General features: G+C 39.5%; 3 protein-coding genes across 7 annotated transcripts; 1 reads left to right on the top strand and 2 right to left on the bottom strand.

Annotated features, from left to right (window-relative positions):
• Positions 1-7,765: 7,765 nt before the first annotated feature.
• Positions 7,766-58,051, bottom strand: dnah6 (dynein, axonemal, heavy chain 6). Of its 3 annotated transcripts, XM_046403842.1 has the most exons (82): positions 57,868-58,051; positions 57,484-57,568; positions 57,261-57,337; positions 56,918-57,097; positions 56,238-56,579; positions 55,971-56,105; positions 55,709-55,808; positions 55,560-55,620; positions 55,087-55,273; positions 54,865-54,966; positions 54,671-54,778; positions 54,363-54,452; positions 54,150-54,270; positions 52,388-52,539; positions 52,012-52,164; positions 51,571-51,822; positions 51,258-51,386; positions 50,952-51,065; positions 50,680-50,823; positions 50,347-50,502; positions 50,049-50,099; positions 47,894-47,986; positions 47,669-47,788; positions 47,195-47,375; positions 46,994-47,090; positions 46,434-46,662; positions 45,652-45,816; positions 45,297-45,407; positions 45,016-45,141; positions 44,737-44,892; positions 44,204-44,365; positions 43,291-43,428; positions 42,590-42,757; positions 42,352-42,500; positions 41,092-41,199; positions 40,770-40,896; positions 40,265-40,477; positions 39,965-40,186; positions 39,753-39,875; positions 37,804-37,986; positions 37,366-37,509; positions 36,134-36,355; positions 35,699-35,846; positions 35,298-35,455; positions 33,645-33,776; positions 33,253-33,424; positions 31,920-32,066; positions 31,684-31,757; positions 31,443-31,597; positions 30,596-30,827; positions 30,321-30,473; positions 29,455-29,595; positions 28,595-28,837; positions 28,270-28,437; positions 27,937-28,172; positions 26,295-26,439; positions 25,910-26,026; positions 25,558-25,681; positions 25,196-25,392; positions 24,528-24,731; positions 23,252-23,377; positions 22,830-22,994; positions 22,258-22,325; positions 21,933-22,113; positions 21,544-21,723; positions 21,181-21,414; positions 19,508-19,643; positions 19,132-19,298; positions 18,097-18,287; positions 17,798-17,958; positions 17,000-17,088; positions 15,293-15,439; positions 14,995-15,133; positions 12,074-12,193; positions 11,759-11,880; positions 11,216-11,345; positions 10,977-11,104; positions 10,699-10,884; positions 9,637-9,709; positions 9,231-9,382; positions 8,202-8,424; positions 7,766-7,989 (listed from the first exon to the last, which is right to left on the bottom strand). In XM_046403842.1, exons 2-82 carry the CDS (start codon positions 57,551-57,553, stop codon positions 7,886-7,888), a joined length of 12,129 nt encoding a protein of 4,042 aa, XP_046259798.1. In that variant the 5' UTR covers positions 57,554-57,568; positions 57,868-58,051; the 3' UTR covers positions 7,766-7,885. The 3 variants fall into 3 exon arrangements, with proteins under 3 accessions (XP_046259798.1, XP_046259781.1, XP_046259789.1); XM_046403825.1 differs by lacking the exon at positions 57,868-58,051 and having other exon boundaries at positions 57,484-57,679; XM_046403833.1 differs by lacking the exon at positions 57,868-58,051 and having other exon boundaries at positions 54,865-54,957; positions 57,484-57,679.
• A 388-nt stretch (positions 58,052-58,439) lies between these two features.
• On the bottom strand, positions 58,440-69,686 carry sclt1 (sodium channel and clathrin linker 1). 2 transcript variants are annotated; one of them, XM_046403784.1, is made up of 22 exons: positions 69,549-69,686; positions 69,081-69,128; positions 68,288-68,355; positions 68,017-68,069; positions 67,783-67,855; positions 67,388-67,443; positions 66,971-67,106; positions 66,263-66,385; positions 65,999-66,064; positions 65,259-65,329; positions 64,306-64,396; positions 63,932-64,023; positions 63,423-63,600; positions 63,168-63,266; positions 62,013-62,084; positions 61,819-61,893; positions 61,533-61,675; positions 61,118-61,310; positions 60,399-60,595; positions 59,651-59,729; positions 58,880-58,975; positions 58,440-58,757 (listed from the first exon to the last, which is right to left on the bottom strand). In XM_046403784.1, exons 2-22 carry the CDS (start codon positions 69,112-69,114, stop codon positions 58,698-58,700), a joined length of 2,055 nt encoding a protein of 684 aa, XP_046259740.1. In that variant the 5' UTR covers positions 69,115-69,128; positions 69,549-69,686; the 3' UTR covers positions 58,440-58,697. The 2 variants fall into 2 exon arrangements, with proteins under 2 accessions (XP_046259740.1, XP_046259747.1); XM_046403791.1 differs by lacking the exon at positions 69,549-69,686 and adding an exon at positions 69,364-69,521.
• Positions 69,685-74,964, top strand: c2h4orf33 (chromosome 2 C4orf33 homolog). Of its 2 annotated transcripts, XM_046403804.1 has the most exons (7): positions 69,688-69,827; positions 69,961-70,109; positions 70,195-70,388; positions 71,820-71,880; positions 71,977-72,028; positions 72,125-72,324; positions 73,020-74,964. In XM_046403804.1, the coding sequence occupies exons 2-7, from the start codon at positions 70,045-70,047 to the stop codon at positions 73,114-73,116; spliced, it is 669 nt and encodes a 222-aa protein (XP_046259760.1). In that variant the 5' UTR covers positions 69,688-69,827; positions 69,961-70,044; the 3' UTR covers positions 73,117-74,964. The 2 variants fall into 2 exon arrangements, with proteins under 2 accessions (XP_046259769.1, XP_046259760.1); XM_046403813.1 differs by lacking the exon at positions 69,961-70,109 and having other exon boundaries at positions 69,685-69,827; positions 73,020-74,962.
• The last annotated feature ends 41,042 nt before the right edge of the window (positions 74,965-116,006 follow it).

Below are 116,006 nucleotides of genomic sequence, written 5' to 3'. Positions count from 1 at the left end.
TCAAAATAGTTGCGAATAAACATCCCCTCGATCAACTAATTAATTTATTGACTACTTGTTTCAGCTCATTTCCTTGCCCCTTCCCTGCTGCCACCAGTCTTTCCGTTTCCTTCTTGCATAAATATAAACAGAGAAAGTTATACCATTACCAGTGAAAGTCATACTTAATTGTGACTTAAAAGACATTTACAGTTGTGCTCTTTTTGCAACAGCTTCATAAAGTCTGGAGTAATTTGAGAAGGGATATCCCTCCCTCTCTTGTGCTAAACAATATATTAATGTGGTTAGCACACGATACACGCTCGGCTATTTGTAAATCACTCCCATTCATTCACAATGCATTTATCTTTTGAGAATAATTATGTGTTTATTTAACCTACGCTAGTTATGCAATGAGTTGCTGCATTCTGAGAAAAACTCACAATGATGATTGTGAGCAACTGGAGATTGCTTGGACAAGACAATATTTACTCTTGAGAGGGATTTTCAAATGCATTCTGAGTGGAAATCACTCCAACAGAGATGCATTTGGTACTAATCTTTTTGTTGCTGAGTGCTTTGTGTTTTCACTCTCTAATACTCAGCGAAAGGCAAACACTTTCTTAATCTCCAGCAACAACATGCAACAAGGATTACTGGGTGACCTTATGTAACAGATTTGTGCTAAACCTTGTCTCTTCTCACCACCCGAGCATCCCCTGTGATCCTCAGAGGTTGAAGGCACATGTATCCCCACTTTTACGCATGCAACTGAATTCACAGACTTCAGCAACTTAGCTCTTGGTCCTTTTAAGTGGAATAATGAAAACAACACAATACATTACACTGCGTGACTGCTGCAGAAACAGTCACTGTAACAGAAGTCATGTTGTTAAAGTAATCAATTGGTGGTGTGCAGACAAGAAGTTTCCACTGACTAACTTTCCATTCACTGTGTGACTCTAAGACTGTATAAAATATAAATATGTATTCATAATGGACAGATATTAGAGGGTGAAGCCAGTGTTGTCTCAAATACACATGCAGAGTTCCTTCTGTGGACAACTGCTCTTCATTTTTGGTCCAGTTTTGTAAATCTAATCATGACTCAATAATCTTTACTCTTCTGTCTAACCTGTGACATTTATTTGCTTTAAACATTACAAATATAATCCTTTTTTTTGCTTTTATTTTATTATCAAATAAGAAGATTGATACCATTCATGCCTGTCTATGATGAAGCTAGAGCCAGCAGATAGTTAGCTGAGCTTAGCATCATGACAAAACTAGGAAACACTTACATATGCATTTTGTTGTTTTTAAATGGTTAAACAAACAAGATTTGAAGTGTTAATTGGTGGACTTGGTTAGTACCAGTTACTTACCAGCTACTGTCAGTAGCTTTGCGCAAAGACTGGATAAAGACGGAAACAAGAGTTAGAAAACCAGAAGATACCACGCTAATATCTGACCAAAGCTCCATATCAACCAGAAAGCTAATAAATTTAATTCCAAAAATGTTGTACCGTTCCTAAAATAATGGACCACTTGTCATTCAACTTTGTGTAACTAGATTTTAAGTTGTAAAGGTTACTGCAGGTGAAGACTGTAAGCTGAGTTCTGATAATGTGAGAGAAGGAGACTTTTTTGTTTTTTTTTTTCAAACTTTTTGGAAGGTACCTGAGTTTGGTATTTGCCTGTCAAATTTCATGTGGACAAAAGGGAAAAGAGGGGTCTTAGTTGCTCTATTGTTGTGTAATAGATTGAGGAATAAAACCTCGGTCACTGACTCATCTTGGAAGATACTGGAGATGTAATGACTCATATGAGATGAGGAACGAGAAGTGCCCTCAACATACATGTGACTTGGACTGACAACCAATGACAGCAAATTATGTAGATACTTTGTGAGATAACCTGCCCCATTTCTATTGTTACTCATGCTGATGTCGATTAAGTATATGCTCTATATGTGAGAAGCATTTGTGGCAATGAAAGTGTTCAAACAAATGAATTATGGGACCCCTCAAAGAGAACACACCTGGCTCACACAGCCACGTTGCAAATGTGAAATTCTGTTGAGTGATGCTGAACGTTCTGTTCTGTTGAAAGATCAGGGTGTGACCCTTTGCTTTTGCTATGCTCTCACCGGGTTTCAGTTTTTTTTCTTAATCACCAGTGTTGTATTTTTGTCAACTTGAGTGTCTTTCTTTGTGGTCTGTGCCTCTTTGCTCAGTATGATTCATTCTCCTTTGTAGAGTGTACATAAGTGCTCACTGTACATGACTATTTTGAGAAAAATAAAGGAGAAATGCAATAATTATTGGTTTTTGATTGTCTCACACGCTACCATTCACTTTCACTAAGTAATACACTTAAAAATGCTTTTACTTACCCAAGTTGTCACACCAGTCTTGTTCCTCCTTGCTTGTTCTTGAAGTGACTGGATTATGACAGGGTTGCTATTGTCAGTCTTCTCACCTGATCAATCACAGCATGCTATTGACAAAGTATTATTCACATACAGTGTAGTTATATGAAATGTGACATTTCACAACTTTAAAAAACAAAACTGAGAAAACGAGAAATGTTATTTTTAGTAGTCTGACATTTAGACACCATGCTTATTTGCTTTCTTTACATTTAGATGACAAAATTGATACCACTCTCAGAACTGTGCAGTCAAAATATAGCTAGAGCCAGCAGCTGGAAGTTTTTTTGTTTGATCTATGCAAGATAAACTGTATAGACAAATGTATTCGAACACACCTATCTATTATTATTTTTTTGGGGTGTGGAATGTGTCTGTTTTTCAGGGCTTGGGCTAGGCCAAGCCCTGAGTAAGGGAAATATTTCTGGACAATGCTGTGCCTCCAACCCTGCAGCAACAGCCGGGGAAAGGCCCCCCACCACCCCAGCACATCTCCATCGCCGCTCCATCAAACACCGCCGGGACGGAACCGAAACCGTGAGCCAAGTCCCCATTTGCTTTTCAGATATGTGCATGTGGCCAGATACAGTGGTGTTAAAGTTTAAAGACAAGTTTTTGCACCACTGCCCAAAGTTTTTAAGCTCCTCTGCACCCAGAGCTTATATGTAACAGGAGCTCAGATATGTGAACATGTAAGAGTGAGGCTTCAGCCACCTTCAGTCTCAGCGGCCTTTCTCATTTCCAAATAGGGATGAATGACTGAGATCAACAGAGTCAGGAGGGATCCAATCTCCTTACTGCCTTGAAATATTAATTAGAACAGCTCACACACACACACACACACACACACACACACACACACACATACCAAATGCTGCTCAGCAGAGTGATAACATGGTCAGATTGGTCAAATCTAATCTCAGGCTTCACTACATGCACACAGACAGGTCTTGGTGGCTGACATTGTAACACACAAATACAAATGCACACACACACACGCCCACACAAATGCACAAACCAGCAACAGGCTATGCTGACATAGACAGTCCCTGCAGATTGTCCCTGTGTTGGTTCACTTTTTCCCGCCCTGTGATAGAGCAGACCACCTGGGTGGTAGGTGTGTGGTGTGTGTGTTCTGGGGGTGTAGCAGGGTGGGGTGTTAATTCAGTCCTGATGAATGTGTTTGCTCTCTTTGGTGGCACTGTTGGTGCCAGGTGAACTGGAACAGATCTCTATGGACTTTGTTCAGTTAGTGTAATGTAAAGACCACACACCTGCCCCTCCTGTAAGATCTACATTCGCTTTGTAGAACAATTGCCTGCACGCATTTGCCCTTCTGGTGTTCAGGTGGGGACTCTGAATGATTTTATAGTGTGACCCCACACCTCTGCATGACTGAGTGGGAAGATACTGTTCTCTCTGAATTGTATATTGTATGTATGTAACTGACTCAGTTTAGCCATCATTCTGCAGGCAGAACTTAAAATACTGTTTACACTTAGTTTTAAATGTAGCTTGGCTGACTGGATCACAAGTGGACAGAACTTTACAAGTGTAAACAATGACCAACATATATTGCTCTGCAATGCTTTTGACCATATTCTGTCTATTGTGGAGAAATGCTGCATGCTGCGTGCATCAACACGTGCATTACATGAGACTGGAAAATATGTCATCAGTTCAGGACATGATGGTCATTTTGTTGACAGCATGCCCGTGCTTTAAAAAATGGAGAGAAGCACTTATTTGGATGGAGAGCTAATAAAACCATATGCCTCCAAAAAGTCCGCTCTCAGAAACAAAACAAAACAAAAAATGAGAAAAACATTAGTTATAAAAAGAAAAATTATCTGACAACAGAACGAGAAACAGGATTTTTTAAATGTGAAAAGACCATATTTAGTGTCATTAAAAAAATACATTGTTTGGATTCAAGAAGTGCTTTCTCAATATGTACTGTAAGACAGTGTGTTTAAATGTTGCAAAGGGGCCATTATCTTAAAATATGGCTATATATTGAGGAAATATATCTCAAAACCGACACAGAATGACCCTAACGGAAAGACAGTTTCCAACCCACGACCTTCTCTCTGTGAGGCTACTCTGCTATCCCATGCACCACTATTACCTGACTGTGACGAAATAAGAAGTTAGGACAAAATAGCCTTAAACAACTGTGAAATAGTCAAACATAAAAACTATCTGGTAAGGAAAAAAAATCAATCCATGCTTACACCCAAGTGCCATTCCTTTAAAAAAGTAGCTCTTAGACAGATTGATGGCGACTGATCCCAACCAAAACCAACATGTTATGTGCTGGATTATTATACTGGAGTCTCTGCTCCTTGCCTTTATGCTATAAGCTAACCAGCTTCTGGCTGCTAGCTTTATATTTAATATAGGCTAAAGACACAAGAGTGTAAGTATATTTTACAAAATGCTGAAACTATTCCTTTAAATCTTACAAGGCCATCAGAATATTTCAGTGTATGGTCAAAAAACTGAAAGTCACTGCTGGAGCTGATTAAATCAGATTGCTGCTGAATGATCTGTATGACCTAGAGAGTCTAATGTGATATATGCAGTAACTGAATAATCATTTCATTTTCTGTTCAGCTCAAATGACTGTTGCCATTAAACCAAATTACAAGTCACACCAGGGAGAGCACAATGCTGTCCCACTGCCAGTCTGTGCTTTATGACAGTGTTGATTAGTTGTCAAATAGCCATGTTAACAACTGTCCTGGTTGTCTTACAGCTGTTTTCATTGAACATGTACATCATTTTTAATCTCTACTCCTCCTTTTTCCTTTCATCCTTAAAAAAAAAACAACATTCCCCCATTTTTCTTTGGACCCATCTGTTTCGATCATCAGTCCTGTCCTCTTCCCTCTGACTTAATCCACATGGATGAAAGTCGGTGTGTGTGTGATGGTAAAATATTGTTAATCCGGTTTCAGAGTGACTGGGGCATGTAATCTTATTTACTCCTTCAATCCTTATCCTTCCTCTTCATTATGACTTTTATCCTAATATATTAACAGTACAGTACATTCACAGTTACTCATAGTGCATAATATTGGCTCATAAAAGGATTGATCAGGAGAAAGTAGGTTAATAAATGAGGTTAGGAGGTCAGTGGATGTTGCTGTTGATTCTAGACGATTGCAGACAATCATGCATGTGTGAAGTGATTTGTTCAGTCATTGTGTACGCACTAGCTGGAAGGAATCACACAAAATTAATATCGAAATGAATTGAACCGGATCACTGTGCTTTCCCAATGAAAGAAAAGCAGGGCAGAAACTAACTTTCAGGTACAGCAAATAGACTCTTCTCACTATTTGTAATCAAATCTGTATGAAGGTGAGATTAATAACCAGAAAGGTTTCACCTCTGAACTGACATGCCACCGGCAGAGCCCTCGGCAAAGCCCGACAACTCATCACCATTTACAGCTTTAGGAAGGCATTTGCATGACATGTAACGCAATTACAGATCCCAAACCTGCACAAAAATAGACAGAGTATGTTAGTCTAATAACCAAAGTGCATAGTGGCGTGTACATGTAGGACAGTGAAGGACAGAAGAATGGATAGCAGGAAGATGATAGACACTGGAAAACTGAGAATGAATCATAAACTGATAGAAGACAACACAGTGTAAAAACTGCAAGGAGAAATCAGGTAGAACCTCATACCAAATATACAAGACTTATTTTTCTCCCCTTTCAGATGATGGATGCAGGGAACAAACCTTGTGATGTCATCATCATATTTAACTATATTATCACTTATAATATGAATAGTGAGCCTACATGTTACACTGTTTATTGTTATTAGCGTTTTTACAATTTTTTAGAGTAAAAGCTCAATAAAAGAGCACAATAATATAAAAACCACATAATTACGCGCTTTTCTATGCTTAATGACACAAAATACTTTTCTTACATACAAAAAGCTTAACACTAAAACACACGCTTAGTCCTCCTCAGAATGCAGACACCTCACATCGACTCAAGTTTCAGCTGTTGTTACGAAGCAGACAGATCACAGAGTTTTCACAGTATAACTGAAACTTATTGAAATTTAGACAATAAAACTTATGAGTCTGAGATATCGATAAGGTCTGGTACTTATCTTTCTGTGGGAGATACAGAATAGGAAAAGCCAAATGATGTAATGAAGTACTATCACAATCTTCATCGTCTTGTACGATACCTACTCTACACTTTACTTACTTACTCTAATTTTAAATAATGATTTCTGATTAAATCACACATTTTGTCTTCCTGTGATAATTTTGAGGAAATGGCCATTGCATATTTTGTTTAGATAAGATACAGTTATTTGATAACAACATTTTCTTTTAGAATACAACCCTGATTAAATGTAAACTAAAATAAAAGTGATAAATATATCCATACATGTTGAGGTTTTGATAAAGTTCCTTCTATGATCGATACAGTGTAAACACCGTAATGGATATAACAGATGTGCTGTGTAAAGGAAAAATTAGGTATGTAGCATATTGTGTTCGGATTTTCAAATTGAAACTGTTGTGAAAAATAAATTGTAAAAACAGATACTGTAATAGGCAGTCAGGGATATTGTCATATAAAATATTTCATGATTTGGATCAATGCTTTTACTAAGTTACCTTTCTCTGTACACCATCATGAGCATGAGCTGCTGCAGGTATTTTTTCTTTTCTTATGCTCCTCTTCTCAAGGTATGCATGCTCTTGCTTGTTATTAACGGCGCAGTAAGGTGTAGAGGAGACAGTGTGTGTGTGTTTCTAGACAGAGAGATTAAGTGTGTCTGCATGCTGTCCCATGCTGGGTGGACTTTATGTGTTTGAAGAGCCATATTTTATGTGTTTGCACTATATGCCCTGAGTGACACAAATAGGCTGCTGATGTGTGTGGGGGTTGTGTCGGAAACATTTCATCATTTGATGATCATTGTTTTTCTCCCATCTCAACTCATCCCTCTTAGCTATCCTGTTTTTTTTACCCTCTGTGAACCATTAATATCTATGTGTCTGACCACCTCTGTTCATCCATCTACTGCATCTGTTCCGCCGTCCATCCCTCTGTCTTTTCTGTCCCCGAGGCTACATGTGTACTGTAAATTTCAGTAAGCACATTCATCCAGTGACTTACCACACAGTAGGAATTAAGTTCTCCAATATGGAAGTCTAGAATATGATGTTTACAACATGGAGACATTGTGTCTCATCTTGAAAGATCGGGATGTACTGCACCGCCCTCATCAAGTGTCAGCAGGATGGGACTTGGCTGGCTCAGAAGTGTTTATTACAATGTATGTGAATTAAGGGCACTTTCAACATAAATCATGTATGTGAAAATATTTATGAACAATTCCACAAAAGCTTTAACTTTAATCCAAGGTACTACATATAGGTATGTATTTCAGTCACATTTAAAATTCATCTCTGTCCTTTAATAAAGGCTTAATCATCCAGCTGGCACAGGAGAGCAGAGGCTTTTGATATCCAATAGTCACTGGGTCGCTTGGAGGGAAGCATTACTGTCACAACAAAATTAGTTGAGTGACCTGGAAGAAGGCAGAAATGAAGTGTGAGGGAAAGAGTCAAATAAAATGAAGTATCCATTGCAGTGCTTAATGGTGAAAGGATCTGTTCTTGACACCAAAGCAACTGGACATGCTAAAGTGTCCTTGAGCAAACCAATGGGCTCACTGGCTTGTTCATTTTCACATTCCCTCAAATGTAAAAATCTGATGTGTAAACTGGTATGTGAACGTACCTGTGGTGGACAGAGTCCCAGCTCTAGCTGAGGTCTTGTACAGAGGAGCGTGGTAGAGGTCAGGTTCAGGCACGTAGTTCTGCTGTGGCTCAAAGTGCACCACTGGCAGCATGGCATTCATGATTCGAGGTAAAGCATCCTCAATCACCATGTTGTCATCGTCCCAGCGACTGGAATCCATGAACATTCCATGAACGAGTATGCCATCCTCCGGCTCTGGTAACTGTTGTGTCCACAAATACGATAAAACAGCGAAGAATTATATTCACAGCAATCAATCCTCTCCTCTTAATGCATCACTTTCTCTTATCTTCTCACAGTACATGCATGTTGGAATGATGCATAGTATGCTTTCACAGTCACCAGTGTCAATGCTGCTTCTAGAAGAAATCAACAGAAACACAACATTTTCTTTGTCTCTGTAGAATGTTTAGACGGCCATTTTAATGAAGATATATGGATTTTGTCGCAAGAGTTGGCAGGATGATTTAGTAATTTGTGAGGTTCAGTCAGTGTGTGTGTGTACAGTCATGATGACTACAAATCTCCAGCAAGTCACTGCTCACAGCAAAGAAAACTATTACTGACTCCATATTCTAAAAAAGAACAATAATAGAAGATTATTCTGGCACTGAAAAACCCATCCGAACCCAAAAATACAATTGCAACTGCCCAAATGTACAAAATCTTTGTGGACAATCATCAGTTAACAATTTGCCTGCTGTACTTAGAGCATGAGAGGCAGAAGGCAAAGTTCAGGGGGGAAACATTTGGGTGAGATGATTAATGTGATGTGATGTGAATGATGAGACATCGTGTAAATAATAATAATAATGTAATGTCAATTTGAGGTGAGTGAAACAAGAAGATGGGATAACTTTCACTGAGCTGTGGGTCTCCAACAAAAACAATGTTTACTATTGTTAAAGGACACTTTTTTTCTCACACAGACTTTTGTGATGCCTGGACAGATGGATGCAAAATAGGGACGCTGGAATGTTTGAAATAACACCCAGCCCTCTCCTGTACCTCCTCATCCATGTCCAGTTTAATGTTGCTGGGAAGATTGCGGAGAGCCTCAGAGACTGCTACTTGGTCTCTGTATATGGGCACCATGTTGAAGCGGAAGTTGAGCTCATCAATGGGCAAATTGTAACGTCTGGCATGATTCTGAAGCACCCCTGTAGACAAGCAGGCACAGGAGAACATGAGCAATATATTTCATCACCTTCTTCTGCAAAATCTAACACATGTAACACGAGACAACAGTGGCAGCTAAGGATATTGCTAAGCAGGTAAAAGCTATTCACATTATTTTTATGTATACTTGAAAGAATAATTAGAGTGATCACTAAATCCTAGCAGCTTTGAAATTTGTCTTGCTGCCGTGGTTCATTAAAAATAAGGAAGATATGTGGGTGCTGCTGTACTTTACCAGTAAGAAAGCCTTGAGGGAAGAAGAAGCCTGAGATCCAAAAAGATTTGGGCTGACCACGTGTGATCCAAGTCTGCCAAGGAAGAGAGGGAGAGGGAGAGGGAGAGGGAGAGGGAGAGGGAGAGAGAGAGAGAGAGAGGGAGAGAGGGAGAGAGAGGGAGAGAGAGAGGGAGAGAGAGAAAGAGAGGGAGAGAGAGCAAATTTTAGTGATTGTACAACACACATGTTCAGACCAGTCTTACGGAAGAGCAGCTTCAGTCAGGGGAGATGAACCAAATGCTGAAAGGATTTGAGGATGTAGACAGAGAGAGAGACAGAGAGACAGAGAGATATGGTCCATGCCTCTGGGAAGAACACAGAATTTTATTTATGTCATTAGTGTTTCATGACTTGATGAGAAAACTCACCATGCATAATGTGCATGAGTCAGTGATACAAAGAGAGACTTGGGCCAAAAAAAGGAAGTGATGTGAAGCCTATTATTATACTTTTAGATTAATTTGCATATTTGCCCATTATTTTTTAAGAGCCAAATTACAATATTCCAAAAGGACCTATGAATACAACTCATTTTTTTCTGATTTTTATTCCCTTGTTTATTCATTTATTCCAAGGGCAGCAGGGGGTCACCAGAAAGCACACAAATAGTTCAGCTTACAACACCTTCAGAAACACTTTTATGTTCTTTCGATAATTCCTTGAAATATTATGTTAAATGTATGTAAATTATTAATAAATTCATTCAATATTATATAAACCTCAACAAGTGAGAGGAATCCAAATGTAATTTTTGCACGCGCGTCACTGCTATAGAAGCTCTTTTGAAGTGAGAATTTCAAGAAACAAGGCCTCCTATTGACGGCTACCAGCAAACACCAGGAAGAGACACTTAATTTTAATTTTAAGTACACAAAAACTCCTCTTTCAGTTCTGCAGAGAATATAAAAAAGTTATGACTTGTTAATGTGAGGGATAGTCGAAGCAAGTGTGGTTCTTCTGGAGTATGTATGGTCCTGGTGAGTTTGTGTGTGACTGTATTTCTTTTTCCTGTCTCATGCAAACCTGAAGAAAGGAGGTTCTGAGGGCCAGGTCTCTGACCCAGGAGGCTAGGGGTTTGAGGGAAGGGTAGGCAGAGTTTGCCCAGTGGATGGGAACCTGGTTGTTCAGGAAGCTTGTGTATATGCGATCCATCTCCTCTGACATCACCACCAGACCTGCTATGGCCTTCTGCAGAGTGATAAGAGACATCTGGGAAAAACAAAAATATCACACATTACAATGGGCTTGTGGAAAGGACAAAGAAGACATGTTTGTTCATGGGAGCTAGTCATATGTGTCACCCTGAGCACTCTCAGCAAGTTGTTGAATCGGTCTGCCTCCTGGCCTAAAACAGTGGTCAGGGAGTTAAGGCGGCCGTTTTCATCTCGGACAAAGAGAGTTTCCACTGCGTCGTCCATGTCCAGGCGCTCTGCACACAGACAGTTAGAGAAGCACAGAAGCAGACAAGATAGACATGCATTAGATAATGATACACATTGTCAACACTGACCAGAATGTGTGTACTTGTGTGTATGTGTACCAGGAAGCTTGGCTAAGATGGATTCAGCAAGCTCGCAGACTATGTCATCATTACTTTTAGCTCCATGACTTGTTGATGAGCGAGGATTAACATCCAGTATGGTGTTGATTAGAGTCATGGTTTCTTGGCGCTGTGGAGGCAAACACACAGGGCACATACACATGCACAAACACAAACACACACACACACATAAGAGAATACATTACAGATATCGTACCCTCCTTGCTGATTGATATTTCACAGTTGCACTCTGACTCTCTAAACTGAAATGCTTTTATAAACAGTCATAAACTGTATGAGCAGCTCAAGGGTACAGCATAAATAGGCCCATAAACTATGGCATTTACTTGTTAAAATGAAATATTAAACCTTCTGCAAACAAAACAAACAAATAGTATGTCAATTAGTTTACAACATCTGTTCATGTGATTCTATCATGAAAAGTAAAGGTCATACCAAACTGAACCATATATTTAAGTGTGGTAACTGGCAGAAAGACAGGGACGTAAAGCGTTTCAGTAAGATATTGTTATTGTTCCTCACCTGGAAGGCCAGGTTGGCATTTTCATGCATGCCAAATACTTCGGGATCATCAATAATTGGAAGACTTTCAATATATTTCTTATATTGCTCTAGTTCGTCTGTCTCTGGGGCACAGTAGACACCTTAAACACACAAGCGAGAGAATCACTCATCCCAAAAAAAATCTGTATACGAGTCTGCACTGACACAAATGGAATTTTGCAAACATACACATCTGCTATACTGAAAATCATCTTATCAGGACGTGTTCCTCTTATTATGTCCATGTCCTGTATACATACAGAGAGAAAGTGAGAGCTTGACATCAAAAAGTACCTGAGGATGAGAAGGCGTAGCCAGGCTCCAGGATTTGAGGTGAGAAGAAGCCTTTGAGGATTGTTCTGAGGCAGCGTTGGTCCCAGGCATCCGTCACTCTGCCTCCATATGTGATCTCACCTGGAGAGACAGACACAGAGACCACATGATGTTGTCAGTTTGCATCAGCATCTCTTTACAACTGTCAGATGTGGTGGTGATGGTGGTAGTTACCATCCCTGTGTTAGTCCCTGTTTGAGTCTGGACTGCCACAATGAAGTTATTCAAAATTCCATTCAAATTCAACACTATAAAACCTTGGGGCAACTATTCTCAATAACAGATTAAATATTTATGAAATCTGAATATGAATAAATGACTGTCCAGCAAATAATATCAGGAGAAAGCAAAACTGAAAATTTATTTTAGAATGCAGTTAAAAAATATATTTATTGCTGAGAATAAAGGTGTGGCAATATGTCAGTGCTTATGATAACCATGATATTAAAAAATGAAATATTGCTATCAAGTTAATAATACACATAGGACTGCATGGAGAAAAATAATGCAGTGCCCTGCAAAGTCAGGCCATCTGAGTTGACAGACATGAGTAACACTTCACCCAAAAAGAGTGTGTGTCAGTGTGTGATTTGGTAAAAACAACATGGTGTTGGCAAACACCCCAGTTTGTTGTGACAGCCCTAACTGAGAGTGAAGTACAGTTACAGTTCACACAGTTGCATTTTACAGGAGACTGGCAAGTGTATTGTTTTGTTTGTCAAGCTGTCCTCGTCCATCTTCTCCCTCCTCCTCAGCCGGGCAGGTTCACTCTTCACCTTGTCACTCATTTTGATCAGCTGTCTACCTTTAAGTAACATCAAGCCCAAGGTCAGAGTAACCATCATTCTACAGCATCACAGACATTAAAGGGAAGTTTTTGTTTTTTTAAAAAAGGAAAAGGAACAAGCAGCACTAAAAAGCCAGACTCTGATGGCTGAGGAATGCAAAAAACACAAGGGGTTATGCACAGGCACAGACCGGCATTGCTTTACACTATATTACTTTAAAATTATACATGCAAGTATTGTGAGCTACTCAGTGGATTGCCAAGAGAGGTTGAAAGAACAAACATGATCTGAATTCTAACTGATTAAGTTAATTGTGACTCAGTTAAAAAAAAAAAAAAAAAAAATCAAAGTGCTTTCAGACATCTGAATGGTTTGATAGAACTATTGGAAGATGCTTCATTCTATTTCTAATGTGGCTTCACATGTATGCAACCGTCTGTGAGCTTCACACAGACGTCTTACTGCGTCGCATGTGGGTGAGAAAGAGAGTGGGAAAGAGAAGTACAGTTTAAACACACAGCTAAACGAGCAATCTTTCACTCACACAGTGTGTCCAGCTCTTTGACTTATCGTATCACTTATCATGCACAGAGAGGCAAACGCGTGTGTAGCTTGCAGACAATGACAAGCAGTTACACAAGAGGAGAGGAATTACGAAGACACAAGCACGGCAGGAGGGTGAATATTACCAAGGAGCTAAAAGGAAGAATGAATTTAAATTATAATAATAACAATATAATAATTTTGACATTTACAATTTAACAATTAAAATGTACACATCCCATGAAAACACAGTTATGTAAGACAGCAAACAAGGGAGTGAGTTTTTTTTTTTTTTTTTTGCACCAGAGGAGAGGAATTGCTCCTTATAAAACGAAAGGCAATATCATGCTTGGCTTGAATGCTTTCCCTTAAAGACTGTGTAGCTCTGCCACACAAGAACTGTTAGAATTAAGGATTAAACTAATAATACATTAGTGTGATAACAACAAGAGACATCACTTTGATGCTAGAGTGGGATGCTCCACTGAGACTGAACATAATCACTTGAAGGTGTAATTGAAAACCAGATTAGAGAAACAAATGAACTTGAGAGATATGATGAGTGTTGTTAATGAAAGGGATCCTTCCCTCTCCTTCTTAATAATTTTGAAGATGTCTGATATGGAAGTTTGGGATAAACAATATTGATATAGTTGATGTCATGTGCACCAATTTCCTAACAATATAGTATAGCAAAATGTATAGGTTCATGTAGTCAACTAACATGGGTCCAAATCTTAGATAATGCTAATACAACACTCCTGTAATAAGGTAATAATTTTGCCTTGACAAAGGTTACACTGTTCAGTTTGTGTTTAAACTGTTTTAGAGATTTATTGATTCAACTTTATGGTCATGTTAGAGGCTGCAGTTTGTAGTTGCTGAACTGCACTATGTAATACTGGGAGATTTTTCTAATATTTAGTCAACAGTCATTTATATAAATTATGTGGACACTCCCATGTATCATGATATTTATATAACAGACTTTATAACTATGACATTTTGATTTTTTTATTCTCAGTCTCAGATATAAAAGAAAATTTGCTGTGCATGGAAACATCTGTTCTTTTAATTTTATTTCTGTAAACACAGCCAGAGAACATCAAAAGGTCACTGAGTGAAAGCTGAACAAACACAGGATCACAGGTGCAGAACAGAGGGAAATTGTGTCACAGAACTGCCCTGCTTTGTGAAATCAGCAAACATTTTGTCTTCCCCATTTCACACGCTGAAAATATGCATGTTGTTGTCAAAACAACAGTGTTCTGTCTCTACCACACACTGGCAAGACAACAAACTTTCCATGCACAGGGACAGAAAGAAACTGTTTCTATCCGCACTTCCTGCCTTGTTTAAAGTCAAACAATTGGAGGTTTTATGTAATTGCACTTGGTATTGTATCTTCAGAATAAAATTAATATGAATCAAAAATTGAAAATATGAGTAGAGAGGTACACCTCACATACACAATCCAAAATACATCACTTTGTGCTGTAGAAGTAAGTCATCACATTTATATGTGTACAGGCTGTGTATGGGCTTCTCTACCAGTGATGTAGATGAGAGCATCCCAAGGAATGGTGCCGTCTTTGCAGTAGAGGTTAAGGTTGAGCAGAGCACACTCCCTGTCACTGTCGTTAAACTCATAGCGGATGTTCCAGCCCAGAGGACCAAACTTCTTCCGCTCCTAAAACACATGCAAAACGAAACACATAATAAAGACATATACTGTATATATATATATAGAAGGACAGGCACACATACAACATGCATGCAAAAGAGTGAAACAGGCACACAAAGAAGGAATGATCAAGTATAAGTGAGGTTTTAAAAGACAGTGTGCAACCTGGATGATTGCATGGAAAAAGCAGATTCCAAAGACCATTTTCCTCCACTGGCAGCCCAGAATGTGGTCTTCGAAGAAATTGCTGGAGATCTCTGCAAAGGCCCGTCTCATGTTGGCTCGTAGTCCTTTAGGAGGCTCATTAGTCACCTGGCAACGACAACAACAACAACAACACAGAGCCACACAGGGCTCAGTGACTGTTATTAAGAAGACCACTGCCAAAAACCAAGCTATTCCTTCTTGTTCTTAAGACAGTCAGTAAGCCTAGTTGGGTAAAATACATCTCACAACGAAAAGCTTGCAGTAGCTCTAAAGTATGCATGGAATGCAGCAGAATTGCTGTCCTAACAAAACAATCATCTTTAATATAATGTAATGAAAAGTTCTTTAGAATAAAACGTTACCCAGTTACGGGCCTGAGTGAAAGCAGCTAAACTACCTTTAACTTTTCACAGAATTAAGAACTGACATGGCCACTAAAATGATTTGTGAATTCTTGGACAAGGCAGGGTTAATGTGGCACTCCTTCAGTATACACAGACAGATGGCAAATTTAATTCCTGAGTTGTGCTGACAACTGCTATCAACAATTTAAGTGAGCTGATAGCCATTTAAAAGCTGTTTAACTTTTGCTTGAATCAGTGACAGCTCAATATACAAGGAACAAATGTCAGACAGATACATGAAAATGATTACATTTTGGATCTTGTTGATTTCACATAGCCAACTGAACTAAAAACATCCAATAAAATAAACTTAAAATAAAATGCTTATTGAAACACTGTATAATGATCTTGTGACACCTCCTTTGTAGGAGAAGTTTTGCCTTTTGATCAATGACTTACACAGCATGCAAAACATGACTACAGTAAAAAGAATGCAAATCCGATTTATTTGGCTGTTTTATTTACATATCCTAATTATCCCTCATCCCAGCAGATGCAGCTACATCAACTGAACTTCAACAAAAGAAGTTTAGTGATGTGTTCACAAGAAACATGCAGTGAAATTTTCAGTTATGTACTAAGTCAACGCAAAGACCTGAATAGATGCAAATTTACGCCAGGTGCTCCAAATGACAGGGCTGCATGAATTTTGTGTATTCACACAAGTTGAAAATATTTATCTTCAGTGAACAATTTGTGCTTAAGTGGGACAGATGCCAACAGTCAGCTGATGAGCACCAGGGAGCTTTGGAGGAGAAAGTCAGGGGCAGACCCAGAGATAAAATGGGTTTATTTTCACTCTCACTTCTCAGCCTGTCTGTGTGTTATAATATGCTGTAATTAGTCTCCCTTCAATGACTGCTGACTGCAGGGGAAATGGACTTTACTTTATGAATGTTCTGAGTGGAGCTGAGAAAAAAAAGAGAGAGAGAACTGGAACTGGTGAGTGCTGAGTTAAGTCAGAGGCTAAACTGAATTTAAACACACTGACACACACACTGTTGGTGCCTGTCATTGGTCACTAGCATATGGCAACTGTAAGTAAGTTATTCTGTAGAAAATGAAGATTTGATGAAAGCCAAATTTTGTCACATTGGATGTAAACTCAGCATGTTTCCTCATGCTGGGAATATTTCCCATACATAGCAATTTTTTGACAGGTTATCTCCAAATTAAATTAACTGAACTTAAAGTGAGATTATACAGGGTCACAGTGTGAGTGTGTTTGTGTGTGTGTGTGTGTGTGTGTGTGTGTGTTTACCTTGACAGAGTTCTGGAGCACAGTAACAGGAAATACTTTGGTAGGCATGGAACTGAGGAACAAACGGAAATTCTCATGGATTGATGTATCTGCAAAGGAACAGAGAGGAACACTATTCACAGCCATCAACAAAAGAAAAGAGATCTCACTGCACAAACACTGAAATATTTTTTCTGAGTAAAAAACCATTAGGAAAGAACAACTATCATTCAGTCATTTTTGTCCCCAGGTGCTTGGTTATGTTGTGTGGTGTACAGTGTTGCAGATTTTTATTTTTCTTTTTTCATGTTGAATGTCAGCTCTCAGCAACCCTATACTGGACCTGTGCAACACTGAAATGTTACTAGTGCTAGTAATGCTACTAGACATCTTGACAGAAAAGCAACTCTGCTCCCTCCTGCTTGTTTTTTTTTACACCTAGGTATTTACAAATGCCACACCTCTGACATGTAAGAAAGTACCTGCAGAGATTTATTTGTTCACCTGTCTTGATTTTCTTGTTGAGTTCTAATCTATAAGCAGTATAAGATTTGAAATGCAAAAACAAGCTAATTATCTATGAAATAAAACAAAAAGAAATATTTAGATGGATAAAAAACAGGCAAAACTACCTCTATAATGAACCACACTCACTTTTTCTGGGAAAATGGCATAATATTACGCTTCGGTGCATCATATGTGCAGCCATGCATTGGGTCAGCAGCCACATCTGAAATAGGTGTCATGATCCTCTACCCTTGTGTGAGCATGTTTGTAGTTACAAGGCAGTGTTTTAATGTTGTTTCACTTTGTTATTACCAGGCTCAGTGAAGGTTTTGATGAGCTCCTCCATGGCTAACATCCAAGAGACAGCCAGATGACAGTTCTGCAGGAAGACCCATTTGCCACTCTTCAGTGCTTCCTGGATCATCTTCTCTGCTATTGGTCCCTGACCTTGGCCCAGTGAGATGGACTCAACTCTGACAGATGAGGAAAGATGGAAATACAGCTGCATATATTGATCATCATATCAAATTTCTCTTTTCTCACCCCATCCAGACAAGCTTCCTTGTCTTGCTACATCACACTTGTCTAGATGTCTGTCTGTCTTATTTTACCTGTCAAGACAACCTTTCTCTTTTGCAAACCGCTGAAAGGCCCCCATAGGGTCAGATCCTGTGCTGAGAATGAAGATCAGTGGTGTAGAGGGGGACATATCATTGTAAAGGTTCGCCAGGTCAGCTGGAGGATTTTCTACAAACTGCTTCCCCAGGCTGACAATAACAAACTCTGTTGCTGCAAACACCACCTGCACAAGAGAGGGAAAAAGTAAATCGCAGAATAACAGAACAAAGAGGACAATTAGTAGTACAACAGTAGTAAGGAGACAGCAGAACAGTTAAAGCATCAGACAGATGAAAAGCTAAAGAGATGGCATCAATGTAAGAGAAGTGATAAAGGAAAATATGAAAAGGAAGACAAATGTTACAACCAAGGGACTGAGGAAGACTGACATTATGGGGACATGATGAGAAATGGAAAAAGGTAAACAAGATGTTTTTTATCAGTAGTGGACAAGACATCACTGACAGGACTAAAAGGTTTTAATTTCTAAGATCCAGTTACTTGTGTTTGGTTTTTCATGCATGTGCAACAAACATAAGAATGTTTTGGAAGTCTCTTGCTGAAAACTGAAGGCTGAAGGCCAGCATAATTTCAAATTAGTGTAATATGCCAAATATTTGCAGGCCTTAATAATAAAATGTCAACTGACATGGACAACAAATCATCTGAAATTTTCCCTATGACTGTGTGGACCTAAAAAAAAAAAAAAAAATTCCTTGAAAATGTTTTTTCATGAAAGTGAAAGATGAAAGTGACATATTTTGTCATTGGAGGGAACTCACTCCAACAAAATTCATGCTCTGCATTTAACCCACCCAAGTGACGTGCACACACACAGCAAACCCGGGGCAGTGGGCGACCGCGTGCAGCGCCCGGGGAGCAGTGGGGGTTAGGTACCTTGCTCAAGGGTACCTCAGCCATGGACACCGGGACGGGGAATCGAACCAGCGATCCACCGGTTACGGGTCCGACACCCTAACCGCTGATCCATGACTGCCCCACATTTCATAGAATTCATCTAGGCTTACCTTCTCTTCCATGAAGTTCTTGATGAGAATTAGCTTCTGGAAGGCCCCCAATCTCTCATTCCAGTATCCTCTGATCTCCTGCTTCACCTCTTTGGACTCCCCAAGGGGAGGCAACTCTGATAAATAGCCTTCCCAGTTCTCTGGATTAATAGATGCTTGAAAATGTCCTAAAGGAGAGGTGTCATTTAATGCTAAGCAAATCTTCATAAGCAAAGACCTTCACCCAGCAATATATATATAAATTTGTACAATATGTGGTAGAAGAGTCTGACAGTGAAAAATGATGTTTTCTACCTAGGTGAAACATCATTTTTATTGTCAGCAGAAACACGATACTGATGGTTGCAGATTAGCCAGGGTAATAGGTTTTGGTTACCTAGTTTGATATGGATGTGTGTTCTAGTGATTTCTTTAGAGATGTCCTTGAAGCAGGGCAGTGTGTCCTCCAGTTCACAACATGTCAGCCAGTAAAAATCGCTTAGCCATGGCACATCTGGCCGATCTGCATAGTCCTGGGCCAAGAAAAAATTGAAAAAAAAAGAGACAATTACAACTGTAAAAGGGACTGGATGGAAAAAAGATGGAGGACAGACCTTGAGCAGAGAGCCAATAAAGAAGAAATAAAGGATGTTATTAAAACTGAGAAGAGGGGATGATTCAAAACATCTAAGGTAGGCTGACATAACAGATAACAAACGGTGATGGCACGAAAATGCAAAGACAAATTTGAAAAGCATTCAATATTAATGAGAGAGACGTAGCTGATGGATGCATTGAAAGTGTAATGCAAATGACAGGAGACAGAGGCACAGAGGTAAAGGAGGAGAAAGGATGGTCAGCATTAAAATGCAGATCATAGAAATTGACAGGCAGCACCTCCAGCCTAATGCCATATAAATGAGAGCCAAATGGTGAGTGAGCATAGGAATATGGCCCCGTGTGGCACTGACTGATCTGCACTGTGGTCTCAAAACAGTCTGAACTCATCGATAAAACCAACGCTAAATCTCAAAGGTCCTTTTACTCATTCCTCTGTACTACCTTTTCTCTTCGTAAATACCCAAACGGTGTCTCAGCTGCACACCTTCCTGCCACACTGGGGTTGAAGAGGAAGGATAACAATTATAGAAAAAATATAGAGATAGCAAAGAGAGAGAAGGTGATTATTCAAAGAAAACCATTTAGACTATTATCAGGTGTGGACTTGCAGTTCAGATCAAATCATTTAGCTTCTCTGCAGGTGTCAAAACTGACTCGAAGTACTAAGGCTTTTGCACTGATAGCTCAAGGCCTATTAGTATGCTACATAAAGGTTGTGTGAACAGTGGAGAAACTGAGATACTTTCCTCATCTTATTTGTCCTCCACAGAAATATTTATGCTGTCAACCTCTCCACAGACAGATTTTCTCATATGTTCTTTTGTCTTTCAGTTATTGTGCATGTTTCCATCAATTTCCTGTCCAAGAGAGACTGGTCTGCTACTTTGTGACAAAGGGTTTTTTTCTCTCTCTCAATTCAACCCAAGCATAAGAGGAGGAAAAATAAAATGGTACTTTGTTCATCTGCATTTAAGAGGGTCTTATACATGACAGAGCCATCCTCAGCTTTGTGTATAAATGTAAAGAACAGAGGCAACTCATAAATGATTGGTGAATTATTAATGAGGTAACAGGGACAAACACATCTATCTTATGTTATGTCACTAGCTAGTGCCATCTTTTTCTCCTATAATTTTCACCATTAGGTGCAATGTCAGTCTGACTTAAGTTATAGTGTAAATAGAGATGGTGCAACTGAATGAAAGCAGTGGGTTAAGTGTTAACCTAATTAGAACTAACAGTTGATGAGAACTTGTTCAGCTGGTGAAACCGACTTTTGCCCGACTGGATAACTGTGAATGTTCATTTCATGAATACATATCATTTTAAAAAATGTATCAACAAAAATTCAATTCCAGTCAACCCCACCCACCCCAGCTACTAGATAGCTTTTCATCTGACACCAGCAATTTATCAGCATGAATTGTCGTACTTGACTTCCCAACTCACCTTTTCCAAAGAAGAAGCTCCTCTAAGAAAGTACTGCCACTCAGCATCTGAGATTTCACCCTGCTGCCTCATGACCTCCACACACAACATGAAGCTGTAGATAAGCTTGTGCTGCTCAAAGAGGCCACGAGACACATTGTTGTAGGAGTTGAGCAGGATCTGGTCTAGCAGGATCTGGAGGCGCTCTTCTAGCACACTGCTCTTCTCAGAAGTATCAATGGTGGAGTTAAAGAGCTGAGGGTGAAGAAGTGCAGAATGCAAAGTTGAGACAGCATAACCTTTAAATGACGTGTTCCTAACACAGCTTAATAAAATCTGATGGAAATTTACCTGCGGATTGTAAAATAAAGCCTGGTTACTCACCTGTTTGAAGTACTTGAGGGAGAACTGGTACATTGGATCGATCTCGGAGAGGCTGGCGATGACAAAGTACAAGACTGAGCCACGAGTGGCCACGGGTCGGTAGCGCTCCCTTGCTGAGTTGATCATCAGCTCGGTGGCCTCTGCCTCCTCTAGACGATGCTTTATGGCCTCTGATGTCACCTGAGTAATGGTGAAAACAGAGAGAAAAAGACAAAAAATAATGAGGAATAGCAGCAAGAGCAGAGGTGTGGTAAAAGAAAGGAAGAAAACAGAATGGAACAATAGAATAACAACATAAGTGAAAATAATGCGGAATTATAGATGATGACAGATTGTATCAAATTCATTGTCAAGATATCCATATGACCTTTGCCTGATCTCATATTTACCTTTGACTCCTGAAGAGTCTGAACCAGCTCCTCGTTGTCAAGTATGTTTCCCTCAGAGGTGAAGAGAAGCTTAAGGATTCTGTCTTCGATATCTTTTAGCTGGTTGCGATCAGTGTTGATGCGCACAATCAGTTCATTCCTCTGCTCTTCAAGGTGGGGACTCTCCAGACGTACCACATCACTGAGGAGAGGAAAAGGGGTCGAAAAAAATAAAACAGGGTCAAGGTACTAATCCAAAGTCCCAAAAGTCACTACTGAGGTACATAGAGTTGGATGGTGTTTGTAAATATAAACCATGTGGTTTGGGAAAGATGCCTGTGTGTACCTAAGCAGCTGGTCCTCCAAGCCAGACTGGGTCACAGTGAAGTTGATAATTGTAACTTTGATACACACCTGAAGGGCAACAGAAAACAAACAAACAAACAAACACACACACACACACACACACACAAGATAAATTGGTAATGTATTTCCATAACTATTCATTAAAACAACCACAACTTTAGAAGCGCTCTAAACACTTATTCATTTGCAGAATGTGTCCAACAAAACGGTTTCATGTTGGCTAAGTTACTGCCTTAATGCAGTGCTGCTTTGAATTAACACTGAAATCAAAGCCTGTATTCACATGGTGTTGTTGCTCTCCTTGGCTGATACTGAATAAAAGGCCACAGCACAGGGAGTGAGCTGGCAGGTGACTACATCTCTTGACAATGCCTGCAAACTGACAGGAGTTGATGCCATTACAGGAAGCCAAGCACTCATTGTACCAGTAACATTGCCTTGAGTCAACCAGCAGGGGTATGTTGGTGTTGAAACCATCACTCTGTAGTGAAGTGGCATTGCCAGATGAACATAATAAGAAGATTTAAAGGAGTGTGCATGTGCTGTCTTTACCTCTGGTAAGTAGTGTGGGTTTGCCATCTTGGTAGTCATGTAGAACCTGAAATTTTTGTCATAGTCAATATCTGAGTCTCCGAGTCGGATCAACGTCCGTCCACCGGACACAAACGTCTGCTTCAACAGGATGGGCTCCAGAGCTGGATCAAGGGTCTCCTTTAACTGTACACACAATGCAAAAATGCAGAAACATTCATACACAAATTGTAATAAGCAACACTGTTCAATGAAGTTCTCATACTTCATTCATTCTATTTTCAATCAGTGCAAGTTTTGAGAAGTTCAGTTAAAATGACAAAATTGTGAATTATACACATTGCAATAATGTGTACCTTCCCAAAAGAACCTCTAGAATATTGTTTTACCACAAATTAATTTCTTAATGCTCACATCTGTTTCTGTTTTTTGTGTATTCCTACCTCCTCTAGCAGTACAGGCATGCCCATGCATATGGCATTTTCTAGGGTACGCAGAAAGCTTGGGTCTGTCAACTTGATCACCTTCAGACCATTCTTGGCTTCCTTGGAGCGGATCCATCGGTTGGCCTAAGGGTCAAAGAAATAACCGTTGTCTAATGCTACAAAAAGATGGCCTGTATATGATAAGAATGAATGTTAAGAATGTTCATGTAATAAAGGGAGACTATAGCCATGGCACCGCAGCAGGAAGAGACAGAACAATACTACATGTCTGCACTGTCACATTTAAGGTGAACTCTGTCTCTGTTAGGTTACAATCAGACATATAAGACATATATAATATAATACAAACAACTTGTCAGATTTTCTGTCTCACTCATGTTTGCATTCTCTCTATGTAAAGTAAGAGAGCGCAGCTGCAAAAAAAAAAAAAGAACAACATCCTTTACAAGGATGATGGAGAACAAAAGGCTCCAACATGACAGGTAAGAAAACTGGACTTGTTAGTGGTCAAGAAGTCACAGAACAGCTACATGTTTGTATGTCTGGGTGAGCTGTCCTCTCTGTGGGGGGAAGCTAGGAACTGTTTGTGTGTGTGTGTGTGTGTGTGTGTGTGTGTGTGTGTTTGTCCTGGGGCAGAGGCCAGTCTGTGACTTTGTCTATGACTTTCTCTGACAGGAAGTTCTATTTTGAGAATTTTTTTCTGTTATTTAACTGGTACTGTAGCCATGTAGTGAAGGTTTTAAATTACATCCTCCCACAGTCCTTTCAAAAAAGATAAGAAATGTGTGGAATGAAATATCATTAATTTGATTTTTGTAACCCAACATATACACTACATGGTAAAAAAAGGGGATACCTGACCAAAGGGGACTTGAATTTAGGGTCAGGCCTCTGTGTGGGTCAGTTGGGCTCTTCTGCATTGGACTCATCTGGCCATGTTTTTGTGAACCTTTTGTGCACTGGGGCACAGTCATGCTGGGGAGGGAGGCCATCCTTGTCCAAAATATCTTGGTATGCTGACAAATTAAGATTTTCCTATACTGGAAGTAAGAGGCCTAGCCCAAGCCCTGAAATACAGCCCCATCTAAATACTTTTGTCTATATAGGGTATATTTACATGTTACATACTTGACATAATGTATGAAACTGGATGGATGAATTGAAAATGGAAGACATAAAATAATGAATTAATAAATTATTAACCACAACAAACAACAAATCATTTCACGCCTGAAATATGGTGACGACATGTTGCCTTGATCTTGTAGTTCACCTGGTCCTGTGGGTCGATCATAAGAGGCCAGCGGCGGCCCTCGGTCACCAGAATGCCGTTCTCCGTAGAGACAGTGTCACGAGGCAGACCCTCTGTGTTCCACTGACGGATGACAAATGGGTCACCCAGAATTTTTATCAGGCTGAAGCTGGAACTGATGGGGATGTACAGCTCCTGGCACTGTATTACCCACTGGTCAATTAGCTGTGGGAAGGGTACAAACACACCTCCATTCATTTTTTTTCTTCCTTCTTCTTCTGTTTCGGTGCAATATTTGAAAGATATTGTTTTTTCTTCTAAACCATCTTTGTTTTTTTATAACACATATTTTATAATGTTTCTACATTTTAATTACAGTCATATCACTGAGTTTATCACTGTTCTTCTGTTTAATCATGTATAAACAGGTTCAATTCATTGCTGTTACCTAATATATACATTTTGTTATGGGAATTACAATCTTATTTAAATTATTATTTAAAAATTAAATCTTTAAGTGGAACAAAATGGCCCAATAGGGCTTAATTTTCTTTCATACTGACACTGCAGTGAATGTACATAGTGCACTGTATAGCAACAGCCCTCATAATAAATATACTTGAGTGTCCATTGTGCACACCAGAGTAGTCCTAAAAGCACTGAACTGCATCTCATCACACTGTACCTACCAGCTGTCTGTAGTGGGAAGTGAATGCTCCATAGTAGGCCACACATGCAGCTGCAATGAAGACATTCCCCACAATGTTGATGATCTCTTGCTCAAATAAGGCGACACTTTGTTCCCAACGTACTTGTTCATCACCTAAAGCAGAAGTTAGCTTTCCTGCCCTGGTTAACCGAGCCTGTGTCAGAGCCATGGTGTTAACTTTGAGGAAAGAAAGGGTTCACAAACAAAGAAGATATGCAGAGAGAGAGGGGGACGGAATATCAGCAAGGTAAACACTGTTGCATTTCATATAAAAATTCATATAAAAACATACAGTGGCTGGGTAGTTCAAAGTGGTAACACAAAACGTGAACAACCCTTTACCCAGGTCCTCCTTCTCATTTAGGCTGCTGTCAAACTGCTCCTGTAGCAGCCTGATCTGATCCTCCACCTCTTGAAGCTTTTGTTGTTTCTCCCTCAAGGTGGCCATAGTCATGTCCAGTTCCTCCTGCATGGGTTACAACGGAGGTAGAAAGAAACACATGGAAAGGAAACATTTTGAAATTTTGGTCACTTTTTTATTGTCATTATTTGGTCCAGTGAATTCAGAGAAGGAATAGTAAATGGGCTGAAGAGACTTGACAAAAGTAGGGAGCATTGAGATTTAAAGCAAGAGTATGAACAGCACCATTCATTAAACTGTAATTTATATATGTCTATGATTAAATGGTCTGACCTGTGCCTTGGCCAGTTTTTCTCTCTTGGGGCCCACTTCTTTGAGGACTCTGGAGTAAAGATCCATGGCTCTGACCCACATGCACATGGATCTGCAGGCTTTGGATACCTTCTCCACCTAACAGCAACAGCACAAAATAGAATTAAACAAGGAAGAGATACAGAAACATCTTGTGTTCTTTTCCACATAAACTCCATAGTTTATTTCAGTATTGTGCCGTAATGTCACAATTGAAATTTAAACAGTTATTTTCCAGTTTCCCTTCCAGCTCTGACACCTTCAAAACTGACAAACTGTTTGAACTCCAATCTTTACAATCTGTTTGTGCTAAGTCCTACTCCGAAGCATCTGATTGACCTAACATAGTGTTGAAATTTGAACAGACCTTCTCAGGAATGAAATCAGGGTTGTTAATGTATTTCTGCAGCTTCAGCAGGATCTGAGGCTTGATATTGTCCTTGTCATAGTCTGTCAGACGCCTGAGGAAATTGGCATCTCCCAGTAATTGCTTGGCCCCAGGCCAGTCCGGTCTGTAAAGAGAAAGTGATGTTAGTGTAGAGTTAAAGAAAAAAGGGGAGCTAAGAAAAATAACAATTACTAAGTGTGTATGTGTGGTTTAATTTATATGTTGCTAATTTTGCTATTGCTAAAAATGATAAATACAATGAAACATTGAAGGTACAATGTAAATTACTGAAGGACATGATATTGCAAATACAATGTAAGAATCCAACTTTGACATACATGCAATCTTTATATATCACTGAGCACAACTCAGAATAAAAAAAATTATAACTATCCTCTTCTATAAATAGATATATATTACATATTCATATTCTAAACTTGTCAAAGCAGTAAGTTAAAGTTCCACATAATGCTAGTGTACCAGGGACAAAACAACGGGTGTTAATAGGTTAAGGCAGAAAAGATATTTGGGCAGGATTGGATTTAATGCAGAAGCAGATTAATGACTGATAAAATTTAACAGTTGAGAGTCATGAGATAGTGGGCTAATCCTTGTGGACGCTGATATGTGTATGTGGGATTAAAAAAATAGGCCCAAATGTCATACATTTGGCACAGTAGAAATAATAATGATGATGATCATTTTGAAATGACTAAAATTATTATATTATTACAATTACTATAGTTACAGTGATGATATTGTTAAGTGCCATGATGATGAAGATGGCTACAGTGATGATTGTTATTATAAAGATGACTGAAACTGGGTTGGACACCAGTGTTTAATTTTGATCTGACAGACTCAGACACCGTTTACACATGACCATTGGACACTGGTGTTGAAGTAAAGCAGTTGTGCTGAACAAATGTAACACATATCATATAAACATTAATTCTTAGATTTCACAAAGAAAGTAATGTCTGGTCTGTCCCCCGAATACTTCTGACTTTATTATGAAAAAGCTCTTTCAAAGGGCATGTCTAATCATTTTCCCCCTGAAATAGATATTAGGACATGACAAAATTAGTGAATTTGTAATAATGGAAGACCAGCTGTGGAGAGAAGGGTACTTTTATGCGATGAGAGAGGCAGAGATACATCTCTAAAATAGACTCTAATAAACTGTAGACCCAGGGGACATTACCCCGTCACTCACCCTTCGTGGACTACGATTTTGAAACCTCAAGTTAATCATTAAGACCCTCACCATCTAGATTTTTGGATCTGACTAAAAACTCAAGGACACACTGTTTATAATTTATTTGACTCTAAACAGGACCATAATTTACAAAATGAACACCAAACTGTATGAACAAGACTGGAAACTACTGCTTGAGACTATAAACCAATTATGAAAACGTTTACCAAGGAACTAAATCAAGTGAGAAGTACACTCAGTTTCTCCTAATTAGACTCAGACCTCTTTTTGAAACAAGAAGAGTCACCCCCTCCAGCCCAAAAGAGGGAAGGTCTGTCCACTTATACTGCCTGTGGTCTCTTATCAAAAATCTCTGAGGAAGAACAGTCATTCTTTTTCAGGATGAGAAAGAAACACACTGACTTGCAGCTGAGCAGAATGCAGACAGCCTCCATGACGGTCATGACTAGGTCTGGGGGTTTGGTGAACACCTTGATCTCAGAGATGTCAGCTTTGTCAAGAGAATTAAGGGCCTGATTAGCACTCTCTAGGGCTGGGAGAGCCTCATCCAGGTCCCTCTGGGCATCATCAGCTATTGCCTGGGTGTCTTCAGCTTTGACTTTGGCCAAAGCCTCATCCTCTTTCACTATTTTACGCACCTGTACCAAGGACACATTTTTGCATGAGCAAGGCAATTGTTTAAGACAATAGGCACATAGTTATGTGATAATCTCTCTCTGCCACACACACACAAACCTCGTCAGCACTCTCTTGGTCTACAGCCAATTTCTCCATGAGTGCATCAACATCAGTGGATTTTTGTTTCAGGACAGGCTCCAGAGCAGACAGATCAACTTTCATTTTGTCCACAAGCTCATTGGTCTCCAGCAGTTTTGTCAGACCGTTCTTCACACGATCCCTGGCCTGTACATAAACACAACCACACACAGATGTATCATTCTTGCATGTAGACAGAATCTACAACATGCACTGTAGTGCCACAACCTCAAAGAAGCTAATAACAGAGAAAAATGTTCAGTTACTGCCAACCACTAGCTAGAACATTTGATGGTTTACTTACAAGCACTAGCTGCTGTCTCTTATCCTCTAGCATGGACAGATAGAGGTTGATGAGCTCCAGGTAGGAGGTAGGCGTCGTGTAGTATCGCCGTCTCAGCTCTGAGTAGAAGCGCTCAGCCATTTCAGTGACACTAATGTGTATCTCTACACACATGGCTGAGAAGCTCTGCTTCAGATCCTCACTGCCAAAGTCCACATTCTGGAAGAAGGCCTGAGACACAGAGAGCAGCGCCTCCCGAGGCCACTGGGCACCAGATGGCAAAGGGGAAAAGAGTGAGATAAGATTTGCAACAAGGATAAGGATATATAGCTTTTATTTTAGATTTTGTTTATTTGCACAGTGATTGGACAGAACAGAAATAGAAAGACATAAAAAACATACAAAATACAATCATAAAGACATCCAATAAAGTAGCAAACTACATGCTTCCACAACTGAATCACAAAGAAAATTAAATATTGCAGCAAAGCACAGAATGGAATGATATTGATAGAAAGCCATAAACTACAATCCTGAACAAAAGTAGTTAAAGAAAATAGTGGGTGAGACAGAAGACAGTTGAAAAAAGAAAGTGGTCAGAGTGAAGAAGACATTATATTTTGGGTATAGCTGCCAGGACAAGCGGCATAATGTGACACTGGTTCAAGACAAGGTGAGTGATCCTAACCAACTTAACCTCATCCTAACCAACATGTAGATAATCCCAATAACATGTTTGCACCAGTTAAAGTAATGGTATTTCTATTCTATGGCTTGGTTTGGACATTATTAAAAACAATCTAATTTCACAACACCAAACCAAACTGATAAGTTACATATGACTAGATATGGTCAGAAACATAAGAGTTATCTCAGCATACCTGCACAAACCAGTCAATGGTACAGCAGTTGACCAGTGACGGGAACATACGGCAGCGGGACCTGAAGGCATCACCCACGGGACTCATACACAGCACAATGTGTAGCTTTTCTCGTACACGAGAGATGAAATACTGGAACACCTGAAGGCCCACCCATACACACACACACACACAAATTCTGTCATTTCTAGATGTTAGCTCTCAGCATGCAGGTAAGAGTAAAGGTTGTTATTTCCTTACAGCTCACTTGGGGCTAGTGACTTTTAGGAGAAACATTGTCCGTGTGTTCTTTCTGAAATGTTATGAAAGTTCATCAGTGCATCGGGTCAGTCTTTTTGCTTAAGAGTTTTTATTCCTCTTAGATCACACTGCTGCATTTTGATACAGATAATCTCTTGATTTTGTACCTGGTATTGTTGTAGAGTATTTTATTCAAATCTTTCTGGAAGGACCCCTTGTGTTACTGCGTGGAACAGATATTATGGTCACACTACCATACATAATTCCCATAAAATCATGTCATTTTGCACTTGGGTTTGTATGGATGAAACAAGATATGACATCGTAGCTGTTTCCCCATGTTTCCAGTCTTTGTTCTCAGCAAAGCTAACCACATGCTGGAGGCAACGTCACATTCATACTGCAAAGACATGAATGGTGTCAATCATATCATCTAACTATTAGAAAGAACGTGAGCCAAAGTATCTCCCCAGATGTCAAAATATTCCTTTAAGTTTCTTAGTTAGATTAAAATTGTAATGAGATTCCTACTTCTTCACTTTTCACACAGCGTCTTGTTCCTCCCGTATTGATATATACTGCACTAATATGTGTTTTCTGCAGTAAGTGTTTGTGTCCATCCAAACCTCATCCCTGTTCTCCTCACTGATTCCAGCCTCTTTGGCTTTTGGGCGGGAGGCAGCTAGTACTTGTTCCAGCTCGTCTTTTTCAAAAAGGTTGGGAACTTCACCAGAGTTCAGCATGTTGTTTATATCCTCTAAAAACTCTTCCACCACAATCTACAGCAGGAAACAAAGTGGACACCTGAAAATATACTTGGATGTGCAAAAAAACCAACAAACAAAAAACACAACATGCAGGCATTTTTTAGCATCTTAACACTCTAGTCCTTCCATCATACCTGAGTGTCTGTAAAGAGGAATACCATATCTTTGCCCTCCACACCAGCCATCTTGTACAGCCTCCTCAGGTCCTCATGGAAGCTGTCATAGTTGTAGCCTCGGCTCAGTTCAATCTCAAAGCAGCGATACCCACACATGTGGGATGCTAACCGTGTGAGTGACTGCTTGCCTGTACCTCCAACCCCTACCAACAGTGCATTGCCTCTTTCCTGGCGAATCATACGAGCAATCCTAGAAGAAAAAATAAACAATCACTGTCATCATTTGTAAAGAACATGACCGGGAAATGTTGTTAGAATGGTATAAACAGGTCTGGTGTGTCATTTCATGCAATATATCCATCCAGCCATTTTCTATACCACTTATCTGTCAGGGTCACGGGTGGGGGGGTGGAATAGGCTGAAGCCTATACTAGTGAGAGGCTGGGTACACTCTGGACTGGTTGCCAGTCAATTGCATTGCTGACACACAAAGACAGACAAACACACACTCACGCACTCACACCTAGGGGCAATGTAGAGTAGCCAGTTAACCTAATGTGCATCTTTTGGGATTGTGGGAGGAAGCTGGTGTACCTGGAGAAAACCCACGCAGGTACAGAAAGAACATGCAAACTCCACAGAGAAGGGGATTCATCAGGATTCGAACCTGGAACCCTCTTGCTGTTAAACTTGAGTATGTGACAGCGTCTTTTGTAAATATTTCTTTCGAAAAGCAACATCTTTTGGTCTCACGTAACCTGCTCTTTGGAGTAACTTTCATTTCACAGTTTATACCACCTACTGCTAAAATCCATTAACCACTATCTAGGAAGCCACCTTAACAAAAATCTGGCAATTCAGACACCTGGAAACATGCTCGATAGCATCCTGGAAGAAAACCAGCTTGGTCTCCTTGGAGAAAGTCATATTATAATCATCAAGGTAGTCCCGGAGAACAGCCTGAATCTTATCCATGTCTGTCAGATCCTCATACAGACGGTCTTCTTTCTCTGCACCCACCTACAGGGAAATGTGAGGTGTAAACATAGAAATTCAAAGTTTTCTGAAGTTATCAAGCATTTTTGAAAAGAGAAGAAAAATCTGACCTTGATAAAGTCCCCAAATATTAAGGGCTGAGTCACAAAGTATGAGGGCTCCAAGCTTATGCTAAAATACTTGTCTGTAAAAAAGAGAGAAAGGAGGTCAAAAAGAAGGGCATTATTTGACTGGTAAAGATTCAAAATGAGTGGAAAATGACATTCAGGAGCACAACATGCAGACACACAATGTGCAGGATTCAAATAGCTTGTTCATTGAGTAAAGTGAGCCATGGGGTTCTTACTGGCCATCTCACAGACGATGGTGTTGAAATAAGTCTTGTCTTCGCTGTTGATGAGTCGGTCATGGAACACCCGCTGACACTCATGGCAGAAGAGACGGAAGATCTGGTTCTTGTCTCTCACTTGACTTGGTTCACACTGTAGTATACCTGTGCAACAAGTGAAGGAAAGATGAATGGAGAGGACAGCTTTTCCATTTTTTTAATCTTACATATATATGTGTAATACATAGAGGCAAACGATTGAGGAAAAAAAAGAAAGACAACAAAAGCACAACAAAGAGGAAAGAGCAAGAAACTGGGATCATGAAGGGAAGCAAAACAGAAAAAGACATGTAGAGACAGACGCTTGTGACGCCATGTGATTCCAGCAATATAAGAAAATGGGAAGAGTTGGTGTCAGTTTATTACTCCTCACCAACAGTAAGTACTGCTGAAAGGAACTGTGTGCTTGAGTAATGCACACTAGCTATGTCCAACAAGTCGTGCATGGAAGGCAGCCGCAGAAGTAACTTCAGCTGTGTAATGATGCCTGCTGAGTGAAGGACGGCAGGGAAGGAAGGAGGGAGGGAGAGAAGGAGACAGAACGAATGATGGTGCAAATGATTTGAGAGCACGAGGCTGAGTCAGAGCTTATTGAAATTGGTAATGTGGCTTGAAGAGATATATCATAGCTGGAAACCATGCTGTGGTGGGGCCAAGACTTAGACACTCTCTGTCTCTTTCAGCACAGCTTAAAGATCCACTACAGGCATGTTTTAAGATGAATATAAAATACTCCATTTTGTATAATAACTGGTCTATGATGTGGTTTTCCACAAAAAGTTCAGTTATCTTGTTTAAATCCTTAAAATGACACCCTCTTTTTCTCCTCCACTTAAAATTCCAGAATTTATGAATATGTAATTAGTTTTTAATAGTTTAACTGGTAGATACAGGATGTCTCCTACTTCACAGTAAAGTCCATTCACAGTGTATGTGCGCCAGATGCTTTGAAGTTTCTGCATCCTACATTTGTATAAATTACTGATTCAGGACTGACCTCCAAACTATTTGTGATGTCACAAGTCATACTTGTAGGCCTGTCTTTTAAAATCAGATATTCAGCTGACAGAGAGAAAATGTACACTGTGACAGCAGAACTATAGTGTCACACTCTGCAAATACATCATTCTACACAGAGAAGCTCAAACATTCAACTACAGGAACAAGAGAGAAACACATTTAAAGTTCAGTTAGTGCCGTTAGGGAAAAGAGAAGGTCTATGTCTGGAATGCGCGTCCATACTTAACATAAAAATGCATCTTTAGTGATTTTGCATGTGCACACATCTCACCTTGGACACACTTGGAGAGGTCCCGGAGATTGAAGACATAGTGGGATTTAGCTGGAGTCGGCAGCAGATCTACGCTCAAACGGTTGTAAATCTCCACAGCTGCATCCACAATCTGACCGGCACAGTCCTTCACTGCCTGGGAAAACTCATTAAGAAAACCGTCCAGGATGGCCTGGACAAAGGTTGGAGGGAAAGGGGGAATAAGTGTGATTAAAGAAAATGAAAATGAAGGAATAGGGTAAAATGGAGAAATGAGAAAGAGTGACAAGGCAAAGGGAAGAATCAGATATCATAAAGAGAAGTACATAGACGCCATACATTCTGGACACATGATAATGTTCCTGAAGTGGTTCAGAACATGAATGTATGGGTATATGTGTGAGTCTAATCACTCTGAAGATCTGCTTGAGGCTATGTTCAGATGGTGTGGGAAGACACAGCATGCTGAAGTGGCGGATGAATCGGGGGGTCACTGGATTGCGCCCACCTCCCGGAGGAGCGCAAGCTGCGGCGATGGTCATTTCCTGGAGGACAGGAAAGAAAAGTATTAGAAAAGTTATTAGAAAAGTTATTAGAAAAGAGCCCAAAGTGACATATTTGTGTTGCCAGAAGGTGGAACCAGAAATATCTGAAAAATTACTAGATCCAATGATAGATTCTTTTGTTGATACATTTTCCGTTAATCTGCTAATCATTTGATTGACTAATTGTTTCAGCACTAATAAATACTTATTTTAATTTTTTTATTGTCAGCGTAACAGAATTGCCTTCTAGCAAAAATTTTGCCTGCAAATAGAGTACAGAATGAAGTTATGTTTCAGGTTGCTGACTCATGAAATTTCTTTCTGCTTCAAGACATCAGGTACATATATTTAATTTAAACATAAAATACCCCAAATCCAATCTGATCTGTAAACGATAAGAATATTCATACTGCTCTGAGGCCTGAACTTTCAGCATCTTAAAACCTAGACCTAGATAATTAACTACTGTACATTAGCCAGTTCAAGTAATAAGATTTTCCACGTGAGCAGGTGCTACAGGGTTGGATGAAGCTTTAGAGGGAGAAACAGAAATGTTGGAATGCCTGCAAAGGCAGGTAAGAGTAAAATACAGTTCCCACTTCTTGAGTTGTCTTGTGCTGCACCAGTTCTGGCTTTGGTCAGCAGAGGTGTTAAACTTTGGACTATTTTTAAAATCCTTAACTTTAAATATGAAATGAGGAACTTCACAGGGATGATAAATTTGCATTTAATAAAATAATAAGCTGGTTTAATTGCGTTTCCAGAAGAAACCACACACTCCCTCCCTGAACATAATAATTTCTCCTGAAATAAAAACTGATAATTGTGCAGGGATGTACATTATACTGTCGGACATCACACACAGTCTGAAGTGCAATAAATCTTGTGAGTGTGTGTATGTGGTTGTTAAATACAAGCAAACAACAGCATACAAGAAGAATGGGTTTCTTATATGAATAGACAAATTTCATTAAAAGTCCAACTGGAAAACAAATTAAGTTCATGCTGACTGTGTAAAAAAAACAAAAGCTAAAGAGCTATATCTACACTTTTAACTTAAGAGAAAATAGGGAAACAGGGTTGTTTGCCATCTCACCCAGAGTTAGATGAGAACATCAATAACATTTCCATCTGTGTGTTAAGTACAGTTCCTGGATGGTTTAGCTTAGCGTAGCACAAAGACTGGAAACAGGAGGAAACAACAGGACAAGTTCTATTGAAGGTGCCCTACAAAAACTCCAAAACTGTCTTGTCTGCAGGATGTATATTCTGTGTTCAAGTCTAGAAATAGAAACGAAGAATTGTGTCTTAATGAGTACTTAGATTATAGATTGAATTAGTCTTGCCCAAGAACAGTTGAGCCATGTTCCTTGAAATGTTCTAAGATTCTGTATATCTTGACAAAGATGTTGTATTGTAACAGCTGATGACCACCATACGGTCAGATATCAGATGCATGCACGTGCATAATCCTGACTGTCAAATTATGATGTGGCTCATCTTATTTGTATACATATATACCTGGATCTCCTTCCAGAAGAACTTGTTTCTGTCATAGAAGCCAGAAAAGTCCTGGAATTGGCGCAGTAGTTCTATAGGAGGCTGAGAACCATAACTGTCCAGCTTAGGCATATTCAGGTCATCCACAAAGACCACTAACTTTTTGTTACCAGGAGCACCTAAAAGGAAAGAAAAGGACAAGGATGAAGGAAAAAAAGGAAAACAGTTAACAGATGTACAGGATAGACAGATGGCAAGAAGGAATGATACTTAAGTGGATGAATTGAAAAAGCAAATAACTGTATGAACAAATAGATGAGCGGATGAGTAATCCCAGTTTTTGGACAATGCCAGTTTTTACACACATTCTCTACACTGCTATATGAGCATGATCGCGTGGTAATCCAACTGCAAACCAATACCCAGAATGTTTTTCCTCTTTTTCTCTAGTTTGGACTCAATGATCTCCTGTGTGCGGGCAGAGGAGGTCTGAGCAGAGAAGTTGATGTAGACTGGAAGGTATCCTGCCGTTTCCTGGATACTGTTAAGAAGGCCACGAGCCACCACAGACTGTAAGGGACAGATACTTGAAATTATTAAAGAATTATTGGGGTTTGCTTTATGTTTTGTTTAGTACATTATTTGCTGTTTAATCATACAATGCTCCCCAGTGCACATGTGAATAGGTATCAACCCAGTGTTTACAACTACTTTCCTAAATGCGACTTAAATCTTAAATGTCCCTTTAGGAGCTTTACAAAACAACAAAGTGAGCAAACAATTATCAACATAGTATGAGTCTACCTAATCAGTGTGCCACAATTTAAAATAAAGTATGCTGCTCCATGAATCCTTACCTTCCCCACTCCAGTGCCGCCAGTAAAAAGCACAGAATGTCGCACTGACAGGAGCTTTTCCATCAGGTAGCCATAGCGGATAGTATCTGTGGTGGGGACCAGCATTTCGAAGAAGGGCTGCTCCCTGTTGTATTTAAATGAAGGAATTATCTTCTCCCACGGCTCCAGGTGTTTGTGGTTAAAGTTCATGTACACATTCCACAGGGTACCACACTTTGGGAGCTACATGGTACACATGTATAGACATTAAACAACACACACGAAAATGATCAGAAAAATGCATGTACACATGTCGTTGGCTACAAAACCTCCTTACAAAGCAGGCATTAAAATATTACTTTTTTTTTGCTTTGTCTCGACTGCAATTTCTGTTATGTGGTATCTTGGATATTTCTCTGTGCTATGTGAATCAGTATTTGTCTGCTGCATTTGCTGTCAGTGATGTGTGCATGTGCAGTTTATTCTAAGTTGGCAGAACTGGTTTCATCTCATGGTAAACACACAAAAATGTACATAGAAACAGTTCTCTAATATAAATAATATTAAAATTCATTAACATCAGCTCTTTATGCACTAACAGATTAACAGATGTGCAAGCAGGTGGGATGGTCCAAATAACGCAATGCAGCATCCATGAATCTTGTATGGATCTGCCCACTCCAGCTACAGGTGAGTGAGTCACGTTCCCTACTGTGTTCTGCCTCTGTCAGTAAGACATTCCCTCAATCATCTGCCACTACTGCCAGCCAAGGCAAACCTCTCAAACAATTATCCTTCCACTTTCTGTTAGGCTGAAAGCTTCATAATATCAGCCTCCACTTCCCTTCATCTATTCTCTGCACCTAGTCTTTACAACTGAAAATGACTTCCTCCATTTTGTAATTGCCCATTTATAATTCTGTAATGTTGGCAAGGTAAAATAATGGTATGCAATCGGCTTTGATAACCATGGCAGAAAGTACACCTTTCCTCATGGATTTAACTTCCTTAAAACCCACTGAAAGTATTACTAAAACGTACAATATGAATGCTCTTTGTTAATGTCTTCATTTCATACAAGTGAGGGAAATCATGGAGAAGAATCCTCTTTCAGATTAGCTGAACTCCAGCTGGATACATCCAGTGCCAAGAGTACTTCGATGTCATGTATGATATGAGCTAACCAGTGTGCCTTTTCACACAAAACTCCTTTGTCTACATATGCATCTGTGGGTGTGTGCAGGTGTATATACCTTGGCATCACTGTTTTCTTCAAACTGCTCCCTGACAAACGTGTCAAAAGCATCCCAGTGAGAACTGGTAAGGTTGCCGCCTAACGCCCACAAGTAACAGAATATGAAGGTCTGACATAATACACTGTTGAGCGGCTTGGAATCCTGACACCAATGCACACACAAACATAACAGAACAAGCAGAAGAAGCTCAGTTAGTAAGCAATGGCAAGGCTTCAAAATAAAGTATACACATAACCTACATTATGTTCTCGTAAATGTATATGTTTCGCAGGGTCCAATCATCTGTATCATATTGGTGTCACATGTAGTTTCAGCACATGTTCTGCATTAGACATTTGTCATCTTACTTAGACCATGAACAACAATGAATCATTTTGACTACTGAGTTATGCAGTTAGAAACTTATGTGAGAATTAAATGTTGTGATTAATGTACCATTTTCAGGTCTGGTCCTCCTTTTCCCAGCAACAGTGCCTCTAGCAGGGAGCAAAGTGTGGTGACTTTACTGATGTCCACTTGGCGAATTGCCTGGGTGCAATGCTTCAGCACAAACTGGAGACCCTCCTCCACGGTCTCCTCAAACAGCTTAAGCAGGTATGTTTGCACTGGATCTGGGAGCTAGAGACACAACACAAAGGGAAGGAAGAAAGGAGAAAGAAGGTAGGCAGAGGAGGGTAAGGTCATGAACTTCAGTGATCTATGTTTATCCCAATAATCTAGGAAGTAACCTAGTTAGTTCGACATTTTGAAAGAAACATTTATTTACTTTCTTGCAAAGAGTCAGATGAGGAGATTGATACCGCTCTCATATCTGTCTGCGTAATCTGACAGTTAGCTTAGTTTTAAAGACTTGGAGTGAGGGGAATACATAACCTTGCTCTGTGGCAAAAGTTTAAAAAAAAAATTCAAGCTCTAAAGCCTGTTTACCATGCACCCGTTTCCAGTCTTAATGCTAAGCTATGCTAACAATATGGCTGCAGCTTCATATCCACAGACATGAGGGTGGTAACACTGCTTTCATCAAACTCTCAAACAGGAAGGGAAAGAGCTTACTTCCAAGAATGCTGAAATATCCCTTGAACAAGGAAAGTGTCAGACAGAGAAAACAGAGAATTAGAATAAGTGTGGGCAATTATTTCCCTCTCTCCAAGAGACATAGAGCGACAAACTCCCTCAGTTAGATCAGCTAAGTGGAAATCAATACAAACTTAACTGTAAACTAACCACTCCATATTTAAATTGTAATTATTTAAAGTGTAAACAAAGTTATTACAGAAAAAGGAGAATCTAACATTAAATCCCATCCCAAAAAAATGTTGCAAAACACTTTGAAGTCACTTAATGGAAAAGGTGGAATTGCTTAAAGGTGCAATAAACATGGAGTAAAGCAGTAGTGGGCACCAATAAGGAAGACAACAAAAGCAACAAACAAATGCACTGTCATCAAACAGAACAGCATCAGTCAGACAGCAAGACAAAGAGAACAGGGAGAGAAAGTTCAGGTTATTATAGCTCATTTCCCTGTCATCAGCTCCCAGTTTCTAAAAACCATTAGAGAACATAAATGAAATGCTAAGTGGACAACATTTATACAGTACAGCACAATGAAACGTGGTGCTTTATAATTTACTTCTTATTTATCCATTTACACACACACACACACACACGCACGGGCAGCTGGAGTTTGATGTCTTACTCAGGGATACTTTTTGTGAATTTGTGAATGAAAAGAGCTATGGAATGAACAGACAAATCTGTTCTACTGACTGGTAGGATGTAGCATTTTCTGTCATTGTGATTATAAAAGCACCACAGTTTGTCTTTAATTCACCTCATGTGCAATGTCCCAACATTTGTATTTGAACAGTATGTAATAATATATAATAATATGCAAGCTACATTAATTGACTCTGACCAAGAATGATGCCAAAATATGAACTACTAACTACTAGTAGTTCTACAGTAGTTCAGAGAACTACTACTATTGTAGTAGTTATACTTTACTGTATTTCACAATTCTGCATCCTTGATCACAGATGTCATTCAAACAACAAATATACTTTACATTCTTTTCATGTCAGTGACTTGAAATGTTCCATCTGTTATTCGTCCGTGATTCCTCTTGTATTCTCATTGTGTGACAGTTAGTGAGTTCTGTGATCAAGGATGCAGAACTATGAAAGACTACGTACTTTATATATACTTTATATATTAAAAGCTAAATACATATTATTCAAACATGCCTTATAAGCAGTTAATGCCGAACATCAAACTCAAATCTTCTGTTACAATAAACAACCTTTTAGACACTTTTAGACAAGGTTTTGCAATATCAAATGTTGTTCTGAATGATCTGGAACTGACAAAGACACGGTATGTACTACCTTGGCTCCTAGACCACTCATCCATGTCTGGACATAGGGCATCCACTTAAGTTCATCTGGGTCAATGTATACCATCCCACAACGGCTGACTGTGGCTGGAGAAGCTACTGCCAAGTCCTGGACCTGAAAAACACAGTGACGGAGCGCAAATTTATCAAACTCTCGTTCAAGATAAAATATTAAACTTGACTTTAACAGTGTTTAACTCTCACCTCAAACACCATATGTATGGATGGAGTAAGTTTGATTCGCTCGCTGTTTGCCAGACAGAGCATTTTGTTGTCATCCAGCACCGTGTTCATGTTCTCAATCCACAGGGCATCAACTGGTCCATCGCAGATCACCCACTTGTGGTCATCACTGGTGTCACCGACTGCATCACGGACACTCAGCGCCATCAGCCCATCCCGCCACTCCAGTGTTAGTGTGTTAACCTGAGGTGTTTCGGTAAATAATCAATCAGAGTAGAGAGAGAAGTAAAAAAGCTGCCATTTACCTTTTGTGACTAGTACCTCTCCGTAGAGCTCCCCCATTGTGACAGATTTTGGGTTGAGAACATAGGTCTTGACAGGTTGATAGAAGGGGTTGTTAGCCTTATGCTCTGTGCGATGGAGTGCCTCCAGCGTGTCGGCTAGGACGGTGTAGACAGTGGTCTTACCTCCCCCCGTAGGCCCTACCAACATGACACCATGACGCACTAACATGGTCTCATACAGCTGGATCACCTAATAATAAGAAATGGAAGGCAGAGGAAGGTACAAGTTTACTATTGAATCAAAGTGAAACAAACACAAAGTATCTAAATTCTGTTCAGCTTCAGTTCAGTGAATTGAAATGATTCATCTGTTATCCGCCCATGATTCCTCTTGTATTCTCAATGTGTGACACTGGCTGTGTGTTACTGACTGTTTGTGCACAGGTACACAACTCGTATTAATTTGGCATTACAAGCATGAGAACGTGGCGGCACATGTTGGTGACATTAAAATAGTGTAATATCACTTCTCCACCTCGTACCTTCTTGGTCATGCTAGCCAAAGGCTGCAGCTTTCGTTTAACCAGAGACTCCTGGATGGTGGACTGCAGCACTCCATAGTCATGCTCGGGAATACACACACCAGGGAAGAGGTCCGACAGTATACCACTGGAGGTGGATGGGCATAATACAAATGCATAAGTTATAAACACTCACAATCAAAAATTGTTTTCATGTGTAACTCTGTTGTTAGCATGTTGGCAATCTGGTGTGATTCTAATGTCCTGTTAATTATCAGTATGTGTGCATTTGGAGTACCATAAGTAAGATGTATTTATTTCCCAAAATGTCTTATAGGCTTACCCAAACAGCTCAGCATCATCAACAAGGAACTTTGGCAGGTTGGAATCCCTCAGGGCTCTGATAAGAACCACATCCTCACTGAGGTGCGGGTTATCTCTCTTTAGAGACCTAACAACAGAAAAAAACATCATTACTTTACAAATTATAAGCATTTCTTGTAAACTTTGTTATACATCAAGCATTTTTTCAAAACTGGGTATTTGTCAAAGAGCCTTTGCAAAACAGCTTCTTCCATTAACTGGGCAGTTTCATAAAAATGCATTGAAATATCTTTAAAAAAAATCAGCAATACTTTAAGTCTCAAGTGACTTCATAAGTGACAACACAGGCATTCCTTTCAAAATGTTTGCAGCATTCATTGAAATAATTATTAACATTATGAGAAGAGCCATGTTTTAATGGGTAGATGTACTCATTACAAATACAGATGTAATAAGGAGAATAGGGAGCCAACATATGCTGATAATTCAATATTGCACAACCTGATCACTACAAGAGACCAGCTCCACTAGATAATAAAAAACACAGTAAAAAACAGTGGAGACTTTAGAGAGGAAGATAATGAATGTGTGCTTAGTATGGAACAAGCAGACTCAGAGGAGTACTATCCAGGCAAAGACAGACAATGAATCACAAGATAATTACAACAGCTCCCTGAGCTTCAGTTAAGAACTAACAGGCAAAAGTGTGACCTTCACTACATATGTTCAAGAACATCTATTCAGATCTATTTATGCACTCATGCAGACCAGGAACAATTGTGTTTTGTCCCTAAATCTTTCTTTTATCGACATAATGTTGTTTTTCATCTCCTCATGTGTCACAGCTATCATTCATTTAAGGTGTGACATCCATTTGACTGAGTGAAGAAATTTCACACAAGTAGTGCGAAGTAAAGAAGTTCCTAATTTCATTTAGCGATCGTAGCCGCACCAAGAAAATTGTGCTAATTTCAACAGTCAGATACTCTTACTTTCTAAACGGAGTAGTTAATGGTACAGTATTTGATTTTTTATGCATTTACATCGGATTTTAATTTTTTATGAGTATGTGAGTGCTCAGGTCTTCTGACTCACTGGTGCTGACCGCTCCTGCGATGGGCTAAAACGTAACAACTATGTGCTGATTAGAAATATTCAACATCGACGGCCTTCTATAGCACTTTCTGTACGTGGATGCAAAATGTATTCACACATGTGTGTCAGAATGGTCCTTCTGTAACTCGCATGTGTCAGTATATGCTGAGCGTGATGCGCTCACCCAGCCATGACCAGGACAGATTTGACAGCCCTCATGCCAAAGTCATAGTGGTCCTGCTGGGACAGCTGCTCAGAGCACAGCTTGTACATCTGGGTCATTTTCCTTGCTAGGGTCTTGCTGGACTCAAATCCCTCTGAATACAAAATCACCTGTAATGAGCAAGAGAAACAGGGGAATGATGAACCATAGAGAAAATATGCAAGCTTTTAAAACAATTCACACACAGACAGCCTGTCACCTCAGCAATGAGCGCGTAGTTTGGCACCATCATGGCTATGGGTCTAAAGAGTGCTTTCAGGTTATCAGGTAGCTCCGTTCGTCCAGCGTAGCCTGGGTTCATGGTGATGAATGCAGCACACGTCATCACCAGCTTGATCTCCTGGCCCTCAAATCGAAATCTTGATAGCTGCATTAATACACAGTTGAGTGAGATGCCCTTACTGTCTGTGTGTAGCAGTGTAGCAATGGATCTGATTAATTTCTAATTTATGTAATCTGTTCTTGTGCCAGACCTGATAGTTCTTCTGTATCTCCTCCATGGAAAATACAGTAATGCTGCAGTACTGGTTGGTAGTCAGTTGAACTAAAAGCATGTTACCTTTTGTCAAAGCTGTGTGTGTTGTGTCTTAAATACCATACAAAAGGACTTCCAGACTTCCAGGACTTCATTGTCATTTGGGTAAATCATCTTGTAAGTGTTTTGTGAAAACTCACAGAAAACATATGGAGCTTAACATTTTGCTCAATATGTTACTCAACATGATACATACATAAGCTGTGGGGCTAAAAAATAATTTTACAGCGACAAAGTTATATCATTATCACTGATACAGTGGTGTAAGATAGAATTTTAGGATAGTAGAGCAATGTGCTTAATTCTTTTTCATACAAACGCAAAGTGTCTTTTGAAAAGTGGTGTGTATTTGTGAGTGAATGTACCTTAGCGGCTTTGGCGTTGCGTATGGTTATGAGCTGCTGAGCGATGACGGACAACACTTCAATGTCAATTCGGTTAAATTCGTCAAAACAACACCAGGCACCTGACTGAGCAAGCCCACTGAAGAAGCGCCCCATCATCTGGAAAAAAGAATTGTAACTGGTTGAAAGAAAGACGTATTATGGTGCGGTATACTGTTTAAAAGTTTGGGTTGTTGTTTCTTTTTTTATGTTTAAGTTTCATAAAGTGGGAACAAGAGGTCTGCAGCTGCAGGCATCCAAAAATTTCATTATACTTGTGTTACTTGCACCACTTCCATGGGTGAGATAAAAACCACTGTTCAAAGTTATAAATATCTCAGGGACATTGGAATTAAATGTTACAGTTAAATGTTGCTCAGTCACAGTGAAGCAGAGCTGAAGAAAGCATTAACAAGTACAACCACAGAGTGCTAGCCTGGCTAAATCAAATCCATGCCTAACTCCAATGCACAGCCAACAACTACTGATGGGGAAGGCAAAAATACCAATTGCTTAAAGAACATAGAGCAAATTATCGAATGTTGCAATGTTTTAGTAACACACAACTACTCTAAAGGCCTTGTACAGGGTATATGTGCTGTTACTTACACAGAAGGTTTGATTGCTTCAGCAATAGTGCCATCTAATGGAATCAATTTGTAGGTACTGTCAGACTGAGACAGAGCTAATTGAATTGGAGTTAACATGCAATGGCCGTGAAAGTTCTTGGGAACAAAAGGAAAGTAAGTGCTGAATCATATGTATGTGAACAGCAGTGGGCAAAGAAAAGAAACAAGAACTTAGTAGGCAAACAAACAAAAACAGAAAGTATAATAAAGGAGTACAGAAATGTTCAAATGTGGGTTATGAATGAACACAATTTGTCATGGTTGACCTTGTAGTCAAGTCCATCAGAGCAGTTGAAGACCACACACTGTATGGCCAGGGCTTTAGCCAAATCCTTGGTGGTCTCTGTTTTGCCTGTCCCTGCTGGCCCAGCTGGAGCTCCTCCCAGGTCTAACTGGAGAGCTCCCATCAGACACAAATAGCATCGATCCTGAATAACAGGGAGGGTGAGAGATACAGTTTGAACAACTCAATGAAACAAAAAGATAGCATATAAACACAAAATATGTTGTGTTTCTGTGTCCCGTTTTCAGTTCTAGCTACTACAGGACAATAGTCAGATATACAGGTCCGGGGGCTTACAAGCAATCTGAATGAAGTAACATTACAGTTATGAAGCTCTGCCACTAGGTGGAGCTCAAGTATCTAAAGATAAAATATACCGCATGTATCCCACTTTGACCAATCTGAAGCAGCACTCAACATGAACCATAAAGATTTTTCTGTTACACATGGGTTGGTTGATGCAGCAATCATACAACAAGTCATACAAATGAGTGTCAATAGCTATTAAAGTGTTACCGTGAGTGGTGTAATGACCAGTCTAGGACAGGCTCCCAGGTATTCATAACCATAGACGTAAGTAGACAGAGCCATTGTGGCTACACAGTTGTCCAGGTCCATATCCCAGTAGTAACGTAGCTGTCTCTGCCATTCAAAGTTAGACCTGGTGTCCACCTGAAAAATAGGGCTGACGTTACTTTAAGGTGGTAAGGTGTTGCAAGTCTATTCAAATCACCTGAAAACTGTTGTATGGTGTCTGTGCTTGTTCATACTATTCATACCACCGCACCAACATACCTTCTGGCGGACTAGATCTGTAACAATGTCTCGGGCATGGACGTCAATGGTGATGAGGGCAGTGATGATGTTACGGTGTAAAGTAGGCAGCTGTCCTCGTACCAATGCTGCCAAAGCATTCAGCCTCTGGAATACACCAAACACAAGATCAAACACATACACAATCACGCAAACTTTAGAAGTTAAAAATTAAAAAGTCTTGGGGAATCACAAGTGTAGATTTGATTTGTTAGCTCTAATCCACAACTAACAGAGAGGGTAAAGAAATCAGTGTGGTTTACATCAAAGTTAGTTAGTTCAAAGTTCTGCAGGGCAGCAAAGTGGTCGTGGTCTCCCTCCAGGCAGGCATCCATGTCCCTACACCACATCATCTGAGAGATGGTCAGCACCACCTGGTGGACACACATTCAAACTCATGTTATATCAGACGTGCCACAAGCATCAACTGATATTATAGAAATCAAATGCAAAATCTATCAAAGCTTGAGACAAAAGCAACAGTTCTTGAAGTCTTTGTTAGCTCCTGAAAGTGAGCAGTAAGAAAATTGCAACAACTCTCATGGTTAAGCAAATAATAAAAGTGGTATTTATTGGTTAGTGTGTAGAGTTTCCCATGTTTCCCATGTTTACGTGTACCTGCGATGGATGCCCAGCCACCACCCATTCCTCTCTCGATTTCACCTGGTAGTCTGCAATGGCAGCCTTGCTGAGGCGGCGCAGTGAGGAGAACATAGCCTCCTCCACCTTGCAAAGCCAATCTTCCACATTGCCTTGTGCCTTCAGACCTTTAGTCAAAGCCACCTACACTCACACAATGAAAGACAAAATCAGTGACAACTAAGGACATAATTATACGTGTCTTTAATAAGGACTCAGTGTGAATCATTTGTGTCAGTTCTCACAGCCTTCAGGCCTGATAAATAATGATCCCTTTTGATCATAACTGGTAAGCCTTGCATTTCATACAGTGGTTTTCTGAACAATCAGAGCAACCGCAATTGTCACTGCACTTAAAAATTGCTCACCACCAGAATTTGAGACATCAACAATACAGCAATGATTGCTATGTTATAAACTACAATTAAAACCAAACAGGACCAGACCTGTGATCTCACCACTGGCAAATGTAAAGTTATCTTTTTTCAGCACAAATCAAAATTTGGCTCATCTGACTTTTACCTTAAGCGGTGCTTTTACCAGTTTTTGCAGAATTTGAGAACCTGCTTTACTCTTGCACTCATTTAGGGTTGTTCACAAAAGTGATGTCATTTAAGAAGGGTGACAATGTATTTTAATGAATTCTTCAGTAAGGACAGTAGCATAAGAGCATATTTTTTCCTTTTCACACACTTTCATTTTCAGCAAGGGCTGAAATAGGAGTAAAACAGGTAGAAAAACAGACAGCATGATGACCGAACCTTCTCTCCCTCAGGAGAAACCATGTTCAGGATGTCCTTGCTATACACAGGCTCCTGTTCTCCAGCATCTAATGCACTTCCTGTAACACCAGAAGATTGTTCTGGCAGCAAAGCAAACTCTAGCCGTGTAATGGCATCGAAACACTTCCGCAGGTGGGGCTGCACTGCCTGGGGGTTTCTTGTTTGGGCCAGGATTTTTAGCAGCTCATCATTGGATAAGAAGTAGAACCTACAAGGGACAAATAAAAGACGTATATCACATTACTTTACATTACACATCAGCATCCACATCATAGTATATATCACACAGTGCTCACAGGAAAGAGATGTTTAGAGGGACAACAGGTAACCTGTGAAGAGAGAAAATGCAAAGCAGTATAATATGTATGTTATTGCCAAAATTTTAAATCTAGTTTGTGCCCAGAGACTGAGAGAAAACTTAGAAAAAACTGAGACTGACTAACTGAGAAAAGAAGCAAAAACAAATCAAAAAGTTAGGATGACAAAAGTGATGTAAAAGTCCATTGTTGTGATATGTAATAAACCAAGTTTATGTGTACCTCGGGAAGATGACTCTTTTGGACTCCAGGTAGGCTTCCAAACACTTCTGTATCTCATCCAAAAGAGTATTGTTACGCTGAAAGGTCTCCAACAAATCTGTGTTGGATAAAGTGTGTTTACTAAGTGTGTGTGATAGTATCTGTTTCTGCATATAAATATCTTTTTGTCTAGTTTTCCATGAATGCTATATCTCTACCTACCAGGCTGTGTGGCTGCTTTAAGGGCATTGGGCATCTTATTGACCTTCGCCATGATCTCCTTCCATGACTTGTCTACCTTAGAAAACATCTTGGACTCAGCAGGCAGCTGTCTCTTGATGTCTGGGGCCAAGAAAATACTCTCTAGATATAGCCAGCTCCTTTGGCACGTGAGCCACTCATCCTGGAAAAGAAGGTAGAAAGAGAAGAGAAGAAACAGAGGAGAGGAAAGGAAGTCAGCATGGGCGATGCGAGTGAGAAAGAGAATTAAAGAAGAAAAGGATCTTAAATCTTAAACGTAACACCATTAGTCTTCCCTTAAATGAACTGAATTAGAGAACTCTATAAACATTATAAAGCATAATTTCTTCATACAAATAATTTGGGTTCTCCTTTGCAGACACTAGGGAGAGCAAGTAGACAAGCCTTGAAATTATCATGATAAAAGCTAACTCTTTCTTATTTATTAGCCTTTACCAGTGTTTGGTTGAAGAGGGTTAGCTGTCTTAGCAATTTTTCCACTCTGGGCTTGATGGGAGCAACATAGCGAGAAGATGCCACCGTGCCCACGTTGATAATGCTGTCATCCAAAAGTACCTTCACAGAAAACAAACATAGAAGCAGATATAATCGGATGCACTGAAACACAGCTGGTGTGTTACAATGGACTGTGTTTGGAGTGCGAGTGCTGCGTGTTAGCACCTGGATATCATCCGTGCCTCCCAAGATGAAGATGTCTTTGGAGTCACCATGAGACAGCACGGTGAACTCTGTGGTCTTCCATAAGTCTTCCACCTGCACGTGTCATTAAGGGGACAGAGGTTAAACAGTATGGGCTCACTGTACTTAATTCCACAAATATGTTCTTGTATGTGTGTATTGTCGCACAGACATGAATTTCAGGGAAGAGATTGGAGGTCACAACAAATGTTTGCCAAGTGTCACTGGACTTATCTCCTGGCTAAAGAAGATGCAGCACAAGGGAGCAGTGTCAAATCTGAATATTGGACTACTCCAGAATAACATGCCAGTGAATAGCTGATCATTCATTTAGATGACCAGCACAAACTGAATCAGCAACTCTTTTGGTAACCACTTACATTCATATTTTTGACCAAATGATAAACTGAAAAAATAAATGGAAGATTACTCACTAACCAAAACAATAGTTACATGCAGTCTTTGTCCGGACACAACTCTACTCTGCATGCATATATGTCGAGGCGGTGCTTCCCTCATCAAGGTAAAACTAACGGATCACTTCAGGGACATTTCTATATATTGTATTTATTGTAATACAAAGTTACTTGTTGCTGCACATGTGTTGATTGCTAAAACTGAAAATTAAAAATTTATATGTATGGAAAATATGGTGACCAGGCTTTCATGGTCTCCAGAAAAATAAATTCAACCTACTGGCACCTTATATCTTGTTTGCTTAATCGGTATAAAATGCAGAAAAATTTTCTTTTATCACTGGATAGAACCAGGCAATCTGTTTCCCTATGCTTCCAGCTGTTATGCTAAGCTAAGATAACCACTTCATATTTAACAAACAGATACAGAAGTGGCACCAATCCTCTTATCTGGCTCTTTGCAAGAAAGCAAATAAGCATACATCCAGTTTTGAGCTATTCTTTTAAAGACAAAACAAATTCTTCTATCTTTGGCAGCATATTTGTGGTGCCATATACCTGTTCACACTTTCCTCCAGGGAAAGAACATTAATTTCCTCTTGGGAGAAAGCTGTCTAGCTCTCCATTACAAAACTGTCTTTTTGCTATGCCTGGGAGGGCATTTTTATTTTTAACTGATTTTAACTGGCTATATATAATGCCAGCTTCATATCCCCTATTTTATCCACTACCACTGATAATGTATACCAAGTCCAACCATGTTGCAGTCACCAAAAGCTGCAGTTGACATTGTATGCTTCTACCAACCAGTCAAGTTAGTTTGCATCCATGTCTGTCCAGACCTGTATGCAGTGAGGACTTTGAAGGAATTTAATAAAAAAAAAAAGTTTGGTTTTTTTTTTCTTACCAAGTGGAAGTTACCACTATATTGACATCTATGAGAAACATGCTGTCTTCACTTACAGAATATTTATATTATATATAGAGTATAGAGGACTGATAGAGAGCTTCATCACATGGTGTGATAACAATCACCTGAAGCTCAGTGTGATCAAGTGTCTAAGTGTCTAAGTTCATTGAGAGAAACATCTTCAACCCAGCAGCACAAAAGATCTATACAACAGTTTCAAGGTGGACACCTAAGACCTGTGTCGCCAATTCAGTATTTGACCAAATGTGAAACTGTTCCTCATGGTGTTGAGCAATGAATTGAAAACAACATGATGTCACAGTGACCTGAGTCACCATTGAACTTTTGGATATAAAATTCCATAACTTCATCATTTTATCCTATTGGGATATTTATCCTATTTGGCATTTCTGTGAAATATTGTCATAATAGCATTTGAATTTGTGGGTCAAAAATGTGTTTTTGTGAGGCCATTTTTGTGAGGTCACATTAAACTTTGACCACCAAATTCTAATCAGTTCATCTCCAAGTCCAAGGGGACATTTGTGTTAAGTTCGAAGAAATCTCTGAGATATTCCTGAGATTGTGTGCACAAGAATTGGACAGTCGGATGTACGGACAATCCAGACATATAATGCCTGCAACCATGAATGTCTCCATGAAAGTGAGGAGACATAAAAAGCAGGAACTTCTGCAATGATGCAATTGTTGAGTCATACATGAGTCATGAAAACATCATGATTTAAGTGACTCATATTCAACGAGAAGGATGACAATGTCTGTATACATACTGATAGACTTTTCAACGCACCTTTGTAATAATGGTCTCCACTGATGCCTCCCCTGAAGCTTGTCCTGACACCTGAAAGTCAAGGGTTGTATTAGTCATTTTTATCCAGTTCAGATTTCAGGATATTAAGTATAACCAGCTTGTGTACAATTTTATAATGTACTCATATCTTGTGTAATACAAGCAAAGATTAGTTTAACACAAGGCCAGATAAGGTAAGACTAAGTGGTAGTAAACTACTACTACTTGGTCCTTACTACCCTTTTACTGACTTAAAAGTATGCCAAGCTCATTATGATGCTGTATATTTATGTCTTACCTCCTGTATATCCATGCCATAGGAGAAGATACTGATCTCCTCCAAAACAGTCACAGTAAGCTTCTCCACATTCAGCGAGGTATCGACCACAGACTCCAGAATCTTCCAGTGCTCAGGTTTCATACACGGATTTCGGAGATCAGTGATCACAGGCAGCTGCCAAAAAACACAAAAATTTGTAAACAGTGTTACAAAGTTTAAGGCTAAACCTCTTGCTTGCAGTCCATATTTCAATGTGGCATAATTTCAATTCAATTTTTGACAATTTTGTTATTTATTCCACATACTATATACATTAATTTCAGTCACTCCATTATACATTGTCCTACGCACCCTCTGCTTCATGACTTCCACCTTGTCCTTAAGACTTGATACTACATTATTACGTGGCAGGCCCTTCTCCAGCTGGCTGATGTACTTTCCATATTTGATGACCTGTGAGCTGAATTGTTCCAGATCTAGTTGCTCAAGTGTGCTCTGAGAACAGATGAACATGGAAGGACACAGTCGAGTTTAGAAGAGAGACAGAGCTGTTCACAAGTGTCTGTACAAGACACTACATGTGAGTTCAAACCTTCATACACAATACATTAAGTGCCTCTCACCTGCCTCCATCCATCTTGTAAAGAGTCCCATTCCTCTAGAGAATTCCACAGCAGTTGTTTCAGTCTAAACTCTGTGCTCAGCTCCTCCAAGGTGTCAAACTTGGTCACTTCGACCTTCATTCATCAGATGTTAGAGGGAGAAAACTAATTTGGGCTGTGTTCATTGGTATGCTTGTTAGTTAAAGTTTAAGGGTTAGCTGGACTCAGATGACCTACAGAGAATAAATTTAGGGCTTGACCTGGAACATGCTTTGTGCAAAAATATAATTTTGGATTTTAACTGAACGATCTAAAGAATTACAGCACCTTGAATTTCTTCTGGTACGATGTGCAGGTGGAGGCCTGAGCCTGCAGCTCGTCTATGTAAATCTGGATCTCCCCCAGCAGTAGACGAATTTGAGAGGAATCTGCATTAATGTCTAGGATTTGTGGATCCTACACATAAAAAAACATGCAAGTGAAACAGAGTAAAGATATATACATACATGTAGAAACAACTTAAATAACAAGGCTTGGGATGACAAACTATGTATTCTTAAATTGTTAAGCATGTCGAGTATCCTTTTTAATTTTGATTTACCAGCATTAATGCAAAAATGAATACAACTTCTACACGTACCTGTGACTTAAGCTTGATTTCCATGACCTTGCAGTTCAGCTCCATTATGTCTTTGTTCAGGGAGCTGCAAAACTTGTCCATGCTGGAGTCCCACTCTGCCAGTGCGTCATCGATGACTCCGTGCAACGAGTTAATGGAGGGTTGCAAGGTGGCAAAAACAACAAGATCCCCAGGTGGTGTGGGAACTGAGTACATGTTAATCAGATTGTACATCTGACATACTGCCTCCTGCTCCTCTTCGAGCACTGTTATCTGGTCAGAAGGAAAAAAGAAATAGGGTGTAAAGAGTGAAGAACAAGTGGGTCACAAGAGGAGGTGAGAAGAGGGGAGTAGGCTAGGTTGATAATTGGAAACTGTAATAAAAACTTTGTTTTGCTGGTTTGGTTACACACACTTCGGATTTCTATAGAAACTGTTAACAACATAAAATTTATGCCTTACCCTCTTCTGTATCTCATCCAGGAATGTGAGGGAGTTGGCTAACTCAGCAGTAGTCGAAGGACTGAACTCTAGTTTAAGCTGGGCTTCACAAGCCTCAGCAATGACAGCATCTAGCTTCCTCTTAGCCAACTGACTCAGCATCTCGTTGACAACCTACAGCAGAGATTCAGTGTAGAGAAATGTTACTACAGGTCTACTATCACTCTGATGTCCTGGACGTCGCTTATATATTAGATTTAGTGAAGTTTAATGAACAGTTAAAGTAAAGTACACGTTAATCATGGTCAAAAACTCTCCATAATTTGATTAACTTTAATTAAAAGCAGTTGTGTAGTAGCAGTAATGCAGTACGTGTATGCGTATAGCCAGTCCTCACCTCTAGACAGCGAAGCGGGGAAGACACAAGCTTCTCTCTGAGCAGCGTTTTGTCCACAAGCAGTAAGCCCAGATGCCTCTTCTGATGGATGGCTAAGGCCTCCTTATGCTCACTGTGGTATAACTCTAGTGCTTTTCCAAAGAAGGCCAAACCTGTGCAAGAAAGCAGTCAACCTCCGTCAGTCTAAAAGAAGCATGTTACTTTGTTTGCTTTACTCATTAACTAAAACTTGTGCATGTTTGCTTTTAAGAGTCTTTTAGGCTTTATTTTCTTCTTTGTTTTGTATGTAAGTATTTCATGTGCCACAACAACATAAGAGGAAAAATGGAAAAAAAGTAATACGTACACACAGACACACCAACATGGTTAGACAAATAAATAAATGTTAATATTCATATCCAAAAGCAAATGTATACCTTAGTGTTCAAATTAGTTACTGTGACAATTATATGTAATTATATCTTTCATAACTGCATTTTTTCCTTTTTGCCTCCATCCAAAACCCTTCTGCCATTAACCCTTTCTCATCTCTGAACAGTCTTCCCAGATGTTTTCCAGCTGCTCACAGGAGCACTGACAAAAACAATTATATTGTAGTCATTTCAGTCAACACAACCCTCAGCAGCAATGATGAAGATAAAAGGTCAATGAAGAAAGGAATTAAATACAGAAGTAAAACAACTAACTAATTACTAACTCTGCTATAACCAAAACAGTTTTAGCATTGAGAACTATACACTTTAGCTTAAAATACAAATATCTGAAACATACACATCTAGAAGAAGTAATTAGCGGTTGCAGATGAAGAAATATCAACTGCATTGCTTATGAATGCAAAACAGTTCGGCAATCCACTCTCACTCTGTCACTACTACTACTAATCTCTGTCAGTTGCTTTCCTTAACTTTAATGCAAAAAGGAAATGATTCCAAAACAGACTTAAGTAAACTGCATTACCACGCAATATTGCAACTTGCAATTTAACATATTCCTGACAAAAACAAAATATATCTACAAGTTGATTTTCCTGTTGCAAAAAAATCTATATTCAAACCTATGACATACTTTTGAACACCGACAAGTGTAGTTTATGGATTATAAAATAGAAGCAGAATTACTCTGGCTTTAAAGGTACCCTGTAGAGTTTTTGATGATGCGTTGCAGTAGATGGAGCTATGTTTTCATGAATGGGTCCATATTTTGTTTGTACCCTGCACACGTACAGGGATGACTTGCTGCTGCCAGTTTTATGCTATTCTGTTGATTGCCAATTGGTGGCAGTGACACACCAAGAAATGTAGCAATTTGCACACAAATGCAGTGAAGAACGTTGGCAAACAGATGTAAACAATGCAGGATTTAACATAATGAAAACATTAGCTTTGCAAATAGTAGTTTGCAAAGTAGTATGTGGAAGAAAATGCATTGAACACATTTGTTAGATTTCAAGGATACAACACTGACTGTAAACAGATGTTTTGCTTCTTGTTTCTCAGACACCCCTGAGAAATATCCTATTTGGACTGATGATTCACCAAAAGCACAGACCTAGTTAAAGTAGCCATATTTTTTTTCCCCACAACTTGTCGAGTTGTTCTTAAGTGTCCAAAATATTTTTCCAGTACAGTACAGCTGGTAACAAAGGCCTTGCTCTTATCAACAGAGACTTACATGAGCACTATCCTCAACTGAGCTCAACTTTGTGCTGCGAGTAGGAAATACGTTACAATAACAATGTTGACACTGATGTCTAGTACATCACCATGATCCTGTTGCCGCATTGCATCCAGATCCAGACTCTCATTCTCTTTATAGAACAGTCGAAAACGCTCAAACGTGTGCGAGTACACTCTGGCTGCGTCAAAGGCAAACTGGAATGATTCCTAAGGGGAAAAACAAATTAGCCCCATACTTACACAGTATTATACAAAGTTCAAACTACAGGGAAAGAAATCTATGCAGAGTAAAGACTGACCTTGATATTTTGGATGAGACTTTGAAGGTGGCTGTCATTGTATATGATAAATTCTAAACAGGGGGCATCTTTGTATTTATTTTCCAGTGTCTAAAAGTTAACAAACATACATAAATCAGTCAATCAGAGATCCACTATTGATTAACTTCTAACAGTACCGTGATATTTTAGACACAACAACATTTAGAATAACAAAGTTATGCTGAATAAACACATCATGGCAGTCAGGCTCAGAATCAGAATCACAATAAGCTTTATTGTCATTATACTACAAATACAATGAAATTCTGTGAAGTGGTGTGAAGTACCCCATAAAGTCCAGGCTCTGTTACTGAATCAAAATCAGGATCTGATGAAAGTGTGTTAACAGACATCGCTGTTTTCTCAAAACACCCAATGATTTCTGCAATGGTCTCCTGTAGGTGTTAACAAGGAGTATATTGTAGATGGATATTAAATGGATACAACAAAAAAACAGTTTTTGGCAATTTGGAAGACTAACCTGAAAGTTCTCCTCTGAGGGTTTGTATGTCAAAGCATTTTCATCCAGCATCAGCTCAGCAATGAACATAGGCTGGACAAGGGGAGTTTCCGATCTGACAGACTAAGACACATACACCAACCAAAACTGAACATTGGGTCTGTGTGTTCTTGAAGACTCACAGTTGGTGGATATAGTAATTATTGTGGTTTCACTGTAAGTAGCACTGAAACATTGCCCTACCTTCTTACACATCTCATCTCCAGCAGGGTCAGTGGTACCTTCAGGCTGCTGGCTCCAGCTCTGAATAATGGCATGGCTGGGCGTTTGACAAACCCGTTCCTGGAGCACAGTCAGTAGTTTGGCCACTGCATTCACCACCAAGGTGTGCAAGGTGTTGATGACCAAATAGTCAACAAGACGAATGAAGCTGGGGAGGTGAGAGACAGAGAAGGACTGGACTTAGTTAATGTGATCAATGTGTCTGATTTGTGAGGCCAGAAGCCTTTTTCACAGCAGACATTCTACAGTCATGGCACTGTAGGAGAGGACAGGCAATCATTAATTTCATTTTTCACACCTGTGCTTTCTGACTGTGACATGTAGAAATGTCTTCTGTGATGATAAAAAAAAACAAAAACAAAAGTAGGTATGGTGTGTACCCAAATAAACAGAAAGCAAACAGAAAGAGAAACAAATGAATGAAAATTACCCACCAGATGAGGCGACTAGAGTGAAAACTCTTGTTGATTTGCGCAAGAATTTTCTTTTGTTCATCTGTGACAAAAATAAGAGGACTATCAATCCTTTAATATTGTGGATGTATGTACAGCTCAGTTTCTCCATAAGGTCAGTATGTACGCACGTGGTTTATCAGATATGAACTGTTCTGACAAGTAGTTGCGACAGGCACAAACTGTCACCTCCTTTACCAGGTCCTGAAACTTCTCCAAGTCAGTCAGTACCTGACAATAATAAACATATTGGGGGCAATGAGCTTCTGAGAAGGCATACAAAGACATACACAATGTGTTTACATACAATACATTGGATCAACTTTTCTAGAAATGTACAGTGAATACACAGTACAACATTCAACCAATTTTTCTATAACTGTGCAATGGTACCTCTTGCAGTTGTTGGAATTGAATGTCCTGGAACGTCTGCAGTGTGTAAATGTGTTTTTTCTCCATGTGAAACAAGCCTGTGTCACTAATTTGGTAACACATCTTCCTGATGTCTGTCAGTGCAGGACTCAGAGACTGTATGACATATAAAGACATGAATAACCATAAAGATTGCTCCTCCCAGAGAGGATTTTTACAGTGTATGGTATTCCACACTCATTAAGATGAAGTGAGAGAAATTCCAGACCTCAATTTATACAGACATACCTGATTGACAATTGGCAAACGGTTTCGAAGGTACTCCCTAGCCAAGTGAATCTTCTTGGCGCGAACTTTAGTGATCCATAGATAAAAGGGTTTCCACTTTTTGAAGAGTGCAAAGAAGGGGATGCGAATCAGCTTGCAATAGTAGTCATACTCCTCTTCCCAGTGCTCAAGGGTCATAAAGTCAAACCTGTCCTCACACACTGAGAACACACCTCCATCGCTGATCATCAAATAGTCATCTTTACTGTACTCAAAAATTTTAACTTTGCAAGAGTTGTCCAGGTATCCACCACTCTTAATAGAAAAGGGACGTCTAGGGGGACTAGGGGTTGACACCACATTCTGGGACAACCAAGAAGCGTGAGAGAAATAAGCAAAGATTAATTCCCTCATGCAAATACTGCATTTGAAGACAATAAATAATGAATTCCGGCTTTCATAAAAGGACTTATCAACCCTTTGAAGAGAAGAGACAGATTTTTCCAAGATCATATTGATATCACTCCATTTACCAGTTACTCAGACTAGTTTTCTGGTAGTGTTAAGCTTTACCATTGCTTTAATTTTAGATTTGTAAAATTATTTCATTGTAGAGATATCTTTGAGGAAACCGTCCATCATACACCATGGACATCTTTTAAGCAATGCTTTCCCTCTTTACAAACATGTCTGTCACTGACCGTGGTTGTGGATTGCAGAGGAGGTAGGTGAACAGGTGATTTTTCACGACGCCTCTGTGGCTGTTCTGTTTGGTGAGCTGGAGGTGACGGAGTGTACCAGCCTGGAAAAAGCATCCGCTCACGAGCTTTTAAGTGATGAAGACTGGGTTGTTTCCGTCTTACACGTCTCTTCAGCACAGCCTAGATTAATGGGAAAAAATTGACATCTACAAGAGACCAATATCTACGATAATGTAATGACTTAAAGACTGGGCAAAGACAATATATATTCATATTATGTAAAGTTCTAAATTGGGCACACAGTAGATGATTTTGCATATTATCTTAGTTTGCCAAGTCTGACCTGTGTGTCCTGAACATGGACTGGAGGCCTTGGTAGGATGGTGGAGCTCTGCAGTTCAGGGAGTTTGTGCGTTCGCTCTGGGACAGCATTGCAAGCGGTAGGTTACTGACATTTCATTAGAAGACTCACCAAAAGAAGATTCGCTAGTTATACATTATGACATGTAAGAACAAAGCGACAACTTTTCATGATACTTTAAAGGCTCCATATTAGCTTGTCCTACCTCTGGACTCATTTTCCCTGCTTTGGCCAGAGCAGCTTGGCAGAAAGGCCCTCGGAGATGCAGAGGCCATGACATTTATCACAGGCTCCAGGGAATGGGGCGGGACAGTTCGGTTAGTTAACATTAATACAGCAATAACACGAATTAACGAACAAGGTCATTTATTTGTCCACTGGGTTGCACAAATTAAAGTCAGCTAGTCTCTTCAAGCGTTACACATAGAATAGACACAGATAATCCACAAAATTTAGAATAGGATAAAAAAAATAAAAATAAAAAAAAAAATAGAAAAATACATTCATGCGCTAGCTTTAACCACTACTTGAAGTTAGCGTTAAGCCATTCCAAACGTTAAATATTAAATTAGCAAAGTTTTCAACTTACCTATTATCTGCGAACTTTGTCTGTTTGAGTAAACAGTCTTCAAGTTCTCAAACAAGCCTAATTTCCAAATCTTCAGCTCCGAAATGTTTCTTCTATCTCTTATTTATATTGCGTTATCAAACTATCTACGCAGCTAGTTGCTGACCAAAATCTGAGTTTTACGGTTTCCTAGCAACAAAATTCAATCCCAGCATGCAACGCAGCCAAACAAAGGCACGTTGCTGGTTTTGTGTTTCACCCCGTCAGTCGAAGCTCTGTGAAAAGGCACATTGTCACAGTGTTGGTGGGGTAGTCAACAGTATGTGACTAAACCAGCAGTTTATCTTTCATTTTACAAAAGTCGCAAATATATACAGTAGTAATTACTTTTTCTGATGTAGCTTTAGTTAACCAACCCAGATTTCCACCTAGAGCAGCTTTCATGTAGTACGGCTTCTTTAGTTGTCAAGTAATTTATATAATCTGCAGTTATGCTGTTGAAGAAACCCCCCCAGTGCTGCATATTCAAACCATTGCATTGCTTATCTAATAAACCCTATTCATATATATATAGAATAAAAAAACAGGGCACATTTTGAAGGTGTTTTCTTTTGTACTTATAACAAACTTTATTTTGCACACAGAAGACCATCCTTATAAATACAGTTCACTAGAAAACCTTTCATACAACATTAGTGCATAAAATTGGAGCATGTTTCCATTGTGTCACCACAGCACCAACAACATTATTATTTATCAACATTTTGGCCGAAGCCATATCACATTAAAAAAAAAAAGAGCAGTGTGTTCTAAACATAAATCATTTTTTCCTACAGCACAGTGACTGTTAGTTATACAGGCTCTGGATCAATCACAGTGGTTTTCCTTCGTTGTGACGCCAACATACTCAGCTGTTTTGAAAAAAAATAAAGAAATAAAAACACAGATAAATTATATCAGTATTCAGTGAGATAAGTCAGTCAGGCCATGTCACCATCTGTCTACACAGGGCATATACTGTAATCACCCCTACCTGTTGTGTAGCAGTAGTTGCTCTTTGTTCAGCTTGTGTCAGTCGTCTCTGAAGACGATTCGTCTTCTCTTGATACTCTGTTAACTGCCTCTCATACTGCACGCACATGGACATCAACAAATAAGACATTGTAATGCGTGTAATTATCACTATCCATTACCAAAGACTGACTGTTTTAAACCGCATTTATAAATATACAGAAATTAAGAGTGAATCATCACATTACTAGTTAGTATCACTTTGATACTCAACAGACCCAACACATTTCAGTTCATCAAAGATTATCAAAACCTAAAACTGTACCAGTTCAACATTAATGCAACTAAATAATTTTTACTTTGCATCAATGCAGTACATTTGAGTCAAACAGTTGACAAATACTGTTCTAAAGTCAATAAAATCGACTGCATTAAGTTAAACTTTTACCAACTGTCTTTTCATGCTGCTTGGCATTTCTAATAGTGACACTGCAAGTTTCCTGTAAAATGCCTCCCACATTTTGTGTTTTTTTTAGCTGCTGGGCTGATCACACTTTTACAAAGAATGCCTGACATTTGCAGATGTTAAGTACAGCTGATCATGCCTGAACAGTAAAGGACAGCTCCTCTGCTCACACAAAAGACAGTGTCCTACAGTGCAGGACAAACATCTTGCATTATCTCTTATGAAAGCAAAATTATCTGACAATTGCTCACAGTTTCATCTACCTTAACATTTAAACTTCTCTGTAACGGAAATCAGACTGCAGGGTTGTATGTGTGTTACACAAACCTCAGCAATGGCGTTATGGTCAGTTTCAAGTTGCATCTCCAGATCATGTGAGCGCTGCTTCTGCCGATTCAGCTCCGCCCTGAAATAGACATTTCAAAAATTGGGCTAAGCCACTTCTCATAGATACAGAAACTTTTATAAAGCTTTATTTTCAAGTGTTTAGACATGTTCAATATTGCCAACACATCTCAGCGCAGTACAGCTGTTGCTGAGGGCAAAACAACTTCAGGTGGTAAGTCAATTTTTGTTTCAAATGTTATCAAAATCTATAGCGCTTCACCGCAGCTGTTGCTTATTCTTTAATTCAGTGTTTGAGATAAAACTGATGCAATATGAAAAAAACAGTCCCCCTCGGCGGTATCAGAAGTATCAGAATAACGATTTTTGTTCTTACATCATAAAAACACTGTATTGCATTAAATATTAATTTAGGTATCTCATCTTATTTTCAACTGTATCATACGGGTGTACAGTGTTGCTATAGCAGTCCATCAGTTAAAGGGCGTGTTTGTTTGCTCTTTCTGACCACCACATTGTTTCACATTTATCTACAAGAAAAATATACAAGTAGTCACTATAAGAGATGTTGTTAGAGTGGGCATTTTTTTTTCACTCCCATTCATGTTCCCCATAATGCTTAATATTTAAACTGGCAAAGTTTTGGTCCCGAAGCACAATTCCTCAGCGTATATTTTGTAGCCTTTATTCCTTTTATTAGTAATTACCTTCTACCTTCAAAAGTTCTTACTTGAGGCCTGTAATTTTAGTCTCAAAGGACTGAATCAGGTTCTTAGCCTCTTCTTTCCAGCGCTGGGTACTTTTCTGCTGTGCTGTAAGGAGGCGTCTCAGATCAGCACTGGAGCTTCGGCTGCATTCCTCCAGCTCACGCAGCCGTGCATCCAGTCCTTGTTCCTTCAGGCTGTACTCCTGTTCCATCTGTGACACCTGGGGCAGCAGAGTGATCGGGTTGGGTGCAGCAGATCGCCAAATTTTACTTCAACAGACGGAGATTTTGCATGTCCTACCTTGTTGCAACAAATTGAAATGAATGCTACTTATGTTAACCGTCATTAGTATTATCATGTATGTAAGCTTGACTTGTGTGTAAAGCACGTGTTATATTGCCTGTCTTTCTCAGTTTTTAATCTCATCAGCGTCTCTGGAAATTTCTAAATATTCCCTCCAGTGAAAGCTTTCCAAGTGTTAATCCAAATGATTGTCTGGCAAACATTTCAGATCAGCAAGCAACTAAATCCATTTTTGTTTTCCCTACTGCTTTCATCTTTTCTCCCACTCAAGGCACTCCACTGATTTTACACATGAAGATTATTTCACTTACCAAGTACGACTACTGAGCCTGAAAAAAAACTGTTGTACAATGTCATCTGTTGCTTTAGACTTCGTTTTCTAGAGTCTGAAGGCACCTGTTTCTTCATTTCCTTCCTTTACCGTCGCTCATTAAGTTACCTGTTGTTTGGCCTTTTTTTGGACCAGCAGGGTTTCCTTGCGCAGCTCATCCATCTCCCTGCGGAGCTGCAGGTTCTCCTGTTGCAGCTGGAGCCGCTCGTCACTGACACCGACACAGTCGTCCCGGGCTGAAGCCAGAGAGCCCTGCAGCCGCCGCACTTCCTCCTGGCACCGTGACAGCTCCTCAGTATAGCTACAAATGGACCGATGGATCAAAAAAGGGGTGAGAAAGACAAAGAAATTTGCTATTTTTATACAATTGTCATTTTTGACACCAGATGGAGCTACATGAACAACTCCCTGTGCCACTGCAAGTGGTCCAGGGTTAGAGAGGGAATGGAGTAAGGTTGGGGAGCTCAACTTCTTTTCCAGAACTGTGAAAAGTAAACCTACAGTACTCAGGTGGACTACTTACTCCATCTCTAGCTTTTTCAGTTTGTTCTGGGTGCTTTGCAGAGTGAGGCTCATATCGTCCTTCATCCTCTCTGCATCTAGACATCTCTGGTGAAGGGCATCAATCTTCCTAAACTCTGGCTCTGCCCTGCCCTCCTTATACACCTAACACAAAAAAGACCGCAAGCAGAATTAAAATGATCACTGTCTGAGCTCATTATAAAACCATGTGATCAAACACTATCAGAACTCTGAAGCCAGCTGTAGCAGCTTCCTTTTTGTGGTTTCACTGCTGCTTTCACAGATACCTTCTCCAGTTCTTCCTCTACAGCTTTTCTTTCCCGTAGGGACCTTTCAATCTGAGACTCTTTGTCTGCACACTCCTAGAGAGAACAGGGAGGGTCAGAATAAAAGTAAAACAAATGAGTAGACAGGTAAAGGGTTAAAAAAGGATTTAGTGTAATGTTGAAAGGAATTTGTCCTTAATGGGACAGGTTCTTACCAGCTGCAATGCAGAGAGCTCCTCAGCCATACGGTGGATTTGAACATTGCACTGCTTGCGCACATTATCCACCTGTTAGACACACAGTCACACAGACTTTACTCAAAATGGACATTGACGACTGGGAACATGATAGCACAGCTGCTTTGCATTTTGGTTCCTTTATATACCGGTACCTGGATGGATAACACAAAATCACCAACAAGACAGAAGAAAATGAGGCTCAGTCTTAAAAACAAAACTCCACAGCACTACTAGTGGTCAAAACTCCACAGGGCACCTTTAAACTCATAGTCTAAATAGCAGATAACTCTGGGCATAAATCTAGTTCAGAAACTCCTCTCCTCATCTACAACTGTGTGAGAGGTTCTTATAGTAAGTCCTCAGGAAAGTCCGAGGTCTGACAGCCATTGGGGGCAGTTTTGGGATAACTGCTTCATTACACACGCTTATTTCAGCACTTAATGGCTTTAAGTGAAGACGAGAGAGAGAGAAGATTAAGGTGAAAAAACTGCATGACCTTGGCTTAAATATTTAACCTCAACCTCTGACATCCACCAGAAATGTACCCGTGGGGTAAAAAGGCAAAGGCAGGCAAAGGTCCATAATTTACGGAAAGTCTAACAAATCAACAGTTACTCTATAAAATACCATCATTAATTGAGGGCCAGCCAGAGACTAAGATGACAGCCAGCGCCGAAGCCATACTAAGCTTCATTAACAGGATTACACAGTTGAAGGGTTTGATGAAGACGACCCATTAATTGAGCATTAATCACCATGTCCCCGACTGAGGTTAGGCAGGGGAAAGAGCAGTGCTTTGATTTTGGCCGACTACATCAGCAAAGTTAGAGGCTGCGCTGCCAAGCAAGGCTAATTATGAATCACAAATTCTGTGGTTTCTGTAGTTTTTACAGATGTTTTTCTTGTATACAGAGTTGGCACCTAATACCTTGACATCACCCAGAGCTTTTAAGCAATGGTGACACATTCGGTAGCTTGAAAGTAGATTTTAGTCACACAGCAAATTACATGGAGGCTATTTAGTAGAATAAGCTGTGATTCCAAGATATTCTGCAGATTTTTTGGTACAAGCGCATAGAGTTTCAGTGCTGTATCAACTTCCCAGCAGTTCTTGCTCAGTAAGCGATTCACCTCTTTTCTAGTGCGGACTGCGGCATCCTGGATTAACTGCTTGATGGCTTCCTTTGTCTTCTCCAATTCTTCTGCCTTCTGTTTCTCTCTTAACAGAGCCTAAAGGGAGAGGTTAAAGACAGACACACATTTCAACGGACAAAGGGATGAAGGGATGTGAATGCTTGCGAAAAGATTAATGGGAAGGCTTGGCCAGTGAGGAAATAAAAAAAAAAATTGAGGAAAGTAAAGAGGTGTAAGGTAAGACAGAATCACCTGGTCCTTCTGCAGTGCAGCCTCCTCAGCCACCTGAACGCTCTCTCTGACTTTGGCCAGGGCCTCATACTTCTCCTCTTCTAGGGTGGTGCAACGTGCCTGGAGTTCCCCCACCTTCCTCTCCCACACAGTTTGCTCTCGGCGAACTGCTTCTGCCTCCTGAGATGCAGCTTTTAGTCTGACATTGGAGAAAGAGGAAAGAGTAGCAGCAGCTGGGAGAAAGACAGGGAACTACTGACTGGCTCTCTGTAATTCTGATGTAAAATTCTATGGCTTCCCAAAAGAGTCATACACCCCACTGCTACCCACAAATTCACCTACTGTTCTTTCTGAAATTGGTTAATGTTGTTGGGTTTCTGCTATTTATTTTTATTTTGAAAAACAGAATGTGGCACAATTGTGTCTTGTGGCCAATTTGGAAAACCTTCTCAAAGTTCCACCATGCTGCATAAATGTGATAAGTGGCTGAAATACTTGAAAGGATAAGAAAAAGGAGAAGGTGTATTCACCTGGCCTCTAGCTGGCTCAAAGCTGTCTGAAGCTGCTGGAGCCGTCTGTCTGCTGCATCCTCTCGGCCCTGAGCCTCTGCCACATCTTCTTCCTAAATATAAACACACACATACATATTTTTCTTAACTAGATTAATAATTTTGTTCAAAAAGTTTGGCTACTATAGATCAAACAGCCAGAAAACCTGACAAATGTTTCATACACTAAGAAATCAAACCAAAAGCTATTTCATTTGTTTCACAGCTACATTAATGTGGGTTGTCCTGATGAAGTCCTCCACAACCTACCCTTCTCCCATGAGTTGGAAAACCAATTTTCTCCAATATATATATTTTAATCTATGAATAATCTATATGTATTTATCTTCTCTCACCCGTCTCTGCATCTGGTCCTGGAGATTCTGCAGCAATTTGGTCATCTCATCCACTTTGGCTGTAGCTGTCCTCAGCTCAGCCTTGGACTGCCTGCACCAGGAGGACAGGGAGAAAGCAACAGTTGAAAGTGAAACAGGACAGTAGCATCTTGAACTGACAGTTACATTATTTAGTCAAAGAAAATGGTTCCGTTTTAAGTAAGATGAAATACCTAATATACTTATTTTCTTCATGCCAAAAGTTCCATAAGAGGATTGATATCACACAATCTACATCAGCATAAAGACAGGCAACACAGGGGGGGACAGTTTGTCTGGCTCTTTACAAAGGTAAAGAAAAAAAAAATCGCCCACCAGCACTTCTGAAACTCACTTTTACACTTCAGTTAGCTCACAAGCTTTAGAGGTGTTGACAGGGGGATTTAGTTACCTTTGAACAGGGTCAGGCTAACTGTTTGCCCCAGTTTTTCAGTTTTTGTGCGAAGCTCAGCTAACCAGTTGATGGCTTCATCTTTCCTGTGCAGACATAGAATTCATACTGATCTTTTCATCTAACTCAGCAAGAAACACTATTTCCCAAAATGCTGAACTAGTCCTTTAACGTAAAGGTAGAAGGTAAAGGTTAACCACAATTCATAGGTCTTTTGTTCACAAAGAAAATATCATGCACATTCTAATTTTGAACTATGCGTAGAAAACACTGAGACTCTTTCACACCAAATTAATTGTGCAATCTGTCCCCACCCATTTTAGACACTAACTTGCATCACTTCAGCTGGAACAACTTGGGAAATTGTACACGAGTCACTGACCACGAAACAACCTTTTCACCTGACAACTTCACAACAGATGTAGGAAATTGTTGTTACATGGTTAAAAGTAACCTCACAGACCACTTTCACAAAGTAGGACCTCTGGCAGCAGCCATTTTGAATCTCAAGGTATTTAGTTACCTGAGCTGACTGTGTAGCTCCTCCATCTCCATGCTCTGCTCTGCCACCGTCTTTAGGAACTGCTGGTTCGTCTGTGTGTGACAAGAGACACAAGTCTGCCATTTGTGTGGCATGACTCCAACACACACCTCGAACTGTATCCCAAAACCAACCTTCCCCTAAAACTTCTCTCTCTGTCTGTGTCCTTTTAGAACAAACTTGGGGGGTCTCTGTCAGTCATTCATGGCTACAAGGTCTGTTGCTGTCACATACAGTACTCACAAAGGCTGTTTGTGCGATAAGCCAGAGATGGGAAAGCCCTAGGCTTGCCCCCTCATTAAAAATGCATCTTAGAGATATAGTGTTACTCTCTCCTCACACACTGTGTTGTGTCCCAAATAAGCAGCAGGCACACTTGTGTATGTGTGTGCATTGATTTGTATATAAGTAAACAGAGACAGAGAGAGAGAGAGAGAGAGAGAGAGAGAGAGAGAGAGAGAGAGAGAGAGAGACTAGTGTACAGCAGCACAAGCCAAAAAAAGCAAAAGCTAAGATAGTTAGAGGATTACCAGGCGAGCTGGCACTCCAATATACAACCAAGACAGTTCTGGCTGATAACCAGAATGATTTAGAAACCGAGTCACTTAGTTACAAGATTAATTATTATAGCACAGTTAATTTCAGTGAAGTGCATGGCATTTCGATCCCATGCCTAATTAGGAGGCAATAATTTAACACGCTTTTAATTAACCATCACTTACCGATTCCAGTTTCTGATTGGCCAATTGAAGTTTGTGTGTGTGCTGCTGGAACTGAACAAGCTGATCCTATGATGTAAGAAAAAAAATGGCATTTAATAAAAGTTAACTGCTTGTAATTACCTCACTCTTATATCAAGCATTAACTGAGGCCAAACTGCACTAATTAATTTCTATAATAATGGCTCCATCTAGTGGTGAACGGCTGATGTGATTTTAATGAGCTAAAATATACTGGCTTTGAATGTTAATGTAGTAGTACTGAACCTTGAGCTGCTGTCTCTGAGCATCGTGGATCTGTCCGTCAGAGACAGTCTTTTGGTAGAGCTGCTGGAGGCGGTCCAGCTCTTGGGCTGCTGTCTGCCACAGCTCCATAGCCTGCAATCGCTCCTTAACAAATGCAAGCAAAAATATACACATGTTCATACGCACTAAGATAAGATAAAATAAGACAGAACTTTATTAATCCCGAAGGAAATTCTTGTGATAGAGATTGCTTAAAAGAGCACATTACAATACACTATTTATTGCGAAACAGATTGGTAAGACACCAGTGCATTTCCTGGGTCAGGGACATGCACTGATTCTAGCTATTACGGGAAATAATAGTAAAAATAATTAGATGGTTAGAGTGCGAAATGCTAAATACAAGGCAAGTGAGTAAAACCAGTGCCTAATGCAGTAGCAGAATTTACACAAAATAACAAGTAACAAAGATAAATTAGTAGACAGGTAGTATACACACGATACTGTGAATTGACATTGCACGTGATATTGTGGTATCACTGCATACTGATGTTGGTGTGTTGGCAAGAATTGATATAGATAAGAGGCCTTTCCTCATCTAACTCCCAGAACGACAGCAAACAATCGCATTTTCCGCTGTGTTGGAGCATTTCTTTAGATTATACCATGACACAGTATGACAAATTATGGACTGTGCAAACATAATATTACATTTGGACATATGCAGACCTGTTCAGACAACTGGATCTGTTCTTGGAGGTTTCTGGTGACAGCGTCCTCTTCCAGTATGCTGCCCTCCACTCCTGAAGCCACAGGCAGGGCATGAAGCTGCTTCTCAACAGACTCCCTCAGCTCTGCATGCAGCCTGGCAAAGGTGGGGGTGGATATTCAATGGGTCACTTATAGAAAGAATAAAACTGCAGTTATCTTTTGATTTTAAGTAAAATATCAAGCATACTTCATAACACATACATATCTCACATACAGCTACAGCCAAAAGTCACTTAATGCATAATAATTCAAGTTAGATAACCCATCCGTATGTGGTCTTCTTTAACAACATTACAAATGACAGAAAAGCTCAGCTCACTTCTTGTGTGACTACTTTTCATATGTTTTCATATGTCATCATTGGAATTTTTCTACCTTTCATTCTCCTTGACGACCATCTCCAACTTCACTTTGACATCTGTCATCAGCGTCTGTTGATTGCAACAAGTAAATCATTACAGAGTTTTGTTAATTATTTAAGACACCCTAATACATTTTAGGGTATCTGCAATCAAATCTCATTCTGGATTTTTCACATTTGAAAAGAAACACGTTAAAATAAATTAGCAGTATCCTTTAAAGAAGGTCAGTAACAAAAACAAATTCAGACCACTCAGCTCCATCTTTTAATGAACTGGGTGGTTTTCCCACAGAACACTGCACTGTAAACAGGTGATTAATGTTATTCACTTCACCTGTTAGTGATTTTAATATTTAGTTTTCTGTAGGTTAGGTAAAGATATTTAGAGTTGCATTTGTGTGTTTTTCACCTGGTATCTCTGCAGCTGTTCGGTCATTTCATCCATATGTCGATCATACTCCGCCATCAGGGGAGCCATTATACTGCAATATAGATAAATAATGATGTCATTTGTGTTTTGTTTTTGTTTTTTTTTTAAAAAAGCAAGATTTCCCACGCACTCATATTGACTGATTATTGACTGTTTGTTCTCCCCAGAACTCAAACTTGCAACTGGAATGTGTCGACTGTTATTGCACCTGACCTTCTATCAGAGAGCCAGGGTGCAGGAGACACCGTCCGTCTTGCTTCTTCAACCTGATGGAGGTAGGAGATGTAGCGTATGAACGATGGCATGATGGGATCTCCAGCTGTAGTTAGTTTTACTAAATAGTATTTATACTTTTATTACACACATAAAAAAATGAAATGGAGAGTTTACAGAGAACAAAGACTTCACAAATGCAAATCCCCACAAATGTATGGTATAATCTTTATACTAAATTTAAATCTTTTACAGTTAGAAAAGTTTGTACCTGAGATGATGTGGATTGAGGGTGTTGCCCATGCTGATACTGGCCGAGAGCTGAATTTAACCTTTGGACTGAAGAAGAAAAAAAATAAAAAAGCACTAAGTCAAGCACACACACTCAGGTTGCACCGTTATTCAGAGTTGCCAGGTTTCTCCACCAAACTATTTTTGAAAATTCAGAGTTCTGGTTTCAAATAATATCATCCGCCAATTAGAAAAAGACTGAAAATATCCTCAAAGTGCAGGTTGACTCCAGAGTTTAGGATCTTCGAGGGCAGATCGAGCAATGGTTGACTGTTTTTTCGGGTAAGCCAAGCCAAGTTAGAGCAGTTTTGCTAAGCGTAGTAAAAATTTAGGCTAGAAGTTAGTTACAGTTCATAGTTAGTGCAGGACACATATAAAAGAATCAGCAAGGATGATTCGAGCCAAATGGATGAGCGAGCCAAAAGTCATGAAAATTAGTAGAAAGACATAAGAATCAGTCCCGAACAACCCCAAAAAACTGGTACAGGCATGTCATTAAAAACACTTGATATGGTTCATTACAGTTGAATTGCAGACATTGCAGTATCACAATTAATCCCGGGCTGGATGCATAATGTTGTGGCCAGATGGTCCAGGCACACACGGCGTTAACCACCCTAAAGCACTGTCTAACGTTTACTGGACTGTGCTAACTATTTGCTAAATTCCATTGATGTGTAGGTCATTAAGGAAAATAAGCCTGCCTATATCAGCACTTTTAAGTTGGTCAATTTTGATGGACCTGACAACCTGGTAGTGTGTCCTGAGCTTACCTTGATCACGTAAAAACTCAACTTCTGCTTCCATGATGAAGATGTAGCCTAGATAAAAGCAAAACAGGTAGCGCAGGGAAAATTGAACACCATCACCAGTGACGTTACTACGCCAAACTCAACATTAACGTTAAAAGAGAAGCAGGTACAATCTGGCCACGAGCTAACTGTTTTTAAGGCAACATTTTACTGCAAGGGTTTAAAAACTACTTAACTTTTTAAAATACACGCTTTGAGCAAAGCTGCTTAAAACCAGATAGCCAGCTTGCGTTACTGTAGTTACCTAGCGAAGCTAGCGTTAGCTTGGACAGCTAATCAATCTCAGCTGAGCTTAGCTAGCCTAGCTAAACAATTTGATCTGTGAGACAAATGGCTGATTTGCAACACAGAAACATTTCTGAATAAAGTGGACGTTCGTGAGTTACAAAAATGTATTATATGACGTGGTGTTTTTAAATTAAAAAATACCAAAGTGGAGTCTTTAGTTCAATCCTCGGTTCCGCCGTCGGGTTTGAAGCAAACAAATAGCAGCCAATGACAATGAAGGTAAGCACCACAGAAGTGGTTCCGTCTGTATTATAGGGAAGTAAAAACGTTCCGGTCTGTGATGGGAGGCTTCAGTTGGATATTTTGAATGATATGTCGGTTCATAAAATCCTATCTTTTAGTTGCAATTTGAGTATTATGCATGACGTTTTTCTTTCGAAAAAGATTACGTCTCATCTGAAACCACAACCTGGAAACCAAGTAAGTACACTTAGTTTGATAGGTGATAGTTCGTAATTTTCCATATCAGGAAGTCCAGTTGAGTATCTTTAAAAGTTACTGAGTAACAGAGCTGCATTTAACATAAACCTAATTTGATAACAAACTACTGTAGGAGCCGATAAGGGTGTCTATTAAGACATGACAAGCGCAGCCGGGGCACAGTTGAGAGACCTGGAGTCTTTGAAGCTTTGACAACATGGATCCTGCTCGTGGAATACAGTTTATAACACTAATCCACTTTATTTTATGCTGTGAATTTCTGTATGTTTGCAATTCGTTGCTGCACTTTGTCACTATGGCGGCATTATAAAATCAGATTTACATTCTTATTTAATCTTTCTTTCAGTCCGCAAACACAAATGCAGTTTTTGATTCAGCACACCTGGGATAGCGATCCCGTGAACCATGACCCCATCAGGATCGTCTTTTCTCCTGGCCAAGGAGGGCTGAAGATTGAGGTGTTTGGTCCTTTCTTCAACGACCCAGCAGCTCCTGCCGGACCCGCTAGTCAGCCCTTCCCTGGACTCTGGGATTATGAAGGTGGGTAAGAAGGTAGGAACTCAGGTGAGAAGGAATGTTGTACTGTACGTATGGTGCTGCAGTAAATAACTTCCCAAGACGTGCAAATGCATGCGTGCAGAAAGGCGTTTCTTGACAAATCCATGATAAATGTCTATGAGGTTATTGCAAAAGTTTGATCTCAAAGGAGACAAAATTAGTGTTTTTAATGGAATAGGACATAAAGTCACACTGGCAAATAGAATAACTAAATGTCAAGCCAAAAATGTGTTCTGTAAGTATGAATTTAAAAATTCAATCATTTATAATATGAAGACTGATTTGTGCAATGTTGGTACAGTGTTGATGGTACAATGTTTATTTTTGACTTTTTCCCCAAGGTTTTTAGTAGCCCTACCTAATTTACATTGTTTTTTATTACACTGCTAATAATAGGAATAGTTCAACATTTTAGGAAAAATATTTGTTTGTTTTCTTGACAAGCTACATAAGAAGATCTGTATGACTTTCATTTATATCTGTTCAGTATGAAGCTACAGCCAGCAGACACTCAGCTTATTAAAGAAATACACCCACCAACTAATTACTAATTTACAGGTTATATTGTGTATCATTTTTCCAATCTGTATAACAAGTGTATAAAAGTGTTAAAAACATGAGTTGTTTCCTCTGTTGATCCTCTAAATGAACTCTGACTATCCCTTTGACTCATTAGAATTTATCAGTTATATCAATTCTTGCAGTGACACACTCCAGACTCCTCGGTGTTGACTCAAACTGAAGTTTAGAAACTTCACAAAGGTCGGATTTATGGCCTATTGTAATAGATAGCGTTTTATTGTACAGGTGTTGCTGTTATGGTTCCCACCCCCAAGGCAAGTTGTACTTATTATAAAGTTGTTATTCCAGTCATGATTTAGGGTTTCAGTCTGTATCATGCAATTTTAGGTCCTTCTAAAAGGTGAGATAAAATTATGAATATAGTCCGATGAAGTTGGAGAGATGAGGGACTAGCTGTGTTTATGAGGTCATAACAGTAATTGCATTATCATTATTATGGTGACATAGCAATTAAGCCCAGTGATGAGGTTGAGTAATAACAATGCTATCTAATTGACCTTAAGTAGGTTCGATTTCCATTTAATGAGGCCCACATATTTGGCCTCATTAATGTTACTTATTAGATTGGAAACCAACCCCATTATTATCTAACGTAGATAATGAGTATGGTGCTCGGTTAGCTGGGGTGCTGATCTTCATATCTTATGTGAAAGTTTATGCATCTGTCAGTTGTACATTATATTATTAAACTTTTCTTAAAATAAATGACTAAAATTATATAATTATTGGTAGTCATTGTCTTTTTTTTATAGGCACTGTTGAGGCTAATAACATCTTTTTAAGTAGTTTAATAATGGAGGATTCAGTTATGTTTCTGCTTCTTCTCCTCAGTTGTGGAGTCTTTCTTCCTTGACAGTACTACAGAAAATTACCTCGAAGTGGAGGTTTGTCCGTAAGTACAAAGCTAAGCTGTTTGAACATCCATTTCTGTGAACATATGTTCATAGACAGTCTTAATGCAAACATACGTACTGTGTTTTCGTGTTAGGCATGGGCAACACCTCATATTACTGCTGTCAGGAGTTGGCCAAGCATTCCTGGTAAGCAGATATCAAATAAGTTATTGAAGGGGGCAGCTGTACTTTGAGATAGCTGTTTATGTATCTCTCATTTTTGTCTTTGAATTCTTTCTCCAGCAACAACTCCCCATGGTGTTTAATGCCACAATCACAGGGGACAGGTGGATGGGTGAGGCTCTCCTGCCCTGGTCTTACTTCCCTCCCAATATCAATAAGATGAACTCCTATGCAATTCATGGCTCAGGAGAGAAGCGTACATATGAGGCTCTCTATCCCATCCCTAAGGAGGACATAGTGGAAGGCCAAAAACCCAACTTGTAAGTATTCTGACTCCTATGAGGACCCTTGTTTGAGGTCATGTAGGACATGCACACAGACATTGTTCACAGTAAAAGATTATTTTGTTTTGACGGGGCACTGCAGCAATTTGCATTTCCATGAAGTTGGGGGACTTTTGAGAGACATATGAAAGAGGGGTCAAAATCACATAAGCAGAGGTCAGTGTGTCCTGACTTTCAGTCACAAGTATGGGTCAAGCTCCAAAAACACTGACGCCTACATTTTCTGTACCACAACTTCATAATTTCATTAGTCTTCATCAAACTGCTGCTTGCTGTTGCAAATTTAAAGCCACAATATTCCCAATGATCTCATGAAGATTATTTTGATGGCATCATCATGTTTATTTTCTTTACTTTAGAGACCTTCCTCCAGAGTCTCGTAAAACATTTTCCAACCATTTTCTGTTGTACTTTTTGTGATAACTTATGGCAGTGTAAAATTATTGGGGTGCCCTTTTTAGTTATTTTTTTCAGACATTTAAGTTGAAATCAAAATCTGTGGAGAAAAGTGTGGATGACAAATTCCTGACAGGAAACCTCAGTCAGCTGTCACCCAACAAATGGCTAAATAATTACACTCAAAAATGAGAAGTATGTTAGATGTGTGTATGAATGTATAAATGTTTATGATCAAATTTTGCACTTTTTGAAGTTCTCACTCTGTTTCTTAGTCACCGGTTGGAGTATTTCCAAAATTTCCGCCTGCAAAGCATCATGGGAGAGGATTGGGTCCAGCCACCATCTGATCTTTGGATTGGGAAGCCTTGAGCTTTTCAAAAACACTCCCTCTCATTCACTGTCATGCACACTCACACACACACACACACACACACACACACACACTACAGTGGCAGGGCAAAAGTACAAACACTCAGTGACAATGAACAAAGGGCAATCAATCCTTATTAGTTAATGATGTTGAACGATATGACAAGAAATATGTTAGCAGCTTGTCAGAGCATGTTAGTCATCTCACACATCTGTACATGCATACAGTCACACACACATCACAAGGTGTTGGATGTCACCTTAAATCGCCTTGGCAGCACGTGACCTGCAGCAGTTATGCTGCAGATGGAGGCAAGGAATGCTCACTTTGACATTCAGCTCCTCTGTAGCCTGTGCGTTTCACTTCAGTGAGGTGAACCACAGCAGGTTCTTGTGATTCTTTGCCCTTATTGTGAAAAAACACACACACAACTGCATAGCACAGAAGTGACAAATCATCTTTTCAAAGAGATACATGCCAGAGCTTTTCAGTTAGTGCTATGATGTAATTAGATCCTTCTGCAATCATTCTACTGCCATAAAGGCATTTCTTTTTACAGTTATATCTTTACATATTGATTACATGTTGCTGATGGTATTTGTGATGTGTAATCATGTCTAGTTATTAAAGTGATGGTTCATCATTTTGAGAAATATGCTTTTGTGGATTTTGCTATCTTTTGACCAAGCCTGGCTAGCTGTTTCCCCATGTTTTTGTCTTTGTGCCAAGTAGCTTAGCTAACCGACTTACGGCTCTAGCTCCATCTTCTCATCTAACTCTCGACAAGAAAGCAAAGAAGCTGTTTTCCCAAAATGTGGAACTATTCCTTTAACTTTTCCCATGTTCAATATGTGTCCTCACTTTTGACACACAGAGCATTGCCCTTTCAAAACATGCATATTTGAAACAGGCCGATTACTTACTCTGGTATTGCTGCTTGCAACTTTCTCAGTTTTTCCAAAATAGATAGAAAGTCTTGTCTTATTAATATTTCAAACTTTTATTCAAGCATATAATTTCCACATTAATGCTGTTACACTGATTTAATTTACTATCAATGTAACATTTGTCAGATTCCTCATCATAAAAACACTGGACCACATTCAAAAGGATTGCTGTAACACAGATTCATTTAATCTATGCCACAGCAACTCTTCCTGAACTGGTATATCAATACTTTAACTTCAATACGTGACTTAAAACTTAACATGGTTATGACATGGATTTATATCATCACGGGAGTAATAGTGTGTCACTGGCAAATGCAAATTTTTGCATCGGTGTGGGACAAGGAAAATAACTAAAACGCAGTAGGACAGCAATTACTTTTAATGTGGAGGAGATGAAGAAACCTTTAGAAAACCAGAGTGTGGTGCATTTTGGACTGAGCAATTCGAGATGGGTTTTTTTTTTTAGGTGGCCTAAATGCATTTTGGTGCTGTCCTGCTCCACAGCTGTACATTTATTCCTTATCTTCCTGATTTTCTATTTGTCCAGAGGAAACTGGAACTTCATGTGGAACAAGTTTTCAAGTCTCACTTCATTCTCCTACTGTTTGTCCCTCATCTTGTCTCTGTGTGTGTATATCTTATTCCCTGAGTTGAGTGAAGCCCTAAGGCCCCGTCCCCCCATTGCTGTACAGAGTGCTGTTCACTTGGTTTATTTAAAGTTTATTAATACTGAACGTGATGTGGATCCAAATTGTACCAACTTCAGCACTGCAAGTCCTTGGGTCTGCAGCGTTACACCTGCCGAGGGGGAAGTAGATTGGATGAAAGGCTCTCGAGATACCCAGAGACAGACAGAGATTCCTGGCTTTATGATTGTATGATATAGATTCTGAATGACAAATAAAATAGTAGATTGAAAGTTTGACTCACTGAGACACATTGCAGTTCATCACCCTCATATATTTATAAGTCCCCCTCAATTACTTTTCCACCTATTTTTTAAGAGTTGAGATCACAGGCCCTCTGATCCCCAACATTCACCGACGCACACACACGATAACTGAGGACTCGCAAATCTCTGTCTTCTCTTCATGACCCCGTGAGACCCCCCACCCCCGCCTCTGCCATAGCCCTTTGTAGAGACCATGTATTTATCAGAGGCTCCTCTAGGATCACCGGCTGGTAAAACGGCTTCTACTGACCAGGAGACGGGAGGCCGATTGATTTTCATGTTGGATGTGTTGCTCTTCCCTGTGGCAGCCCAAAAGCCCATATTGAGCCCTATCAGTTTTAATTGGCGTTCTAGCCTTTGAAATGTGTGCAGTGATTAGGCCTAGAGAGCCCAATGCTTAAGCCCCCTCCTTATCATTGCCTGCGGTGCCTTGCCGCCGCACTGCACACTATTCACATGCACACACGCGCACACAGAGTTGGCACGTTGTAGTTCACCAGCAGTTCTAATAAAATGTTGGCCAAAAATATGTTTCTGGACACATTAAGAGAAAAACTGGGGCTTCACAAACACCGTGATAAATCCACATGACTGCACATACCCAGTTGAGCACAGACAGAGGTTGTGTGTCCCCACTCAGATTTAAACCCAGTTCTCTTATTTCATGTGAAGAAATGAGAGGGGAGAGAGCAGAACAGGTAGCTGCCCCTCCTCTTCCGCCAAAGCAGACTCAAGAGCTGTCTTATCCCTGTCAGACAAAGAGACCAGCTGACTCTAAAACATTCAGCATCAGCTTAAGGGTGATTCTGTGTGTCAGAAACTTTCTGGTGATCACTCCAGACCTAGTTCTTCTTTTTTTCTTTTTTTTAACAAGAGACGTTCGTCTCATTTCCTCAAGTTTAAAGAGTGTTTGAGGGTATGAATGAGGATAAAGTTGTGATGAAAAATAGAGCACAAGGGATAAAGGAGTGATCCCTGAACATGAAAAGAGTGAGAGATTGAAAAAGTGAAAACGGTAATGACTTTGCCTAGTTTTAGCAGTTCTGTGATAGAGACCCAAATGAAAGATTCATACCGGAGCTAATAAGATGCTGGGACTGGTACAGAATCACATTGTATGAAGTGAATGAACTTACCAACACCATGCAGTACAAAGTGTAAGACTGGCTTCCAATGTTGCATAATCATAACTTTGGCCAGTGTTCATGTGGGACTTTACCTTATCTAATAATCAAAGTGCTATTTAGCCTAAACTGTAGGCAACGTTACCCCCAATAAATGATCCATGATGACAGACCTGGTTAAGCCAGCTATAAGGTAAGATAATGCACCAATAGAACTATTACTAAGGTTAAAGTGAACAGGCATATATTAAAGCCCTAATGAAAAGAAACACAGCATCCCAAGTGTTTTTTCTTTTCTGGGCCAACTGAATGCTTATTAACTCTGTCTAATTATTGTCCAACAGGTCCATCATTACTGAAAGGGCTGCAGGGGTGAAGGATTTGAAGAGTGGTGTTGGGCACAAAAAAGATCTGGTCCTACATGCTTCTGCAGTGTGTGTGTTCATGCATGATAACACAGGTACTAATTGCAGTTGAAGCCTGCTAGTGTTGCGCCTACGAGGATGGCACGGGTAGAATGTGGGATGAAGCTGTAAGAGGCTGGGGAGAGGGAAAAGAGAGATGCAGAGCCAAGCGAATGCCAGGGACATTAATGAGGGCCAGACGAGTTTGACTTCTCAATAACACTGCAGTGAGCAAGAGAGAAGTGGAGGGAGAGAATGAGGGGAACGGGAAAAGAAAGATGGACAGAGGGATTTCATTACAGAAGAATGTTAGACAACCATTTAAAACTGAGGCAAGTGAGGGTCTTTTTTTTCACATCCACACATCCTGAAATATGCAAACATTTTTCATGTCAACACGAAGACAAATTACACACAGAAACACACATGCAAAGAGTTTAATCTGCTCCAAGCAGACACAAGCAGGAATTGCCTTCCATCAGTGCTAATACATGCATTAACATATTAGTTACAGTTAATAATTAACAATTACTTTTGCTTTATATGCTCACATACACACTGCAGACACACACACCCAAGTATGTACATACCCAGGAATATATGGACAGACACTCCTGCTCAGTTTATATGTCACAAGAGGGAATGGCATTCATATGTTATCACTGCATAAACATTAGAAACAAATGGTATCAGTATGGGGGGAAAAGAAAGTAAATTAAGCTTTCTTTGTTATCAATGCAGAATATAAATCATGAGTGTTTGCCTAATTGATTCCATTACATTCCCACCTGCCTGCCGACTCTCTCATCCATCCGTGTATTGTTTATCTTCATTTTAAGCTAGATGGATGAAAAAGGGTGTTATTGGATATGAAGCCCGCTGAATTTTCATCTCTTTTTAGCAAGCAAATTAATTGCCTAGTTGACGTGGCTCACAATCATTAGATAATATTTGTTCTTGCACAATAAACTCACAAAGAAGTGAACTCTTGATACAGGCGGCTGTTTGGGAGAAAGGAGATAGAGAGCGATATTCCTTTGTTTGTAATAGCAAATAGACCGCATTACACTTGAAGGTAATTTATGTGCAGCTTGATATTACTGGTTGTAAGTGAGCAAGTTCACTAACTCTTAATTGGGAAATAAATCACACTGTTGCCATAGAAACAGATACTTAATACTGGTAATGGCAAAATGAGAGTATGATGATAGCGTCTCACATGGAGGTGGTGGTAGTGTGTGTGTGTGTGTGTGTGTGTGTGTGTGTGTGTGTGTGTGCATGCCAGTGCGTCCGCTCATAGCCTGCAGCTCATTACCATAGAGCCTTGTTAATGTAGCTGCTGCTATGTACTGTACATGGCATGCTGCTTTATTTCATTAAGTCTTGTTTTGTCCATATTGCTCTTACAGTGGGACCTGCAGGCTGTAAAACCCTAACAAATGTTGAATAACAGTGTAGTTAAACACATATAGTGACCCAAAGAAATAATCACATCATTAGGTGTCACAGTTTACTCATGCATTTCTTCCACTTAGTCCATCGTTGCAATTCCTCTCATTTATTCCCATATCTCCATGTCTCCGTTATTTACCCTCTTTCTCTTTCTAAATTTTAAATCCTTTCCTTTCTCACTTCCCCATATGTTAATTTTTCCCTTTCCCTGCTCTTCTTCTCCTGGGCCCTGTTCTCTGCTCTCCAGTCTCCTTCAGTTAGTTATGGAGGCAGAAAGGGCATTAGTGTAGATGAATGGAGAGACTGGCCTAACACAATCTGGCGCACTTCAGCAGGCAATTTAATATGAACTCATCCACAGTGGTGGTTACCATGGGGCTGCACTAAATCCCACTTTGACTTGCTAAGATAGATACAGATTTGACAGATCAAAACCATGTGTTGTGTGTGTGTGTGTGTGTAGTAGTAGTAGTGGTAGTGGTAGTCGTAGTTGTGGGGACAATATGTTTACACAGTCACATTGTGGTGGCCTGTCTTATTTATGTGAACAAAATGCAAGTCCCCACAACATAAATCATTAAATATTAGGGTGAAGACTTGCTTTAAGGTTAGGCTGAGGTTAGGGTTAGGTTAAGGTAAGGGTTAGGATTAGGCAAGTAATGTTTATTGTTATGGTTGGGTGGTGGTCAAGCCTCCAGGAAATGAATGTAAGCCTGTGTAATGTCCCCAAAAGTGATGGAAACACAGATGTGTGTGTGTCTGTGAGAGGCAGAAGTGATAATTATAGTATTTATCTGGGTCAGGTGTCATGGCTGCCTATGCTGCATTATTACAGATAAAAGGCTGAGATGTCTTTCAGTGCATTCCACTGATGCAACACCTGCATCTCCATTTTTAAAGGGAGCAGACTGCACAGGAAACAGATGAAAAGTATCATTTAACTGAATGTTTCTGAATACAGCCTGAACATGGTTACAGGATTTCATTTCACTAGAATAGAGATCTATATGTATAAGAGTCTACATTTAGAAAAAAAAATCTACTCAATGAAAACCTTTAACTTGAAAAAAAAAGGTATAAATGTGCCAAATTTTAGAAATGAAAAGCCTACTTATCCTATCCAGCTCCTTACAGCACTTTCACTTCACCCAATACTTCAACCTCTCTTGACCTCTTACACTTAAATGAACACTTGAGTTTAATTCAATGCTCAATTTCCACTTCCACTTCAAACGTTTCAACTAGCATGTGGACATTATGTAGGTAGAAGATACACACTTTCTGGAAGAGAAGAATATTCTATCATGGTCAGCTGATGAAAGATAAAAAAAGTCTGTCCTACAAAACATGAGAAAGCTGCAGACCTATATGGATTTAGCATAAATGCAATCAAACTACACTTTACAAATGTAGAAGCTGTAAAAGAAATAAGGCAGCTAGCTTCTCTTTAGCTTCACTTTACTTAACATTAGGTTAAGCTTAAATTCAGTTTAAGTTACTGTTTATTAATCAAACTTCTATGTTAGGTTTATCTAACTGGTGATATCAATGGACATTTTTTTGTTTAGATCATCTAAACAGACAAGCCAAAAAATGGTAAGTTGGAGGGAGGAGAGTGGAGAGTTTAGTTTGTTGTGGAAAGTTGTAAGGTTTAATTTCCAGTATTTATTTGTCTCTAGTCATGCAGCTCCACAACATGTACAATAATTCAAACAGACACAGTCAAAGATCAGCAAATCATGAAAGAAAAAAAAATCAAAAGGCACATAAAGTTGACTCAAAATTCGAAAAAAAAAAAAAAAAAAAAGTGAAGTGCCCACTGTTCGGGAACACTGTAAAATCGTTGTGCTCCCCGCGACCCTGATGGATAAGCGGTATAGAAAATGGGGGGATGGATGTAAAATCGTTGTTATTTTTGCACCCCAAGCTGTTTAGGATCAGGGTTGTAAATGACTCTTTGGATTTAAGTGTCCCAGTAAGCCATGGCAGTGTGACAAGACAATGCCAGGACCAGGACTCTGAAAGTGAAACAGCGAAATGCAATTCAGCCATCATTCATTTTAAAAATCAGCGAAATGCAATTCAGCCATCATTCATTTTAAAAATCATTATTATTTTTACTTATTATTACATGTACCTTTTCTATTGTGACATGTCAAAATGTTCTTTGCAAAAACGATCTATTATTAAGAACCTTTCATTGAGGGGTGTCACTCACATTGCCACAAAGCAAAATTACTCGTAATGTCTGCTTTTACTACCGCTATCACTTCCACTGCCATCACTCCTATTGCTGCTGCTAATGCTATGGCTAACAAAGAATCCCAACTGTTTCATAATTAAGATGTTATTGGTTTAAGTAGTTGCAGCCATGGAAACCGGTAATACTAATTAGCTTAGGTTGGAATAAGCACTGCCACCCTGTCCGCTGTTAACTGCATCTTAATAGCCAAGATAAGGGACAAATCAATGGTTTGAAACTCACTGGATGATCAGTACACAGCCATTTATCTCTACTAACACAATTAATTCTACTACTATCATGAAGTGGCTCAATCAACACAACAGTGTGTGCCTAAGTGACAACTTTACTAATATGCTGTAATTGCTCCTTATTACTGGGAAATATCATTCATTTTAAGGCTTACCCTATGCTACTTTGAAGCACAGTTAACTCTTCTGAACTACTCATATGTGTTGCTGAAGTTTGACATGCGAGAGAGCGGTCCAGTGCTGCATCAGGGCAGAAAATTAATAGCTTGTGAGACTTAAAAATAGAGAATTTTGAAGGATAATTTTAACTGACAGAGAAGCAATTGATTCTAAAACAAACTGATGTGGTGATGTCTCAGTACACTGCAGCGAAAAAGCTCAGAAATGTAAGGTCTACGAGGTTGCAGGAAAATGTGAAGTTCAGTGTTTTCCTTGTTATCTTCTATGGTGTACCCACTTTCCATCCCGACCTGTCCTTGTCTACTTCACCAATGGCTAACACTTACCACAATGCATTTGATCAATCTGCATTGAAATTCACTCTGCATTGTGCAGTAAATGTGTGCCACAAGGTTATGTCAGGGGAAATGCACTAGGGGGTTAAATTGTTAAACTTTTTTTAAAACTAAAATTCTGGTATAAATTGCACCTTTTAGTACTATAATAATAATAACATACATTTACATAACTTTCTGCAGAGTCAACTGACCTCCAAACTTCATGTGGCCTTCAGATTAGCTCAAGAACAGTGCATAGAGAGCTTCATGGAGTGGGTTTCCATGGCTGAGCAGCTGCATCCAAGCCACACATCACCAAGTGCAATGCAAAGCGTCGGATGCAGTGGTGTAAAGTACGTCAACACTGGACTCTGGAGTGACGAATCACACTTCTGGCAATCTGGCAATCTGATGGACGAGTCTGGGTTTGGCAGTTGCCAGGAGAACGGTTGTCTGACTGCATTGTGCCAAGTGTGAAATTGGTTGAGGGGGGATTGTGGTGTGGGGTTGTTTTTCAGGAGATGGGCTTGGTCCCTTAGTTCCAGTGAAAGGAACTCTGAATGCTTCAGCATACAAAGAGATTTTGGACAACTCCATGCTCCCAACTTTGTGGGAACAGTTTGTGGATGGCCCATTGATACCATCTGATACCATCTGATACCATCTGTATATCTGTACAAGATAAAGCCACTGCCAAAAGTAGCTTGAGTAGCTTAGCTTGGCACAGAATGGAAACAGGGGAAAACAGCTGGCTTGACTCTGTACAAAAATATCAAGTTATTACATGTCTGAAAATGAAAGAGATGATAGAACTGGCGGCAAGGGCCCCCACTGTATTTCTTTACTGAATCTGGCACATGAATTTACTGTAGATATGTCCTCAGATATGGCATACACTGGCAAGGAATTGTTGTTTGCATTCATGTGTCAAGGGGAGACAAAGAGATCACCTACTTATTAAAAAACTAAACTGAAGGATAATCTCAGAGTCCATAAGGAGAACATGGTGTATCCAGAGGTACTATCTGAGAATCCAGTTGGGCAAATTCTTAAAGAATATTCTTAGGCAAATACAAATACCATAATGGTGTCTGTACAGTTTGGCAAAGATGGAAGGGATGAAGCGGTCTTTAAATGCAGCTGGCTTAGGGTGGAGCTGATTGCAGAAATTGAGTCGCAGGTGAGGAGGTGAGAGGAGGAATTAGGTCAGCTCCGCCCAACTCTGTTCAAAGACACACAGAACACAGACACACACAGAAGCAGAAGAAAAACACAAGGGAGGGGAAAACACAGGATCGGAGCTAAGGAAAGAGCTAAGGAAACCAAGGGAACCAGACAAAACCCTAACAGGATCAGATACTAAATGCTGCATAACACTGCCTGATTGGGAATTAAAAGCTGTATAATGGGATTAGGTGAATGAAAACAACTCAGAAAGACTTGCTCAGTTACATCAGACAAAACCTGCTCATAATGTTTGACAATTATAAAAAAACAGTTACAGTCATACAAAATGAAAAAAAAACTTTAAACCTAAGTTTAAACTGGGTCATTGAGGCAGCACAAAAAAGGATATATACAGCACACAATGAAATGTATTAAATATATTGAACTCTGAACATGCAGCCCTTTCATCATGTTGACATTGTGCCCTTTGCACTTCAACAACTTCCACTGTTGACCTCATGTGGAAATGTTTTTTGCTCTGCATCTGGTAGCTGGTACATTAAGAACAGTAAGTACTTTGCGAGTCAGAAAACTGACAAAGAAGTGTTGTGTAAGTAGAAGGTCAATAATGCGGAGTATTAATATTCATCCTCGGCTTTACAGCTTTGAAAGGATTATAAGCAAGTTTCATCACATGAAAGTAGTGCCTCCTGGAGGGTTGGCATCTTTGATATAAAGATGTGATCAGAATTTGATTGGAATAGTACAGGCAAAGTGTAGCAAAGGGAGAGACGATATACAAAGAGGTGGTGCAGTATAATATAAAGTAAGAGAGTTGAAAGGGGCAAGAGGAAAAAGCCTAAACAGCACAGAAAAGGAAAAAAAAAAATTGGAACCAGATAAAAGCAACACAAAACTTGTCGAAGACAAAGAAATTGCACGGGAGAGAGAAATAGAGGGCAAGCTTAAAGAGAAAGAGTGGAAGATAGGATATAAATGCTAAAAGTCAAAACTGGGATTCTGTTGGGAATGTGAACAAGAGGGGAGGTTTGCAAAAGTGAACTAAGTGGATAGAAGAGAGGCCAAATGAGATGTTTTATTTTTTATTTTAATAGTATTTTTTTATTCTTTATCATGGCTGATGTTTGCTGGCTGACAACCAGTCAAACTGCTCTGGTGATCAGAAGTAGCAAGGTGATAAGTAAAGGAGATAAAACTTCTCCACTCTCACAGATAAGACAGAATTAGAATATCTTTTATTTTACCCTCTTCAAACTCCTTTTTTCTTTCTACGTCTCTTTTCTTCGTATCCTTTCATTTTTTCCTTCCCCCCTCTTTTTCCTCTCTTTCATGTCTTGAACTCTCTCTCTCTTCTTCCCATTTCTGCATCCTCCTCTCGCTTTTTATCTCTCTGATAAGGTTCATATCTAGCTGCCAGTCAACTCCAAAGTCAAGCAGACACTGATAATGCTCTGACATCTCCAGCAACTGCAATTAACTAAAGCTCTGCGTCTCCCCTCAGAAGAAAAAAAAAAAAAAAAAAAAAGAAAAATTCTGCCTGCATTTTCTCCCTTGTCCTCATTCTGAGCCACCTTGTGAATATGTGATCAGAGTACTAACACACATCTAACTTTTAAACCTAATAGCACAGGAACAGGAGAGGCCAGCTTCACTCATCTACTCATCTCTCTCAGTGTTTCTCTGGACAGTCAGACTTGGGCAACTAATATCATTTCCAAAAGTAGGTGCGTTTAATTTTGTTAGCAAGTGTGTGTGCCCGTAGCTCAGTGAGTGAGTGAGTGAATGAGGATAAACTGTCACAGCTGCTCCGCTCGTATTCAGTATTACATGGATAACGTGTCAGCAACAGCTAATAGCTCATTCGCTGCTGCAAATTAAAACACAATCAGCTAATAGGAGTACAGGGAGGGAGGCGGGATCTAACAGGATTTATGAGAAAATGAAAAGTGATTGGATGTGAAGTTTGAATTAGAGGAAAGCAGTCTGGTGTCAGACTCTATGAAGGTGACTGACTGGACTGGTGAGTGGCCGACTCTCAGTGGACCAAATTCCATCCAAAACCTGTCTGTTGAATTAGTGTGATAGGTATGGGCTCCTCCCAACAGTTCAGCTGGGCGAGCAAGTTGCCAGCTATTAATTATGCTGTAGTTTCAGTGACCTTACATGCCCTTTTCTTCTCTTCATGTTATTGCAAGTCATTGGATCATTTGTATGACAATGTAGAATAAGAAATACCACAGTCTTCCTCTTGCAAATGAAATCATGAGCAAATAAATAAAATAACTGCACCCTCAATCCAATACATGCATGTATTATAATGGTCATGTAATCTAATGTTACCAAAGATGTCTTAGCTGTCTTCAAGACTCTTTCAGTGGTATATCAGACAAAGAAAACATGACACAACACCCTGTGCCTCATTGACAAAGTTAAGACAAATGTTTTCTTGTGGTCTCCCTCCAGGTGTTATCTGCATAAATTAAAAGAAAAATGTCAATTGAAAGGCCACAAGAAGATGAAATTGTCATACCTGCACAGGTTGTTGTACAATAACTTCAAGAAATAACTCTTAAATCTTGGTAAAAAATGTCAGGTTAACTGCTCTGATGAACCGCGACTACAGCTGCCATGTTGACTGAAAATGACTTTGTTGGAGTGAAAACCTTAATTACCTTTGGGTTGTTTGTGTTTTGAATGAAGGCCAAACAGTCACTGTGTGCCCTGATGTTCAAGAGCTACTTGGACTATTAGTTGTGCTACTTTGTTATTGTGCTGTTATTATGTGGGGGAAAAAAAGAGACATTCTGAAGAGGACATTTTTTTCTGAGCTACACCAAAATAAATCATCACTGAACACCATTTCTTTTGTCACCCATCTGCTCATCTCCACCTTTAACCTCATCACTCACACTGCCATTGTTTAGGTAATAATGCTGCTGAACACTGCACATCATATCTAACCCGTAAAACAGCAACAGTAAGGGCATTTCACATACTCTGTTATTGCTAAGTCCTTCTTCTTCTGTGTTGGAGGCTGCTGTTATGAAAGTCATCCATGTATCTTGGAGACCATGACAATACAGCCATCACTGGCATACAAATGCTATTGCATTCTTGGTAAGGAGCACTCCGTGGCAAAGAGCTTTAAAATCCTTCCCAACCCCACCACACCACTTCGTCTCAGCCCTGCTCTTTTCCTCTGTAACTCTCAATTTCCTGTTTCACTTTGGATGCCCCTTCTCTTCCTCCTTGTTTCTCTCTCAGAAAAAGTGGCTGACATTGAGATCTTCTTGCCCTTTTGCTCCTTCCTGTTTCCCTTGCTGGCCCAGTCCTCTTTGGTGTAATTACTGTTGTGGATACAGTCAGGTGGGAAGAAGAGAGAATATCTTGAAGAGGAGAAGGAGGGGGCAAAAGCAAGATGGACAAGTAGGCAGGAAAAGAAGGGAAGAGGCATTAGAACAGGGGAGAAACGAGGAGGAGTGTTTGGAAAGTGGAATAACGGGAGAAGGCAGAGTTATAATGTAATCTTCCTGTGGGAAGTGTGGTAATATATCACCTGCCAGAGTTAATAAAATGTCACTACGCAATAGCTTTAGACAGGAAAGAAAGGTTAACTGGCGCTTCATATAAATGTACTTCAACAAGCGCAAGCGGAGGAGATTACGACTCTGCGCACACACATACATGTAGTGCCAGCAACCATACACACAGAAAGGCACGTAGGTAAAGTAGACAGATGAGCTCATGAAAACCAAGAAATGCGAAGGAAAAAATCAAGTGCACTCACAGATGTGCATGCAAATGTATATGCAAGTGTGTAGGCAGCAACAAAATGTGCACATTTTTGAACACACATGCGCATGTCTGCACATACAGTGTACACACACTCAATTACTTGGACCCTTTGATGATAGTCATAATCATATGTGGCGGAAAATCTCATTTTCATAAAGTGAGTTCTTTTTCCTCACCATCACTCTTTTCGCTTCATACTTTTGTCTCTGTTCTCTTTTTTCCTCCTCCCTGTTGTTTCCCTCTGCTCCTCTCTTTCCCTTTCTTTCTTTCTTCTCTCTCCTCTCTGTGCACATCTTCACTCTTCATTCTCCACCTCCCTCTCGCCCTCACCCTCCACCTATCTCCTCCCTGTGGTCGGCTCATCCCTCTCTCCTACTCCTTCTTTTGCCCCAAGGATATCTTCCCTCCTACACGGGCTCGCCTCATCCCTCTCTCTTTCTCCATTTATTTATATCAATGAGCAAAAGTCATCCTTTCATCTTCCTCCAGATGAACAGACTCTGCTTGTGGAAGAGGACAGAAGAAAAGAGCAGCAGAACACAGAGGAACACAGTTTCTCTTCGTCCATAAATTCAACTGTATCAAGCTGTGGGAATATTATATAAACGCTCCCCTGTAAGAAGAGATAATTCAATGTGTTTTGGCTGACTGGTAAAGGGCCTGTTTCACCCCAAACACTCCAAAGGCATATTAATACTGAACTGCAGAAATCAAGACTTTATGCCAGCATTTACACAATGGACTATTGTTAACAACAAACCTTTTACAGTGTCAGATTCACTGCAGGCTTATACATTGGCCTTGAATCCACCAACAATAAAAACAAAAAGGAAAAAAAAAAAACATATCACATTTTGTGTGCACAATATGTCTTTGTGAACTTGGAAAGAAAAAAAGAAAGAAAGGAAGCAAAAAGCAACATGATATTTGAAAATACTGGTCATTAGGTTTGTTAAAAGTTTGTTTTGGTATTAAATGTTTCAGTGCCACAGACTGCCAATTACAGTGATGACAATTAAGAATGCAATTGAGAATGTCCTCTCTGTGGGACTAATAAAGGCCTATCTTATTATGATGCTCTTAGAAAATAATTATGGTGCATATTAACAGTTTGAGAATAAAAGGAAAACATGTATATTGGGGTGATTATTTTCAAATTTGGTGATACGTGTAGATGAACAGTAATTAGTAGTTTTATAAGGAAACAGCACAAAGTGATCAAGAAGAGAACAATCTTTTAACTGTTACTTTTGATGTATAGTAACATGCCTATTGTGAGTCTGTAAAAATATGAAATTTGCTGGGCTCAGTGTATCGGCTGTCTTTGACATGCCACAACAAACGGAAAATATCCCATGTGGGACAATTAATTGCACTGAAGAGGCTTTGAAAATGCATGTTCTTTGCATTTGCTATGCCGTGGAATCAACGTCAATATTAATTACCAATCTGAAAATGACTCACTTTAAAAAGGAAATCACACAGGTGCCCGTAAACCTCAGATGTAAAATGTAGCCTGTCTCCATGTGTAAAATGATTTACTGAAGTACATCCTGAATCAGTCCAATTACAGTTGCTGTAATTTCTGATTTACTGTAAGAGTAATCTCTTGCAATTATGTTGGCATGTGTGTTATTGTATACGTCCACCTGCATTCACAGATGTGATACACACTTGATATGATATGAGATGTGTCATGGGTGCATGTTGGGAAGTTATAGAAATAGCAGCTTTGGGTGTAAATTAATTAATTCGGTGCATATTGATTATAGTAGATGTTATTATATTCTAAACAATTCAGTGATATTAACTCCAAGTTAGTAGTAATTACTTCAGAATAGTGAACAGAGATTGTGCGTGTTACTAGCTGGTAAGAATAACAAGAGCTTATAGAAGAAGCATAACAACAGCTGGCCTTCTCCTTTTGGCAGGTTCTTGGTGCCATGTGATTTCAATCCCAGGTGAGTATAACTGATAAGTTGGTTTTGTTTCTCTCTCAGAGTGTTGGATTTTGGGTCTGGAACAATAATGTTGGCTGGTGATAGAACCATGTGTTTGTAGCAGCAGGAGTTTTTCTGGCCTCCTGAGGGTCCCACTACATTAATTAAATATGCTTTATTATTTATGGACTGTTAGTTTATAGCATGATTATGCAAGAAAAAAATATATAAAAAGGATTGCTACAAGTGAAAACTGTCACATCTGCTTGCTTGAAATGTGAGAATTAGCTGGTAAACAGACAGGCTCAGACGTGATGAAACTAAAATGAAAATGAAAATGAATGAGTGCAGGCTCTTTTCTCTCAGAGCGATACAATAAAGCTTGTTTACTGGCAGCAACTAACTAGAGAAAATGCTTCTGCTATTATAGTTTTTTTTTTTTTCTTGAACATATATTAAAACTGTCAGGTAGCTAAGCCTGATTTTGAGACTAATTTCATGATGTGAACAAGTGGATGACAGCACTTAGATAGAACTACAAGAAATGAGAAGGAAACAGATGTCATTTCATTCAACAGCAAATTGTGTATAAAGCCCATAATTACTAAAGTCCTGTTCATACTTAGTATTAATATGCATCCTGACTGATCCAGTCACAAGTGGACAACTCTAAGTACAAGACTCCCAAGACGCATTTACATTATATAGACAAAAGTATTAGGATGGGGCTGGAAGGGAAACCTTAATGCTTCAGCATACCAAGATATTTTGGACAATGCTATGCTCCCAACTTTACGGCAACAGTTTGGGGAAGACCCTTTTCTATTCCAGCATGACTGTGCCCCAGTGCACAAAGCAAAGTCCATAAAGACATGGCTGGATGAGTTTGGTGTGGAAGAACTTCACTGGGCCACAAAGAGCCCTGACCTCAACCCCATCCAACACCTTTGGGATGAACTGGAACAGAGACTGTGAGCCAGGACTTTTGGTCCAACATCAGTGCCAGACCTCTACGTACCTCTACGTGGGCAGATGTTCCAATGCTTTTGTCCATATAATGTAGGATGCGTTTGAGATTTGATCACTCAGACCACATTCAGAGGTCCTCCAGGCCACATTAAAGGATCGCCTACTCAACTGACATCCTCTGGACAACAAAAAGCAACAACAACAGGCATAATTACATGAATTACATTTACATATGTATGATTTCCATTTGGTTCACTGCAATGCAAAACACACTTTTAGGCTCTCTTAATGGCAATGCAGCAGATGTACATTGATTGTTGTAGATTATCTGTTTCAACTGATTTTACCAGTTACTGCACTATCCCAAGGCACCACTGAAAAATCTGATAACTGCTGACCACTGCAAATTTTTCGTTATTCATGCATGTTAATACCAGGTCTAAACAGGCTCTATGAGTAAGAGGATATAGCAACTTTAACTACACTGTGACCATTTCATAGCACATGCATATTGGTAGCCAAATTAATACATAAATCATCCTCTGCAATATTGGCTGATGACGCTTTTGTTTTTGTTTGTTTGCTTTAATTTTTTTTTTTTTTTTTTTGCCGGGTAGCATTTGCTTTGCCCCACTGTAGCATGTTAATGTACCCCATAAATAATTCAGAAATTTCTCATAATTAAGAAATGGTTATTCCATTAGCCCTATTAAGATCATATCATCATACTATAATAAATTTTTAAGGCCCTCATAAATGCAAAAGTGTTACCACTTTACTTTGACACTGCTTGTATTGCTCTGCTGTGAGTTAATTATTTCATCTTGCAGTTACTTTAAGCATACCCCATTATAAAATGCTGACCTTGTAACATCTGGGCTTTAATGACAAGTGCCTGTGAAATGGAAAGATATTTACTGCATTTAAATATTGTTAAATAAGCCACATTTGTTGCCTTATTTTTGTATACATCCATCCAAATTTTTACACCACTTATCCGTCAGGGTCGTGGAGGGGCTGGAGCCTATCCCAGCTGACTGTGGGCGAGATGAAGGGTACACCCTGGACTGGTTCCCAGTCAATCGGGATATATATATATATATATATATATATATGTATACACACATACTGTATATATAAATCGAGAGAGAGAGAGAGAGAGAAAGAGTACAGTATATTATATTTAAGAGTGTTCAGTGTAACATAAAGTCCAACTAATATCAAGAATATTTCTCCTGGAGTGCAGGGAGTTATTTGTCTGAGTAAACCAAGCGTATAATCACACTGTCCAGAGTGTACGTTTAGCTTGGAACCTTACATAACCTTTTTATATCATGTCCTGTCTTCCCCATTTCCCTTGTTTCTCATTACTTTGCCTATCAAGTCAAACAAAACGAAAGCCCATAGTCTCACAAGTGCCTCCTCTTTTGTAGCGTTTTTTTAAAAAAATGTTTAATCAGCCCTGTAAATGCTCATGAACTTTAATCAACCCCCAATGAGATGCCTTTACCGTCCTTCCAATTAAGCTTTGTGTTTGACTGTTTACTAATTTGTGTTGCTCTTTGCAGCTACATGGCAAAGTATCTCCACAGTGGCAAATCACTTAGCCTCTTATTCAGTCTTAAAATGTCAACAAGCTAAGCAAATCTGACCATGAGGTGAGATTATTAGATGTTTTTTTTTTTCAATTGCAAATGAACTTTCAGCATGAATTTGCAAGAATCTGTCATTTTCTTGATATGGTTGTCTTGTTTCAAACTAATGACAGATTCGTTCTCAAGAAATTCAAAATGGTTTTTTTGTACCCTCCTAACTTCAACTTGAGTCTTTATTTTAAATGATCTTTGGGTCTGCTTGTATGAAAATGGAATGTATTTAGCCAGTTCCTCTACTGCTGGAATGAGAATTCCTCTAAAGGTGATCTGTTAAGTTTTTTGCGGTGCACTTAGGGGGTTGCCTGAGGGTCTGTGTATGAGAGACTGACTTAATCGGGAGAGCTGATGTCTAACACGTGTCTTTCAAATCAGCTCTCCTGCCGTGGCTGCCTCATCCTTTGTGACTCAGGTAAAAAACTTCACACTGTGACACCTGATGGCTCTGTTCTCAAATATAAAGCTCTACTGGGACTTCTGAGGGAATCACACACACGTGCACGCACACACACACACTCACACACAGACTGGTGATAATGGAATAACAAGCTCCGTTTGGAGAGTTATTGTGTTAGACTCAGATGAACGTGGAATGAGCCGGAACACCTTTAGTTTTCCATTAAGGGGGAAGCTGCGCAGGAGGGGAAGCTGCATGGACTCAGCAATCGGTGCCAGGGGAACACTGCAGAGTTGGGAGGAGAAAAAAAAAGACTGAGGAAGGGAAAAAAGGATGATGGTGTTATTGGTCAACTACTGGGACTGTGATTAAATCCTCTTCATTGAGACAGGCCTCTCTCTCTGTCAGCTCGCCTTTCATTCTCAGCACATACAGTTCAGCTCTCTGACAGTTTCTTTCTCACTCCGGGTCAGTCTCCCCACACACACAGTCACATCTCTTTCTACGTCTCACTGTCTCCTGACTTACAAGTTCACATCATCTATCTCAAACATTTAACCTCTCTCTGCCTTCATTACTTCTTCTTCTTCTTCTTCTCTCTCTCTCTGTCTTTGCTTTCACTGGCTTTACAGTTGAGTCTCTGTCATATTATCTCCTTAGGATGACATCAAGGCTTTATCACAGTGCCCCTACTGAATTCTACCCAAACTGTGTGCCACTGCTTCTCTGTCAATTAGTAATGTGTGTGTGTACATGCCAAAGGAAATAGAGCTAAATCCTGGAGAACAGATTAAATAATTATATAACATTTATATGTATTATACTAAATAAAGAGAATCAGTAAAGATTGCATGTAATTTCAGAAACACTTTTCAAACTGAGAAATCACTTTTAGTGATGATCATTATTTAAGACTCCTCAAAAGCAAGCACAGAACTGTTTAGATTCAATATTCTGTCAAATGATGTAGAAAGAGAATATTATTCATAACTCCATGTGGAATAAATGATTTAAAAATCTCTCTCCAATGTGTCACTTTTGAAATAAATGGAAAAGCGATGAAGCAGTGGCACATCCTTTACAGGCGTCACAGAAAAATCTTTTGCATGGGACTTTCACTTAGCAGTGTGTTCTGACTACTTATTTTTCTCCCGCTGTTGCTTTTCTCCTCTACCCTTTACTTCCCACTTTCTTCACTGCTAGTCATTTGTTCCCTAATACCACCTTGCTTTCCAAGTGAAAGGTGCATAATTACCATTCATATTGCTTTTTCTTTCGCACTCTTCTGCTTGAACAGGCAGAAAAGCATGAGAAATACTATGAATGCTGGACAGATACTCGAAGAATAACATATGTGTACATGTTTGCCACACATCATGCTTGGCAACATGTTGACAAGTTGAGTTTTTGTTGTTGCATATGGTGGCTAAAAATAAAATGCCAACTGGTGCATTTGTTTCAGCTAAACACAAGATTTTTGTTTATTTCCCTTTTTTTCCCCCAAGTTTTTTTATATTTAAATTTTATGCAAAAGTTGTTAAAGTTGTGTTAGTTAGTAAGCACTTTGACAAGATAGTCCCTCCACCTGACGTAGCATATCAACGTGCTGATTAAACAACATGATTATAACATATGTGTGCTTTGGGCTGGTTACAATAAAAGATAGCTCTAAAATTGGTTTCCAGTTTTACTGGAAAAAGACATTTTTTTAGCTACTGAACTAAGAATTTTACATAACTAGGGTTACAGGTGTGCTGTGTCAAGCTGTTGATTGTGGCTTTGGAATGTCATCTTCATTGGCTGCGTGAAGTTGCTGTCCGTTGGCCGCAAATGAAATATGCTGTCTTCAATTCAATTCATTTTAATTCAGTTTATTCATATAGCACCAAATCACAAGAAAAGTTGTCTCATGACCCTTTCCAATTAGAGCATGTCTAGACCAAGCTGTCCTATGTGTAGATCCAACAATGGGTGAGTGAGTCATACTCTGGTGAGTATGCAGGCCATACAAGAACTGGGTTTTCAGCTTCCAGGGACTGTTTACAGATTGTTGCACAGGACCATGCATTATCATGCTGCAACATATGGTGATAGCAACAGGTGAATGGCACAGCAATGGGCCTCAGGATCTTGTCAGGTTATCTCTGAGCAAATAAAAAAAAAAAAGTGTTTTGTTATCTAACCCCATGGCACCCGGTCTACTATGATGACATTATACTGTAGTTTGTCCAGATGAGCTGCAAATGAAGAAGCTGAATGTGAAGGTCCTGGACAGACATGGTTAGATGTGGTCTAAGGTGAAATGAACATTCAGTTCATGGTCAACAGCTCTGGTGGACATCCTAGCAGCAAGTATGCCAACTGCATGCTCACTTAAAACCTGCAACATCTTTGTTGTTGTGTTTTTTTACTGTCTAAAAAAACTAAAGAAAGAGAAAACATGTGAGAATTGAAGATTCTAAATTGAATAAGTGGTTTATGATGAGCACAACAATGATGACCTGAGGGGTGTAGTAGATTAGTGGTACTCAGTAGTAGGAACAATGGTAGGTTTGATACTCTTAAGTTGGAGGAATTCTATGGATGATCAAAAAACAAGATCCAAAAAATATGTGCAGCCTCACAAATTGTGTTTTCACCATCTAATTCATGGATTCGTGGAGGATTATGTTATTATGACCTCTAGATGACCACATTACTCAAGCATTTAAGTATCTTTTTTTTTTTTTTTTTTTTTTTTTAACAACATTTTTAGTTTTGTGGTGCCACTGCCACCAGAACTGAGAAACCTCTTTGTCCCACACATTTTGTTCAATTTCCTGACTGCAAAACCATTATCAGACTGGTCAATCAACTTCTGATTGGCAGCTTTACAGAATAGCAGAGAAAAATCTAAAAATGACTGTATTATTATTTGTTCGTTTTTTTCACCTGGTCTGCAATCAGAATCATGCATGGCAGATTAATCCAAAATTTAAGAAGACATAGTTGAGGAAAGCAATGGCAAAGGATTTAAATTAAAATTGTTTTACAGAGAAATATTTTTTGGATTCCCACTTGGAAAACGATACATTTTTTACATTGCACAGAAAAAAACACTAACACCCAACATTATCTGGCTTTTGCAGTCTCGACTACCTACTGTAACGTTGTCATAGGAAGGCAAATTCATCTACAGACTGGTCAGTTGCATGTTTACATGCATATATGTGATCATTTGTCAGTATACAAGTCTTCTCAACTGCCTAATTTGGAGCTTTTACACTGTATATCAACTCTATCATGTTGTCTTGTAATGTGAAAGTCCTGCCACATCAGGCAGCTATTCTATGATAAAGCCATTTTGCACTTCCTGCACAGCACCAAACAACATATAAAGTTTACAATGAGCTGGTGAACATACGGTTATGGAACATTAGATTCCTGAAAAATATTTTTTTTTTCCACATTAGATGGTGAGCACAGAAAAATAGCTAAAACAAGAGTGAATATTGGAATTATATTCAGCACAACTCCAAAATATAAATAAATAAATAAAAAATTTGCTAATTGCCACAATTTTAACTGGTGTTCCAGCTTGTTCGTGGCCTCGAGTGGATAAAAAATGAAAAAATGAGTTGGAGCTTTCTGAAAAAAAAAAAAGGATAGGAACTAATCATAAATTGGTCACAAACCAGTCCCAAGCAAAAGTACATCAGTGATTATTTGGCTATTATTTGGCATGAATGCACTGATTGCACAGCAGACATTTTGACTTGTCACAGCAGGGAAGACACAGGTGGATTTAATACCAGTAATGACGGTTCAGTTCCATCAAGTGTACCAGTCAGAGTGACAGTGAATCAGCATGCACAATAGCAGAATCCCCTCTAAGTGGAAAGCAGCATTAATTAATTCACCAGTGAGTGTCCTCCTATGACATGTCAAACTGTCTGCTGTGCAACCAGTTCATTCGCCTGATTGGAGTAAACCCGCTTTACATGATGTCCCCTTGAATGACCATGTAGCCTTTGATGGATAGAGATGGATAGGCGCACAAATGTACACACAAATATACACATGGTAATTTTTTATGGACGAGGACATGCAAACAACCATCTGCACATACATGAGTCCATCTCATCATCATTGTAAAAAAAAACACCTCAGAGCTGTATACTCCACACAAGAACTTTAATCATGCCTGTGAGAATTTGCCAAGTAAGCCATCCTCACACTGAGCCGAGGTGATAACAAGATCTGCTGTAAAAGTGACAATAACATCAGAGAATACTGCCGCTTTCCAATGCTACTGCTTCCACCTGCAAATGAGGGAATGAGAGAATTAAAAGAGATTAAGGAATGACAAGCTTTCTCGAGAAAGGGAATGAGAGTGACTCTGAGCTGTACTGCGAAACCATTCTGTCACCTTCTGATAAGGACCGAGAGAAGCAGGGGGACAGAGACAAAGAGCGAAGGGAAGAAGAGAAGCAACGTAATGAAAAGAGAGGAGGTAGGTGTGAGAGAGACTGAAGGGAGGGAAGGAGGGAGGATGGGACTGGGTTGGACTCCAAGTATTTTTTCAAGCTGTTTTCAAGCAGGTAAAAATACTTAGAAGAGGCTCACTGTTGAAACTGTCACCACTGAAATGGACCTTTAACTAGCGTTTGATTAAGCTTCCTGTCCTTGATCCACACAACTTGGTATAATCTCTGATGCCCTCCCGCTTCACCTCCACACACACATCACACCTAGAGCCTCCCAGCACTTTGGAGAACACGCACACACTTTTGGTATGGAAAAAACGTTGTCTAACCTTTCAGCATATTTTTTCAGCTTATTAATATGCCTCATTGCTAAAAGGCAAGAAGGGAAAATGTCTCATTTAAATTTAGAGCGGCGATGAGATGGATGTGTGGTTCCATTAAAGGTACCCCTCTCTTTTCAGGATATACACACAAATACACACTAACATTTGTACGTACACACCTTGGCAGTGTTACAGACGGCATTGCATGACTCAGTGATTGAAAGAACGGCTGTGAATCTCAATCTGAGCACGTCCTCGCCAAGTCTGACATTTCAACTCCTTGCTACTCTGTAATCTTGTGTCTATCACACAGTGCTAAGTGGCTAGTAGAATAGCTTATGTTTGTTTTTCTCTTATTCCCTCTTGTAACAGTGGTTTTTGAGCCCTACAGCACATTTTAAACTTTTTTATTCATTTGAGTCTTCTTCTAATTGCACTTTGGTTTGACTTCTTCTTCTAACCTCATCTCACCTTTACGTATTTCACTTCTGAAACTGCCATTTCTTGCTCTACACTTGTCCACCATAGAAGCTGCCACCTTAGCATCTCCGCCATGATAGCAATATTGCTCTCATTTAACTTGTACATTTACATGACCAGAGTGATGTAAATATTTAATAGCCCCCTACTGAATCATTTAAACCAAACTTTGTCTTAGATAGATAGATAGATGGATAGATAGATAGATAGATAGATATGTTATTGATACCGAGGGAAATTCAATAAAATAAAATTCAATCTTGCTTTCAGGTAAAGCATTATAGTACCTGTACATTCTGGGCCAGGGTTTTCAGGTACAGTAAGTCAAACATAATGCTTAGGGATAACAAATCTAAACACTTTAAGAGTAGTTCAGTCCTAAAAATTAAGATGGACAAGACGAAGACAAGATAGGCCTTTATTAGTCTTGCACTGGGGAAATTAACATTAAAGGTTCCAGTTTATGCAGTCAACTCAGTTTTTCACTTGTAAATTTTTCCTCTGCTGTACATCTTATTTACCATAGAAGCAGCAACCCCCTGATGTCTCTGCAAGATGTGTTCATTTAGCTTGTAGGCAACATTTCTGATGATAATAATGTTGACAGTTTCCTAGTTTACCATAGATATAGACACCTATTCCACATTTCCTACTGCTTTTCATATTATTACATAATTTTGTTTATATTTTTGGAAATAAATTAATAGAACAGACATAATTACAGCAGACACTAAAGTGAAATGATTGGTACATGTTTGACAGGCTTCACAATTCTGCCTTCAATTACATTTTTAGAGAAATAATAGCACATTTTAAGTCACACAACAGACTGTATACAGTAGATACAGTGTATCAGTATGATTGTGCAGAGTTGCAGCGCAGTGACAGTGTGTTATTGCATGGCATTGTCCAATTGAAAATAAAAGCACCATCAAAATGAAGCACAATGACATTTTCTTTCTGAACAAGCCAGAACACCACTTCAAGATGGTGACAAAGACGCATCTCACAAACTGGATGAAGCACCTACTGTATGTGGTATATTATACATTATAGCAGTACATTACAGTCAGCAAATGCTACCAAAGCATGCAAATTGTTATGCTTCCCCCTTGAAACAATCAAAAGGTTTTGAAGGCTAAATTAGCTCATATAGCTAGAGTTAGATGAGACTAACCTACAGGAATGCTAAAAACTAAAAACACTAGAAAATCTGAAAAATACCCTGAATTTTTTGTGTTGGGTTCTTTTTACCTCAGCTCACCTTCATATATTTTAAAACCAATTTTCCCCCTATACTCTTGTCCACATATAATGTGTATCTTTGTGTGCCACCCCAGTATATCTCTGCTCTGACAGCAATGTTTCTCTCAGCTTGTACATTTCTGATGATGTTAATGTTTAATGGCACCCTACTTTTTTAATCAAAGTTTAACTTGCTTTTTGGTAGTGCAGCACTGCCACATAGTCTCTGTTACTGGCTCTCAATAACAAAATGATATTACAGAAACTACAGGACCTGATTATGTATCCATATACCACTGTGGTCAAGCACATTTCAGGCAAGACCACTGTCGTTGCTGATGCGTGTTAAGGGCCTTAGAGAGCTCCAGGGTCAAAATGAAGCATTTAAGATTCTGGTGAAAGTTGCTTAAAAATCATATTTCGGAAGATTTCTTGCATTTGTCAGAGTATAGTGTCATTGAATTAGCTTATCAGTTTACAGCTCTCTGTGCCAGCTTGTTTTTCCCTAACCCTTTGCCAACCCTAGTAGGTTTTCCTGTCATTTTCTTGTGTAAGATAATTGCGTGTAAAAAAACATTTTTGTCTGGACCTTCTTGCTAATATTCAGACAGGATCCCCAGTTAAATAGCTTTCTTTCTATTTGTCATGAACAATGGACAGGTTACAGTTTTCAAAACGAGGCCAAACAGCCTCTTGTCTGGGTTTAATTAACAGCACCTATACTTCTTAGGGTCACTAATGACCTCGCAGCTGGTGAGCAAACTGCATTAGTACTGCTTTGATCTGAAGCTGCATTGAAGTTACTGACCATGGCATTGTTTTTGACACTCTAAACCATTGGTTTAGCTTTTATGGAACAGCTTTAGATTGGTATTAAATGATTTTTTGATGTTTGCCTCATGTTATTATGCTTTTTCATACTGGTTAAATATGGTGTGCCATAAGGTTTAATTCTGAAGCCAGTGTTGTTCTCTGTTTGCTGATGCTTGTTGATCATCATAAAGTATCTCAGCCTTCAGTAAAGATCAATGACATCAATATGGTTGGTCACCATATGTTTTAGTGAAAGGCTGGAAATTCTGCTGCCAAGAATCAAGAATGAGTTTTATTTATTTTAATATAATTTTGACCACCAAATTGAGCAACTGTAATTCTAGTCTTAACTTACGAAAATGTCAATAGTTAGCCAATTGCTTAATTAAAGAAACAATTCGAATGACTTGCAAAGTAGTTCTGCTGTTTCACCATCTGATTAAATATGACCACCACAGACTGAGTAATGATAATAATGCTTGTATTTTTTTCCTTACCCCTACCTATATGCTTATTATTTCATGACCTCACAAATACATCTGACAAAAAGAGAAGCTATGTGTCAGTGCTCATGAGTGCCTGAGCTCCCTGTGTAGGGCCCTCTTGGCTCTTCCTCAGTCCACATTGAAGACTTAATGTGAGCAGACTTTCTGCTGTGAGGGGCAGATGAGTCTGGATTGCCCTATTTGGGGAGATTGAGCCGCCAGACACAGTCACTGTGTGGTTAAAAACTGACTTTAATGATCATAGTAGTTATTAATGTCTTTAGTAAGCCATCAGATTTGTATGTTGTGATAACCATTAAACATGATCAGAAGCAAATTATATTATTTTGCATGTACATATATTAACATTATCTCATCATGTGCACAAAGCAGCTACCATGCTGGATGAGTCCTAGAGGGCATACATGCTCTCATGGATAACTCTGCTCCTTAAGTTAACTTCTACTTATGGACATCAGCCTGAGCTCTGACAGTTTGTGGGTGGATACCAAGGGAGGCAGTGGCCCTCTTATGATGGGTCACTTTCAATGCGATCACACTCTCCTTGAACCTTGATTGACAGCTTCTGAAAAGTCTGCAAATTACCAAGAGTTACTGAGAGGCAGAGAAGCTATACAACATCTGAGGAAAAACTGGAAATAGGAAAGAGGAGAGAAGGGGAAGGGATGGGAAGAGATAGGGGTGGGGTTTCAGGAGGAGGGATTTCTTCTCTGTGCTGTTGCCTGTCGGTTTGTGCCCATTTTTTCTTTTTCTTCTTTTTCTCCCCTTTCTTCTTTGATTTCATTTGTTTTTATCATTCCTTTCCTATTATTCTCTTCACTTTTCTTCATCTCCTTTTCCACCTTGTCACTTGTTTGTTTTCCATGTTTTCCTCCCCTCTTTCTCCACTGGTTCTTTTTTCTCCTTTTCTATCATTTCTTCTCTACCCCCCTGTTCTTCTCATTCTCCTCCATCTCCTTTACCTCCTTTCTCATTTTCTTCTCCTGTCACTATTCTGAAAAGCAAAAATATGTACTTCATATACAAAAATATAAAATATATGCTTCACATACAAAAGCTATTCTGAACCAATCTCAAACTATGTCAGAATCCAAGTGATTACTCTGCAGCAAAGTGACGAGCTGAGGCAGTGGACCTGAAGCTGGTCGGTCTTAGCGATGAGGCTCGCCTCCAGAGCATCACACCTGATCCACCTCTGCTCTTCACTGCTCTTCAGCTGTTTTTGGGCCAGCAGGTCCAGGCTGTCGACATGGGCTTTGGTTCTGGCTCACCTTTTTTGATGGCCCTTTGGAGGAGGTTGTCTTTTTGTCTCAGTTACTTGTCTTCGTCTGCAGCTTGCTGACCTCCTGCCTTTTTTCTAACTAGCAAATCTGCTTTTTCTTTTATTATATTTTGGTGGGGGGTACTATAATAGTGCTAGGTACTGAGACTGTTGCTGCTGTTGCTGTGTTTTAATTTTTGACACATAGTTGAACACATTTTGAGTTTGTTTTGGACCAAGGTTGACCCTTATCTCTAACCCTGTTTGTAATGTTCTTAGACAAGTTCTGGGGAGCGTCCGGTTTGAGAAGCTCAGAACTGCATCTTGGCTCTTATCAGATGATATTGTTCTTTTGGTTTTATCAGTCCACCTTCAGTATGCACTGGGACAGTACCTCCAAGTTGGAGGCCATGGTTCTCTGCCAGAAACTGGTGGCTTGCTCCTTCCGGGTTGGGGTTGCTGGCCAGAGCACAAGAGTTTAAGTGATTTGAGTTGGAGATGGACACATGATTGTGAAGCATGGTGATTAGGGGGGTTCTGGACAGCATATAAACTATGAATCATTTGGGTTCTTGAAACATATGTGAGCTCACAATCATAACACTGCAGTCTCATTATTGGGCTTTGTACTGGACAACATGTCACACAGGTTTTTGTCTGATGTCTTGATGTCAAAGCTTTCTATGTTGTTATTTTCACTGCTACATTTTCTATGATCCTGATAGTTAAAATATGCAGGAATTATCTAATGACTACTTTCTAGTAATTTCACTAATTTCACACAAAAAAAATTAAATTCACTAATAATCAATTGTGAGCCTCAAGAAATCTATGGTGGCATCTATAGCTGCAGAAACCTTATATTACTTATTTTATTAGTACTTTGTTTTGTCAGAGTACTTCTGTTCGTCAGCATTTGTTCAGCATTGTGTATACCCCAGCCAATAACAACACATGGTTGGGATTCTAAACTGTAGCATCCAGGCGACAGCTGTCTGGCTCATGGACTGTCATGGTCTGTCATAAGAGCTGCAGGTCTGTCTATTGGAGCTGCACAGAGACAGGCAGGAGCAGAGAGGAAGGATGAAACTTGCTCTTCGGCTGTACTGCTCTAGGCTAGGGTCACTTTGTATCTGACTTGACCACCACTGCTTTCTCTCTTTCTCTCTCTTTCATCCGTTGTGGAGGAGTGGGGAAATGTGAATTGTGTTTAAAGAGAGCGACTGAAATATTCTGAATATTGTGCCTCTAAACATACCCATATATGGCTTTTACTTTCACCTTGTCTGACTGATGAAAGTTCCACTGGACAACTATATTACGCCAGAAGAACATAATTTTGCCTACACTGAACCAAGGTTTGTCTTTGTTTAGTTTGAGTCCATTTATATGCTGCAATCCCCCAGCAGCAGCAATAAGCTCAACTTGATTGATTATTTAAATCTCCTTACAAGCCAAAAGAATTGGTCAGGGTCTAAAGTTAATTCATGTTTTTATCCACATCCATAAGGTCATGGGCATTCCAGGTTGCAAGTTTATAAAACAAAATTGTGATTTATAACAAAATAAGGCAACATTAACGTAAAGAAATTGCAACCAAATTGCAAGATTGCCTCTAGATGTTATAGAAATAATTGGAGGTAGTGCCTTTCGCCACACTAATTTTCAACAACTGCTTCACTGACATGCTTCTCCAGAGCAGCTTGAGTGGGTGCTAAGTTCTTCCACGGAAAGAACTCCCTTCATACATGATCCAGTTTGGAGCAGGTGCTGGTTGTGTCATTAAGTATGACAAACCTCTGAACGATGTTCATTGCATCATCTGGGATCTCCTTAGGTCCTCTTATAAGCATCAATAGTGCATTCATCAGTTTCATTAGTGATTTCCATGTTAAGAGATGGTTACAGTATCACAGCCTATCAAAGCATGGAACACTGGAAGGGTACATGACATCTCACTGGCATGCAGTTATTTGGTGGGCTGCCAAGGAGCAAAAACTCTTGCCAGTTCTGAATGCTGAATGCACAGTTCACATCCAGTCTTAGTTGACTTATGGCAAACACAGCCAGGACCACATCATCAGTGTCAGTGAGAGCATCTACTAGTTGCCATGCTGTGCAGTGTGTGATACATGCAGTAGCATACTACAATCAGCTTCTTCATGACTGCATGGAGACCTGGCATGGAGACCTGGCAGTAGCTGTTTGCCGAGAATGCCCTTCCTATCCATGAGGATGTCCTTCTGTTTCTTGCAGTTTACTTCTATTTGCAGTCTTTCCAATCACATGTCCCTTTACATCCTTGCCAGACTTTTGTCCTTCGTCCATAAATTTCATGTTATGAAATTCCCTCTAAATGTTCCTCATGATGTGAGGTAAACTTGGCCTTTAATGACCAAAATCAAATCAGTTACTCATTGAGTACAATTAGACATTTGTGTCAAGTTTGAATAAAATTCCTTCCAGCCATTCATATTTATAAGGGGGCAAATGGATGGATAAATAGACAGATGGACATACAGATGTGCAGATGGAAAACATGAAAACCTAATGCCTCCAGTCAAGGCTATCAACAGTGCAGGGTTATCAAAAAAGGAATGTTTGCTTTATATATCCTGCAAAATAATATGCTACAGAAACTCCATCCATCCATCCATTTTCTATACCGCTTATCCGTCAGGGTCACCGGGACTACAGAAACTCTTTTTACAGATTTACTTTGTAAAAATCCATAGAATTGTGAGTCTTTGTGCAAGTATTCGGTTCTCAAAGGCCACTAACATCTAACTTGTGTCTTTTATTTCATAATTCCAATTCCAATAAGCCAGGAAAATTTGACAAACCAATCGGTGCTGTTCAATTTGTGCTTTGATCACAAATTGAACAACTGTCATGATATATTGAGCTTTTTCGCCTCGCTAATAGAGGCCATGCACTCACACAAAAAACACACCCGCATACATGCACAGACATGAGACTGTCAGGTTCAACACACTAGTCTGAATACCTGCTGTCATCATTTTTCTTGTCTTGCTGTCCCGTCTCTTTTACACTGTCCCCAACACCCTGTCACTCATTGTATTCTTTTACTACACCTGTCGCTTTCTCTCACCTCTCAGACTGCGATGCAGGATCCAACATTCTTTTAGTTTGTTGTTTGTTGACATCGCCAACATCCTAGTTGGGTAAATGCCACAACCACAAAGGTGCATCAACATGGTCTGCCCTGTTGTCAGCTGAAAGAAGTTACAGATTTTCAGGTGCTGCAGCTTCAGCTCAGGTTTCAATAAACTCTGGGAAATTCTGTTGTATTGATGACAAAACAATGGAATCCGTTCATATGAATACTGAGCTAAACACATGACCAAAAACTGTTTTCAGCAATGCTAATTCCCTGATATGTAAGGAGGTTTTGTCACAAATATGTAACACTAGACATTTAGAAGAATATATAGACATATATAAACTATGCAATAGGAAGCAAATTCAGCAGCACAACAGAACAACAGGAAGTCCTTGGTCCAGTTTACATAAAACTCACCCCTATTTTTCATAGAGCACAAAGTCTGGATGGGCAAATATCATATCATCCATACCATCCACTGCTTCACTGCACAAAACCAATGAAGTGTAATAGTTTATTTTGCCTTTTCCCCTCAAGAGTTGGATCCAATGAATATCTTCATTAACTGCACTGGAGACATCAATATGTGGCTTGCAAAAGAAATTCACTGCTCAGTAGATATAAAGAAGAATTGATGATCTCTGAACTGAAATCACCCCATTGTCTTCAATATTTAACCAGCAGGTTAAAGAAATTTAGATTGTTTTAAACCTCAACTACAGTTCTGTACTTCTTTTTGACAATGCCATCAGATCTGCTTTCTATCATTTAAATAAATAAATAAATAATGCTATTCATCTCTTAGCTTGATGCAGAGAACCAGCATGTGCTTTGGTACATTGGTGCTTTGGAGAGCAGCAATGCTCTGTTCCCTTGTTTCATTAAATGTATTTCTTGTTTGTAACTGATCCAATATTCCAAATTTATTCAGTAGCATGGTTTATCACAAGATCAAGGAAAACATCATCATTTTAAAGCAAATTTATAATAACTGCTCTGGCTCCCAATCAACTCTTAGATCAGTATGTAATTTCAGTCAGACAAATCGTGATTGAAATGTTTTTTACAGCAGCTGAACATCGCTCCAACACACAGATATGTTTACATGGTAGTCTGCAGGTCTGGTGGTGGGCTGAAAAAACAGGCAGCACTACTAATGCAAGACAGCAGCTACATTGGGAGGCAGAAGAAGAGATGGGAATTTTTGCAGCTTAAACAGACCGCCAAATTGGAAAGGTGTGTTTGTTGACAATTAAAAGGAGTGAAGTATGTCGCTTGTGTGTGCTTTGCTCCATTTTATCTGCATATGCTATAAAATGACTTCAAATATCTGCATAAGCTTGTTCGGTACGAACCAAATAAGAGTGTAAAGTGCAAGCTTTTCCATCTTAACAGTTACAACAAAACTCACCTGAAAGAGAGGGAGGTGTCAGTCAAGGACAGCATGTTCATGTCCACACAATGCAGACAAAATGCGTAAATCAGGGAACATGGGTTGACACGCACCTGTGTGGGAGGACACTTGGTGTATGGGGGCTCTAAGGTTCAGTATGCTTCAAAGAAACTAGATTGCCTTGAGTGTCATCCAAACATACGGCCAGACCAAAGGTTTCTCGCACTGATGGAGTTGCCCAGAGTTATGCACACAAAAGAGCAGAATTAGAGCTTGAGAAAAAAGCCAGACCCACCCAGAGTTTGCTTAATGGGTATACATCATTTATTGATTAATAGGATTATCTTGAACGTTACAGATTGTTCAAATGGCTCAAAGAGGTCATAGCAGGACAATGATGACCATTTTAGAGTATACGGTACCTGAAGCTGTTCATGTAGATGTACAGGACAGGACATAAAACTACAGAATGCATCATGTATAGATAAATCACAGCCACAAAGGTCTGCTGCTGACGATGATACAAGTTTTATTTAGTGCCTTTTTTTGAATTACCTTGAGATGTCTGGGTTCAAACAATAGCCAAACAACATTGTCATGTTTTCTGGGTTGTCATGGTTACGTTAAAGAGTGTACATTACTGGTCTGTCAGTGGCAAGAAACAGCTTACTGTTCTCTTTAAGAACCCCACTTTTCATCATCTCAGAAACACTGTTTACTTTTATGGTGAGATATTATTTATTCAGAACAAGGAACAACCAGCAAACAATGCACAAAGACTGGAAATGGTCAAATTTGTTTTGAGATGGTGACAACAGCTACAGCTCTGCTAAGTATATAAAATGTGTGGTTATGCAAAACCAGAGTAAAAGTGTACTGGATAATGTACTTGGAATAATAAAGGATTTTGTCTTCTGCTTATATAGTATTTTGTTTGTCCTATTGTCAACAGAGATGGAAAGGAAATGAGATAGCTCACTCTTTAGCTATTTCATCAACAACTTAAGAATAAATGATGATGTTTTGAATACAAATGTTTTGAATTTAGACTAAACAATCAAACAAAAAACAAGTTTTAATGTCTTCTAGGTGCAGCCTGATGAGACACATTCTTGATAAGCTTACCTGCATTTCAAAGATGCATATATGGTCTTACAGTAGTTTACCTGCTCTTTTGCAGCTTTTCTAACAAAGGTGTGTATATCCAGGCAAGAGAACAAATAAACAAACATACAAAAGTTTGCCCTTGATGAGGCTGTTGTTGGAAAAGCTAACAAGATAATAACTAACCCATCCCATGTGCTACATACTGAGTACCAGTTACTGCTATCAGTGAGGAGGGTTAGATGTACAATGTTGTCGATTGAATGGATTTTAAAACTCTGTCCTCCTTACATCAATAAAATTTTTAAATAGCGGCAGATGAAATAAAGATGAAGTCGATATGGATCCTAACAGAGATGTTTATCTACTTATTTATAGATGATTGACTATTTTCTAGTTGTAGTAGTGCCTTTATTTACATTTTTTAAGGGGTTTTTTTGTGTTTCTGTTATTTTATACTGTATTTTTTATCATTATGTTCTTATATTTCCTGATCCCTGAAACTGTCTTTACCCTTTACTTTATATATATACCATCCTTTTTATGGCTGCAGAATGCGTGGAAGCTCAATCCAAATTTCCTACAGTGTAGGACGATAAAGTGAATTTTGAATTGTGGCAAACTAAATGCATAAATTCATGTCTGATTAAGTTCAAACCGGTATTCAAGAATTATAACATAACCACAGATGGTTTAAAGGGACTTTTTTTTTTTTCCCCAAATCACATCATGTGAATTTAATTCACTTCAATTGTCATCCCAACATTAAAATTGTATCTTCAAACTGAGTTAATATTTATACTTTTTATAGATTCGCAATGCAAACTGGAAGAGGCTCAGTAACAAAACCGGAAAGGCAGTGCAGGGGTATTGAGAATGAATAAATTAGACTAAATGGAGCTGGATTTTCTTTTAAATTGTTTATAAGTATATACAAGGTTACACATGCAGTATAAGCTCCATATATTTGCACAAAACCTTTTTTTTCACTCACGTGTCACGCTGTGCTCTTCCATAGGTACTGTGTTATGGTGTGCTTATACTTGTTTATTTTCTCTACCAGTTTCTCTGTCAATCAAATGCTTGCTCTCGGCCCAAAACTGATTCATGTATCGATCATTCATTCACTCAGTATGTCAGTCAGTGAGTCAGCCTTCATTCTCTGCCTCCTGCTCTCAGCTTTTGTTTCTCTTGTTTTTGCTTCTGTCTCTCTCCAAAGAATTGAGTGAGGACAAATGTAAGATCCCAAATTGTTGAACAGCTGCTTAGCTGTTTGTGAGTTTATGCTACATTGATGGATAAGCAGAGCATTGCAACAGAAGAGTGGAGATCGTGGTAACATAACTGCTTGGTGAATAATTACACACTGAGGGAGATAGATGCTCTAAATGGGGAGATGTGCGTATGTGTCATTTTTATTTTTATGAGAGAGGAGTACTTGGGTATCTTAGTTTAATATTAGGTGTATGCGTGTGTGATGTATATTAATGGGGGGTTTAAAAGTCTTAATTTGAGTCATAACATTCCCTGGCAATGTTGTGTACACAGGAGAAAAGTGTAAATGAAATAGTCCACATGACAGGCATACACACACAAACACACACACACCCTAAGGTGAACACCAGGAATGTAAAACCTTTCACATCTCAGCATGAGCGTGTCTCTGTTTATGTATCGATGAACACACCAGGCCACACACAAGCACACACACCATGGTGCTTGCCTCACAAGTCATGTGGAAAGACACACATGCTCACATACTCACAAAACCATGACTCTGACTGTAACCACACCATCATTCAAGTGCATGAATTATGTGTCTGTGAGTGTGTTTCACAACTTTTTTCTTTTTCAAAAGTAAACTTTGACTGGCGATTGACTGTGTCCCACCCCTTTAGATAAGAGTCTGTCCAGCTTTCCAATTCACACACAGTGCAAGTAGTTTACAACGATAAGAAGATAAGAATTATCCCGCAGAATTCTTAATGATTGTTGAAACAAAAAGGCATCTTAATTCAGACAATGATAGACCCAAGTAGGAAGACGAGAAGACTATTGCACATTTTGCTAAGTGAAAAGACAGCTGTCGTAGGAAGATTTTATTAACTGTAGCTGCCTAGCAAGTTAAGCTAATAATAGCTCCGTGAGTTGGTTGAAAAGATGAGACCATGAAAAAAAACATGAAAAGATGTTCTTTAATATCCTGATGGCAACAACATTGTGCTAAAATGTAGAGACTAAAGCTAACATGTCACTTGAGGCCCAACAAGTGCGATGCAGCCACTTTGACAGTGGCTGCTTTACACTTCTTCTTTTATTTTTAGTTTTACAAAGGGTAAACAAATGACACCACACTCCAAACTCTTTTGATACAAGTCAGTTGTAAATTCTTAAGTTTGCCAAGCTAGGATTGAGGGGTTTAGCTAACAATCAGTTGCATGCTCAATGCAACAAAACCTAAATTAGAAACACTAAACAGGCAGGTGAGTGAGGGGGTGAGTGAGTGAGCCCGTAAATGAATGAGACTAAGAAAATAAACAGGTAAATAGGCTAGAGTGAGTGAGCGAGTGGCTGACTAATCAAGTGAATGAATGAGAAGGTAAGTGACTATACATCTGACTGATTAAGTCACCAAGCACTTAAGCCTTGAACGCAGTAGAGGCATTTTATATGTTAATGTGTGCAAGAGGAAAGTTAGGAAAGAGTGTGGTGTGAAAAGAAATGAGAGGGCAAGCAACGGTGACAAAAGGTGGATGTTGGTTGTAGGAGGGAGGGATAGAGAGAGCAGGGGGTGGATGAATGTAGGGGAGCAAAGGAAGAGGGGAGAATCATTGAAGTGTGTAGGAAGGATGGAAAGAAGGAGTGTGGGTGGCCATGGAAGCTGGTGGTAATCAGAGGGCAGTGATGGGTGGTCAAATTGTGTGTGTGTGTGTGTGTGTGTGTGTGTGTGAGAGAGAGAGAGAGAGAGAAGGGGGGGAGAAAACCCCACTGTGGTCAGAGCTCTGTGACAGATCAACACAGAGTTCCTCTGCCCTCCGAGTGTGTCGGTCTGACTGTGCACAGCTGTGTGTAAGTTGTATTTTAAGGTGGCTGAATGGATCTTAAGACACCTTTTCTTCTTTCCTCCAGATTTTCTGGGTGCCCCTACCTATGGAGTTCCTGTATCAGTCATTGCGTAGAGGTATAAAGTTTACATCCAACCTAACCTCACATCTCCATATTCAAAAATGCCTCACTCACTTAACTAAACATAGCTGTGTAAAGACAATTAGAATTCACAATTTCTCACCGCTCACACATGTAACTACGGCGTAATCAATGTCAGCTGCATTTGCTTGATCTTCTTTGAAATGAAAACTGCAAATGAAATATCTAATTATATTTTTGTGATTGTACTTCTGTGAGACAGTGTATAGTATCTAGATTAAGACTGAGGTTTTATCCAAGGATTTTAAAATTACTACTTCCCTGAAATATATATCTTCCCAGGTATCCAGAGGATTTCCCACTATGATTAATCACAAAATGATGGTTATTAAAATCTTCTCTTGTCATTTTTTATTATTTGTTAGACAATATGTGGCAACAGTTTTAGTGGAATAATAATTCATCTTTCTGTAAATGTGTAAAGCTTAGATGTGGAAAGACACAGTGCTGACCATCAGTGGTGCATTGATCAGAGTGTATTGTTTAAGTGCCAATAAAACAATGAAAATATTCCCTATCCAGTCTGAGTAACAAATTCATGTGGTTAAAAAACACTGCAGAATGGTTTGTAATACTTCCAGACAAATGCTCACATTTCTAGAAATAATCACACTGGAAAATATTTTATCTTTTGTGTCGCCTCATAGCAAGAGGGTTCCAGGTTTGAATCCCGGTCTGGGCCCATCTGTGTGGAGTTTGCATGTTCTCCCTGTGTCTGCGTGGGTTTTCTCCGGGTACTCCGGCTTCCTCCCACAATACCAAAAACATGCACATTAGGTTAATTGGCCATTCTACATTGCCTCTAGGTGTGAATGTGATACTGTGAGTGTGTGAGTGTGTGGTTGTCTGTCTTTGTGTGTCGGCCCTGCGATTGACTGGCAACCAGTCCAGAATGTACCCCGCCTCTTGCCCATAGTCAGCTGGGATAGGCTCCAGCCCCCCTGCGACCCTGACAGATAAGCGGTATAGAAAATTAATGAATGTTACAAAGTCATCTACAAAAAATGTGCTTGCATGTATTTGATTGGCTAAGTAATCAAATAATAAAATAAAAATAATAAACTAAAAAGTAGCTTGGAGCTGTGTTGTTTTTCCAGAGCCTCCTGTGGGAATACTGTTGATCTGTTGGAGGATGATGGGAATATTTTGTGATGGAGCTGAACTGAAATTTTACATCTTATGAAATGTAACTGGAAGAAGATATTACAGATTTTAGTAAATATCACAATCATTAGGTTTTATTCAACCCTAACCTGGATTTTCGCCATCTGTGGCAGATACAACTCTGAGAAATCTTAGTGTTGCATTGTAAACATTGTAAATATAAACACAAATCAATTAGTATAGTGTGACTAAACAATTGTACAAGTGAAATTAACTAAGAGAAGTGATTTCAGTGTTAAGCTACCATTGACACATTCGGTAGGAAATTGATGAAATGTGTGTGTAAACTGCCGAATCATGGTTAGGTCTCACTCTGAACTCTTTGGTAGGGAGATGAGGGATAGATTAGTGAGCCAGAAAGGTGTCTTGATTCATATGCTGTATTGAGACTGGATTATGTTGTTAAGACCAGAAAACCATGAAGAGCCATACGTGCCCCTGTTGTTGCTGTGCGTGTTTTGGTCCAACCGACAGAGCTACTGTTACTTAAATAGAAAAAGAAAGACAATGGAACTGAAAGTAGTTTCATTCCTGAAAGCATCTTAACCAGACGAAATTAACACGGATTACATTTTTCTACCTTTTTTATTCTTGTCATATTACTCTTGACATTATATGTAGGCTAACTAATCTCACTATTTCGCTAACTATTCGTGTGTCCGTGTACTTGACCTTTTGCTTTCTTGAGATTACAGCACATTTAAGTATCTGTCCTGCTCTCCAAACTGTTTACTGCGTGTTTCTGGGTGATAAAATGTGTGGGTCTCTGCAATTCATCCTTTTGTCTATGCATGTATACTTAGGTGTGTGGGAGGGTGTGTGTGTGTGTGTGTGTGTGTGTGTGTGCATGCTCTAGCGTATTTACTGTAGCTGCTCTCCGTTAAGCGTGTGTTCAGTTCCCTTGATGAAGTCTTTTTAGTGATAAGCCATACATTTAATGATTCAAATCATCCCTTTGCATGAGTCAGACCATCACGTTCATCAAGTTTATGGTTTCACTTGCATAGGAATATAGTTAAATGCACAAATGATATGATCAATGTGAGCTGGGGTGTTTCAATTGGATTATATCCTAGCTTCCAACTAGTACTAGATAAATGCATTCAAAATGTGAAATAATACATATAGAAAATGTTTGGCATTAGAGCAAATTAAATGCAACGTGTGTCCATTTATCAGAATCAGAATTCCTTTTTTTTATCCCTGAGGGGAAATTCTTCTTTCTTACAGACATCGCAATTGCAATATTCCCGACCAAGAAAATGAAAAAAATAGGAACATAAATGTTATTTCATGTATTCTCTCCCTTGCCCTCATTAAAAGCTGTTCATTTCTAAAGCACTGAAAACTGGAGAATGGTTACCCAAAGCTCTCTGTCTCACTGTTTCTTTTTTTCCCTTTTTTGTGGCTCTCAGTCGGCTCACTGTCTTCTGACTGGCTAAGCTTTGAGATCACCTTTCTGTGATGATTGTACTTACTACTGTGTGTGGGCGAGTGAGGGTGGGATGGAGACAAAGAGAAAGTTAGCATATTTTCTGTCTGTGCCTATCCCTTCTTCCTCTTTGCCGCTGCTCTGCTTTGATTTCTCCCCCTCTTTCCTTTTTTCCTTCATCTTCCACTTCTTTTTCTTCTGTCAGACCCTCCACACATACAAATATACACACAAACAATTCCACAGTAATACATACTGTGTGTGCACACAAACTGGCGTCCCAGTAGGATGGGACACTGAGACGAAAACCAGTAGAGCCCAGTATGAGCCTGCGGTCATGGATCACCGGTAAGCCTTACAGTGGATCAGTGACTATGTGTCTCTTTGTGTGGACAAATATGTGTGTTCATTTGTGTGTGGCTTGTTGAACTTTTTGCTTTCAATCATGACTAGCAGCTCACGCACAAACACCCCCACTTCTCCAACACTTACACACACAGTATCATCCACCTCCCTTGTTGACATTCGCTATTAGCCTAAATGCCAACATAAACATCTCTGTTCCTTTTTATAGACACATTCTAACAAACAAACACATACACACACACACACACAAACACAAACACTAACACACACACACGCATAGGAACCATCACTCTGCTACTTTACATTCAAATCTTACCTTGGCTGTGCTTGTGATTAAATTCCCTGTCTCCGAGGAGAGCAGATGCTATTGTTTCCTCCCTTTGGCTGCCATGAACGGAATGAGACTTGAGAGCCCCATTCTGGCTCAACCGCCTTGCAGTTGCACTGCATCTATGAGGCCCGACATGTAGTGGAATGAAACTACAGGGTAATATATGGTTGCCATTACCTCGAGGCCTGCCAGCTTAACCTCTCTCATAGATCTCCCTGCAGAATCTGCTCTATGTAGTATTCAGAGTTAAAGCTTGTTCTCTCTAAGTTGACTTTTGTGGGTGCAGGCGTATGACCAGCTCGCCACTCTCACATTCCAGCTGTATTCACATATGTATGAGCATGTGGAAGTTATCTATCCTGTGTTATAAGTAAAGCAATCGTTTTCCTCCCACACCATTGTTCATGTAGTGTTAAGGCTGCCCAACAGGTGGCACTGCAACCCTTTGTTTTCCCTATTTGAGGAGCTGTCCACGGTGCTGAATGTAAATCTCCCTGATCTCCTCCCTGGGAGGAAGGGAGAAGAGAAGAAAGAATGGATGGAATTGAGGGAATGTATACGAGAAGAAAAGGGTGAGTGGAAAAGAAGAAAAGGGGGATATGATTTTAAAGAGGGGAGAGGGGATGAAGGTGGAGATGGTATATTTGGAAGAGAGACAATTTTAATGGTAAAGATGAAAGAAAAAAATGATGAGGAGTGGGAGGCACTAAGAAAGAGAGGAGACAGGGTTTTAAAAAATAAAACTGTGATCACGATACAAAGTGAAGGAGAAAAATGAACAAATGGAGGCAGGATAAAAAGAAATTACAGGGGTAAGACACAATATGAATGGTGAAGAGAAATAAATCAGACCAAACACAAAAGACAGAAGAAAATAGGAGAAACATATGTAAAGTAAAAAACAACAACAGAAAAAACAAAAAACAAAAAAACAAAGGATGGATTATGCCATGCTTGCCACTTCAATAAACAGAAGGTAAGTTAAATGGGAAACAAATCTACCCTGTAGGCATTCAGCAGGGTTTTTATTAGTTAAATGTGACAGAATGGTGGACAGTGAGGGAGGATGACCAAATGGATGGAAAGACAAGCAGAGAAAGGAAATGGAAGAAAAAGAAGATGATGAAAAGACTTACATGTGCGGATTATAATACTGATGAGGTGAGAAAATATTAAACAGAAGAGATGAATGAAAGAATAAAGCAAAGACAGCAAAATGGACAAGAAAGAAAAACGGAACAAAAATGAAAATGACAATCTGCCTGAATGCTGTGAAAGTTGTGTGTGTGTGTGTGTGTGCATAGATAGCACAGATATGCTCACTTGCTGGTGGTGTGTTTGTTTGTGTCTTCGCAGTGACAACAGTGTTTATGTGCACTTGAGAGGGAGGAGCAGAGGAACAGACGTAGACAGATGGGGCTAAGAGGGGTGGAAGACATTAAGTGTGTCGTGTCCGTCTGTGTAGGAGTGTGCATGTGCTGATGATCTGTGTATGTGTGTGTGTGAACGTGCATGTGTGTGCTGATGATCTCTGATGCGGTGGCAGCAGCAGTACAGTATGCATGACACAGATAGCAGGATTTATGCTCTCCACAAGACTACAGATGGTGACAGGGGAAGCCTCTGCTTCCCTCCATACCCCCTGTGTGACTCTCTTTCTGTTTCTGCTCCCATCCAATCTCTCACTCACCAACCCTCTCCTCTGGCCCTTCTGTGTATATTTGCTTTGCTTTGTCATACTTTGACAATGATCCAGTAATGGGATTGTCAGAGTCAAAAGTTTGTATCATCTATGGCCTCTATATCTCTACAGACTGTTCAGTAGTGGAAAAATGGTTTTCTTAACATTGAAAACATTGACCCTGAGCAGAGCAGTGGTGGCTCTAAGCTTGTATCTCATGTTCCCTGGGGGGTTCTTATGGTGATCTTTGAGGAGCTGTTGAAGAAAAATTATAGCAGCGGAAACATGTCTCTTTTGAGTTGATAAGGTTGTTAGCTGTTAGCAAACAGTTGCTTATTTTCACATCTGGTTACAGAGCAACATTGTTATTTATTTGGGGTCATTTTTCTGGTCCCCTGGAGAATATAAGCACAGTGTTTATATTAGCTCTGTTTTTGGTCCCTACCTAAATGCTTCATTGTCCTCACACTGACTCGCTAACTGTGGCTGGCTGCTTCTTTTTGAACTTTCTCACTGAAAATAGCTTCCAACCACAGCTCAAACAGTGCTAAGAGAGCTGTGAGAGGCAGTCACAACAGTGAGGTTGATAGCTGGACAGGCAAACAATAAGCTGAAAGCTATTAAAACTCTGTCAAGCAGAGACGAACTGCAGATTCAGGTGATAATTCTCTGTAGGTTCATCACTACAAGTGACCCCTCTGACTCTGTTACATTGTTTTCACATCAACATTTGATGCATTGTTATATTGACTGTACTACTTTAAGCTCATTGACTATGCAACCAGCACTCTTTACACTTTTACACTGTTTATTTAGTGAAAAGAGCTCTACAGCCTCTCAGTATTCTACTTCCATTAAGTTGGAGGACTCATAAGAGAAATTTAAAATGGTGAAAATCAGCAAAGCAGCAGGGGTGGCTAAATCCTGATTTTTATTCTCTATTATGGAGTGAGCTCCAGAAACTCCTACTTCTCCTGTAATACAAATGGATAGCATCTTTCATCAGCCACCCGCTGCCTCTCAAATGCCCGCTTCTTTTAAACACTGTGCACACAAGTTTTAACTAACACATTTCATGTAACCAAAAATCAAATCTCAAGGCCGAGCTGAGGAAACAATGGTGACATCTTAAAGCCTATTTTTTCAGATGTCAGAAAGCCCCTCCAGAGCCACAGAAGACCTTACTCAACTGTTTCCACTTGGTGAGTACTACTTTTGACAAAACTTTATAATATAATAATAATAACTTTATCTATATCGTACTTTTTAAAACTCACAGTTACAAAGTGCTTCACAATAAAAAATTTGCGAACTGAAAGGGACAAACAATGATTAATTAGATAAAATACAGTAAAATTCAATAAAATAAAATAAAACAGGATTAAGACAAAATGAAATAATAAATTGAGTTTAAAAGGATCAATGATTAAGGAAAGCCAAGCGATATAAGTGATGACAAGAGATTTAAAAAAGGAGTTTGTTCGTCTGAGATCCTCTGGCAAGGAGTTCCACAGTTTGGGGGCGTGGACAGCAAAGGCGCAGTCAGTGACTAGCTGGGATTTGGGGACTGACAGGAGGGCCTTGCCAGAGGATATCAGGGTTGTTCAAGCTCATATGGAATTAAAAGGTCCTAAGAGGTAAGAGGCAGCCAGGCCATTTACGGCTTTAAAAACCAACAGCAAAATCTTAAAATCAATTCTAAAACTCACAGGAAGACGGTGAAGGGCAGCTAGAACTGGTGTAATGTGGTCACTTCTCCTGGTATGAGTTAAAAGCCTGGAGGCGGCATTCTGGGTCAACTGTAGTCTGTGAATGTTATGTTTACTGATACTTGAGTAAAGGGTGTTACAGCAGTCAAGTCTGGTAGAGATGAGGGCATGTATGACAGTTTCAAACAGAGGTGGGGGAAGGAACGGTCACATTTTTCTTAATTGTCTTAGCTGTGAGAAACAGGATTGAACAAGCTTGGTTACTGGTGTATCAAAAGAGAGTTTGGAGTAAAAGATGACACCAGGGTTGTGGGCCTCAACATAAACATTATTTGACAAGATGCCAAGACAGGAGGACAGATGGGTAACATTACTGGATTTGGGGGGTGGGAGGTGTAATGATGATGATTTCTGATTTAGTGTTGTTTAACTGCAGAGAGTTGCTGGACATCCAGTTTTTGTTTTCTGTTA

Source organism: Scatophagus argus, chromosome 2 (genome assembly GCF_020382885.2).
Source record: "Scatophagus argus isolate fScaArg1 chromosome 2, fScaArg1.pri, whole genome shotgun sequence".
In the NCBI taxonomy this organism is placed as follows: domain Eukaryota; kingdom Metazoa; phylum Chordata; class Actinopteri; family Scatophagidae; genus Scatophagus; species Scatophagus argus.
This window is presented reverse-complemented; position numbering and strand designations above follow the sequence as displayed.

Bases quoted from the DNA above. Each gene is read 5' to 3' on its own strand.
- dnah6 (XM_046403825.1), bottom strand. From the start codon at position 57,607: ATGTTAACTAACCGAACTGTCCCGCCCCATTCCCTGGAGCCTGTGATA. The intron at 55,274-55,559 runs GTGGGTAATTTT...TCACCTCCCCAG, and splicing joins CACTCTAGTCGCCTCATCTG to CTTCATTCGTCTTGTTGACT. The intron at 8,425-9,230 runs GTACAGGAGAGG...TGGACACAACAG, and splicing joins AACTGGACATGGATGAGGAG to TTACCAGAGCCGGAGGATGG.
- sclt1 (XM_046403784.1), bottom strand. From the start codon at position 69,114: ATGGAAGCAGAAGTTGAGTTTTTACGTGATCAAG. The intron at 63,267-63,422 runs GTGATTCTGTCT...CTCTCCCTTTAG, and splicing joins CTGCACTGCAGAAGGACCAG to GCTCTGTTAAGAGAGAAACA. The intron at 61,311-61,532 runs GTAAGTAGTCCA...GTCCATTTGTAG, and splicing joins CTGAAAAAGCTAGAGATGGA to CTATACTGAGGAGCTGTCAC.
- c2h4orf33 (XM_046403804.1), top strand. From the start codon at position 70,045: ATGGATCCTGCTCGTGGAATACAGTTTATAACACTAATCCACTTTATT. The intron at 70,110-70,194 runs GTATGTTTGCAA...TCTTTCTTTCAG, and splicing joins ATTTTATGCTGTGAATTTCT to TCCGCAAACACAAATGCAGT. The intron at 72,325-73,019 runs GTAAGTATTCTG...TCTGTTTCTTAG, and splicing joins GAAGGCCAAAAACCCAACTT to TCACCGGTTGGAGTATTTCC.